Source organism: Gymnoscopelus microlampas (genome assembly GCF_963454915.1).
Source record: "Gymnoscopelus microlampas genome assembly, chromosome: 8".
NCBI classification, from domain to species: Eukaryota; Metazoa; Chordata; class Actinopteri; order Myctophiformes; family Myctophidae; genus Gymnoscopelus; species Gymnoscopelus microlampas.
Window position 1 is genome coordinate 12370348 of NC_139945.1, and position 144179 is coordinate 12514526.

General features: G+C 41.1%; 8 protein-coding genes across 13 annotated transcripts; 2 read left to right on the forward strand and 6 right to left on the reverse strand.

The window, feature by feature from the left end:
• The first annotated feature begins 4250 nt into the window (after positions 1-4250).
• c1qtnf5 (C1q and TNF related 5) lies at positions 4251-12737 on the forward strand. The gene is made up of 3 exons (XM_084064151.1): positions 4251-4378; positions 10124-10368; positions 10751-12737. Exons 2-3 carry the CDS (start codon positions 10134-10136, stop codon positions 11278-11280), a joined length of 765 nt encoding a protein of 254 aa, XP_083920277.1. The 5' UTR covers positions 4251-4378; positions 10124-10133; the 3' UTR covers positions 11281-12737.
• A 2431-nt stretch (positions 12738-15168) lies between these two features.
• LOC311050249 (uncharacterized protein) lies at positions 15169-22200 on the reverse strand. The gene is made up of 6 exons (XM_084064251.1): positions 22072-22200; positions 20062-20715; positions 19414-19682; positions 18190-18266; positions 17224-17475; positions 15169-16371 (listed from the first exon to the last, which is right to left on the reverse strand). Exons 2-6 carry the CDS (start codon positions 20703-20705, stop codon positions 16129-16131), a joined length of 1485 nt encoding a protein of 494 aa, XP_083920377.1. The 5' UTR covers positions 20706-20715; positions 22072-22200; the 3' UTR covers positions 15169-16128.
• LOC311050250 (dual specificity protein phosphatase 14) lies at positions 22141-26506 on the forward strand. 4 transcript variants are annotated; one of them, XM_084064253.1, is made up of 5 exons: positions 22143-22201; positions 23475-23541; positions 24680-24807; positions 25359-25549; positions 26183-26506. In XM_084064253.1, the coding sequence occupies exons 3-5, from the start codon at positions 24691-24693 to the stop codon at positions 26394-26396; spliced, it is 522 nt and encodes a 173-aa protein (XP_083920379.1). In that variant the 5' UTR covers positions 22143-22201; positions 23475-23541; positions 24680-24690; the 3' UTR covers positions 26397-26506. The 4 variants fall into 4 exon arrangements, with proteins under 4 accessions (XP_083920381.1, XP_083920379.1, XP_083920378.1 ...); XM_084064255.1 differs by lacking the exon at positions 23475-23541 and having other exon boundaries at positions 22141-22201; XM_084064252.1 differs by lacking the exons at positions 22143-22201; positions 23475-23541 and adding an exon at positions 22451-22535.
• Positions 26507-26618: 112 nt separating this feature from the next.
• On the reverse strand, positions 26619-32713 carry polr2d (RNA polymerase II subunit D). Its single transcript, XM_084064256.1, has 4 exons — positions 32487-32713; positions 29288-29468; positions 28762-28857; positions 26619-26888 (listed from the first exon to the last, which is right to left on the reverse strand). Exons 1-4 carry the CDS (start codon positions 32563-32565, stop codon positions 26810-26812), a joined length of 435 nt encoding a protein of 144 aa, XP_083920382.1. The 5' UTR covers positions 32566-32713; the 3' UTR covers positions 26619-26809.
• A 4980-nt stretch (positions 32714-37693) lies between these two features.
• rffl (ring finger and FYVE-like domain containing E3 ubiquitin protein ligase) lies at positions 37694-65975 on the reverse strand. Its single transcript, XM_084063706.1, has 8 exons — positions 65677-65975; positions 60403-60605; positions 55088-55285; positions 46347-46625; positions 45033-45243; positions 43926-43949; positions 42167-42357; positions 37694-41021 (listed from the first exon to the last, which is right to left on the reverse strand). Exons 2-7 carry the CDS (start codon positions 60592-60594, stop codon positions 42170-42172), a joined length of 1092 nt encoding a protein of 363 aa, XP_083919832.1. The 5' UTR covers positions 60595-60605; positions 65677-65975; the 3' UTR covers positions 37694-41021; positions 42167-42169.
• A 1054-nt stretch (positions 65976-67029) lies between these two features.
• eif4h (eukaryotic translation initiation factor 4h) lies at positions 67030-90677 on the reverse strand. 3 transcript variants are annotated; one of them, XM_084063907.1, is made up of 7 exons: positions 90579-90677; positions 82358-82545; positions 82044-82108; positions 80084-80186; positions 76522-76593; positions 71456-71632; positions 67030-70666 (listed from the first exon to the last, which is right to left on the reverse strand). In XM_084063907.1, the coding sequence occupies exons 1-7, from the start codon at positions 90641-90643 to the stop codon at positions 70527-70529; spliced, it is 810 nt and encodes a 269-aa protein (XP_083920033.1). In that variant the 5' UTR covers positions 90644-90677; the 3' UTR covers positions 67030-70526. The 3 variants fall into 3 exon arrangements, with proteins under 3 accessions (XP_083920033.1, XP_083920035.1, XP_083920034.1); XM_084063909.1 differs by lacking the exon at positions 76522-76593; XM_084063908.1 differs by lacking the exon at positions 76522-76593 and having other exon boundaries at positions 80066-80186.
• Positions 90678-96290: 5613 nt separating this feature from the next.
• On the reverse strand, positions 96291-132070 carry abcg1 (ATP-binding cassette, sub-family G (WHITE), member 1; the record flags this gene model as incomplete). The annotated part of the gene is made up of 15 exons (XM_084063699.1): positions 96291-96519; positions 96927-97045; positions 97851-98009; positions 100081-100181; positions 100567-100735; positions 101488-101598; positions 102283-102431; positions 102695-102809; positions 104584-104707; positions 105234-105379; positions 105711-105761; positions 106233-106365; positions 109326-109443; positions 127679-127970; positions 132008-132070. 15 exons carry the CDS (start codon positions 132068-132070, stop codon positions 96291-96293), a joined length of 2079 nt encoding a protein of 692 aa, XP_083919825.1.
• A 1561-nt stretch (positions 132071-133631) lies between these two features.
• On the reverse strand, positions 133632-141092 carry spcs2 (signal peptidase complex subunit 2). Its single transcript, XM_084065377.1, has 5 exons — positions 141028-141092; positions 139449-139532; positions 138689-138853; positions 138172-138302; positions 133632-135531 (listed from the first exon to the last, which is right to left on the reverse strand). The coding sequence occupies exons 1-5, from the start codon at positions 141064-141066 to the stop codon at positions 135345-135347; spliced, it is 606 nt and encodes a 201-aa protein (XP_083921503.1). The 5' UTR covers positions 141067-141092; the 3' UTR covers positions 133632-135344.
• Positions 141093-144179: the final 3087 nt, after the last annotated feature.

A 144179-nucleotide genomic window follows, 5' to 3' on the forward strand; every position in this document is an offset into this window, starting at 1 on the left:
ACATTTACCGTAAATTCTTAAGCAGTGTTTTTTCAATTACACAACAGGCCGTTATTGCACCAGAGCCGGAAAGTGCTGATTCACATCGTGATCCTAATTGGAAACATGTCGGTGCTGCTCCAGCTAGTTTCACTCATAGTCCATTGCCTCCACAGGAGTCTTGTGAAGTCCCTCTCTGACACCAAATTGGCTGAGACTCAAAAAGGAAAGTCAAAGGGTCTAGTTTCAAAGAGGCCCCCCTGTACTTTCACGTTACCCATAAAAACAGGGTTTTAGTGTTAAAACGCCAGTAAGCAGACTCATGTGAACATTCGTGGAGGTTTCACCTCTTGCATGCTTTGATGTTGATGAACATTTGTTGTACATTATTGTTGGGGTGGTGTGATTAAGGAATGGATCATCTTATCTCATTACAGTACGTATGATGATGTGAATCTCTGCTCATAGTTGAGGGGATAACCGAAACATTTTGAAAATGATGATACTTTTCCCCCAAGCTTCCCCCCCCCCCTTCACCTGCCAGTGAGGAGCCCCCACCGGGAGGACGCAGCACCTCTATGCTACTCCTGCCGACAAACACTCTGCTGACAGGTGCCGCCCCAGCCCGTATAGGAGCACGCGTAGTGATAATTATCACCCTTCCGCCTCGGTTTCCCTCCCCCAAACACAAGCCAATTGTGTTCATATTGATGCTCGACAAAGCCAGATGCACCGCGGTGGATTCGAACCCATCTCAGTGGTGGTCGGCAGACCTTTACCACTCTCAATGATGATGATACTTTGGCTTGGATGTTGTCCAAGGGCCAAGGCGCATTGATCAAATCTGCTGGATTGGCCATTTGAAAATCAAAGGTGGCTGCCAAATTGGTCTCCCGAAGTTAGTAGTTCCCCAAAATGTGTGTAGCTGGCCGATTTGAATGATCTGGAAGTCAATTTATGTTTCAACCACTTAGCCTGATTGGATATTTTGAAACAGCAGATCTACAAGCTCACAAAGCATCGGAAAGATTTGAAATATTTAAATAAGAAACTTGAAAATGCAGGGGAAGGGTAAGTGATTATTTTTTCTTCAAATAAGTGTTAAATAGCTTTTTGATAGTACTTTAACAAAAAACTTAGTTGTCACCAAAAGTATCACTTAGCCTACCTAGCCATGGATCAAGACTATCATAGATGTGTTTAATCGATTTTGACATTTGTAAAGTCAGACTCAATAAAATACAACTATGACAGTCTTGATCCAAGGCTATCACTTACCCTACATTTAATCCCAAAATGGGGATACCAGGTGGAAAGGGGTTAAACATGGTATATCTTTCTCTAGTTTAACACTGGTATGATGATTGTAGTGATGTTATCCTACTGTATCCTACATAATTACACATCTTGGTTGAATACCTGATTCTGATTGGTCAATCACTGAATGAATCGGTCTGTTATTTCTGAATAATGACCAGTGGTGGAGTTTCAAATGTATAAAATGTACAAAGCTCCTTTGAAAATAGCAGATCTACAAGCTCACAATGCGTCGCGATGCGACACATTGTGAGCTTGTAAATCTGCTATTTTCAAATGGCCAAAAATATATATAGGGCTGAAGTGGTTAATGCATGTTTTGTAATAATAATAATCAAAAACTACAAAGTAACTAGTAACTAAAGTTGTCAAATAATTGTACTGGAGTAAAAGTATAGTATTTGCCTCTGAGATGTAATGAAGTAGGGGTAAAAGTACTGAGAATTGTAAATACTCCAGTAAAGTAAAAATACCTAAAAATGTTACTGTACTTGAGTAAATGTACTTAATTCGTTTACACCACTGATAATGACCGATGAGCTCTATAACAGATCACTGTCTAATCAAAGGCTCAGACCACCTGCTCATATCAATCTGGACTGCTTGATGTTTGCCATATATCCAACATGGCGGCCATGTACACAAACACCATACCTGCCAACCTCATCAGCCTGTAATATTTAAGGAGATCTTGTGGTTAGCAGTTAGCACACAATGCCATCGACAGCTTAACATTGCTCTCAAGAATATTTTTTAAAACATTTTAAGTGAGAAATCAAAATCAACACTTACCATTATTGTTTTTGTGGCGCGTTGCACTGGACGCACCTGGCATAAATTAACAGACAACTTTCATTACCTTAAAGAAATCCTTTTAAAAGTCAATCAAACTCAGGCAGGACAGGACGATTGCACAGTTTAACAATACGCTTCATTGTACAAAACAACAGTGCAGTGCACTGAAACAGTAAACATAACTAGACTATATAAAATAACTAAATACACCTACTGAAGTGTACACACTAACTCCATGCTATCTCTCTCTCCCGACATGTTGCCTGGCCAATCACAGGCCTGGTGTTGATTGGCTGATTAGCAGTGTTGCCAGATTTCGTGTGAGAAACAAGAAACAGGTCTAGGAAAACAAGCCTAAAAGAAGCAACTATAGGCCACATGAGCACTTTAAACCTATATGCATCGGCTATAATAGCCGATCTATGAGCTCATAACGCGTAGCATTGCGTTGTTAGATTTTATATGGTAGGTTGCATGTTGTAGCTACTTATAAAGTCAAGTTGAGGGCTAGCAATTTATAGATTGTATGTTGCCAGGTTGATCTTTCATTAAATATTTTTTCCAGTTGAGGTTAAAAACTACAGCAGATTAAAAACAGCAGACTAATAGGCCTAAGAAACACAGCTGCAGCTAATCAAGCAACAGTAATGGGTGTGTTAGATTTAGGTTTGCTGCAGAGTGGTGGAAGAAGAGCCAGTAGTCAACAAGGTGTGTCAGTCTACATTGGCACACAAATCTAACACATCCATTACTAATTTCATTAGCTGTGTGTTATGTTATTTTACATCATGGTGTACTTTAAGGTCATGTTTTTAAACCTGAACTGAAGTACACAGCCTTGTAGTTCTCAAAGTGGGGTCCAGGGACCCTCTGGGTTTCTTGGGGGGTTTCAAATAGACCCTACAGGTCTGTAACTCTGAGAGTGTACAAATGCACCCTTACAAGTCTGTAACTCTGAGAATGTACAAATGGAACCAAATGGACCCGTAATGGAGTTATGGGGGTCCTTGAAATGAAAATCTTTGAAAACCACTTCATCCCCTTTAATGAGCATGTCCTTGGGAGTGCTGTATTTACCTTGATTATTTGTCTTACCTTACTCGTAGAGGGTTACCACATTAACACTTGTGTCTGTGAGTTGGTGGTGACAATAGAATCAGGTCAGACCAAATAATGGTATCATAATTTGCACGACAGCTACCTCTCAAACATTCATGTAATCTGCTACACTAGCAGCCTTGGTAGCAGCATCTTCTGCCCCCGCCACCACCCCTCCTTTCTTTGTAAATATAGCCTATATGATGCCACTGAGTTTTCCTCCAATGTGTAAATTGTATTGTATGTACTTGACACAAGTGTCTATAGTCGACTCACACCCTGAGCTGTGTGTGTGTGTGTGTGTGTGTGTGTGTGTGTGTGTGTGTGTGTGTGTGTGTGTTGTGTGTGATAGGGGGTGCACAATAGGCATTTAGCAGACGCTTGTCTTAACCAAAGCGACTTACAATAAGCAAGGTAAACACATACATCAGAAGGTGCCTCAGTAAACTAGGATCACGAGTAAGCCACAAACCTAGCATCAGTCTAAACAAAATTACTATAAAAGTGGCATGATAATACACACGTGTTGTGTATTATGCTCCTTTTGTCTGTCTGTCTGTCTGTCTGTCTGTCTGTCTGTCTGTCTGTCAGCGCACAGTCATACTCTTGTGTGTGAGTATTCAGGACAGTGAGACAGCCCTGCTGTACCCATGGTGCATTAGTGGTGACATCATTCCTGACCACAACCCCTCTGATCTCTCCTCTCTGAGGAGAATGATTTTGAGTAATCCTCTGGAGCCAAACTTATGTAACTCTCTAAATAAATAGTTTTTCACCATCATTCCCTCAGGTATTTGTCTAATTCCTCTGTCTTTTCACTCCCTGTCCCAGTGTACTTGAGTTGCCTCTATCTGTTATTTATGCTGGAAGAACATCAAATATTTCTTTCTCCCATAATCCTCCTCCTCCTCCTCATCCTCCTCTCTCTCTCTCTCTCTCTCTCTCTCTCTCTCTCTCTCTCTCTCTCTCTCTCTCTCTCTCTCTCTCTCTCTCTCTCTCTCTCTCCCTCTCCCACCCTCCCTGCTTTCTAATTGGCTCTCATTACTGTTTCCTCAGAATAGTTGGGCTTCTCAGTTTTTCCCGACAGCCAGACAGTCTCTGGTCTGGTTTGGGAGGAAGGACTTTCACCGCTTTTTCAACACACAAAGCTAACTGCTGCTGCTCCAGAGGTGCGTCAGGACAACATCTGGTGAGTTACTTCTGGAGTCTTTCTTTAAACCGCAAATGCAGTCTATCAGGTGCCATAGCTCAGGGATGCTACCTGTCTGAGTATAAATATGAATATGCAGAGAGATGCTACAGTATTTGCATGGAAACAAATTAGTAATTTCATCAGATTTCAGATTTGATTTATGGACTGAATTGAATACATACATTTCCTTTTGGGAAATATAGACTGTCTGTTATGTATTTATGTTTGTCAATTTAACAATTGAATTAAAATATATATTAAGTACATGAATCCTGGCATCCGTATTTTGGATATTATTTGTCGTATAAAGAATTGCAGTATACTCGTTTAAAGTACCCCCATCCCTCTGTTTTTTTTTTAATCCAAATCCAAATGTACAGGACTTTGCATGGAAACAGAACTGGATGGGTAACTTGTGAAGTCAAAGGTGACTGAGATGCACACTTCTATAATATTTAAACTCAGAGCTGATTGAAATGCACCCTGCTTAAATGTTTTGGTTTATGATTAGAAATTTAAAAGAGGACAATACAAATTTACGATACAAGATACAAAAACAATGCAGAGGCAGCATTCGATTTGGGAGAAATAAGACAAATCTGGTTTAGATAAGATGGTAGCTTAGGCCTACAAGGAAAACCCCTGCTGGTCATGATAATTGCTGGGCACATTACTCCTCCCAAAGCAAATACAAGAAGTTGTGTCTGTGTCGAGGAACTATTACTTTATCAATCACTCGGAGACACTTTGCATTCCAAGATAGAAGTTTAATATGAGCTCATGGGAGAAGTAGCCTACTGTACATTAACCATTCAGGTTGGTGGTCAAGTATTGACTGGGATAGGACCATATTCATACACATAGATAAGAGAGCTCCATGCCATAGAGCCTAATAAATACAATACATATCAAGCCAGCAGACACTATAGTGTCTTGGAATATGCAGACTAGGACATTTCACAAGGAGGACCAAATAACATCCTCAAATCTTGACTCAGATGGGCAGAACATAATACTGTAAGGGCAAAGGTGAACAACATATAACAACATAAGGTGTAATTGTACCACAAATCCTACACAGTGTCACAGGTCAACGTGTGTCAGACATGTGGAGCTAGTTGTGTATTAGCTATAGCTACACATGGTAGCTCAGAGAGGCATGTGTTCCATAAACATTCACACTGGAAACGTGCCTGTTTATGATCATACTAAAGGTGGGGCAGCAGAGCAGACAGCTGCTGGAGCCAGATAGTTGCGTGCCGGCCGGCTGCAGCTTGTGGATCGGCTATTTTCGGTGTGCGACACCGATGGACAACTCCACTGTCTCTCCACTGTTTGTCCTCTGTCTGCTCTCCTTTTCTGCTAACACTGCTGAAACAGCATTCCAACCTCTCTGTCTGTCTGTCTGTCTGTCTGTCTGTCTGTCTGTCTGTCTGTCTGTCTGTCTGTCTCTCTCTCTCTCTCTCTCTCTCTCTCTCTCTCTCTCTCTCTCTCTCTCTCTCTCTCTCTCTCTCTCTCTGTCTCTCACACTCCTTCTGTCCATCTTTCCTTCTGATGCAGAAAGCAATTGTGTCGAATATTCTCCTCAGTTCTTTTTGGGGCACTGGCAGTATACGCTACAATAATGAAGAACAGAGCCTTCCTCTTCTATTAGGCAAAGAGGGTTTTATTAAAGTATTGTACATTTATAAACTTCATATTTGTACATCTTCATATAATGGGAACTGACAAGCATTTCAACCATGCTGTCTTTTTTCAGGAATTCTAAGTGACTGAAATATTTTTCTACAATTACCATCTTCATCAGCCACTGTGGCTTAAATTCCAGCCTCAATGAAAAGTTGAGTTTGGTTGTATTCCACAAGAATTCCACAGTCAACAGTACATCTAATAGTAACTGGACCATGGTTATGATCACTTTATGACAGAAGTAACATGTACTTATGTTACTTATATGTCACAATGTGATGGTTCCTGTGCTGAAGTTACTATTAGACTTACTGTTGACTGTGGAATTCTTGTAACTCTGGAAGACTTCCTGTTCAGTTCAGTTCAGTGTCATTGTCAGTTTAGTTTATGATGCTGTGTTTGTCCTGTTCTCATTTGGCATAAACAGACGATCTACAAGCTTAAAATGTGTTGCATTGGGACCCATTGGGAGATCGTAGATCTGCTATTTTCGCTATTTGATATACAACAAAGTATATCGAGTTTAAGTGGTTAAAAACTGAGTATACTCTTTTAAAGTATTTGTAATGGATTGTGTCTGTAATAAATGTCTGGTTCTACCTTACTACCAAGTTCCTATCAGGTTGAAAATGCATCCCTGGCTCCACATGGCTTTGTGTCAGAAGTGTCCTTGAGCAAGACACTGAACTCCTAACCACTAGGTGGCAGTCCACCCCTCCTAATGGTTAGGGTGGGTCAAATGCAGAAAAGGAATTTCCCCACTGCATGGGATCAATACAAGTTGCCAAACAGTATTTAAACTTAGAGTAGACAGTTTATTTCTGTGTTGCCACTGCTGTTGGACTCGTGTGGGACGCGTGTGTGTGGTGTGGTGTGTGTGTGTGTGTGTGTGTGTGTGTGTGTGTGTGTGTGTGTGTGTGTGTGTGTGTGTGTGTGTGTGTGTGTGTGTGTGTGTGTGTGTGTGTGTGTTAGGCTTTTTGAGTGACAAAAGCATTACAGGGAAAGAGCTAATGCATAAAACTTTAGTTGACTCAGCAGCATATCCGGTTATCCAGGCTAAAACACACACACACACACACACACACACACACACACACACACACACACACACACACACACACACACACACACACACACACACACACACACACACAGATGTTATGAATAACGCAGCAGAGTTGATATAAACAGAAAAGTGTTGATTACAGCTATGAGTATTAAGAATAGAATTGATCCATTTAAATGTTAATACAAAACTTAGAGTAATAGAGTAAATACGACTTGAATCATTATGAGGTTCTAAACCACTTGTACATTGCATTTTGAGTACAGTCATCATGTTTTTATATTGTCCTATATATTCTGTTGTATTTCCACAGAGTCAATGGAATAGACAGTAGATTTTTCACAGGGCTGACTCTTTTCATATCATCATATCATATCCATTTCAAGGACCCCCAAACAATCATAGCCGCCCCTATTGTGAAATATATATTTAAAAAAAACACATTGTCAGTCTTGCAATGTGTTGCAAGACTGGCGGCGTGATGCGTTGTGAACTTGTAGATTGTGCCCCAAAAAAAGAGGAATGAGAAGAGATGAAGATTTAATATCTTGTGTGTCCATGGTCTCTCTCTCTCTCTCTCTCTCTCTCTCTCTCTCTCTCTCTCTCTCTCTCTCTCTCTCACACGCACACACACACACACACACACACACACACACACACACACACACACACACACACACACACGCGCGCACACACACACGCACGCACGCACGCACGCACGCACGCACGCACGCACGCACACACACACACACACACACACACGCAGAAACGTCAGAAATAGAGTTGGAATAGAGGGAGATACGATATACAAAGACAGAGATATGGCGATATGAGCATTACATTTATGCATATTTCTACTTTGACTTTCTGATGAATATCATTGCTTTTGTGTTTAGACGCAGAGAATGTGATAGTGCATGCATTTTGTGCTGAATCAATAGGATTAACTGAAGCACTCTGTTACGCTCTGCTAGTCTCTCTCATAACTATATTTACCGTCATGTTTATAGAAAACTCATGATACCTCCCTGTGTGTCTCTTTGTGTTGCTGAAAACACGTCTGAACAGAACACTTAACACATCTATATGTTCAGTCAGGAGTGAAGGAGAGGGACGATTGGACGAAGGATCAAAAGTTCAAATTTAACAATAAGTTCTGTTGCACTTCCACAGAGTAAGTGGAATAGACAGTACATTTTCACATGTCTTTTCATATCAGAGGACGTTGTGGGTTCGAATCCACCGCTGTGCATGTGGCTTTGTCGAGGGTCTATACGAACACAATTGGCCTGTGTTTGGGGGGAGGGAAGCCGGGCGGGGAGGGTGATAATTGTCACTGCAGTGACTGCACGTAGTCCTACAGGGTGGGGCGGCATCTGTCAGCAGGGAGTGTTGGGCGGGAGGAGTAGGATGAAGGCTCTATGTCCTCCCGGTGGGGGCTCCTCACTGGCAGGTGAGTCAGTAGGATACAACAGCAGTGAATGTGTGTGGGGAGGAATTCATTGGCATAAATTGACTAAATTGGGGAGAAAAAGGGATGAAAAACTAAAAAAGTTGCTAACAATAAAATCCTGCACGCCCTTATGTGCAATGGCATATCATTGCAAGTTAGGCTTGCAATGGGGCAGCCATATCTGAGTGGGTAGAGAGACAGTCTGGGAATCTAAAGGTTGCTGATTTGACCCCTGGGCAAGATACTTAACCCCTAACTGCTTGTATTAATGTCATCCACTGCTCGTGACCCCAAATGGGTCACAAGCATATGTTTGAGAACCACTGCTCTAGGAAAGTGAGTCACATGCTTGGAGCTGAATGAAACGCTGCACCTGTACTAACAAAAACACAGATATTCTGAAATCTCTCCACAGAATGTTTCCATGGGAAGGTTCTGTATCCCTGAATGTGCTCTAGGAGTTCTTAATACTTTCCTAAAATTAGCTAGTAATGCAATCTGTTGGATCTGTTGGATTCCATTTCAGTAATCTACTCTGATAAGTTAGTCAGTGCAGTATAACTTTAACCACATGAACCCTTGCCCTCCCTAGTCTGGGATGAAGATTTGGCAAGAAAATAGCAGATCTACAAGTCATGTAGGAGCAAGCAGGCCTTATATAGAGCCCTGGGGCACCCCGGTCAACTAAGTATGGCTGAAAACTGTAGCTAACCATTATTGCTCCAAGTCTGTGAATAGACTCACAGTAAAATGCATTTTTACTAATCAGATAGGATAAAGGTTTATGAAGTGAGTTCTGGAGAACTGGCTACTTATGTGACTGTTTACCTTGTTGTTTATTGACCAGAGTTCATGCTTACTCTGCTTATTCCAATCTCACACATGTAAGTCGCTCTGGATAAGAGTGTCTGCCAAATGCCTAAACTGTTAACAACTGTGTTTTTCAGGAACCCATTCGGTAAAAAAAGAAAACATCATTTATTTTTGCCTCTGGGGGCACCACCTCCTTTTTTGTGTAGAGACAGGAACTCGGTTTGGCTCCTCCCCTTTTTTTAGTTCACTTCCTCCCGGGTGCTTCTGTGTTTATTCCTACTAACAACAACAACAACACTACATGTTTAGGGTAGTGGTGCTGACAGAGGTTCTGCTGTTCGCAGAATCTGTCTTGAGAGATTAACGTAGCCTGGAAACCAGACAAATATGCCATTGCAAAAAAATAATTGCCCTCTGCAGATTTGGTCTGGCACCGCTCACTTGTGATTGGATTTCACTCCCTCCGAAGTAGTGAGGGACCAATCAGGGCCCAGTATACAAATATGGGACGGGTCTATCACCAGAGGCATTTTTTGAATTCGCTCCTTGGAAATGCAGGTTCCACACAGACTAATATCTACGCAGTGATATTAGTCTGGCCATGACAGGCTAAGATTAACATGCTAGTGACCTGACCACCGTTGTAAACATCAATATTTCCATCATCTATTTAGTTTTTTCCCCCAAATCCATCCTATCATGTGTCTCTCTCCTTCAACAGCGCTGTTGCCATGACATCACTCAGACTCCTGCCTCTGTTCCACTACTTCCTCCTCATTCTATGCGTCGACTTTTCCGACCAATTAGACGACAACAAGATCCCTCCCAGCCTGTGCACGGGGCATCCGGGCATCCCGGGCTCCCCGGGGATCCACGGCAGTCCTGGTCAGCCAGGGAGAGACGGGCGCGACGGGCGGGATGCCTTCCCCGGGGAGAAAGGAGACAAGGGCGACAGAGGAGAGACAGGTGATTCATGTTATCTGTGTGTGACAGATTATGTTTGACCACTGATTCTCCTTGAGGGGGTTCCAGGGGGTCTAAATCAGTGGTTCTCAAACCTTTTTAAGTCAATGTTTTGTGCTATGGGACCCCCAGAAGCAAAAATAGCAGTGCAAGCTCGCATTGCAGCACGAAGTGACGCGCTGTGAGCTTGTAGATCTGCTATTTTTGAATAGCCAACGTATAAGTAGATAAAGTTTGATTGTACATTAACTACTTTTGCTGGGACCCCCTGAACCCCCCCCCCCCCCCCCCCCCCCCCCCACCCCCCAAGGACCCCTAGGGTTCTCCGGACCCCACTTTGAGAACAAATGTTTAAATGAACACTATGGATTGTTCTGTGTTGCAGGCGAGACAGGAGACCGGGGCCTAACGGGGGACCACGGTGACGCGGGACACAAGGGCGACAAGGGGGGAGCGGGCGAGTGCGCCGTCGCCCCCAAATCGGCCTTCAGTGCCAAGCTGTCGGAGGCCCGCACCATGCCCGTGCCCGTGGCCAGCACCAGCGACGCGGTCCGCTTCGACAAGATCTCGCTGAACGAACAGGGCGACTACAACGCAGAGACGGGCCGCTTCACCTGCAGGGTGCCTGGGACGTACTACTTCGCCGTCCACGCCACGGTCTACCGCTCCAGTCTGCAGTTTGACATCATGAAGAACGGAAACGTGGTGGCCTCCTACTTCCAGTTCTACGGCAACTGGCCCAAGCCGGCCTCGCTGTCGGGCGGCTCGCTGCTCCACCTGATCCCCGGGGACCAGGTGTGGGTGCAGATGGCTCTGGGCGAGTACGGCGGCTTCTACTCCAGCAGCAAGACGGACAGCACGTTCACCGGCTTCCTGGTCCACTCGGACTGGAAAAACTCTGCTGTGTTTGCATAATAATCCTCTCCTTGCTATGGGACACATGTTACGGGCTGCAGCCCACTTTGGCCAAATGCATCACAGTTTTATCGAATTAAAGGACCATGCTAGTCTAATTTAGACTTCTAGAGAATTAGCAGAGATCGCCTCTGTCTATATAACAAATGTTGTGTACTTTTAAAACGTTCAAAAATAGCACAAATGGCTGATCTACAAGCTCAAGCTTTGTACTATGAATTACAGTATGTACAGTAGGGCTAAGTGGTTAAACGTCATTCACTGCCATTCATATTGAAACGTTGTGGAAAAGAACTCTATAGGACTTTAAAGTTGCAATGAATAGATAATTCACCCTTTTAGAAAGCCACTACACCAATTATTTTATCTATAATTACTATATTACTCTAATACAAGCTATTCAAATGTGTGCATCAGAGTATTAATACGGCTGCAGAAATTGTTCATTACGCGCCAAAGTGCGCAATTGTTTTAGCTAATGTTAACAAAAATGTTCAGGTTCAATCTGTAGTTTGCTGAATATGAATAAAACGTAAACAAATACGATAGCTAAAAAATAAAGCAACTTGGGGGGAAATGATGGAGGTTTATGTAAACTATGTGACTGGTGTTGACAAAGGACAATGACATGTAGTAACACTGGTATGGTCCTTTAACCACATGAACACTAGTGTCCGTATTCTGGACGGCGTACATTGGGAACGTTGTGTTGTGAGCTTGTAAAGCGCCTAATGTCGGCAAAGAGATTTTGTGTAGAGGGAAAAAGGAGGGAGTAGGCCTACAGACGCTGTGAGGGACCCCAGTCCACTTAAAGTTTAAGAAAGGCTACTTAAGAAGGCAAACAGGGGAGCAGGCGAGGGCATGGCTCTGTGTCCTGACAACTTGTATTTTGTATAATAAACATTAAATAAACATACTAGACAATGTAACTTGAATGGCACATAACCTTACTGATGAGACGTGAACAGGTGTGCATACTGAACACTGGTGGTTATTCAATATATGGCCTTCACTGGTAGCCACTGAACTGCAGTCAGTGACAGTTTAATTCTTGTACCAGATGTGAAAACGGCCTGCAGCCTACCACTCACACATTCAAATGGTTCTCACACTTTGTTTTTATTACCAGGGGTATTGTTGAACTTTGTTCTCTCATCAATCTCTGCACCACTAACCAGAAAACCAGATACATCGTAGTGTTCAAATTTGCAACTGGACCTAGACAAGTCTTCTAGCTTGCCAAAATAAATGACCCCCCACTGTTTTTCTGTAAATATACTTGAATTGCTCCTAGTATTGATGATTTCTTGTATAGTATTGTATGTCTTTATATGTCGTGATGAATTGAAAACGTAGGACTTTTTGTGTTATCCTTTTAGCATTATTGTATAACTGTCCCTCCTCTGTACTTTTTGCAAACTGTTAATAAAGTATTCAATCTATTTACTGGAAACGCACCCCCGCCATCTTATTGGATGGCTCTTAACCATTTGTCCCTTAACTGACCTACAAGCTAACATTGCGTCCTAACATGAAGCGTTCTGAGCTTGTAGATCTGCTATTTTGGAAGATGAGATCCTAGAGGGAAAAAAGTTATAAACCCCTGGGAGACATTGGTCAACTTCAGTATGTAAGGTTAAAGTGGTTAACAGCTTTCCTTTCTGCATGCACACCACCTTATGTTAAGAAATAAAGATGATTTAAGTGAGGAATAAGCAAGACTTCTTCTGTTTGAAGAGTAATAAGAGTTAAATGATGTACTGCGTAATCACTTTTGCAATTTTATGACATATTCTTACTGAACAGTATCATTTTTGGGGTTTTATTACCACCAAACTAAGACCTAAACGGGAGAACAGGCAGAATAATCAATTTTCCACTGGAAATTCAATGTTTACTTAATTTCCTCCAATGATTTCACCACTAGTCCATTCCACCATATAGTATGCATTTTATGGAACCTTTTGGTTCCATAAAATGGAACCAAAATGGAACCATAAGGGTCCATTTGGTAAGGGATCTGTAAGGGTCTTATTTGACCACTGGTGGTCCCCCAAACCCCATGTTGAGATAGAAGACATTGTTGTTTATCTTCCAGTTGAACCACTTAAACATGTGATTACTGTAGGTGACCATTTTCAAGAAGTTTCAAAGATAGTGAAACTATAAAGATCTAAAAGCTCACATTTCTAAAAGACGTGAGCTACCGTTAAAATGGAGTTTGACGTTACAATGGGTTTACAATAGGAAAGGGAGCGTGTCTGATAAAATTAACACAAACATCTAAATACTGAATCAAGCAACTTAACCCATTAAGGGCGCGCTCTCACCAAAAGTTGGCTGGCCGCTGTTAAACGCAGGTTGTGCGCGGCCACAGTTTTTTTGCAGCCAGCGGATTCTAAAATAACGCTGTGACGCACCTGTCACTCATATTCAAGACCGTCCCCGTAGCCCGCACCGCCACTAGACAATAGACAAAAAATGTCTTTGCACTTTCACACTTGGGGTTCGTTCGTACATCTACATACACATTCAAATGTAAAATATAAAGTACTTACCCCATGGCCACGGATGTTAGAATCATGTACGGGCCCTCATAAGTATCCGTATCTTCCGTATTGTTCAATAAAAAGCATTTTAATCCAATCAGTGGTAATTTTCTCCGTATGCTTTCAACTGCGCGATCCTAGCGGTTGAGAGGTATATTGCACTGTTGGTACATCATAACTCTATGGGAAAATGGCCACCAATCGGATTAAAATGCTTTTTATTGAACATTACGGAAGATACGGGTACTTCTGAGGGCCCGTACATGATTGTAAAATCCGTGGCCATGGGGTAAGCACTTTATATTTTAAATCTGAATTTGTATATAGATGTACGAACCCAAGTGCAAAAGTGAAGACTATTTTTAACTGACAAGGCTATTAAATATATAGTTAGAGTAATATAATTACACTAAATATATTATTACATTAACCTGAAGCCTTTGCGACCGCACTGACTTGTAACCAGGCCAGTTCTTTAATGTCAGTCATATGGAACTCTTTCATGGTCAAATCATAAAGTACTGGGTGAGAAGCAACAGCTACAACCAGTTGGTCCACTGAGAGCACCATGTTGCTTCCTGAGACGGTCCGCCTTCGACTCACCCGATTGGACAGAGGGGGAATATCAGCTCCTGCCTCCAGCAGTTTTCTGCTTCTTCGTGTAGAGTGGATAAACGCAAGGTCTGCGCGACAAGCGGAAAAATCTGCTCTTGCGTGAATCCACGCATTTGCATTGACAAAGCATTGGCAGATTCTGCCCCAGAGGGAAAATAAAAGTGCCGCTTCTAAACATTTTCTAAATCCTAACAGTTTTTTGGAAAAAAATATTTAAAAAAATAATTCACGATTTTTCAAAAATAGCAGATCGAGTGCCGCGCTACGAGCTTGTATATCTGCTATTTTTGAATAGCCAAAGACATCTAAAGTGACACAGATGCGTTCCAGGTATCTGTATGGGGTGTTCACAAAAGCCAGAGTAGACGTTAAAATGACCCCAAATATGCTTGAAAGTGAAACTTCCCTTTAAATTAAAGTACATTTTACTTTACTTGAGTATTTCCAATTTCCAATACTTTTACTTTACTTGAGTATTTCCAATTTCCAATACTTTTAATTCTACTCCATTACATCTCAGAGGCAAATATTGTACTTTTACTCCACTACAATTATATGAAAACTTTAGTTACTAGTAGTTAGCCTACTTTGTAAAACATACATTAACCACTTAAGGCCTATATACTTTGCCTAGTTGAAAATAGCCAATCTACAAGCTCACAACGAGTCGCAAAGCATTGCTTATACATTGTATACATGTGAAAATGTGTGATATGGGACTTTCTGCCAAATGAGTACTTTTACTTTTGGCATTTGAAGTACATTTTGATGCCAATACTGTTGTACTTTTACTCAAGTAAATTTTGAATTCCGGACTTTTACTTGTAGCAGAGTATTTCTATATTGCAGTATTGATACTTTTACTTAAGTAGAAAAAATCAGTACTTTTTCCACCCCTGCTCTGGTGTGTGTGTGTGTGTGTGTGTGTGTGTGTGTGTGTGTGTGTGTGTGTGTGTGTGTGCATGTCTGTGTGTAGTTGCCGGGGAGGTGAAGGAGGGGTCAAGTCAGCCACTGAGAGCAGGTAGATGGGTGGAGCCACATTTATTGTAGAGAGAGTGCAGGATGGCACAAACCAGAGCACATGTAGAGATGCTGTCATGACAGAGGCTCTCTCCAGACCAGAGTGTGTGGAGGAGGAGATGATAGATTTATCCTGTGTGCAGTGATTAGATCGATGCACACACACACACACACACACACACACACACACACACACACACACACACACACACACACACCAAGGTTATTTATAGTTATAACTAAAACTAATGAAATAACAAACTAAAATTGACAAAACATTTTAGTTAACTGAAATAAAATACAATAAAAAACGAGAACTAACTGAAACTACATTGTGTGTTTACAAAACGAACAAAAACAAACTAAAATATCCTTTCTTTAGTTTTAGTCTTTGTCAAAATTATTTTATCCTACTGCAAATCAAATTAGTCAAAGTGTATATATAGCTTGCTGCTTTTTGAAAGATTGAAAGATATTTTAAAATGTATTTTGAACGGAAATGACGAACAGATGACAGCTTCCTTTCTCGGCTTTCGGGAGGTGTAGTTCCAGACTCTACGTACCATTCAGAGATTTTGGAATAGTTGTCTGGCTACGCGAGACTACTTCCAGTTGCTATACAATAGTTTTATTATTATTATTATTATTATCATCATCATCATCATCATTCCTCTACAGTTGTTGGCAGTTGTTTGTTCCGGAGGTGGGGCAACAGTGCGTCTTTGTAGAAGGTCTCCAGTTTGGACACGGTCTCCGCCCACCACTCGGGGTCAAAGGTGACGGGGACGATGGCAGTCTCCCTGAGGGTGTAGACCACCAGGTCAGCCTGGGTTAACCCCGTCACCGCCAGCTGCACCTGGATCTGACTGTAGTAGCTGTGATCCTGCTTCACATGGTAGACTGGAGGCTGCATGGGGAACACGGAACATAACATAATGTAAACATTAGTTAAGGCACTGGGTCGGGACCCGTGTTTGGGTCGCGGACCCATTTTTATGGGTTGCGACCAAATGTCCCATTATTTTTCGTTTTCTACATTTTGTTTTTAATTAATATCATTTCAAAAGATTTAGAAATCAAAAATGTTCATGAATGAAAAACAAATTCAAACATTGTTCAAAAGAATTTCATAGAAAATTTTAAAGATCAAAGAAATTCCATAAATTAGAAAAAATAATAATTAAGAAATAGTTAAAGTAGCAGATCTACAAGTTCACAACACGTCGCATCGCGGCACATTGGGAGCTTGTAGATCAGCTATTTTCACTAGTTTGGGTCCCAAATAAAAATAGCAGATTTACAAGCTCACAATGCATCACATTGGGGAATTCCCCTTTAGGCTATGGTTACACCCAACTTTGCATCTGGATGTCTTTTTGCAATGGTTTTCAACAGGAACAGAGCGTTTTCATACGGAAAGCCGCACATTGGCAACAAAATGCTCCATTCTCGTTGAAAACCATTGAAAAGACGGCCACATAGGCACAAAGTTCTGTGTGTCCCGTACCCTTCGGCTCCATTTTAGTGGATACAAATACAATGTTGTCTTTCCAATGCAGGAGACCCGGGTTCGAATCCCGGGTGTTGTCTTTGATGAGGCTTACAATCTGGACACACCAAAAATATGATTTGGTGTGCTTAGTGTAAACGTGGCCTTAGTGTGCCCTGAGTCAATCCAGTTTTCAGTGAGTGCACATTGGCTATTTGTGGTGGAGTGGCTCTTTAAACAGACAATACTGTCCTGTAGTCAGAGCTCTACCTTCATGGGTCTCTGTCCGTCTCTGTCGTCCATCTTCAGACAGAAGGCTGCGTCCTGCATGCAGGCCTCCTCCACCGTCCTCTCTCGGTGCTTGTAGGGACACTTCACCTCCAGACACAGCAGCCATTGGCCGGTCTGTCTGTCTGTCACAATGCCATCGGGGCTGGCAGCCAACCAGGAGCGCCCTGGGTCGATGAATAAGCCGCACTCCTGCACAGTCACATCTCGACCAAGAGCTCTGCTCTTTAGAGCCTGGAAACATAAACATATATAATATATATATATTTTTTTATTGTTAAAGGGATATTTCACTTTCAAAAGATGTTTGGTCATTTTATCATCTACTCAGGCTTTTGTGAGCCCCCAGACAGTTTTTAAGTTGCTTGATTCTGTATTTAGATTATTCGATATTAATTTTATCAAACACGCCCCCTTCCTATACAAACCCATTATAACTTCAAACTCCATTTTTAACATGTTAGATTAATCAAAAACATCTGTCCTTGGTTCTGGTGACTCATCCTGCCCTCCTAATACGTGACGGGCCGTGTTTTTTCCGATAGCTTTTTTCATTTATTTAATTTAATTATTGTATTGTATTACATTTCTTTCATTTTCCAAAATAAATGAAAAAAATAATTGAAAAAACACGGTCTCCTCACGTAGTAGAAGGACAATAGCAATCACCAGAACCAAGGACGGGCGTTTCTGATTAATCTAACATGGTTAAAATGGAGTTTGAAGTTACAATGGGTTTGTATAGGAAGGGGGCGTTTCTGATAAAATGAATATCAAATATCTAAATACTGAATCAAGCAACTTAAAAACTGTAAACGATAAAATGACCCAATTTCTGTTTTAAAAGTTAAATATCCCTTTAATAAACTCTCCCTAATTCAGTTGTTCTCCCCATCACCCCCACAAATCCAACCCTAATAATAACAGCAGTGGAGGTTAACACATTACCTGGTACTTGCGGACAGCCACTTTCTCTCTCTCTACTCCCCACCTCATGGCTCGGGTCTGAACATGTGGGCCCTCCCCTGACGGAGTGAAACAATGACATGAAAAAAGACACTTCCTGACCCATTGTAGCTGACAATATGGTCTGAACATCTAGTTAAAGGAGAAATCCGGACATGTTGAAGCCAGGTTCTATGGAAGAAACAAGCAACCTGCGTCATCTCGTTCTGCACGAATGGTCGCTCGTTCGCGACATTCACTGCATGTTTGAGTATCATGACACTCAACAATGAGCAGGAGTAGAGAAAAAACTAACTTTGCATTGGTTATATTAGGCGAATTTCAGCCTTCCACGCGCCTCCCATTATGCCAACGGAGGGGCTCACCAGACTGGACGAAGGGGAATCTCTGAAATAACTCTACGTCCCTTTCAATGTTGGTGAGTGATTAGCGACACATCAAAGATAACACTTAACATGTCCGGATTTCTCCTTTAACAGGAACGCTGCAGAAATTATGTTCGTTAAGCTTTTATTGTACATGAGTTTCTTACACCCAAAACAACCCTTCACATGCTCATCTCATCTCCCTCCTGGCTCCCAAACTCCCCATTGCAGTCAGAACCGCAGACTCCTAACTTTCCCTGTACCCATTCTTGTCAACTTTTCTTTCGATTGATGCTAGTGACTGACCAAGACATGGCTACTATGCAGACATATCTTGGTCACTTGTTCTCATTTTGGTTTCTTAGATTTGTTTTTCTCGATGTCAAGAATGTGATTTAGATAGCATGTTATTTAGACAGATGCCAGGTTTGTTGTTTACCTGGTAACCCTAGTTTCTTTGAGGCACTACCCTGTTCTCTCTGCATTCTAGTTATGTGATTATTTACCAATGTTTATTGATAAGAGTTCATGTTTACTCTTGTTACGATACTCGCACTTGTAAGTCTCTCTGGATAAGAGGGTCTGCTAAATGTTGTAATTGTAAATTGTTCCACACCGGGGGGCTTTTTCTCCTGCGATTAATTCAGCCCAAATATATATTTTTTTAAAGTTATTTGTGTCATGATACAAGCCCACAACACGTTGCATCCACGACCCATTGCAGGCTTGTAGATCTGCTATTGTCAACGCTTGACCCCGTCGTACGACGGAGTGTAAGTTAGTCATTATTAAGGATAGATGGATAGCTTTGGCGTCAGCCTGTCAGGTGTGTGTACTGTACCTGTGATAGAGTTGAGGTAGGAGGCGGGGGGGCTGTGGTGGGCAGGGTCTTGGATGAAGCGACAGTGGGCGATGCGGTGAGCGACGGAGGCCGTGATGCGGTTCTTCCTCCAGGAGAACCAGGCGGGGTTCTCGCTCTGGCCCCGGGTCAGAGCCTCCACCTGTTTCACCACCCCAGCCTCCACCTTCACCCCCACACCCACTGGCACCTCCTCTGGGCTGGGAGGAGGAGCGGCATCTCTGTCGTTACACCTCCTCCTGCTGGTAGGGCTGTCAACCATTCATGATATTTAAGTTGAACATTAATTGTCATGCAAATACAGTAAATGTATTTAATGGTTTAATTGTGTTTTGGGCTGGATATGACAAATAACTTAAATACTGTATACAAAGACGTCACTGACAATTCATTGGTACCAATAATCAAAATAAATGATGTGCTATGATTGTATAGCCTACTTAAATGCCCAAAATAGAGACGACAGGTTGAAAGTCTGCTGGCATAATGCTGGCAATATGGCATTTCTGTTCATTTCATCCAGCTGTTTTTAAACAGATGAATGGAAATGATTAAAGATTACACAAAGTAATGGCAATTAGCTCAAATAATTCCGATCAGGCGATTATGTAATAATTGTTACAGGCCTACCTGTGAGAGCTGTGACTCCTCTGATCTGGAGTCTGTGTAGTGATGTCCGGTGTGGTCTTCTTCCTGTCAGAGCTGTGACTCCTCTGATCTGGAGTCTGTGTAGTGTTGGCCGGTGTGGTCTTCTTCCTGTCAGAGCTGTGACTCCTCTGATCTGGAGTCAGTGTGACATTGGACGGTGTGGTGCTTTTCTTTCCTCGATGTCCTGTTTTTTTTGTCCCTGTTTGTGGCCGGTATGGGGCAGCAGCACCTCCTGTCTGTGAGGTGATGGAGGGATGGTACCAGATAGTGATGTCCGGTGTGGTCTTCTTCCTGTCAGAGCTGTGACTCCTCTGATCTGGAGTCTGTGTAGTGTTGGCCGGTGTGGTCTTCTTCCTGTCAGAGCTGTGACTCCTCTGATCTGGAGTCAGTGTGACATTGGACGGTGTGGTGCTTTTCTTTCCTCGATGTCCTGTTTTTTTTGTCCCTGTTTGTGGCCGGTATGGGGCAGCAGCACCTCCTGTCTGTGAGGTGATGGAGGGATGGTACCAGATGTTAGCAGGTATCAGGTTCTGCTTGACTCCACCTCCTGTCACAGGGACTCTACTGGGGGAAGAATTGTGCGCTGACATCTTGTCGGGTCCATTGTTCTGTACTGCCACTGGCATGCTGGGAAACCTGACCATGAAAGACAAAACGTCAGGTTACTGTGTGTGTCCCTCTGAGTGACTATAGGACCATTAACAAATTCATATAGTGTAATATGACGATTCTCAACCTGTGGGCCACGAGTGTATTGCAAGTGGGCCCCAAAATAATTGGTAAATGATAATATAACACGTGATACCGATAAACAGCAACTTAGCTCTATTGATCCAAACCGTAACACAATGTTCAGATTGATCATTAACATAGACATGCTCTGAAAATGCAAATTTAGCATCACATGTCATTTAACCACTTTAAACCTATTTTATACTTCAGCTATTCAAAATAGCAGAAAAAGGAGGAGGCCTAGCTAGTATAGACCCCTGGGGAACACCAGTCAAAGAAGTATAATAGGGTTTAAGAGCGGGTTTTGTTTAAAAATCCTGACCGATAAAAGACTTAATAGACAGCTATGTGACATTTAGAACAGTGGTTCTCAAAGTGGGGTCCGGGGGCCCCAAGGGGTCTTTAAATAATACAGCTCTCCATAGATCTTTTTTTTTTAAACAAGACAATTGACAACAAAATAAAACACAATACGCGACACAATCATTTCAACAACTTTATCCATTTATAATATTGGCTATTAAAAAAACAGCAGATACAAGCTCACAGCGTGTGAGCTTGTAGATCTGCTAAATTTGAATAATATTTTTCTTTTCCTAAATCCCCTCTTCTGGGGGTCCCTGGCACAAAATATTTTCAGATGGGGGTCCCTGGCACAAAAGAAATTCAGATGGGGGGTCCGCAGCCAAATACATATCATTTTGGGGGTCTTGACACAACAGAGTTTGAGAAACACTGATTTAGAAGACACATTCAAACAGGTGAGGTGGAGGATAGCTGGTTGGGTCTGACTCATTTATTGTTGACTACAGTGCACAGATGAGGCCTATTTCTGATGAGGACTGGAATGTGTGTGAGTGTGAGTGTGAGTGTGAGTGTGAGTGTGAGTGTGAGTGTGAGTGTGTGTGTGTGTGTGTGTGTGTGTGTGTGTGTGTGTGTGTGTGTGTGTGTGTGTGTGTGTGTGTGTGTGTGTGTGGAGGGGGGGGGGGGGGGTCAGAAGGGAGAGGCAAGAATGCAGGTTAAAAGCAGTGATTCTCAATCTTCTTCTGGTTCTGGTGACACTGACAGGGGGCTGACCAGAAGAAGGACATAATACAGGGCTCAGGCCGGGGGTCAACTGTTGTTTTAGAGCAGTGATTCTACATCATGTTCATGCCAAGGATCCCCAATTTTTACAAGCTACTTTACAGAAAAACAAGACCAAAGTCGCTTATAATAAACAGATTTGGTAACACTGGGTTCTAAACATGTGCAGCAGACCTCCGGTACAGCAGGGGCGCAGTTGTGGCACGACGAGAGTTGTTCCAATGGTTCCACCGTATCTGATGACCTATCGAATCTTGTGACTGTGGTCGACACAAGAGCTGTTCTTTGAGTTTGTTTGTTTCATGTAAGTATTTTATATCCCTCCTGAGCCCCTCAAAGCATTAGTCTTTAGCGTGAACTGTTTCACACACACACACACACACACACACACACACACACACACACACACACACACACACACACACACACACAAAATAATAACAACAGCAACAATAGTAATGCTAAATAATGAATTCTAGTACACGTTTGATGCTTTAATCTATTAATAAAACGCAAACGAGACGGACAGAATTCGACTGGTCACCACTTTCAGTGTAACTCCTGCGACGCGACGTCTTCCGTATTTTGATCGAGAATAATAATATTATTTATTTATTCTTATGGATTATTAGATACAGGTGAGAGACTGCACCAATAATACGTTTAAAATATCATTAATAAATGTAAACTCATTATATTCTGGTCGAGGCACACACTGAGGTCGTAAAAAATGTCTTTCCAACAAACCTTCATTTGTTTTGGTCTGGACCTTTACTTGTAACCGTGTAACAGAGTGTTTCTACATTGCTGATACTTTAACTTAAAGTAGAAATATTTGAGTACTTTTCCCACCACTGCCTGCCTACTGCACAGTGTTTAGTATCTGATATATTAATCCTGGGTGAGAGAATAGTTAATAGTTATTTGTTGTATCTTACCTATATCTGCTTTACCCCGGTGTGTGAGAGCTGTGGCGTTTACAGTTCTGTTGTTGGAAACAGAAAATGAATCATTATAAATAACATGGAGGTGAGTCATCTCACTGTCAGATGACAAACACGTCACATTAACCTCTGATCTGATCTGCAACACAAAACAACACAAGACAAGAAAAGACAATGATCACTTTTGGGGGGATTTTGGAACTGGGATTCATTTGTAATTGATTGATTGATTGATGTACTTTATTTAGTAAGACATGAGAACAGTACATGACAGTACATAACAGTACATGGAAGTACAAATTCGCAATACAAGGTCTACTAAACTGGATAGCTCAGTTAAGCACGTAGCTTGTTTAAGATGAGATCCCCATGCACACAAATCATGTTGACATATAAGAGACAGACAGATATACACACTACTATACAGAATGTCATACAATCAGTTTACAGGTTACTGGTATGAAGGGTGAAAAATATGTACAAAAAAGAAAGAGAGGGGGGGGGGGTTAGGTTAGGACATGGGGTAGGTTAGGACATGGGGTAGGTTAGGACTTGGGGTAGGTTAGGACTTGGACAGGGGCCATATAATTGTGCATTATAGCAGTGGTTCTAATCAAACCTTTTCATGTCAAGGACCCCCAAATTGCTATGTGGCCGCGGACCCCCACCTGAAAACGTGTTGTGCCCGGGACCCCCAGAAGTAAAGATTTGTGTTCAAAATGTTTTTATGTTTTTTCACTTTTTTTTTTTTTAATACCCAGAGTATACAATATGGATTAAGGTGTTAAAATGATTGTGACACTTTAAAAAAAAACGTATTTTCCTGGGGACCCCTGGTACCCCCGCCCAACCCAAGGAGCCCTGGGGGTCCCCGGACCCCACTTTGAGAACCAATGCATTATAGAACACAGTAGTGGGAAAATGTTCTTAAAATAGATCATGAAAACATTCATTTTCCAGTCCGTTTTAAAAGTGACTTAAGGCCAGTAGATGGCGGTGTGCAACCACCATTTTCAAGCTAATGAGAATTAATCATAGAATGAAATCTTTCCTATTCCCATTAATAGCATTGTTCTTATTGGTCTTACTCATGGTAAATGAAGTTCAATCTTATTGCTATTTCTGCCTATTTGATGTGGGACCATCCTACCTATAGTACCTGGTCAGTACTTTAAAAGTCTCAAAATCCAGCACTCCAATATGACAAGGGACATCACAGGGTCATAATGCTGAGTTTTATGAATTTTACACTAGCATTTTTTTCCTTTTGTCCTTGAAACCTTTGTTTGTAAAAAAAAAAGTACTCACCTTCTTTACTTAAGTAAAAGTATCAATATGGCAATGTACTTACAAGTAAAAGTCCAGAATTAAAAATGTACTTGAGTAAATGCTCAAAAGTATTGGTATCAGAATATACTTAGAATACAAAAGTTAAAGTACTCATAATGCAGTGTCCCATTTCACAAGTTCAAAATGTATGAAAATCTTTTGAAAATAGCAGATGTACGAGCTCACAATGCGTCGCATCGTGGCGCATTGTGAGCTTGTAGATCGGCTATTTTCAAATGGCCGAAATGTATATAGGGCTGAAGTGGTTAATGTATGTTTTGTAATGATAATAAAAATCTACAAAGTAACTAGTAACTAAAGTTTTCAAATAATAGTAGTGGAGTAAAAGTTTAATATTTGCCTCTGAGATGTAGTGGAGTAGAAGTAAAAGTATTGAAAATTGGAAATACTCCAGTAAAGTAAAAATACCTCAAAATTGTACATGTACTTAGTTACTTTACACCACTGGTGAATTCCCATTCTGATTGGTTCATGTGTGTGTGTTTCAGATGGAGCCAACATGGCTGCATCACAGATCACTTCCTGTCTGTATGTGAGCGGCCTGGACGCGGCCCTCAACCACATGTTGATCTCCAACAGGAACATCACTCTCATCGTCAATGCCAGCGACCTACAGGTAGAGTATTAACCACATGAACTCTAGGGGCTCTATCTCTTTTTCTTACTATTTTGAAAAACATTTTAAAATTGTTCAAATAGCTGATCTACAAGCTCACAACGTGTTGATGTAGGCCTAGATACAGGCTGTTTGAACTATTTTAACATGTTTTTCAAAATAGTAACAAGTTTAGGCATAAGGGGTAAGATAGGGCCCTAGCTCTAATTTTATGGAAAATGTTAACATTGTCATGGAAAATGTTTTGCCTATAGTGACATCGAACTTTCTGCGAAGGTTGAAAGTGGTTAAAGATGTTAGTTGGCCAGTGACAAGTTTAGTGAGCACAACATGTCCTTTTTGGAATTCACTGCTATTTCACACTTTTTTGAAAATAAAACAGGATAAATATCGAAATAATATGCAATGACTATCTAGGAGAACATAGGTCTGTGGCACTGGAGCGTTAATTAAACACAAGTTGCCTCAGAAAGTGTATTTCAATGTCCAGATATGAAGCTGAATTGGTAAACTGTAAAATAACTTGTCATTGGGTGTATTTATTTATTTAGGTGTCCTACCCACATCCCGGAAGTGTAGAGATCCTCCACGTGCCCATTGAGGATCGACCCCACCAACCACTGGCTCCGTACATTGACACCGTGGCTGACAAGATCCACGGCAACCAATCAGGAAGCACATTGGTTCACTGTACGCAGGGACGCAGTCGATCACCTGCCCTGGTCATGGCCTACCTCATGAAGTATTACAATAGTACTCAGTAGTGTAAAGTAACTAAGTACATTTACTCAAGTACTGTACTTAAGTACAGTTGAGGTATTTTTACTTTACTGGAGTATTTCCAATTTTCAATACTTTTACTTCTACTCCACTACATCTCAAAGGCAAATATTGTACTTTTACTCCACTATAATTATTTGAAAACTTTAGTTGCTTTGTAGATTTTTATTATTATTACAAAACATACATTAACCACTTCAACCCTATATACATTTCGGCCATTTGAAAATAGCCAATCTGACGCATTGTGAGCTTGTAGATCTGCTATTTTCAAAAGATTTGTATACATTTGAAAACTTCATTTTGAATTTCTGACTTTTACTTGTAACAGAGTAGTTCTACATTGCAGTATTGATACTTTTACTTAGGTAAAACATGTGACTACTACTATTACTTCTGTTTACTACACTAATAAATGCTACTATAACTTCTGCTAACTATCTAGTACTACTACCACTATGGAGATAAGTCTTGGACTTCATTGTGTCTTTTCCTCTATTTGAAAAGTAATAACACAGTTATAACCAAATTAAGTAAACCAAAATACTTTGACTTTAACCTGCCTTCCTGCCTCTCCCGTCTGTTTGACTGGCAGGTATGAGAACATGAGGCTGTGTCAGGCGTGTGACGTGATGATGGACAAGCGTCCGTTTGTGCGTCCCAACGCCGGCTTCTGGAGACAGCTGATAGACTATGAGATCAAACTGTTTGGTAGCAACACGGTCAGGATGGTGAAGACACCCTCTGGAGTCCTACCAGAGGTCCAACACAAAGACCCAGCCACCGACCCATACTGTCTGAACATCTGACATATACACACATAGATATAGAAACCTCATTGGTCTCTGCAGTTCATTGTAGCGACTGGTATCTCAATACATGGCTCTTCCGCAGGGCTGTTTGACTACTGACCTATCTTCAGCGCATGCCATCGTCGTCGACAAAGTATAAATCAGGCTTTTTACTGTTGACATGAAATGTGAACCCAAGGCAAGTCATTATGTGACTAAAAACAGCAACAAGTCAACAACTACAAAAAAATCTTGTTTATTGGCAAAACACAAAAAAAAAAAGGGAAAGCTGTTGAAGTTGTATATTTGTGTTATGACGTTTCTCCAAGTGTATTGACCTTTTCGTTACAACCAGAGAGGAAGTAGCTGAGTTGTGGGTTGGAATGAAAACGACAGGGGTTCAGGAGGAGGACCTCATGGGTCAAAGGTCATCAATACTGGAAACTTCTCTTGGTCTGGATGTCGTCCAGGATCTGCTGCAGTTCCTCATCCTCGAAGCGTCCCTCTAAACTGAGGAGCACATGTAGAACACTGTGGTTACTCACAGGTGGGAGCGTTCTGGATAACGTACACATATGTACACATCTCACCTGCATTTCGTCTGTCGGGTGGAAACCTCATATGTTACTTTTTAGGATTCAAATAAAAAAAAATAGCAAAGGTAGCAGATCTACAAGTTCAAAACGTTTTGAGCTTGTAGATCTGCCTTTTGTGTGATACTGTGGTATGGTCAAGCAGAGCATTCATTCACGAAGATTAGAGGTCTCTGCCGGCCTGAAACCTCTAATCTGTCATCCCCCCCCCCCCCCCCCCATAAATGAATGCCTTACTTCATCACAGTATCACACAAAAGTTGCAAAAATAGATGATGAACAAGCTAGAGCCAGGCTCCGTTTTGATATTCACAGTTTTCTTCTTCTTCTGCCGTTTTTGCCAGCTCTGGCAAAACTCGGCCATATGGTAGATGGTCATGAAAAACTAAATAATTCTCACACTCATTCGTCAAATTATTGTAGTGGAGTAGTGCACTACAATAAATTGAGTGCTATAGCACTCAATTGAAAATGCCAACTTTGAACAGGTACAACTCATGCCCTGTTTGACCTACAGCCATGAAACTTCGATACACACATGCGTCTCTTCATGCCCGACAACTTTCGTGGTCTGACTTTTGACCTCTGACCTTTAGATCCCCCACCATTTTGAATTATATGAAAAACATTCATTGGCTCTTAAAAGCTTAATTCTTTCACTCATGGAAAATCCGCCACTAACGTTGTCGGCAGAGGTCCAAAGTTCATGTGTAAAAAGTTTTGTGCAGATTACTCAAAAATCCCAGGAGGAGATAGATTTTAACAAATCTCTTCTCCTTTGCTCTCAACTCGACCTCTCTTCTTACGGAATACTACAAAATGATGGAGCGCCCACAGAAGAAAACTATTTCACCCACTGCATAACACCTGTAAATCTGTGACGTGACAAATAAAACTATTCTAATACCATTATTGATATCGCTTAGAGGTGCTACGATCAGGTTTTTTGGGACCAATCACCACAGACTATCTGAAGCCTGATCAGCCATCAGCCGATACCGATCACCAATCTGATCACGTGGGAGGGTATTTCTTTTTTTTTTTTTTAATGTATTTATGCATGTAGAATTTGTTACTATTTATTGTGTAGCAATAAAAGTCTATGTCTCAAAACACTGGCTTACAGTTGAATTATTGCAACTAAAGGCAACTGTAAAATGGCAACTAAAGAAATATGAATTCAAGAAATGAAGACAAATACTGAAAATGCCTCTGAACATTGGCTTGCAGTTATTGCACAAATTCCAAAATGAAATAATAATATTGGGCTTGTCATTGAGAATGGAAAATAAATTTGTCCTTTAGGGGACAAGTGGAACTTAGTCACTTTAAATTTAGCATGAGGGTTTATCCTCTGTCTACAGGGAATTACTTGATAACTAGGCTACAGAAAACATTCGGTTGGATATTATAAACACATACAAATACAAGATACAGACAAAAGACAAGTGTTTACAGGTGCCATTAATTAGTGCTGTAAATTGCCTATATGGACAAATACGCATACAGGCTCAACGAGCCATCGTTATCCTGCTAATGTTAAATAGCTGACTGGCAATAATATGCGCATTTGTGTTGAAAACCCATCCACCAGAGATCACTACTCTCTCTCTCTCTACACATACGTTGTATGTGTAGAGAGGGGGTTTAGCAGCCCATACCACAGTGTGTTACAGAGATAATACTCCTCCATACCACAGTGTTTTACAGAGAGAGAGAATACTTCATCATACAACGGTCCTTTACCGAGAGAGAGAATACTTCTCCATATAACACACACACACTCTAACCTGGGGATGAGCGCCTTGCCCTCCTCGGCTGCCTCAGGACACAGGTTGGCCAAACTGGCCAGCTCAAACTTATGAAGCTTCTTCTGCAGTAGAAGACTGAAAGACACAACAGTACAGCACATGTTCTCACACACACACACACACACACACACACACACACACACACACACACACACACACACACACACACACACACACACAAGTCAGTCAGGCTGTATTTTGGACAGAATAAGACCTGTGCATAACCTGTAGTGCCAGGCTTCCAGAAGGAAACCGGTAGAATGATCCAGTTCATTTTAACATGGCTTCATGTGATTCTCTTGGCAGCAGCTTTGAACCTGAGACACATGCGTTTTACACCGTTGTTACTGTGTATGTCTCCTGAACCAGAACTGTTATGCACAGAGTAGTGCTGGGCGATATGGCTTCTAGTCAATATTATGATAATTTTAAACGTTTGCTTTGATTACAATTAATGAGTGTGTGTGTGTGTGTGTGTGTGTGTGTGTGTGTGTGTGTGTCTGACCTGCGGACACTAGCGATGGTCTCTCTGTTCTTGAAGCGGCTGAAGCGTCCTGTGTAGTTCAGTGTTTTCATGAACACTTCAGACAGCTCCTGTTCATCCTCTGCGCTCTCGTTCTGCTGTTTACGATGTTCCAGCAGCATGTGAACCTCAGAGTTCAGCAGCGTCTCTGCACTCTCAAACTCTGCAGCAACACAATTCAATTACATCCATTATTAAGTACCAAATACAAAAAAACAGAACAACTTATCTCACAACACTATACATAATAGAGCAGAGACCCGACATTGTCCCACCCTGAACAAGTAATTTTTGCTAAAGTGGCAACGAAAAACTCCCCCTAAACTGGAAGAAACAGTCATGCTTTGTAGTCATGCAAATTTCCCTTAATGTCTACCCCTGAGCGCCAACAGTGGTGGAAATAAGAATACCACACATTATAGAAAATACTCTGTAAGTAAAAAGGCCTGTATTTAACATTTTACTTTTTACAGTAGTAGTACTGATTCCTTAACACTTTACACATCAATGATTACACTTACATGGATTAAATCAAAATAAAATCTCACAACTGAAAAATGCTGAATGGCCAAGTTATAATGTGCGATTTGTGAAACAGACTTTGAACTGTTTCAAACAGTGTGAAAGGAGCCCCAACACTAGGCGCTGTTTCCTAAACGATTAACACAATATGTAAAATGATGTTCTACTAATATTGTGAAGAAATCACAAATTGAGGCTTTAACCTTTGCTTCAATGGAATCCAAATGACTGAAATCAGTCGTGACGACTGAGAACTTTAATCCATGCACTTATTTCAACAGAACAATATTACACCCCTTTCAATTAACACTGATTTTACACTGTAGATTGGGGTCCCAGCGATTAAAAAAGCAGGTGGTCATTGAAATTGAGAATATTGAGAATTTTTGGAGCGGAGCAGAGGCGATGATTGACAGGCAAAATCCCTCAACAGCGACACCCGCAGGCAAAGATTTCTTTTTTCATTGCAGTTGAAAAGGCTTTAGAAATGTGAGAGAAAAACACCTGCAATGGATAACTGGAGTGGACCTTTCAGTTAAAACGTTTTATACACGTTTGAAGGACCATGACAAAGACTTTTAATGTGTTGTAAAACTGAATGTTCTGAAACCTTTAATGTTAGCTTCGGGAAACAAAAACTAATCTCGACTGAACATTTTTGTTAGGCTGTCCCAATCTGTGATTTGTGAAAAACACTACTGCTGTTTCCTAAACAATAGCACAATATGTAGAATAATGTGTAGGTAGCCTATTATCATGACACTATCATGACATGATTAAGATAAGGTGTTTATTGACACTGTATGGCACATACAACGAAAGTTTGTTCAGTGCATCCACTTGAAACAAATAGTAGCAGCATCAAAGAAATACAGATAGAGCAACATTATGCCATAAACTAGTCCATCATAGTCAAGTCATCACAGTCTGTTGTCAAACAAAAACATCCATAGTGCATACAATAAATCTTGAAAATATCAAAACAAGGGGAGACCACGGGGAACCATCCACTAAGTACAATATTGCACCTGCCGAATAGCCCATATTGCACATGGCATCATAAACAGTGTGTGTGTGTGTGTGTGTGTGTGTGTGTGTGTGTGTGTGTGTGTGTGTGTGTGTGTGTGTGTGTGTGTGTGTGTGTGTGTGTGTGTGTGTGTGTGTGTGTGTGTACATGCATGTGTATTTGGAGGAGAATGATTGGTGCCTGAGGAGCGGGGGTCAGATTCAGAATGGTCAGAATGTCCCCGGACTATTAAAGGTGATTGATTGACCTGGTCTAGCCGTTCCCTTTGTGTTCATTGTGTATTTGCTGCTGCAGCTGCCTGTGGTGGAAAGTAACTAAGTACATTTACTTAAGTACTGTACTTAAGTACAATTTTAAGGTGTTTGTACTTTACTTGAGAATTTCCAATTTCCAATACTTTTACTTCGACTCCACTTATATGGAGTTATATGGAGCAAATATTGTACTTTTACTCCACTACATTTATTTGAAAACTTTAGTTAATATTTACTTTGTAGATTTGGTTTATTATAATAAAACATATATTTGCCCTATTTAAACATAATTTGTTATACTATTTGAAAATAGCTAATCTACAAGCTCACAACACGTCAGCGTTGTGAGCTTGTAGATCTGCTATTTTCAAAAGATTTTTATACATTTGAAACCTGTGAAATGGGACATTCTGCATAATGAGTACTTTCTACTTTTAGTACTTGAAGTACATTTTGATACCAATACTAGTGTACTTTTACTCAAGTAAATTGTGAATTCCGGACTTTTACTTGAAACAGAGTATTTCTACATTGCAGTATTGATACTTGCAGCCTCTCAAGAGTCTCACACCTCAATGACCGTTATGTTTACTGGCTAGTGGGTATGTGCAGTTGCTCTCTCACAGATCATCTATGTGCCAGACAAGTTAATACACAATACAAGGCAAGTTCTACAGCCAACCAGTTGAAGAATGTGCTTTTATGTATTATACAAGAACATTAGGTAAGATTGCTATGAACAGTTTGACCCACTGTGTGTAATACTCTTATAACATTCGAATAATCAAATAATCAAACTGGGAATTCTAATCATCTCATAAAAAGTCGGTGGAACGGCCGCAAAGCAAAGGGTCCGTGGATTACCCTTTTCGCCACATCGTATCCAAAAACCAATGGTAGTTTCCAAACTGTACAGATGTTTGAGGTATGGTCCGGAACCCTAACTTTTTGGTCCGACACGAAACTAACGGTTTAAATCGCTTATTTAGTCATGTTTCCCATTGTAGCCGAACCGGGAGCAGTACTGGCACCTGACGTAGGTTTTTCCCCCCGAGTTGAATGGGAAACATGGCTGTATAGCGGAGTGAGAGGTTCGTAATGGGGCTGGGAAAACATGAATGTAACGTAACGTTACCTTTAGGAAACAGTAATGTAATATAAATGTACCTTTAGGAAACAGTAATGTAATAAAGCACCTTTAGGAAACAGTAATGTAATATAAAAGTACCTTTAGGAAACAGTAATGTCATATAAAAGTACCTTTAGGAAACAGTAATGTAATATAAAAGTACCTTTAGGAAACAGTAATGTAATATAAAAGTACCTTTAGGAAACAGTAATGTAATGTAAACATTCATGTAATGTAACGTAACGTTACCTTTAGGAAACAGTAGCTGTGAAGCGTCCTCTTCTACATCACCCACATGCGCTGCAGCCGCGCCGCCTCCCGTCGCCATGACGACCACAAGTAAACAATAAACACTTAAAACAATAAATAAAAACAGTAATAAAGTATAAAGCACGGAAGCAGAGTGAATATAAAATATAAACACTATTAAATCACACTGTTCAAGCTCTGAACATCAACACCAAACTAAACATTCACTTCCGGGGCATTGGCAACAGTGTTGCCAGGTTCTGTGAGAAGAACGAGCAACCAGGTCTATGAAAACAAGCCCAAAAGTGACTATTTTAGGCCATATGAGCACTTAAAAAATAAATAGCTGATGTATACAGTATAAACGTTTGAAGAAATAAAGAATATTGGGTAAAAATAGGTAATTTTGGAACATTTTTTTAAACACAAATCTTGTATGGGGGTCCGTGCCACATGGGGGTCCGTGGACAAACATATTTAACATGTTTCAACAATATTAAGAAACACGCCCAAATAATCAACTACACTTAAGAAACAAGCCCAAAAAAACGCAACCCGCAACTACCGATATAGACCAGGGGTCTTCAACGTTTTCAGTCTAAGGACCCCCTAGCTGAGAGAGAGATGAAGCAGGGACCCCCTCTATATAACTTTTTTTTATTTATAAATTAGGTCTGCTCTTTTTTTCCCTCTACACCTATACCTCCCCACTGAGCATTTTTTGGTCTATTAGACGTCTAAAATACGTCTAAGGGGTAGGCTAAAACAGGGTTATAAATGGTCTACTGGTGAAAGTTTTTTAGCGGTCTAGGCTTAGCCTAGACGTTGATTAGCTGTTTTTTAAACGTTTATTTATAGACCGTCTATATTATAGACGTTGAAATGACGTCTATAATATAGACGGTCTATAAATAAACGTTTAAAAAACAGCTAATCAACGTCTAGGCTAAGCCTAGACCGCTAAAAAACTTTCACCAGTAGACCAATTATAACCCTGTTTTAGACGGAGGTCTAATAGACGACTATGGCTCAGTGGGTCTTTGCCAAAAATAGCAGATCTACAAGCTCATAACGCGAGCTTATTGTAGATCTGCTATTTTTGGCTAAAGTTCTCCTCAGAAAAGGGATGCTAGGATTCAAGTGGTTAATGTAAACAAGAAAATCAAATCACACAAATATTTGGCAGACCCCCTGTAGTAACTCTGAGGACCCCCTAGGGGTCCCGGACCCCCTGTTGAAGACCCCTGGTTTACAAGCAACTTTATAGAAAAACAAGCCCAAAGTCGCTTATAGTAAGCTGACTGGCAACCGCCACATTCCTCCTCTTCTGGGGTCAGCAAACTAAAGCCGAAAATAGCAGACATTTACAAGCTCACACAGCGCCTGTGAGCTTGTAAATCTGCTATGTTCCATCTATGATGATCATTTATTCCTCCTGCATTTTACATTTTAATATAAAGTACAATTAAAGTTAACATTTCTGTGAGAACAGCCCCCAGTTGCATCCAGGTTGTGTTGATTACCATGGTTACGGAAGCGCGACTTTTAAAAACCAGTGGTGGAAAAAGTACTCACATTTGTTACTTAAGTAAAAGTATCAATACTGCAAAGTAGAAATACCGTGCCCTTACAAGTAGAAGTCCGGAATTCAAAATGTACTCGAGTAAAAGTACAAAAGTAATGGTATCAAAATGTACTTAAAAGTACCAAAAGTAGAAAGTACTCATTGTGCAGAATGTCCCAAGTTTTAAAATGTATATAGGGCTGAGGTGGTTATTGTATGTTTTGTAATAATAATCAAAATCTGCAAAGTAACTAGTAACTAAGTTTTCGAATGATTGTACTGGAGTAAAAGTAGTCCTACAATATTTGCCTCTGAGATGTAGTGCAGTAGAAGTAAAAGTATTGAAAACTGGAAATACTAAAATGGTACAGTACTTGAGTAAATGTACTTAATTACTTTACACCACTGATTATCCCTCCTGCATTTTAAAACGTAATATAAAGCACAATTAAAGTAAACATTTCTACGAGAACAGCCCCCCGCGACTTTTAAAAACATATGTCAGTTGCATCCAGGTGGTTTGTTGATTACCATGGTTACCACAGAGCAACTTTAAAAAAAAAGGGTGGTTTGTTTTGTTGATAACCTCACGCGCGCGTATATCCGCTGCGTGACCATATTTGCTTCCTCGCTTCTGATTGGTCCAACACACACACGTCTCGGCTCCGCGGATTGGCTGAAGCGTCATGTGACGTAGGCGCTCCCGTCCGAATAAAAATCGCAACGTGCGCTACTAGAGCCTCACTCTGAGATTCTTCACTGAGTAACAAAGTTGATCCAACAGACTGGAGTTCCACCTGCCTGCGGTAATCAGCCAACTGTTAAACTACTAGAAGAACAACCAACCAACAACCCGTCTAGAGCTGTAGATCCACATCATCCAGCCTTGTTCCTCATCCCAGAGAAGAGCCCAGCAGACTGCAGTCAGTAAGCAGCAAACTTCCACCATGGGTCAGTGTTCTGGAAAACAATGCAAACCCCGTCCTGATCTCACTCAGAGGACCCGAGAAGCCCCACCACTGCAGCCCTTTGTTCAGGTTGATTTCCCTGTCAAGGAGGACCCAGTGCGAGTGCTGCCTCCTCCAAGCCTTGGAAACCCTCCTCCTCAGCAGCATTCATTGGCTGGTGCTGGAGCAGTAGTCAAGCCAGCTGAGCCTGTCGTGGTGAAGTCCTGTGGAACCTTCAAGCCGGTACAGCCCTGCATAGAGCCTGCCAACAGCATCAGAGCCTCACATGGACGACCCGTGCCTCCACCTAAACCCGTCCGCTCCACCAAAACCAAGCTGTCCACAGCAGCAGCGCTCAGCCAGGAGGCTGAGGTTGAAGCCTCTTCTACGCCCAAGGATGCTCCGCCTCAGAAGTCCTCCACCCAGCAGACAGCACCAGATTATCCACCACACCACTCTATAGACGAGGGTTATGGGACTATGGACAGAGCCAACGGCACCTTACGTAGTAGAGTGCGCTCGCCGCCCATTCCTCCTTACGGAGGAGTGGCTGTACGTTCAGCACCTAAGCGGAAGGATGTTGTCCCCTCCCCTCAGATAGCCTACAGCACTGCCCTTGGAGCAGCAGTCAAGCCAGCGGAGCCTGTCGTGGTGAAGTCCTGTGGGACCTTCAAGCCGGTACAGCCCTGCATAGAGCCTGCCAACAGCATCAGAGCCTCACATGGACGACCCGTGCCCCCACCTAAACCCGTCGGCTCCACCAAAACCAAGCTGTCCACAGCAGCAGCGCTCAGCCAGGAGGCTGAGGTTGAAGCCTCTTCTACGCCCAAGGATGCTCCGCCTCAGAAGTCCTCCACCCAGCAGACAGCACCAGATTATCCACCACACCACTCTATAGACGAGGGTTATGGGACAATGGACAGAGCCAACGGCACCTTACGTAGTAGAGTGCGCTCGCCGCCCATTCCTCCTTACGGAGGAGTGGCTGTACGTTCAGCACCTAAGCGGAAGGATGTAGTCCCCTCCCCTCAGATAGCCTATAGCACCGCCCTTGCTGATGCTAAACTCTACTACTCCACCATGAAGTCCAGGAGCAGAAGCATGTCCCACGGGCTAGAAGGACATCAAATCCACCACCAGCCTCAGATATCCAGGCCCAGGAGCAGCATGTCCCACGGGCTAGAAGGACATCAAACCCACCACCAGCCTCAGATATCCAGGCCCAGGAGCAGCATGTCCCACGGGCTAGAAGGACATCAAATCCACCAACAGCCTCAGATATCCAGGCCCAGGAGCAGCATGTCCCACGGGCTAGAAGGACATCAAACCTACCACCATCCTCAGATGTCCAGGTCCAGGAGCAGCATGTCCCCCGAGCTAGAAAGACATCAAGGTCAAAGGTATTATGGCACCAGGTCCCTGGCTGCTATACCAGAATACCCCAGAGTGAATTTAGCTCCTACTGGACGCTTGGTAAACATGATGCGGCAGAAGGTCCCGTACGACGGTGACATGTTCATGGCACGGCAGTCCTCACAAAGAGGCCACCAGGCCACCCAGCTGGAGCCTTACTTTCAGAATGGACAGGTCACCTACAGCTCGAGCTGCAGTTCCCAATCCAGGTGGCAGCCAGCAAGCAACCCACTAGGAAGGTACTCGTTGGCACAGTGGTAAAGAAGTGCCTAAGAACTTCGAAAGACTTTTTAGGCATTTAGTGCTCACAGATTATTGTCCACGATGTCATTATTGTTTTACTGACATCTTCTTGGTATACATTAAGGGTCACAGCCTGGACTACATGTAAATATTATATTTCTTGACTTTGTTACCTCAGTAATCATCTTCCTGAGTTTGTGTGTGCAGTACAACTTTCAAATCTTTTACAACATATGCATTTTTGTACATTATCTCAATAAATCTAAAGTTCTAAATATAAAACTATGTTTTGCCGTGTTCTATTTCTGTTTGTGTTGTTTTCTGACATGCTATTGGGTTATTTGTGGAAATAATGGCATTTAATTTCAAATTTCCAGTTTTATTAATTATGTTAAAATGTGATTAACACCACACATTGGACATTTCTTTTAAGCATTGAGGATTTACAGTGTAGTTAGGGTCATAGAGATAAAGAAAATGTTCTCAAATGGGGGTCTGTGGTCTAATATGCATATCAAACAGATAATGAAATGAAAAGGGTTTAGAATCACTGAACTATATGAACAGTGCTGCTAATGTCTATCCTCTAGGCCAAGGGTTCCCAAACAGGGGTTCGGGACCCCCGGGGGATCCCAAAGTTATTGTGGGGGTCCCCACTCCTCAAGATGATTAGCTTAATGTGCAACATTATTTTCTCACTCAACAGTAAACAAACCAATATACAGTATAAGTGTATACATGGTATCTGCACATTTCTAAAGTGTCACATTGTAGTTGGGATATTTTCTCCATAATATCTATCTGTGGAACCGAATCAAACTAATGTTAGGTAATGCCAATGTAAAAACCTACAATTCCAAGTGCTTGTCAGGGTGGGGGGTCTCCAGTTCAAATATGATTATTTTGGGGGGTCACAGCCTGAAAAGTTTGGGAACCTTTGCTCTAGGCTACTGCTAGCAGTGACTGTTGAAGAATCAAGTGAATGTTAGAACGTCACCATGTTCCTGCAGTAATGACACTCAATCCAGCCATTTCACAAAATCAAATTCTTTAATCTTTTGAGAAAACAACAGGTCCAAGAAAAATAAACATTAAAAGTAAAATAGATAAAACGTCATCTTTGTTGTAAGAAAATAAGGTTGTTTTCTTTCCTTTGTCCTAAAGGAAAATAAAGTCAATCAAAATGCCAAGATGGATAAAAGCATAATAATAAAAAGCCCCCATTTCTTCTTCACAGGAGGGTAGTGCAATCAACACATTGTTACAACAACACACAACAACACAAGTAGAAAACTAGAGATTGTACATGCAGCTTCAAACGCACGTCAGCAGGTTACAGTTCAGAGTTACAGCTCTGGTCTCCCAACTGCCTATATGTTGTGGCTCTTTCTGACTACAAAAAATAAGCCAACTATGCCGTGCGAAGCCCAGTTCGTACTTAGTCGGCCGTTCTTGGCGACGAAGCAGAAATTAAGGCTTAATGTAATTTCACAGGTTCTGGATTTGGTTCCATACGCTACAGCTCGGTTTCAGTTAAAAAGGTTCTCAGAACCTAATTTGGGCCCTTCTCAGGAACCCTGAGTTCTGGGGAACCCATGGGGAGGGAGCGAGCAAGCAGGTGCTGTTGCTCTGGACTGGTCAAGCTATAGGTTGATGAGACTGGGACCAGACGTAGCTAGAGCAACACAACACCATTTTCTAACCTCTTTTTATACTTTCAAAAATAGAAAATGTCTTGAGAATGATCTGAAAATATTCTACTATATAATGGCATGCCCAAAATAGGGATGCCAGGGTTAATGTTGTTAAAAGTACATACAATCTGCAGCCACAATCAAACTGAAAAACTCTGGTTATAATGGAAAGGGGGAAACAAATAATCACAGAACTCACAGGTTCTGGAAAGTTCCAGGTTGTGGAAGGTTCTAGGTTACCTTCGTACATAGTCAAAAAGAGCTATTGGAGACCCAAGAACAGGGTCCATTTAACAATGTTTACCACATCTTAACCCAGAACACTTCAGTTGGCAGTTTGAAAACCATAACAAATTGAACACAAAAATATTTAAATGTCAAAGAGGAGCGGATCTTTCCATGTTGGATTTGATCTGATCAGCTGTAGAACCCCAGCTTCTTCTATTATGCTCCCAGGGGAGGAATGTGAGCAACAAAATATCAGTTTGTCTCAAAAAAACAAACATTTTGTTTGAAAACCACAACCAGGAAGATTAGCAACCGCTAAGGTGGAAGATAATGGGATCAAATAAAATAAACAACTTTACTGTAGAAAATACAGTTATTGCTCAATTGTTTTGTACCATTAACAGTGCAGTTGTGATTTCTTTTTCCAGCTTAGATGACTGATAGCTTGTAGGACCAATCATATGGATGGTTTGACAGAAACTTGTATAGTTTCCAATTGGTCATCTCAAAGCCTATCTACAGCAGTGGTCAGCAATCTGGTACATTTACCAGCACTAGTACTGCTGGTTTTCTATCCTCAGGACCTCTAGTTATGTTGGTTTTCTATCCTACCAGGACCTCTAGTACTGCTGGTTTTCTATACTCAGGACCTCTAGTACTGCTGGTTTTCTATCCAACCAGGACCTCTAGTGCTGCTGGTTTTCATATATTTAAATGGAGTTTAAGGCAGGGGTCTTCAACATATTTCAGGCCAAGGACCCTTTGGCTGAGAGAGAGATGAAGCAGGGACCGCACATTGGATTCATGTTAAATGTGTGTTTTCAGACCTTTAACGACTTTACTTTGTAAACTTGACCTTTGACTTGGTATTTGGTCAGCTCTTTTTTCTCTCTACAACAAACCTCTTCGCTGAAAATAGCCGATCTACAAGCTCACAATGCACCACCGACGAGTTGTAAGCTTGTAGATTTTCGGCTAATGTTCCCCCCGGAATAGGGATGTGAGGGTTCAAGTGGTTAATGTAAAAAAAAGAAAAAAGATTTGATGGCCCCCCTGCAGTATCTCTGAGGACCCCCTAGGGGTCCCGGACCCTCTGTTGAAGACCCCAGGTTTAAGGCAACCATAACCAGGACATACAGAGCAGATAATCTATGTCAGTGTATGACAGTGTGACAGTGTATGAGAGACAGATGGTAAAAAAGCAGAGAGTGAAAAAGCGTAGCAGAGACAGACAGTAGGACAGCTGAGAGGGAGACAGTGTAGGAGAGACAGACAATAGGACACCCTAGAGGGAGACAGTGTAGGAAACAGACAGTTGAGAGAAAGACAGTAGGAGAGAGTGACAGTAGGACGGCTGAGAGAGGGAGACAGTGTAGGAGAGACAGACAGTAGGACAGCCTAGAGGGAGACAGTGTACAGACAGTTGAGAGAAAGACAGTAGGAGAGAGTGACAGTAGGACAGTTGAGAGAAAGACAGAGTAGGAGACAGTGTAGGAGAGACAGACAGTAAGACAACTGAGAGGGAGACAGTGTAGGAGAGACAGACAGTAGAGAAGGACAGTTAGAACTGGATGCAGGAGGGAAGGTGCTGGTGGGATTTGACGCCAGAAAACAAACCGATGCACCGAACCCACCAAAAAAGGCGTTGCACATGGCGCTTTATTGTGCGCGACTGTTCTCAACAAAGCCGGCCACAGAGCATTTCAATGAGAATGCACTCGCACGTTTTTTTCCATCAAGAGCGGAAAAGAAAACTTGATGTGCGTGAGTGGAATCCAGCAGTGAGAACGGCTGCATCCAATAACATGGAGTGGAATAAAAGCAATGTCTGTGCGCTAATGCTTGTGCCGCCTGGTGGGTTTCATGCATTAGGGTCAAAGTTGGTCTGGATGTTGGTCAGTCCCAATCGAACTACTTCATCACAATCTCACATGTTCTGAAATGAACAATTTTAAGCTAAAAGCTTCACCCTTAAAACCCTAATTGGTCCTATCTGCAGTTTATTTTATTTCAAAATGAAAACAGCTGGTATCCATAGAATGTAGTTTGCATAACATCTGGTATCCCACAACACCTGGTACCCATAACATCTGCTATACATAACATCTGGTATCTAATATCCATAGCTAGTATGCATAATATCTACTATGCACACCATCTGGTATATCCATAAAATAGGGTTATCTTCTTCCAGCATCTCCTAAACTAAAACAGAACTGAGGTAAGGCACTTAAAGACTTGAGGTTGGAAGGTTTGGGGTGGTTTTGGGGGTCTGCTGTAAGGCTTCAGGGTGTTGAAGGCTTTGTGTGAAGAACCTGAGAAGTTTGGAATCTTCTGACCAGCACGGCACCGCTGGTCCTTTGATGAGGTCTTCTTACTATGTTATTACTGCTGCTGGGAGCTCTGTTCTTTCTGGGAATATATCTCTGGAGGAGACCATTGGTTCCTGACAACACACAAGGAAACAACAGTGAGTTTCCCCCGGCTGTCTCTGTCTCTGTCATGTCTGTCTACCCCTCAATCATCCATCCATCCACTCACCCATCCATCCCCACAGTTCCTTTTCAGCTGAGACCCAAAAGATACATTTGGTTTATTATGAGTTAACCACTTAAGCACCATTTAATAGTGAAAATAGCTGAGCTTGTAGATCTTCTATGAATGGATTACATTTTATTCTAGAAATCATTTTGAGAAATTTGTTTTGTTGAAAATGAAAAATAGTTTTCTTAGTAAACGAAAAAATCACACCCTGTGTGAAGTAAGCGGCGCTTTGATGAGTCCCGTACTCAAACATACATATACGCATCCATGTGGAGTTTGTGTTGTCATCAATATTCGTTTATAGTCCAGTTAATAAGAATACAGAGGACGAACATACACGTGGACATACATACGGACATACATACATACAGAGAAACATTATTAAATCTCTGTAAATTCATTTCAAGGCTTCCAGTGGCACTGAACACTGACACTCGAAGCGAATCACCAAATGCATTCCAAGGTAAGTGGAATGCATTTGTCAGTCATCCCATTTTTTTCACATTTATATAGCCATCTAATTTTGTATTGATGATATAATAGTGATGTCATGAATAGTCCCCTATGTCTATTTATTCGTGTGAGTGGAGGGACCTGACCAATCAGAACATTAACGGTGAACACGGACAAAGTCAGGTATAGAGCAGGATCCGCTCTATACCTAAAGGTCATCAATATGTGTCACGTGAAGCTTGACCAATCACTTTGTTGACGGACCTGACCAATCAGACCGTGGACGGACCTGACCAATCAGAGTGTTGACGGACCTGACCAATCAGAACATCGACGGACCTGACCAATCAGAGCGTTGACGGGTCTGACCAATCAGAGCGTTGACGGGTCTGACCAATCAGAGCGTTGACGGTGAACACGGACAAAGTCAGGTATAGAGCGGCTAGCGCCGCTAAAAAGGCATATTTACTCGCGACCAATATTGTTACTGCTCTATCGTACCTCTTATGAGGTACTGCCTACAGATTGGACACCCAGGTGGTTTGCATGTCTGTCTACCCCTCATTCACTCATCTATCCACCCCTCCATTGTACCTCTTATGAGCGGAACACGTGCACCGCTCGGACCACGTACTGCCTACAGATGGGACACTCGTTCATCCTCTTTCCACAGCGGGAGCAGGTGACCATGTGGCCACACTCCAGCAGGACACAGTCTATAGGAGAGTCCATGCAGATACGACACAGGCTGTCCTCCTGGAGGCCTCCCACAGTGCCTGGCAGGTCTGCACAGAGGAAGAAGACATTTTACAATTTAAGCATTTAGCAGACGCTCTTAATCCAGAGCGATTTACAGTAAGCAAGGTAAACACAACGTAATACATCAAATGCATAGAAATAGTAATCTAGGATCACAGGTAAACCAAGAACCTATCATCAGTCTAAATATAGTATATAATATCAAGAAATAAATAATCTGTACATTGAAACTATACAAACTATAAGATGCCAGCTCAACAAATGAACCTGGCATCTGTCTACATAACATGTTATCTAAATTACATTTGAACCTTTTTCATAAGCCTGCAAGGTCTTCAAGGCTAGGGCAAGTGCTACGCCAAGTGCTACGGGCTACGACCAGTGATGAGTTCTAAAATACTCGGTTTGGCTGATATATCAGCCATTATTTCACTGTTTTTGATGGTATTGGTATCAGCAATTATGCAGCCGATGTGCCCCCGATTTCTAACCGTTTAAAGATTTTAGCAAAACCTGATAAACCAAAGTCTTTGTCAACTCAGCGTTGCTAGAGCAGACGTTAAGATAAAATAGAATAACCCACACACTATCTTCACTTGCTGCAACGTTTCAGTCATGGACCTCAAATGCCTGAGGAAGGTCCATGACCAAAACGTTACCTTAAAGACGGTGTACGGGTTATTCTATTTTATCTAAAAGTAATACCGGGAACACTAAAACTATATAAAGACTAGTCCATTTCTAATACTAGAACTAAACCTATAACTCATGCGCTCATAAAACAATCTAAGTACAGCTAAACTAGCCTGAACTTATATTTCGTTTCACTCCATCCACAGAACATATTTTCTTAACCCATTCAATCCGGGAATGCATCTGTGTCATTTCAGATGTCTTTGGCTTTTCAAAAATAGCAGATCCACAAGCTCATAGCACGGCCCAGAGTGCCACGCTACGAGCTTGTAGACCTGCTTTTTTTTGTTGAAGAATCGTGGAAATTTGTGCAAATCTTTGAATCTATATGTTTTTTGAAGCGAACATTTTTAAATAAAAATCTTTGCTTCTGGGGATTCTACAAATGCCTTCTAAATCCTAACAGTAAAAAAATAACAGTATAATATATCAGTGGTTCTCAAACCTTTTTCATGTCAAGGACCACCCAAAATAATATGTATTTGTCCGCGGAGTTAAAAAAGTATATATATATATATATATATATATATATACACATACGTATTCAAAGATTTGCACACATTTTCACAATTTATTTTTCAAAAATAGCAGATCTACAAGCCACAAGTTTGTATATCTGCTATTTTTGAATAGCCAAAAGAAATCTAAAGTTACACAGATGCGTTCCCGGATTGAATGGGTTAATGGGCGTGGCTAGCGCCTGGCTCCAGCTAAACTGAAATCAAACACCAAACTTGAAAAACTTAATAAAGATGAAAACTAATGAATATTTCTATAACTCCAGCATATGAGCTGTGGGAACATACTTTGTAGTAGGTTCTGTTCTGTTCATATGTCAAGTGGATCATGAGAAAACAACTAAACGACAGATAAAGTGGAAATATGAAGGAAAGGCAATCACCTGTATCGTCTGCAGTGCTATTTGCTGGAAGGAAAACACACAGGAGGAACATTTTAGCATAAAGATAATTGCATCACATCAGCAAAGATTTGAGTTCAAAATGTTTGCTTTACAAATATATAAATTCAAAGATTTGCACAGATTTTCACAATTTTAATGGGTTAACCGTCAATCTATCCACAATGTTAATCCATCTGTTTACATTCTGTATTTATCAGAGCCCTACCAATATTTTGGTCTTTGCTCAACATTATTGATGACCACTTTCAATCTGGTGTCCATATTTTAAGGCTTGCCATTGGAGGTGGAAAAGGTTGACTGGATGTGAGACACTTGGATTGAATTATGAACAGATTTTTAATATAGTTTTGCTGTTGTTAACTTTTGGCCACCTATTAACTTAAACTCATCAAGTATTCCCTTCATGTTTGGAATCTTTATTCACTGTGAAGGAATGGGACACTGGTTTCTTTCCGGATTATTAACCCATTAAGACCTGAGGCGATTCTTAAAAATGTTTTCTAAATCCACAGTTTAAAAACAAAAAAAAAAGCAAAAATAGCAGATCTACAAGCTCATAGCGCGGCACTCGGTGCCGCGCTATGAGCTTGTATATCTGCTATTTTTGAATAGCCAAAGAAATCTAAAGTGACACAGATGCGTTCCAGGTCTCAATGGGTTATGACATTACCTATATCAATTTTTTGCCTTTTGTTTTGTCATTATGCCAATTAATTCCTCCCCACACACATTTTGTTTTCCTCCTCCATCTTCGCTTCCTGGTTCTCCATACATCTGTCCAGCTGTCACTGCTGTTGTATCCTACTGACTCACCTGCCAGTGAGGAGCACCCACCGGGTTGGACGTAAAGTCCAACTCCTCCCGCCCAACACTCCCTGCTGACGGGCGTTACCCCAGCCCGTAGGAATATGTGCAATGACAAATATCACCCTCCCCGCCCGGCTTCCCTCCCCCGAACACGGGCCCAATTGTGTTTATAGAGACGCTCGACAAAGCGGGATGGCTGCACCACAGTGGATTCGAACCCGCAACCTCTGCGGTGGTGGTGGTGGCAGGCACTTTTACCACCCGTACGCACATTATTACCTATATTCTGCCGGTTTTTGTGGTCGTGGTACAGTCTGGTAACCCTCTCCATCAACTCCCACTTTTCACAGCAGCCTTTATAGTCCACAAAGTTCCTGGCCAGGATCTCCTTGAGCTGCCGGACACTCAGAGACTCAATGTCCTCCAGGCAGGAGATGTCTGACATGGAGGCTCTCCTCCCTGTGACCACAAGCTCCTCAGGATCTGATACCTGCAGGGAAACATAGAAGCTCATTCAGGCTGTCACAACGATCATGACATTTTACTTGGCGATAATTTGTCATAAAAATAATATGCGATTAACGATTGAATTGTGATATTATAACATAGTATAAACACACATTTCTTGTTTGGCTTTTTGGCTTTGTAAACAAAAATTGCACCGGGCAGATATGACGAATAACTAAAATATATAAAGAACTGACTGATATATTTAATTCTTATATAATTGTTATATTTTCAAAATGATTGTGAAGCAAGGCGGTGTGAGCTTGTAGCTTGGCTATGTTTTTAAATAATTGCTACCAGGCCTAGAAGAAAACAAGAAAAACAGTGCTTTCTTTGCATCAAAAAGAAAACTAGGAAAACTAAAAAACAGCTCTAAAGTAACAATAAATAAAGTGATACTGTAATTTGGCTTTACAATGGCAACTTTGGCCAAAAGTGACAGCCAGACCCAACATTCATGCCATGTTGCGTCCTTAAATTCATCATCTTCTTCCAAAGCCTGATTTATACTTAGTTGCGTGCTGGTGCTCGCACACCGTATACACCAGATCTACAAGCTCACAATGGGGCATGTTGTGAGCTTGTAGATCGGCTATCTTTGGTGCCCGTCACTGTGTGTATTAACCAAGTATAAATCAGGCATTACTCTTATTAAGGCTGAATTAGGCTTTCCATTATGCTGTGGTTATGTGATGCCGCCACTAGATGGCGGTATTTAGTCATTTATAAACATTACCAGTTGCAAAACAGCAAGCTAAAAACTAAATATACTGACTAAAACACAGAATTATGAAGAATCTCAGTGTAAATGTGTCCTGTCTAGAATAGAGGGGGTCCCCAGCTAAAGTAGTTAATGTAGCATCACACACAATCATTTGAACCACTTTATCCATTTATATGTTGGCTATTTTCTTTAAAAAAAAATGTTTGGAAGATTTTTAATCATTTTATTTTTTTAACACAAATCTTCTCTTGGACAAAAGATTCCTTTCAGATGGTGGTCCGCGGGCACATACGTGTCAATTTGGGGGTCCCTCAGACGCAAAAATGTTTTGAGAACCTACTGGTGCAGTGTGTATGAATTACCTGGCTGTCGTCCTGTGTGTTGGGTGGGGGTACAGACTCTGTGGAGGTGGAGGTGGAGGGCGGGTTGGATGACGCGGTGGTGGTGTCCTGCGGCTCCGTGCTGACGTTGGTGCTGATGCTGGTGATGTTGATGGTGTCTGTTGACTGCTGGGTCGCCGTGGGGGCGGCGGGGGGGTCGTCGTCTGGAAGGTTCTGGGAGGAAGGGGGGTCTGAGGAGGGGGGCTCGTAGCCGTCCGACGACGGAGTCTGCTGACCCAGAACCAGGTCCACCAACTCCTCCTAAAAACAAAACGGAACAGAAGAAGAAGTTAAAAGTCTACTGAGAGAGGAGCAACAACAACGAACAACACTATTGTCTCTCCTTCTCTCTCTCTCTATCCCCCCCCCCCCCCCACGAGTGAGCTTGCTATGAGCTTGTAGATCTGCTATTTTTGAAAAATCTTGTAAATGTATGCGAGGCGAGGCTTTGATGCGACGCGGACCTGGCTTTTGTTGCCCCCCCCCACATAGCAACCAGGAAGCTACGCTAGGGGAACGCTGAACACGCTTTCACACGCACACGTGATAATAGCTATTGTCCATGACGGAGGCGTGCCGACTCAGCAGAGCTTGAGGCAGAGGAGGCGCGCCCTCGCGCCGACCGGCCGATGCTCTGCTAGTCGAATCAGCGCCGTCCGAGTTGTAAACCGATAGGGACAGAATAGATCTTTTCATAGATCACTATCCGTGTGTGTGTGTGTGTGTCAGGGATAAACTAAAACAAATGTTAAAAGCCAGAACACAATAAAAGTATCTTAACAGTCATGCTTTCAATAAACCAAATTGAAAGCATGAGCGCGTGCACGCGCGTGCGTATGTGTGTGGTCACACACACACACGCACTGTGGTTGGGAAGCCTCATGGCTTGCATTCGTGGCTCCCACTAGTGTTGTTTCTACAGAATTGCTGGGTGGGTGGTAAAAACGAGCGCGCCTTCTCCAATTTCCCTGGTTCTCCAATTTCCCTGTAACATATATTTTTTTAAAGCCAACATTTGTAACTCAAATCTTTGCTTCTGGGGGGTCCCTGGAACAAAACATTTTGAGATGGGGGTCCGTGGCCATATCTAAAAAAAAATCAGTGGTGCTCCAACTTTTCCATGTCAAGGACCCCCAAAATGCTATGTATTTGGCCACGGACCCCCGTCTCAAAATATGTTGTTCCAGGGACCCCCCAGAAGCACAGACGGCGTTAAAAATGTTCGCTTTAGGCCTGGGCCGTAGCGTGACGGTCCAGGCACCCTAGGCTGCAATGCTGGCCTGGCGGCGTGTCGCGGGTTTGACTCCCGTTCCCGACAACCTTTGCTGCGTGTCACCCCCCTCATCTCTCTCCCCATTTCCTGTCAGCCTACTTTCTCTATCCCTCTCTAAAAAATATATGTAAATAAAGGCATAAAAAGACCCCAAAATGTTTGCTTTAAAACATATATATTTTTAAGGATTTGCACACATTTTCCACACATTTTCAAAAAAATAGCAGATCTACAAGCTCAAGCTGTACATCTGCTATTTTTTAAAAGCCAGAGAAATCTTAAAATGACACAGAAGCGTTCCCAGTCTTAACTCATCCACTGCCAGACTTATTGCTGGCCGCGTTTGCCCACTGCCAGAGATTTTTCATTGAAAAAAAAAAAAGTACTCAGGAGCTGAGATATAGAATTTTTAAGCTTTAAGTTAACAAGGAAGTGGATGGGAGTCTTTTCCTTCGAAAAATCATATCTCCTTGGTCTTTGGGTCAAAAAATAAAATAAAAATAAATAAATAAATAAAAAAAAAACTTTTTTTTTTGGAAAAATTAATAATTACATTTTTTACGTCAGTGGCAGGATTGGTAAACGGGAATAATTACGTTTATTACGTCAGTGGCAGTGTATGAGTTAATGAATTAAGGGTTTTTTATGGGGTTAGAACAGACTCAAAATTATCTGTATCCGTGAAAGCAGATTTGTACTCGTAGAGGCAATTCGCAACAAACAGTCTGTAAGTGTAAATCAGATTTGTACTTGTAAAGTGCAATTTGTAACTCAAATATCAACATCTGTAACTCAAATATCAACATTTGTAACTCGTGTATCAACATTTGTAACTTGTGTATCAACATTTGTAACTTGTGTATCAACATTTGTGTGTCAACTTATACATTTTAGAAGGAGATTTATGTGTGACTTTCCACCGATTTGTGTGAGTAATTATGAGACTCTTTTACCACACTGTTTTGTCATATGATTCGTAACTTGTAAAAAATAAAATCACCTATTTATGCAGAGTCATTTGTATTTGTGTATCTAAATGTACAACTCGTAAATCAACATTTGTGTGTCAACTTAAGACATTATAAACGCAAATGTAGCTGTGACTAATTTTGAGACTATGCTGGTGTTCAAACAGTCTCATATATATTCGTATCTGTAAATAAGATTTGTACCTATTTTCACATTTGTAACTCAAATAACAACATCTGTATGTCATATATGAACATTTGTAAGTCAACTTTGAAATTATAAAACTAAATGTAGCTGTTAATGTACACGGATCTGTGTGACGAATTATGAGACTGTTGTCCCGTGTTAAATGCAAACATATCTGTGACTCGTGTTGGGAGCAGTACCGAGTGCCTCCGCTAGATGGCGGTGTGAGTACACGATATGCTCGGCTACATGATTTGCTCGGGGTCCTGTGCTTGCTACCGACGTCACACACTATGATTGGCTGTACGTCTGAACGATGACGTGCACATTGTGATTGGCTTGTGGCTTTTTTTCTTTTCAAAACTTTATTGAACACTGTTACAAATCACACAAATCAGTGTTACTTTATGGATAAGTCTTGTTTATTATTTTAAAACGTCTTTTTCCAGTGGTAACCTATTTATATCATTTATATATTAAATAAGTTTGAAGAGGCTTAATGGTGATCATTTAGTGAATTATGGACAATGTGTTTGTTTTAACAGAACGTTTAGAACGTTTTAGTAAAAACGTTTTATAGAGGCTTGATTATTTAGTGAATTATGGATAATTTGTTTGTTTTAACATAACGTTAATAACGTTAACATAACGCGATAATATATTTGTGTCTCCATAATATTAATATATGATAATATATAATAATATATAAAGATGTCCCCTGGTTCTTTTTGAAAAATACAAAAAATCTTCTAAGTACAAAGTACCACCAGGTCTCTGCGGAGGGGGGTCCGTTCCACCCAACCACGTACCCAGGATCGGGGTGCCTTGGTCTGGGTAGAGAGGGACCGCCAAAGGGGGTCCCTGGTTCTTTTTGAAAAATACAAAAAATCTTCTAAGGACAAACCAGGTCTCTGCGGAGGGGGTCCGCTCCACCCAACCACGTACCCAGGATCGGGGTGCCTCGGTCTGGGTAGAGAGGGACCGCCAAAGGGGGTCCTGGTTCTTTTTGAAAAATACAAAAAATCTTCTAAGGACAAACCAGGTCTCTGCGGAGGGGGTCCGCTCCACCCAACCACGTACCCAGGATCGGGGTGCCTCGGTCTGGGTATCTGGGTATTTTTCAACCTGGTGGTACTTTGTACGGTATATGGTAACCGGTCAGGTGGGCACAAAAACCAACTGGGCACACCGGACAACTGGGCACACAGCCGTCTGGGCACACAGGTCAACTGGGCACACAGTCAACTGGGCACACAAGACAGCTGGGCACACAGTCAACTGGGCACACTGTCAACTGGGCACACAAGACAACTGGGCACACAGTCAAGTGGGCACACAAGACAGCTGGGCACTCTGCTTTGATGTGCCCCCCCTTTCTATGAAATCCAGAGATTAGTGAACCCCTGCTGTGAATTGTCTGCTCCTGAGTTCCTGAGCAGACGCTCCTGAGTTCCCCTCCTCAGACAGCCGCATAATCACCCCCCTAGGGTTAGGATGAGAGTTAGGTATAGGCCTAGGATGTGACAGTTTCCACTGATTCAACCTAGTGGTCCCTCCCCACTGCTTACACCTAATGGCCCTCCTCCACTGAGTTCACCCTCCACCCAGGTTAGGGTTAGGGTTTAGGGTTAGGGTTAGAATGTAAGAGTCTCCACCGATTCAACCTACACACACACACACACACACACACACACACACACACACACACACACACACACACACACACACACACACACACACACACACACACACACACACACACACACACACACACACACACACACACACACACACACACATGGGAGAGGCAATACAAAGCTCACAACAAATGGATGAGGATGCTGTCAGAACTGCAAGGACACACTGCAATACACTATCTCAGTAACAGACATTACACAATGTCTCCCACCGTCTCTCTCTCACAGTGGGGGGGCGGGGGGTACTTAAATATCAAAGGAACACAAAAATCCTTGGTAGTCATACGGTGTGCCCAGATGTCCATGTGCCCAGTCATCTCGTGTGCCCAGATGTCCGTGTGCCCAGTCATCTCGTGTGCCCATATGTCCATGTGCCCATTCATCTCGTGTGCCCAGATGTCCGTATGCCCACTTATCCGGTGTGCCCAGTTGTCTAGAAACTTGTGTGCCCAGATGTCCAATGTGCCCACCTGACCGGTATTCACTAGAAGATTTTTTGTATTTTTCAAAAAGAACCAGGGACCCCCTTTGGCGGTCCCTCTCTACCCAGACCGAGGCACCCCGATCCTGGGTACGTGGTTGGGTGGAGCGGACCCCCCTCTGCAGAGAACTGGTGGTACTTTGTACTTAGAAGATTTTTTGAATTTTTCAAAAAGAACCAGGGACCCCCTTTGGCGGTCCCTCTCTACCCAGACCGAGGCACCCCGATCCTGGGTACGTGGTTGGGTGGAGCGGACCCCCTCCGCAGAGACCTGGTTTGTACTTAGAAGATTTTTTGTATTTTTCAAAAAGAACCAGGGACCCCCTTTGGCGGTCCCTCTCTACCCAGACCGAGGCACCCCGATCCTGGGTACGTGGTTGGGTGGAGCGGACCCCCTCCGCAGAGACCTGGTGGTACTTTGTACTTAGAAGTTTTTTTGTATTTTTCAAAAAGAACCAGGGGACATCTTTATATATTATTATATATTATCATATATTAATATTATGGAGACACAAATATATTATCGCGAAAACATATTAACGTTATGTTAAAACAAACAAATTATCCATAATTCACTAAATAATCAAGCCTCTATAAAACTTATTTAATAAAACGTTCTAAACGTTCTGTTAAAACAAACACATTGTCCATAATTCACTAAATAATCACCATTAAGCCTCTTCAAACTTATTTAATATATCAATGATATAAATAGGTTACCATTGGAAAAAGACGTTCATTTTAAAATAATAAACAAGACTTATCCATAAAGTAACACTGATTTGTGTGATTTGTAACAGTGTTCAATAAAGTTTTGAAAAGAAAAAAAGCCACAAGCCAATCACAATGTGCCACGTCATCGTTCAGACGTACAGCCAATCATAGTGTGTGACGTCGGTAGCAAGCACAGGACCCCGAGCAAATCATGTAGCCGAGCATATCGTGTACTCACACCGCCATCTAGCGGAGGCACTCGGTACTGCTCCCAACACGAGTCACAGATCTGTTTGCATTTAACACGGGACAACAGTCTCATAATTCGTCACACAGATCCGTGTACATTAACAGCTACATTTAGTTTTATAATTTCAAAGTTGACTTGCAAATGTTCATATATGACATACAGATGTTGTTATTTGAGTTACAAATGTGAAAATAGGTACAAATCTTATTTACAGATACGAATATATATGAGACTGTTTGAACACCAGCATAGTCTCAAAATTAGTCACAGCTACATTTGCGTTTATAATGTCTTAAGTTGACACACAAATGTTGATTTACAAGTTGTACATTTAGATACACAAATACAAATGACTCTGCATAAATAGGTGATTTTATTTTTTACAAGTTACGAATCATATGACAAAACGGTGTGGTAAAAGAGTCTCATAATTACTCACACAAATCGGTGGAAAGTCACACATAAATCTCCTTCTAAAATGTATAAGTTGACACACAAATGTTGATACACAAGTTACAAATCTTGATACACAAGTTACAAATGTTGATACACGAGTTACAGATGTTGATATTTGAGTTAAGAATTGCACTTTACTAGTACAAATCTGATTTACACTTACAGACTGTTTGTTGCGAATTGCCTCTACGAGTACAAATCTGCTTTCACGGATACAGATCATTTTGAGTCTGTTCTAACCCCATAGTTTTTGCCACCGTCACAATTGCTTGCTCAGGGTGGGAAAACGTCGGGTCTCTGCTCTACATGCTAAGTGTCTTGAGGCAACTTGTTGTGATTTGACACTTTAATAAAATTGAATTGAATAACCACTTAATCCTCATACACACTTTGTTAAAGGGATAGTTCACCCCCAAAATGACTCCGCCAGTCATCAAATTATTGGCTTAAGAATGCGACAAAAACAAAAAAATCTCCACAAATTCAAGCCTTCATGGGGTGTGTAATGGACCCTTTGCTAAGCCCCACCTACTCCACTCTGTGACTGGTGGTGCGAAGTTAGTCACACCCAGGCCTGGCAGTGCCTGGCAAGCTCTGCTTCTCACCCATTGACTTGCATGTTAAATGATGGCTTTTTCCCTTAAAATAATTGATAATTTCAGGAGCAAGAGCTTCAAAATCTCTTCTAAATCTAGTCAACAAGGCCTGCAGTAGGCTATGCACTGGACAAATGTGCATGACATTATTTCAATAAACTAAAACCTTGGGAAATGTTAGAGGGAGTAATAGCCATGGATACACGACGGTCGACTGTCACGACCGTCATGGATGAACTTCAACCTGGTGTTTGCACTTTCTCCAGTACATCTACATAAACGTTCATATTTCAAATATAAAGTGCTTATCCCATGGCCACAGATGTTACATTTATGTACGGGCTCTCAGAAGTACCCGTATCATCTGTATTGTTCAATAAAAAGCATTTTAATCTGATCTGTGGACATTTTCTCCATATGCTTTCAACTGAGCGACCCTATCGGTTGGTAGGTGTATTGCACTCTGATACATTATGAGAAAATGGCCACTGATTGGATTAAAATGCTTTTTATTGAACCATACAGAATATACGGGTACTTCTGAGAGCCCCGTGCATAATTGTAACATCCGTGGCCATGGGGTAAGCACTTTATATTTGAAATTTGAACGTTTATATAGATGTACGGACCGTAAATGGAGAAAGTGCAAACACCAGGTTGAAGTTGATCCATGACTAACAGGAGTTTTCATGTACCGCAGGGTAAGACTGCAGTAGCAGTTAATAAATAGACAAACGAATGAATTCATATACTTTAACGTGCGGAATCCGAAACAGGCAGCGCTGTGATTCTGGATTTTGTTACGATTACGGTGATTAGTAGCCTATTATTGACAACACCTGGGCGAGGGAGTCGTGTAATTTTCCTGACGTTAAGCTGTGTATGTGTTCAACAACACAGCCATGCAGCCTTGTAGTTTAAGTGCAGATTTCAACTTGGGAAAAGCAGCCTCCAACGGGTTTGGGTACGTGGTTCATAGTCACCATTGCGTTATCGTGGTATTCCTATTCTTGCTATTATGTTGCAAATGATTGTGTATGTGCGGGCGAAATAACATTGACAGCTATGGCAGGTGACGAAAGCTTGCCAGACCTATGCTAGGCTAACAACGGTTGCTAAGCTGGCATTGGACAATCGCTTTTGGGGTGGGGTTTAGCGAAGGGTCCATTGATAGAAAATAAGTAATTTTTTGGGTGAACTATCCCTTTAACATGGTTCCCCCCAGGGCCCTATACTAGCCCCCCCCCCCTTATCCCTTTGCTGAAAATAGACGATCTACAAGCTCACAATGCGTTGCACATCTTGCAACGCATTGTTTTAACGCACAATTTAATCATCATACTATCATACTATAATTCTAGTAACCTCTGTAGTGGTGGTGAGTACGTGAGTGAAGATACCCGGTTCTCCTCACTGGCTGGACCAATTGCTCTGATTTTGCACACAGCCATTGACCATTACCATCTGAACGCAACTGTGAAGCCCGTTTTTCAATTTCATCAAATCTCAGCTTCTTATTAGCGTTTTTGTGTCAAACACTGTTGCCATGGTTACGGGGCTGCCCAGCTATGGGACGAACTGCCTCCCGGGTTGCCAGATCATGTGCGCATATCTCCCCCACGGATGCGCTGCGCCGACCGGGTATGGTCTAGTAAACATAATTGATAGATCTCTTACAGTAACTCAACCTTAAATCTCAAACATTAGACTGGGATGTATAGCTCACATCACATCTTCTAGAGAATAATGTTAGAACTTTTTTTTTACTACCACTTCTTGTGTGAACAAATACATTTTTCTTAAAATGTATCGTCTCTGTCGGGTGGAAACCTCATATCTCCAAAACTGTTACTTTTCAGGATTCAAATTAAAAAATGGCAAAAGTAGCAGATCTACAAGCTCAAAGGCTTGTGGATCTGCTACTTTTGATGCTTTTGTGTGACGCTGCTGCAGTATGGTCAAGTAGGGCGTTCATTTACGAAAAAACACAAAAAGTTAGAATATGGAGATAAGAGGTTTCTGCCCGACAGCAATGTAATTGTGTTACTTTCAGAAAAAGAAAAAAGAAGAAGAAAAGGTAATGAGCTATAGGTGTAGGTACCTTTTCGCGACACATCTGGGTGGGGACCTCGTGCAGGTGGAGGTAGTCCCGCAGGTCCTTCACCTTCAGCTTCATAAGCTCCGCCCTCTCAATCAGGTTGCCGTAGAAACGCTGACAGGTGTGGCAGAGGCGGGGCCTCGGCTCCAGCTGGGCGGAGCAATGACCGCAGTAGTTCTTTTTACAGTCCACACACACATGCTGTAGAGACAGACACATAGACAGACAGGTGTTCAGCTGTAGAGACAGACATAGGAATTTGAGCTATTTTAAATAATCAAAATTATTTGTATGACAAGTCAATTAACCCATTGAAACCGGGAACGCATCAGCGTAACCACTTAAACCATTATTTTACACTTTGGCTATGTAAATTGGTCTGAAAACAGTCCGTCAGATTTGTTCCCCCACCCTACGTCACGTCTGGGAACAATTCCTCCCGTTTTTCAGTTCTAACCAAAAAAAAAAAAAAAAAATTTTTTTTTTTTTTACTTTTTCCACACAGAACCAGGACATAACATGCATACAAACTGGCTCAATAGCGCCCCGTGCCAAACAGGACAATGTGGTATTGCAGGTGAAAGTGCTTTATAAGCCAGAGAGAAGTTAGTTGGAATGAGTATATCTGAGGCTTGATTTAGGCTCAAACCTTTTGAAAAACGTTTGAGGGACATAAACAATATGATATCAAATATTATTATTATTTTTTAAATTCATGGTGTAGCTCCTTTAAAAATGTGTGCAAATCTTTGAATATATATACATTTTTTTTTAAAGCGAACATTTGTAACTCAAAACTTTGCTTCTGGGGGGTCCCTGCAACAAAATATCTTCAGATGAGGGGGGGGGGCAAATACATATAATTTTGGAGGTCCTTGACATGAAAGGGTTTGAGAACCACCGATATATAAACATACGTTTTTCAGAAAACTGTTAGGATTTAGAATACATTTGTGGAATGCCCAGAAGCAAAGATTTTAGTTAAAAATGTTCCCTTTAAAAACATATTCATATATTTGCACAAATGTTCAAGGTTTTTCAAAAATAGCAGATCTTGTATATCTGCTATTTTTGAATTGCCAAATAAATCTTAAAATGACACAGATGCATTCCCGGTCTTAATTTAGATTAATCATCTACTAAAATATCATGATGGCGATTGGCGACAGGCCCTCAGACCTGCTATAAGTGTGTACATTGTGACACGTTTATTTTTGGTCATGTTAACAAGTCTCTGAAATGCCATGCAACCAGTCTGTCATAGCAAAGCAGGGTGGGGACCACAAGCTGTTCACTGGACCAGCTAGTTAATGGGCCCCGGTAGAGAGACAACCAGCTAGCTGTAAACTGTACTACTGAACCAGCTAGTTAGAGAGACGATTACAGCACTGCCACCCAGGTTTGGAATAGTCAACACCATCCCCCAAAAAATACAGTTCGCTGGGCTCATTTAAATCAGCCCTGAAATTTCACCTTTCAGGAGGCCAAAAAAGGAGGTAGTTCTATTTTTGCCGTTAGATAGACAACCCCCCCCCCCCCTTTTCTTTCTGCCCTGACTCCCACTCCCCCATTGTTGTACATATAGTGTTATTATTGCTTTGACCCTCACCCCCCCCCCCCCCCCCCCGCCATTGTTTGTACATACTGTTTTTTCCCCCTGCTTTTTTGTTTGTTTGTTTTTTTGCTTTTGTTTTTGTTTGTACATAGTGATATTCTTTTTTTTCTGTATTATTTTTGTGATGATATTTGAACTGTTCATATGACCTTTTTGAACAGACCTTTTAGACAAAGTATTTTAACCCATTTTGTGCGGGAATCCCTTTTTGTGACTATACCCTTCAGGAGGGGAACCCCTTTTGGGGTTCCTGTTGCTATGTACAGTATATAGCAATATACCTTTGTTGTAATTTTTGAATAAATATTTGAAGTTTTTCCAAAAACTTAGAAGGTGTTTTTAGAATCGGCCTCAGGTCTAAATGGGTTAAATGCAAGTGTGCTGTTTTACATTTTTTTCAATTAATCAAAAACAACCAGCAAGCTGTTAACTGTACTATTAAACCAACTAGTTGAGGTCATTTGAGATGGGAAGCGGCCGACGCGCCTATGCAATTCATTTTCAATGAGAGGCGGGCGATTATTTGGGACACGCGGAAAAGTTGAGGGGCGGTGAGGCGAGCGGGCGCGGTCCCGTGAAATTCTCGCACTTGTGCTCGTTTGTGCACACGCACACGGGCAGCAAGAGCTGGATGGTGGTGAGCTTTTCTTTTCCCCGCACCGCGCAGGAGGACAAAACAACAATGATCGCGGTGCGATCCCCACTTATGCGGGCGGTATAACGCTCCCCGTCTGTTAAGACCGCTAGAGAGACAACTACTATACTACTAAACAAACTATTTAGAGACAATCAGCAAGCTGTTAACTATACTACTAAACCAACTAGTTAGAGAGACAATCAGCAAGTTGTTAACTATACTACTAAACCAACTAGTTAGAGACAATCAGCAAGTTGTTAACTATACTACTAAACCTACTAGTTAGAGAGACATCAGCAAGTTGTTAACTATACTACTAAACCTACTAGTTAGAGAGACATCAGCAAGTTGTTAACTATACTACTAAACAAACTAGTTAGAGACAATCAGCAAGCTGTTAACTATACTACTAAACCAACTAGTTAGAGAGACATCAGCAAGTTGTTAACTATACTACTAAACAAACTAGTTAGAGACATCAGCAAGTTGTTAACTATACTACTAAACCAACTAGTTAGAGACAATCAGCAAGCTGTTAATTATACTACTAAACCAACTAGTTAGAGAGACAATCAGCAAGCTGTTAACTATACTACTAAACCAACTAGTTAGAGAGACAATCAGCAAGCTGTTAACTATACTACTAAACCAACTAGTTAGAGGGACAATCAGCAAGCTGTTAACTATACTACTAAACCAACTAGTTAGAGAGACAATCAGCAAGCTGTTTATTGACTACTGGACCAGCTAGTTCAGGGGTCTTCATTTCAACAGGGGGTCCAGGCACCCCTAGGTGGTCCTCAAAGTTACTACAGGGGGGCCACCAAATCTTTGTGTGATATGTTTTTTTCTTTACATTAACCACTTGAACCTTAGCATCCCTCTTCTGAGGTGAACTTAATAGCCGATCTACAAGCTCACAACGCCTCGTGCTGCGAGGCGTTGTGAGCTTGTAGATCGGCTATTTTTGGCAAAGGGTAAAGATGTAGAGAGGAAAAAGGCAAGACGAGCTAGTTAGCCACTACATGTGTGTTACAGTTACATGTTTTGTGAGAGGATACAAAACATGTGTGCTACACAGTTCATTAAATGATTGTTTTCATGAACGTCCTTTGTCTTCAAATCCACGATGAACAACTTCTTTTGATTAATGTTTGAGCAAAAACAACAACAATGGCAAGCTGGCAAGATTGTGAATTCACTCAACGCTAACACTATTCTAAGAACCAGTGGTTCTCAAAGTGGGGTCTAGGGACCCTCAGCTCAGGGTTCCTTGAGGGGGTTCTAAATAGACCCTAACAGGTCTGTACAATTTAGGCATTTAGCAGACACTCTAACCAGAGTGACTTAATAAGCAAGGTAAACACATACATCAAATGCAGAGAGACAGTGCCTCAATAAACTAAGATCCCAGGTAAACCAAGAACCTAGGATCAGTCTACTCTAAACAATTACTATAAAATGTATAATCTGTACATTGAAACTATAGGATACCAGGCAAGCACTGAAACTACCATCTGTCTAAATAGCCTGCTATCTAAATTTTAACATTGTGGTCAAGAAAAAGCAAGACCAAGTAACAAACACACGAGAACAAATGACCAAGATAAGTCTGCATGGTGGTCATAATAAACTAGGTCAAGTGCTACAGGATAAGGTGGGGTCTGAAGAGGTGAGCTGTACAAATGGAACCAAATGGACCCCTAAGGGAGTGTGTGTGTGTGTGTGTGTGTGTGTGTGTGTGTGTGTGTGTGTGTGTGTGTGTGTGTGTGTGTGTGTGTGTGTGTGTGTGTGTGTGTAGTGGACCCTTAGGTCCATTTGGTTCCATATGTACACTCTCAGAGTTATGGGGGTCTGCTGGGTCAACTGCTAAAACATATCGTCGCTGTCGGGCAGAAACCTCTTATCTCCATATTCTAACGTTTTCTTTTTTCGTAAAGTAACACCCTACTCGATCATACTACAGCATCACACAAAAGCATCAAAAGTAGGGCCGGGACTTTATCGCGTTAATTTCGATCAATTAATTACATAAAAATTATCGCGTTAAAAAAATTAACGCATTTTAATCGCACTTATTTTTGCCCCGCGGAACGTTTCTCACGGGACGAGTTTCAGACGGACCGTTTGTCCCGGTGCACCAAGCAACATGCATGGGTCTCGTCTGGTCTCAGACAACAACAAACCGCAGGCAACGCAGTGCATGAAAGCATGAATGAAGACGGCGCACCCGATAGCCTGCTTGATAATGTTGGCTGGGCTGCCCCCCCGAACCCCCGCCCCGCGGGAGAGGAGAGGGGGGGGGGGGGGGGGCGATGCGGTGCGGGTCACATGCGCGCGGATTATTTTTATTAATTAATTAATTAAACGACGATAAAACAACAGTGACAACACACTCTACCTGCAATGTAGAAATACTATGTTACAATTAAAAGTCCGGAATTCAAAATGTACTTGAGTAAAAGTATAAAAGTATCAAAATGTATTTAAAGTACCAACAGTTAAAGTACTCAAATCTTTTGAAAATAGCAGATCTACAAGCTCACAATGCATGTAGATGGCTATTTTCTAATGGCCGATATAGGGCTGAAGTGGTTACTGTATGTTTTGTAATAATAATAATCAAAATCTACAAAGTAACTAGTAACTAAATTTTTCAAATAATTTTAGCGGAGTATAAGTGTAATACAGTATTTGACTCTGAGATGTAGTGGAGTAGAAGTAAAAGTATTAGAAATTGGAAATACTTGAGTAAAGTAAAAATACCTCAAAATTGTACTTAAGTGCAGTACTTGAGAACATGTACTTAAAGACGTTTACCAAAATCCATTTGAAAACACATTTTCTCACTGTTCTCAGGTCAAATATTGATGTGCGATTAAAATGCGATTAATTTAGATTAATTAATTACAAAGCCTCTAATTAATTAGATTATTTTTTTTAATCGAGTCCCAGCCCTAATCAAAAGTAGCAGATCCACAAGCTCTAAACGCGGCACGAAGCGATGTGTTGTTGTTTTTGAATTTGAATCCTGAAAACTAACAGTTTTGGACATATGAGGTTTACCTTCCTGGCGGGGGTGTCAAAGCGCCCCCCGCAGGCCTTGCAGGAGTGCTCAGGTTGTGGGGGGGAGGGGCTGTAGCCAGAGTTGACGTAGGCCCCCTGCTGGGGGGGCTGGGGAGCGCTGCCGCTGTTAGCTTCGTGTTCGTCCACAGTGGCGGAGTCCAGGCAGAACCACGAACAGCACGATGACAACATAATACGCAGCGCTAGGAGACACACAGACAGACAGACACACAGACTTTAATTTCTTTATTTGAGTCCACATTTATAAAATACATTAAAAGGGCACAAATATTTTTCAGTTGCTTCTCAAGACAGTGCATGAATCCAAACAAGTTCAGAATGTACAGAATGTAAACAACACACATGAAGTTCATGTGTGTTGTTCTGTACATTCTGAAATTGTTTGGATTGAACGTATTTAAGGGCAACATAGGTTATACGCTTCCGTCTGCCATGTTGCCAACACTGTAAAAAACTATGGGTACAGGAAGCACCTTCTGCTCCACATAGATCGACTGCCTAATAATGGAGGAGATTGAGCAATATTTTGCAAGCTGCTTTGCCTTACACTTGGACAACCCCATAATCCTCAAGCCCCTGAGCTTGCTGTTTTTACAAAGTGAAATACTGTGTTTTAGTAAGTATTATTTTGTAATATATCGTTATGTTATACTCCGGAGCATTGCAAAACACTGTCACTGTGCAAAACTCCGGACCCTGATGCTGTCGGATAGGAGGGGCTGACACTCACAAATAAAATACAATGTTTCATATAAGAGATGTTTAGAGACATCAAAAAACACATTTATGTGGAATGGTTTACTTGATTTCAAGGTAGATAATGGCATCGGAGCAGTATTATTCATTAACCTTTACTTCTGGAGGAACAGGACACTTATGATATTGCTATTTACTATTAGAAACATATTATATTGTTTTAACTATCCACAGGTTGATGAACTAGACATGGCTAATGTTCTGGGCACATTATTCTATATTGTGTAGATAGCCATCTATAGATTCAAGTGATATAATCTTTCAGTGAAAGACTACATCAAAAATAACTTTTGTTTAACTGAAAAAGCTACACAGCAACAAATATTTCACGATATTATTGTTGGCCTATGACAACATCTAAGAACACTTTATTTTGTTTTGTTTTGAACAGGAGCGGAGGCACCTAGTGTTTAGCTTGGCCAGGAGGGCTCACATGCCACTCCGCAATATTTATTTATTTTACATTTGTATAATATGTTTTTCTTTCCTTTTTTTTAGATGCAGCTGCAAAATTTGCCTCCCGTTGAATGCTGAAGTGATCAAAATGGGAAAAATCCCTTGCCAACCCCATATTTAGTCAATGACTCATGGATTATTAGCACAGTGGACACAATAGATTTTTAACAGATATTCAAAAATAGATTTAAATCATTAAAAACGCCTGGTTACTTTTAAAACAGCCCTTTACGCTGGCAGAGGTCTCAGAAATCCTCGATCCATGATGGGATTATGCTTATTGCTGCTATTCTCTTATTGTGCCACATATTTACATTATTCCAGTTTAAATAAAAAGCATTCGATTCATTCTCGTTTCCTACAGAGGCCTAGCTTCAAAGCTGTTTTCATCTAGCTCAATAGGCATTCTTTGGTTGTGGTCAATGTCAATGGGCATAGATAAACTACTAATGTGTGTTCATCAACAAACATTGTTCAGAACGTATGTCTATGCCTTTATTATTCCTAATAAACTGCATAATACAGCAGAATTGATTGTGAATTATTTCTGGAAAGAAAATAAACATTGACTTGTGTACAGTATGTAAGCTGTAAGTACAGAATACATAACTCTACAATGTTTATGTGCTTTCTAGATGCATCAAAAGGTTTATTTTTAACCGCATTAATCATGGTAAGTTGTGCGAGGGGTCCCTCCCCAAAGTTCAACGATTGGTCCACATTCCAGCTGCTGGGCCTAATCGATTTACGATTTTTAGTGGATGTTTTCCACAGAATTATCTCAGAGCAAAAACTGATCTGGCGACATTAAGGCTCATTAGGCTCATAAGGCTCACTCAGGCCAATACCAGCTAAGTGGCCTTGTGGTTAGGGTGTCCGCCCTGAGATTGGGACGTCAGGGTTCGATTCCCCGGGTCATACCAAGAATATAAAAATAGGACCCAATGCCTCCCTGCGTGGCACTCAGCATCAAGGGTTGGATTGGGGGTAAGTCCCTGTGAAATACTAGCGTCATGTTCAGGGAGTGCACTTTTACATCAAGCCGCCTCACGCGACAGAAACAGAAGATAGACTCCTGCCCCAATGGGCCGCATGGCTCGGCTAGGCTTACTTTATAGGCGAATCATAAGAATGATTTTTAACTGTAACCTCAATGTGTTACCTACAGCAATGGTTCTCAAAGTAGGGTCAAGGCGGAACCCCAGTGGTCCTTGAGGGGGTTCCGGGGGTCCCCAGCTAAATTAATTGATTCAGAATCAAAAATCTGTTAAACCCTATGTACATCATTGAAAATAGCTTAACTACGGCTTACAGCTTGTGAGCTGTAGATCTGCTACTTTCACAAAATCTTGGATGTTTTTTAAACATTTTGACAACACATATCTTGTATGGGGGTTCCTGGCACAATTTATTTTCAGGTGGGGGAGTTCCCTGGCCAAATAAATACTTAAGGAGCACTTTTCAACCTAATATCATATACTAATTAGACATCATCACCAATGCTCATAATAAGATGGCAGTCATGGCACCATTTCTGGCTACTCACTCTGCGTCTCATTGGTGGACTGGACTATGGACAGTTGAGAAACCTGCCTACCAATTGACATCATTGATGGGGATTACGCAACTAATAGAAACTACGGCCTTTCTCTTCCTGGAAACAGTAGCCATTGTTCTTGCATTAATACAAATACATATTTTTGAAATCTATCTGGAAAGTACCAAACTTGCCTACCGATGAGGTCATTGGTAGGCGGGTTTATGAATTGTCCACTAGCCCTCCTCTGAGACACAGACAGAATAGACACAAATGGCGTCATGTTATAATGAGGACCAATTACATGAAGATTGAGTTGAAAATGGGTGAAGGGTCGTTTAATTTGGGGGTCTTTCCTCAGAAGTTTGAGAACCACTGAGTACAGTAATTCATTGTATCCATGTCCGTTGTGCGCAGGACTGCCACACTACATTGGGAACAACAGCTGGTAGTTATAATTATCTGTTTAGTCAATTTGCTTCTTCCCCTTAAACGCAATCACTTATTAACCATATGTGTTGATCAGGGTTCCCCAGGTCGGGGTTCCTCAGGAGTCCACTCTTTTTTCACTGCACCAAATCGCTTCAAATAGCAGAGATAGTAGTGAGCTTGTAGTGTATTATAGATCTGCCATTTTAATTGAATGTTCGCCTATCCCATTAAAACCAGGAAAGCATGTGTCATTGTAGATTTTTGCATTGGCTCTTCAAAAATAGCAGATGTGCCAGCCCAGCACGTACAGTACATCTGCTATTTTTGAACATTTTTGAAAAACCTTGAAAGTGTGTGAACTACTGATTTAGAAGGCATTTGCAGAATCAGCCTCAGGTCTAAATAGGCTATTATGACATGCTCAGAATAGGGACACTTGGGGTTCATGTGGTTAAAATGATAATATCTATGCCACACACAAAAAGTGGAGTCCTAGGGTTCCCAAGGAGGCAAAAGTCCAATGCAAAAACAATTGTGGAGGTAGACCACTGTACAAATAATTAATGCCTACAAATGTTTACAACTTTTGTTTAGGCAAACAAATATACAATTGTCTTAAATGTTTTTCTTATCTTACAGACCACTCAGCAACGTACTGTTTTGAGTAGTCTGTAAGATTTTAAGCCAATTGTTTGTGTTTGCCTAAACAAAAGTTGTAAAAATAGCAATTTGAAGGCATTAAAACTATTATTTTGCATTGTACAGTGGTCTACCTCCACGATTGTTTTTGCATAATATTGACAATAACCAACTACTTTTATACACAGAATGTTGCATAAAATGCTATAACTTTAATTGATCTTAAACTACAACAGGTAACTTTAACTCACTTATTTGCTTACTTTTAGGAAATATCTACACATTAGCTGCACATTTACCTTTCCTCCACAATCAAGAGAGCTTTGATTGTGAATAAATTGTATCATTAATTAAAATGTAACCACAACCAGTGGTGTATAGTAATTAAGTACATTTACTCAAGTACTGTACTTAAGTAAAATTTAGGTATTTTTACTTTACTGGAACATTACCAATTTCAGTGCTTTTACTTCTACTCGACTACATCTCAGAGGCAAATATCGTACACAATCTTGAGTTACTAGTTACTTTGTAGATTTTGATTATTATTACAAAACACACATTACTTTTAATTGCTTCCACATGATCACAACAAGCTAACAACCAGTGGTGTAAACTAAAGTAACTAAGTTAGTACATGTACTTAAGTAAAAATAACAAAAACGGAGTACTTCTTCCACCACTTGATCACAACATGCTAACAACAGGTTATGCTAACAGGGTTAGCAGCAGCACAGTGTTGAAGTTGTAAATATACTTCTAAACTAATCCATCCAACACAGTTAAACACATTTCTCACTCACATTGTGTCAATAATAATATCACACACACACGTTCAACCAGTTTGAATGGGAAACGTTACAAAAACAAGAAATACAGATCAACAGTGGTGTAAAGTAACTTTACTCAATTTAATAAGTACTGTACTTAAGTATAATTTTGAGGTATTCTTTTTTACTTTACTGGAGTATTTCTAATTTTCAGTACTTTCACTTCTACTCCACTGCATCTCAGAGGCAAATATTATACTTTTACTCCACTACAATTATTTAAAAACTTTAGTTACTAGTTACTTTGTAGATTTTGATTACAAAACATTCATGAACAACTTAATTAGCTCTATATATACATTCCGGCCATTAGAAAATAGATCTACAAGCTCACAATGCAAAGCATTATTTGTGAATTAACTTGAAGATCTGCTATTTTCAAAAGACGTTTATACATTTGAAAACTTGTGAAATGAGACATCCTGCATAATGAGTACTTTTACTTTTAATACTTTAAGCACATTTCGATACCAATACTTTTGTACTTTTACTAAAGAACATTTTGAATACGGGACTTTTACTTGTAACAGAGTGTTTCTACATTGCAGTACTGATGCTTTTACTTAAGTAAAACATGCGAGTATTTTTCCCACCAGTGCTTACCTCTCTCTCTGCTTCCTTCTCTAGCCAGACTCCACCAGTAAGACCAGTTTAACTGCTCTTTCTATCCGTTGTGATACTTTCCGTGTAGTTTTAGTCATGAGTTACGGTTTTATTCGGTTTAAATGACCGTAATTCATTGTCGGGTCAACTTTGAACAGAAGGATAGTAAGCTAGACTGTTGTTGTTGCGCCTCTAGGCTGTGTTAGCTTAACTTAGCTAAGTTGGATAAACAAAACAAACCAGGAAGAGTTGAGGAAGGCTGGCCTGCGAAACAGGTGTCACACGAGTATTGGTGACATGTAGAATCCTGTTACTCCACCTCACATCTTCTTCGCGACGCGTTTCCGGCCAACTAGATGCCCTGTCTGCGTGTTGCTGCCCCCTACTGTTGGTCTTGGGTTTTTAAAAATGTCCAGTGTTGACCTTCTAATTGGCCTTTCACACCAAGTGCCTATTATATTTACAACTTTAACTTTTACCACTTAAACCCCATATGGTTGAGTGGAGTCCCTCAGGGCTCTATACTACTGTATTTTCAGTTTTCTGTTATTGTGGGGAAAGCTTTCGCTGAAAATGGACAATCGACAAGTTGCGTCACGTTGTGTGCTTGTCGATCTGCCATTGTCAGCGAAAGCTTTACCCACAATATATTAACTATAAAGTACTTAACTATAAGTATATGTGTTAACCACTCAAGTACTATGTACTTTGCCAAACAATAGCCACTCTACAAGCTTGTTGTAGAGTGGTAAGTCATATTTTAGAGAGATAAGTCATAAAAGGTATGTTTTTACTTTTCTAAAAAACATGTTGGGGGCCGCAATGGACCTCTTTGGGGGTCCCCAAATACGTGAGTCAATCTCTAGAAGACTCTAGAGATTGACATGCCCAAAATAGGGATACCAGGTTTAAAGTGGTTAAGGTTTTACTATGCTCCACAAGTTTGAAAACTAAAGATTTATCATAGAAAGGATACCCCAAGTGCCTGTCTGTTTCTGTCTGTCTCTCTCCCAGTTTCCTCCTCAGCTGAGGATGACATGGCCAGGCTGGACCCTGTGAAGTTTGTTCATGCGACAGAAGTGAATATGTTTCAAAAACGGCATTAAATAGATGGTTTGATCCGAAAATGTATCTTCCTAAACAAAATATTCATTCTTTAAAAATGCCAGAATGTGTGTGCATTTCAGTTGAGAATGAATGTAATGCAATTCAAAGTATAAAACATTATAAAAAATTATAATTGCTTCACAGCCAAACCTGTTTAAGGTGGGTCAGGTGTGGGAGTTAAATACGAATTTACAAATAAATTGTCAAATCTATCTTAACAGAGTAACAGACTCACTGTTACATGACGATGTACAGAGCAAACTTTATTCTTTTATTCTTCCTCCGTTTCAATTGAAAGAAAAAAAAACCAAACGACTCAACTCAACCCATCCCACCATTTAAACACAATCTTTTATCATGTAAGATGATACATTTTTTATTATTGCCATAAACAGTGTAGGAAACTTATGAACAAAAACAAAAAAAGAGAATAAAAACAGGTGGTCTTTCTATCGTACAGTCAAGAAGTTTTTTTTTCCACATTCTCAATTTCATATCCAGTAAAAAGCCAGATAAAAAATGGTTTTGCTGCAGAAAAAAATATAAACAAAACAAAAAAAAACTCTCTGAGACTGGCTGGAGAGAGTAATAAGGCTTAATTCATACTTTATCCTATGACCCTTCGCTCAAAAAAAAAAACCTATGTATTTTCAACTGAAAAATGTCATAAGATGAAGCATGAATGAGCCTTGAAGCCAACAACAGGGACACATGGTTCAGTTGTGGTGTGTAGACTCGTGCGTAATTTTATGCTCCATCACTCGACGATGTCGCGCCAACCGAAAACAGATCTACAAGCGCGCAATGTGTCGCATCCATGATGCATTGTGGGCTTGTAGATACGCCATTTTTGCTGTGTGACGCCGTCCTGTGACTTAAGTATAAATGGGGCTTCATGTGCGGGCTAGCTAGCTATGAGACAGGATGTCACAGGAGTGTAGTACAACAGAGCCTTGTGTTTATTTTTCATTCTTTTCCGTTTCATTTGTTATTACAGGAAGCGAACAAATTCTTTCAAATAAAAAAATATAAAATCAAATAAACTGGGTTCCAGAATCAGACAACAGTGGACATTATCAGTGTTTCACAGATAAATCAAAAGCGGCAGACACCAGCACAAGCTAGCATGCAGCAAACATTGCTAGCATGTAGCTAACACAACTAGTATGTGGCTAACATAGCTAGCATTATGAAGCCAACACAACTAGTACAACTAGCATGTAGCCAACACAACTAGCCTGTAAACCAACACAACTAGCCTGTAAGCCAACACAACTAGCATGCAGCTTACACAACTAGCATGCTTGCTCAAAGTTGATTGGGTCTGAGGGGAGGCACAAATGTGACACTTTACAAGTCCCCCCCCCCTCCCCACATCTCTGGTCAAATCAAAGTGGATCATCAAAGACCAAAGTCTAATTTTGGATAAGAATATTCATAAGATTAACAGAATAATGAAGTGTAGTCTTACACCATACAGGCCAGCTTACAGACCGTTTGATCCAGATCAAACCATACTTAAAATAGGGCTGAGCAATTAATCGAAAACATATCGAAAGCGATATTTAGAACCAACAACCGACTTTCTTGCTCATGTAGGTTAATCGAATAATCCAGAAGCGTTTTTTTATAATAAAAAAAAAGTATTTTAGCCTACATCAAAGAATCTACTAGATTTGTCTAAATGATTGACTACATCAATTAGTCTGATTTAACCACTTCACCCTGTATCGTCCTTAGTTGTACAATGGTGGCGTGCAAAAATAGCGTAAATAAGCCCATCTACAAGTCACATAGTGAGCTTGAAGATCTGCTATTTTCATTATTAAAAAAAGTATAATTAAACGTTAACCGAGACAGAAGTTTGCAATAATGGTGATACTGATTTGAAGTCCTATATTGCCCAGCCCTACTTTCAGATCCTTCTTGTGATGGATTGTTCTGAGGTGGGAGGAGCCCACCACACAGAACAGGATGAGTGAGAGAAAGACAATGACCGTTTAGCAATCTGAAATATTTTAATATACTGCGCTCTATACTTAACTACTTGAACCCTACATACCTTGTTGTACTAAGACAAATCATGAAGATGGCTCATCTACAAGCTTGTGACGTGCTGTGAGCTTGTAGATCTGCCGTCTGCGTTGCCTACATTAGCTGTAAATGCATTTTTGCCGAATGTACATCCCCTTTTGGCCCTAAGTTCAACCATGTTCATCAATTTGTGCCATCCATTTTCTCCTTATGTTGGCATGGGGATGCTAGGGTTCAAGTGGTTAATAATAGGGATGCACAGATATGGAAATCCTGGGCATATACCCAAAATGTTTCAAAAATAACAATTTGGCCAATAGCCGATACAGATGTTTATTTTGTCATTTATTTCCGCTTTTGTGACAGGGATTCAAATAAATCTTCATTATAAAAAAAGTGTTGAATCTGTTTTGAATCTGAAGCTTGGTAGGCTGCAGATATCTAACAAACCAAAAGAGCAAGTGAAACATTGATGCATCAACAGATAAACATCCGTAACAGCCATCGGTACCGTGAATGTCAACTTATTTTGCTTATCTTCTTCTTCTGAATAAGATCGGCAAAATACGTTGACAGTCAATGAAGCAAATATCATCCGGTACAGATATACGGCCACTATATCGGGTCATCCCTAGTTAATAAACGGTCTGCCACAAATCTCAGTGGACCTGAAAGGATCAGCTCCACCCATGTGGTGATTCAGGTAGATAAAAAACAAAAGAAAAACATCCGACATGCAGTGACATTTAAAGACAATCCAGGTTTTAAATCCTTTCTCTTCAAACTTAAACCCTATATTTAGTTGACCGGAGTCCCCCAGGGCTCTATAATAGGCCCACTCCTGTTTTTGCTGTACGCTAAATTATCTCAGCCCAAAATAGCCGATGAGCTTGTAGATCTGCCTTTTTTTGACGAATGTTGGGCCCCAAGAATAGGGACGCTAGGGTTGGTTAAGAGCTAAGAGGTGGTGTTGTGATGGTTTTCATACACAAACTAACATAATTGTCTATTCAGCCACACTGAACGGAACTAGCCACCGTTTCTATCGGTTTACCAGCCAAAATAAACAGAGCGCCACCTGGTGGAGGCTGAGCAGAAGGCCTGTTCATCTGTGTACCGTGCCTCACCACCTCAACCAGAACAACCAAACCACACCGAACAAACCTCAACAGATGGAGACATTACGTCTAGTCTGGCACAAACTAGAGGCAGCACGCACACACACACACACGCACACAAATAACCCAGGTACAGTTTGGACATGCATGTGTGTTTGTGTGTTATCTATATACGGTATGTGTTATGTTTGTATGTAACTGTATGTGTGTATACTGTATTATGTAAGTGTTTGTATGTGTGTGATTGTTTTGTGTTTTTATTCCTTCTTAAGAATAAATATTTTTGCTCAAACTGAAAAAGAAAATGAAAAAAAAAAACAGGAAGTGGTATTTGTATTAGTAGAAGAAGAAGAACAAGGAGAGTTGTGTCGTCTAATCAGCTGTTTAGAAGGAGGCGGAGCCACTGCCTTCCTGCCTTCCTTCCCGTTGGCATCATTTTCTTTTTAATTGTTTTGTGTTTTTTTTTCTTTTTTTAAGTCCTCTATCTATAATCCATACACACATGATCCAGTCCCCCCTCATCATCATCATCATCACCCCCTCCTCCCCCCCACTACCCTGCCGCCCCTGCAGGGAGGCCCAAGCAAGTCTCTATTCTTTCTCAGACTTCTCCTTCTCCTCCCGGGGCTTGGCGCCCCCGAATATGGCGGAGTTGGGATTGGCCACCTGGTTGAGCGGAGCCCCTACCGTGCGAGGTTTCAGCTGCAGCCGCGGCCTCTGAGCGCGTTCCTCTGCAACACACAACAGTACATACATGGATTAGATGGACGGTTAGACAGAACATACAAACAACATACAAGTAGGCCTGTCCAAGGATTTGTGTAGTCCAATCTGATTGGCGACTAATTGCCAATAGTCGACTGGCACTCGACTAATGCACCACCCCAAAAAATAATAAATATATATATATAGATATAGATAGAGATAGAGATAGAGATAGAGAGAGAGAGAGAGAGATCTTTTTTGCATGATTCGACTGAGATTGGCAGTCGAATCAGCCTGATTCGACTGCCAATCTCTCAGTCAAATCATGCAAAAAATATGTTATGCAATAGAGGAACATTCCATTTGGGCTGTAGGGGTGCTTAGTGTCTGATTTAACATACTATTGGTTTCTCCCAATAAATCATGATGTATAAACTATTAGTTAATTCATATAACAAACTAGGCCAATCTCTCAGTCAAATAATACATTTTAAAAAATCACTTTTTTTAATGATTCGACTAAGAGATTGGCAGTCGACTCAGACACCCCTCGACTAATTAGTCGACTATTCGACTACTAGAGGTCAGGCCTACATACAAGATAACAAAACATGTATTAAACTACAGTGCAATGTTTCCTGTCAATCTCCAAGGTACCATCAAATAAAAGGCCACAAACCATATCTTTTTTAAAAAGACAGTTTGCCATAACCAATACGGTCCACAGCCAAATACCCACAATTTGTGGGTCCTTGGCATGAAAACCTTTGAGAATCACATATATAGATGTATTATTATTAGTAAGAAGTTGTCACCATCAGAAGGTTCTCGAAAGTCTGTCCCTCCTCCTCCGCGTGGGGGAGGTCCGTCTCTATAGCGACCTGCCATTGGACCTCCTCCTCCTCCTCCCCTCCTGTCGTCGCCCCCTGGGCGACTGCCACCTCGACCTCGCCCGTAGTCATCACCACCTCTAAAGCCTCCTCCTGACCCGCCTGACAGACAGACATGAAAAAATAGACAGCGGTAGTTAGACAAGGTGAGGTCAGAGGTCAAGAGAACGTTGAGTGAGAACTGGGGGCTCGGAGATGATCCACCTGGAACTGGGTCGTTAATGAAAGATGAAATGAAGGGATGAAGGGATGCATGATGGGAGACCACAGACAGCAGAGTCACAGGCTTACTTGGAGGCTCTGTAGTCATTGTGCTGCTATGGTAACGCTACGGTTGAGGTCAATTTTTGCTTTGCGCCACAGGTACTGTATAGAACAACGAAAAGTGACATACAAATTACAAATTGTGGCCTGGACGGCTGGCGTAGCGGTCCAGGCACCTAGGCTCAATGGAGCCTGACAGCGTGTTGCGGGTTCGAGTCCCGAGCCCGACGGCCTTTGCTGCATGTCACTCCCCAACTCTCTCTTCCCGTTTCCGGTCAGCCTACTGTCCTATCAATAAAGGCATAAAAGCCCAAAAATATATCTTTAAAAAAAACAACAATATTACAAATTGTGTCGTGGACGACCTTTGCCCTACTTCTTACCTCTGGAAAAACAAAAGATGCATAAGACTAATCACTTTGTTGTTTACATTTTGTATGGCGACACTGTGAGCGAGTCAGAGGTATGAACGCTCAAAACCCAGAACTTGGTGAGACACGCAGCGCGACATGTTGTGAGACACTTGGTAGCGCAACATTTAGTGACTGTGAGACACTTGTTGTTCAAAGCAGAAATGGATTTTAGTACATAATAACCAACATCAACACCATTTTAACAGACTCACAGGTCAGGTAATTACAGATGTTTTAAACCCCTGCTGTTGTCATTTAAGGCTCCATTATGTTCAGCTGTCTTTTAACACTCCGTTGTCTTTTAACACTGTTGTGTTCAGTTGTCTTTTAACCAGGGGCGTAACTACCGTCACGCAGACAACGCGGTTGCGTTGGGGCCCATGACGTTAGGGGCACTTCGCCACCCAGAGAAAAAAAAAAAAGAAAAAAAATTAAGATATAAAAAAAATAATTATGAATTAAAAAATAAACCTGGGTGTGCCCCTTAACATTGTTACAAAACCGTTGTTTATGTACCCGAAATCCGTCACAAACCCGCGAAAAAAGTATCAGAAACCACTAAATAACCACTAAATAACCGCAACACTGTACGCGCATGCACATGCACGCGCGCTGCATGCGCGTTCATGAGGGCCCGCTGTGACCGCCTCGTTACGCGACTGCTTTTAACACTGTTGTGTTCAGTTGTCTTGTAACACTGTTGTGTTCAGTTGTCTTGTAACACTGTTGTGTTCAGTTGTCTTGTAACACTGTTGTGTTCAGTTGTCTTGTAACACTGGTGTGTTCAGTTGTCTTGTAACACTGTTGTGTTCAGTTGTCTTGTAACGCTGTTGTGTTCAGTTGTCTTGTAACACTGTTGTGTTCAGTTGTCTTGTAACACTGTTGTGTTCAGTTGTCTTGTAACACTGTTGTGTTCAGTTGTCTTGTAACACTGTTGTGTTCAGTTGTCTTGTAACACTGTTGAGTTCAGTTGTCTTGTAACACTGTTGAGTTCAGTTGTCTTGTAACACTGTTGAGTTCAGTTGTCTTGTAACACTGTTGTGTTCAGTTGTCTTGTAACACTGTTGTGTTCAGTTGTCTTGTAACACTGTTGTGTTCAGTTGTCTTGTAACACTGTTGAGTTCAGTTGTCTTGTAACACTGTTGTGTTCAGTTGTCTTGTAACACTGTTGTGTTCAGTTGTCTTGTAACACTGTTGTGTTCAGTTGTCTTGTAACACTGTTGTGTTCAGTTGTCTTGTAACACTGTTGTGTTCAGTTGTCTTGTAACACTGTTGTGTTCAGTTGTCTTGTAACACTGTTGTCATTTAACATTGCTGTGTTCAGTTGTCTTTTAACACTGTTGTGTTCAGTTATCTTTTAACACTGTTGTCATTTAACATTGCTGTGTTCAGTTGTCTTTTAACACCGTTGTGATCAGTCATCTTTTAACACTGTTGTCATTTAACATTGTTGTGTTCAGTTGTCTTTTAGCACTGTTGTGTTCAGTTGTCTTTAAACACTGTTGAGTTCAGTTGTCTTTAAACACTGTTGAGTTCAGTTGTCTTTAAACACTGTTGAGTTCAGTTGTCTTTAAACACTGTTGAGTTCAGTTGTCTTTTAACACTGTGTTGTGTTCAGTTCCAACAGTACCAACAATCCCAGTTGGACAACCTGGTTACATTAGACATGTGGCAAGGCGCCCCCTGGAGGCAGTGCTGCGTCTCTTAATTAACTGACAGGGCTATCCTAGTGCTGCACAACACATCCGATTCGAGAATATGAAAAATACATTTTATTGATCAATATTAACTCAAATCTTGATGATTAAAATGTCAGTTGAATATTAGTGCGTGTAAATTACAATTTGCAATTACAGGCATCGGTCATAAACCCAGTCAACAGACAGGGTAAAATAGTCACGAAAGTAGAGTGCAAAGAAAACTATTTCATGATTCCCTATTATCTATTATCCATCCAAAAAGGTACCAGGCAGAGAGGAATGCTAGGGGGTTAGGTGGAGTCTTAAAGCGGCACTATGTAACTTTTTTTAATGAATACAATGTAATTTTGTCCAATCTGTATGGTAGAGTATGTACTACAATATAACTTTTGGGGTGGTTGTATTTCGTCTCCCTGCTCTTCTATTGAGACATTTAGATCGTGTCAAAGGTCATGTCGCACAGGATCGGACACAAATTTTGACCTGATGGTCAAGATTCAACTGATCCCCTGACCAAGCAGGCAGGCTCTATTCAGCACTTACATAGGAAACCGGGTTCAAATCCAGGGGTAGAAGAGGAAAGTTACATAGTGCAGCTTTAAGAGGTGTTTTCAGACTGCGGTTGAAAATTATGAAGTAGCATGTTTTTGTTCCATGACTCTGCACTTATTTCCATTCATTTATTTGTTTTTACCTTCTTTTCTTTAATCCCCAGTGTAAAACTAACACCTTGCCTCGCTGCCCGTGCCATTTTAAAGTGGCACTGTTTTCAAACCTTCCCTTATAATATAAAAGGGGACAGATTATATTTCCTGTCTTTTATCTCCCAAGCTCACTATCTGGACAAGGCAGTGAAAAGTGTGGCATTACTCATCACTTTGTCTTTTGCCTAAATTTGGAGTGAGTCTGCAGTTCTTACAGCAAGGGGCGAGTTTATGCCACAGCTTGAGAGCCAGGAGGGAGAATGAAATAATCCATCTTTAACTCATTGAGTGCCCGAATTATTACTGGCTATTTCTGGTCAGTGCGATTTTTTTTTTCAAAGTAAAAAAAAAATGGTTAGGAAGCGAGATACAGCCTTTTTCAGTTGTAAGTTAAACAAGGAGTGGATGGAGCTGCAAACCTTCAGATAATGATATCTTGGGTTATGAAAATGTGAGCGGTGAAATTTATGAGTTATTAATTTCATCATGCGTCTCGCTAGCCAATCACAGTTCGTCCTGCGAAGTGACGTGCTTACATTTTTTACATTATTATTAATTTGATCATGCGTCTCGCTAGCCAATCACAGCACGTCTGCGAAGTTTGAAGTTCATTTCATAATGTGTCTCGCTAGCCAATCACAGCACGTCCTGCAAAAGTTTTCAGACCCTATGGGCGTGTTTTCCACAGCATGGCGTCACGACGGAAAGAAAAACTTTCACCACGGATGGGTCCTAAACCCTCTTATAGGAGCGGTTACACAGCTCAAAACAGTAGCTTACAGCGCATTCTGTCCCAATAACCAGTGACGCACCTGTCACTCACTTTCAGGACCCTTCCCGTAGGCCGCAGTTGCTCAATTGCGAGCTCCTGAGTCTTGGGACGGTCCGCCTTCGACTCACCCGATTGGACAGAGGGGGAAAAGCAGCGTCTGTCTCGAGCCTTCATCTGCTTCAAATAGACAAGGCTTATAGAGCACATAAACGCAAGGTGTGCGCGACACGCGGAATGATGCGCAAGACCATCAAACCACGCCATTCCCATTGAAAAGCATTGGAACAAAAGTCTGGTGTGGCCGTGCCCTTATTCACAAATCTATTAGTTGAGGCAAGAAGTAATAGAGTAATAGTCACTCTGCAGCAACTCTGTATGCAAGTCACTCTGCAGCACACCTCTACATAGTACATATTACTTACTGATTCAACTCTGCAGAAAGTTATTTTAAAAGCATGTTGTTTAGACCACTGGTTCCCAAACAGTGGGTCGCGGAACAATTTTTATGGGTTGCAAGTAAATACCCTTTTATTTTTTGTTTCCTAGATTTTGTTAAAAAGTTAAAAACCAATTCAAACTTTTTCAAAAGAATTCCATTAATTAGAGGGGGAAAAAAACTTTAATTAAGTAATGAAAATAGCAGATCTACAAGCTCACAATACGTCGCATCGCAATGTGTTGTGAGCTTGTAGATCGGCTATTTTCAATAGTTTGGGTCCCGGGCACTCATCAGATTTTCTATTTTGGGTCTCGAGCTAAAACATTTGGGAACCACTGGTTTAGACTGATGCTAGGTTTGATGTTTGTCTTGTATCCTAGTTTCTTTGAAGCACAAAATTGTTTTCTTTGCACACTTTTGTCGCACTGGTTAAGTTGCTCTGAAGAATGTCTGCTAAATGCGCAATTGTGGGTTGTAAAATTGATTATTGACTCAACTCTGCACACCTCCAGATTGTACTTATTGAATGACCCCCACCATCAGTACCATCTGACTGATAGCTAGTGACATGCACGCCTCCGGGGAGCGGCCTGCTTTGCCTAAAAAAAGACAGACGGGAGTGCCCGATTGGCTGACAGCCTGATTGAGAGCGCATGTGATTGGCTGTTATATTATCAGCAGCATCATCATCGTCGCTACCTCCTGAGTTGTCGTAGAAGTCATCTCTGGATTCTCGACCTCCTCGGCCACCCATTCCACGAGAACCTCTACCTGCAGGTAACAATGTCAGGTTAACACCAGAGGAGCACAGGAGAGGAAGAAGAGGACCTCTCCTGGAGGAGAGAAGAGAGGAAGAGGAGGGACATCCTGTAGAAAGTAGCGCTGATGGCATACTGAGGAGTAATGGTCTGAGTACTCACTCTGTCCTACCGAGACAAACAACATTAACTAGTTCGTCTTCTAAAGACAATGCACACAGTGAAAATTATAAGAAAAAAAATCTAAACTCTGTTTAGCATAAAAATAATCAATGTATTGCGTCTGTGTGTTGTCTGTGTCTTAACCCATTAACTCATTTAGTGCCACTGGACGTCTAAGACGTCCGTTGTATCATAAGCCCTGTGCCACTGGACGTCTAAGACGTCCAAAAAATGTTCAGAACCCAAGATATCATGATTTGAAAATGTTCTGCTCCATTCACTCTTTGTTTAACTTCTTACTGAAAAAGGCTGTATCTCGGCTCCTAAGCACTTTTTTTTTTACAATGAATTTTGGCTCTGGCACTCAGAGCCAAACTGCCAGAAATAAGTCAAGCACTGAATGAGTTAAGCCGGGATAGCGTAATTTTAGATTTTAGCTAGATATCGTCTCTGTCGGGTGGAAACCTCATATGTCCAAACTGCTACTTTTGATGCTTTTCTGCGACTGTGACGCTGTAGTATGATGAAGTAGGGCCTTGATTTACGAGAAAGAAAAACACAAAAAGTTAACATGGAGATAAGAGGTTCCTTCCCGACAGCGACGATACATAGAAATATACGTTTTTCAAATCACTTCTTCCCTCAACTAATAGAATCACCCTCAGGTCTTAATGAGTTAATACGTTTTCCTTTGGAACGGTGGCATGTTGTGCCTCACTCAATCACAGTCTCAGTCGACCGTCCCGTACCCTTGGGCTTTGGCATCGATGGGAACTACAGACGCAGCTCATAGTGCAGCTGTTTGTGTCTTAGAGAGGCAGTGCTGAGGCACCTTTATGTTACTGCATTGCCTATTTCTCACCTCAAATGGTTTGAGTTGGATAAAGAACGTAGAAGCCCAAGAGTGTCTCTAAAATGGAAATCAGGTACGAGTGGAGGAACATGGAGCTATGGGACTCACACAGGTGAATGAAATCATGATTCGTAATTATTCATAAGGACTTGCTTATGTAATCACACAGTACATTTGCGTTTGACAAGAAGTGATTGAGATTAGACTTAGCAAATTTTGACATAAAAATACACAAACGATTTTTGTCCTCTATTGTGTTAGGTATGTCATCATTATGACCACAAATACATTTTTCATGTCATTGGGTCTTTCATCTAGATTATTCACAGGTCTAATTCCAGCAAGTAAACATTGAAAACATGGAGTTGCGTTGTCATTAAGGAGGTTATTATGGAGACATTAGTTAGTCTCTGATGCCAAGCAAGGCAGGCTGTAGAGAGAGGTCTGGATTAGTCATATTGCTCTCACTACAACAGTGGTTCTCAAACATTTTCATGTCAAGGACCCCCAAATTATGTATTTGTAATTGGCCTTGGACCTCCAACTGAAAGGATTGTGTGCCAGGACCACCCCATACAAGATCTATGTAGTTTCAAAATGTTTCAAATATATTTACAAAATATATTTTCGTAAATATGTATTTTAGATCTACAGATCTACAAGCCCAAAAACGCACCCCCGGGGCCCCGGACACCACTTTGAGAACCACTACAGTACAGAGACGGGGAGTAAAGAATGCAGGTTAGGAGAAGCGACTGTCCTCCAAGTGTGTGCTGATGATCTGATACCATGAAGAAGCTCAGGTTAGAACTAAAATGTCCTTCCTTCCTCTAAAACTTCCACCACACCATAAAAGACCAGCTTTGTTTACCTAAAAAACACACAATGACTGGATGCAACGAATGAATGGATGTGAATGAAGGGAAGTTTATAAAAAGTTTTCACAGAGGTGCCCGGGTGGCACAGGGGTCAAGTGCATGTACAGCACCGAGGAGTCAAGTGCATGTCCAGCACCGAGGAGTCAAAGGGTTCAAATCTCCCCACTAAAGTGGAAAGTATGATGGAGGTGCTACGTCCTCCAGGTGGGGGCTAATCATTAGCAGGTGAGCCAGTATGGGTCCAACAGCAGTGGCAACACAGAAATGTGTGGGGAGCGTTAACCACTAAATTGGGCCACTCTACATCTTGAAAAATAAAATGTAAATACAAATAAAAGCATATAAAAGAGATTCACAACTTTGTGTTGCTGTAAGCAAATCAGATGTTTTTTGTTTTTTAGACAAAACGGTGACATCGTCATAAAGCGACTCGGAGGAGAGAGAGAAAACATTCAGGTTACAGAAACACACTGAACACATTCTATTAGGGCTAGGACAACAACAGCATTTACTCTACTTGTTTTGTTTGTTTTCCTGAGAAAGAAAATGTGTTTTTTTTGTGTTTTTTTAGGGGGTGGGTGGGGTTGCGATGTCTTTGCTGTTTTAAGTTACAGGAGTGCATATAGTGTGCGATATGAAATGTGACCTCACCATAAACACAACAATCATCGTTTATCATCACAGACTGTCTGGACAATTTTTTTCACCAGTGAGAACAAATCCATACAGTCCCAGCCCTAGACTGAACACAATGAACGTTATATTAGACTGAACACAGTCAACGTTATATATTAGACTGAACACAATGAACGTTATATTAGACTGAACACAGTCAACGTTATATATTAGACTGAACACTGTAGCGTTATATTAGACTGAACACTGTAGCGTTATATTAGACTGAACACTGTAGCGTTATATTAGACTGAACACAGTTAAGTTATATTAGACTGAAAACCATAGCGTTATATTAGACTGAACACTGTAGCATTATATTAGACTGAACACAGTTAAGTTATATTAGACTGAACACCATAGCGTTATATTAGACTGAACACAGTTAAGTTATATTAGACTGAACACAGTAACACTATATCAGACCGAACACAGTAGTTTAAAAATAGCCGTTTTTGTTTGATACTGTATGTTGCCGAGAAAACACCCCTGAACACGGATCAGGAGTAGGCTCTGAGCATGCTTGTAGTCCCAGGTTTCCAGTAAGTGGCAAACAAACATGTTTCCTGTTCCAGTTCAGTTTCCCATAGCTTTATGTGATTGGCTCAGCAGTCGATACGAACAGGAAACACGTGTGAAGAAGGGGTCATGTGTTTCCAGTTCCAGTTCCGAGCCAATCAAGCGAACTGACCTGGAACAGGCTATGCCACAGCTTATTATGGCTCCATTATTCATCATATTATCAAGGTAAAAAAAAAAAAAAGACCAGTTTTAAATAAATTACACATTTTAAAAGTCAAGGAAATATCTCTGGCATTTCAATTTGTTACTGAATTTCTAATAAACTAGTTAGTAGTGTGAGTCAATTATAGCTATTTTAATAGTGAATTATTTAGTTGTAAGAGTTCATATATTACCCGTGTTGTCAAGAGTACCTCTGTCATCCTTGCGGAATCCAAAGCCTCCACCTCCTCCTCCTCCTCGCTCCTGTCGTCGTCCTTCAGCGATGTCCACCCTGAGAGATCGCTCGCCTAGCAACTGGTGGTCAAAAGGTCAACAAAGTGTTATTTATGTTCGCCAATAGACAGACAGATAGAATTCAATGAACCATATCGTTGAACCATATCATTCGATTTTATTTCCCATTAAGACATGAGGTCGATTCTACAAAATGATTTTTTTTAGAATGTCTTCTAAAAAACTGTTTTTTGAAAAACGTGTTACTATATCAGTGGTTCTCAAACTTTTTCATGTCAAGGACCTCCAAAATGTATATGTATTTGGCCAAGGACCCCCATCTCAAAATATTTTGTTCCAGGGACCCCCAGAAGCAAAGATTTGCGTTACAAATGTTTGCTTGAAAAAAAGAAAAATCAAAGATTTGCACAAATTTTTACGATTTCTCAAAATTAGCAGACAGATATACAAGCTCATAGCGCTATGAGCTGGTAGATCTGCTATTTTTTAATAGCCAAAGTGTAAAATAATGCTTTTTAGCTCAAATCTAAAAAGATGCGACACAGATGCGTTTCAGGTCTTAATGGGTTAAAGCTCCAATCTATAAGATTCAAGTCCTACCAAGAATTTGAACTCCGGTCCCCGTATGAGAGCCTGGTCAGCTAGTTTTCTGCTTTCACTTTTGGTCAAACAAAAATAATATTGTCCCTTTGTTTTTACATTTCCATCATTGAATTGCCTTTATATTTCCTGTTTATGCATTATATGTGAAGCACTTTGTAAACCTGTTTTTGAAAAGTGCTATATAAATAAAGTTTATATATTTAATGAGCTATATCAGAAAGCCTGTTCGGGAAGGCAAGATAACTTTCTAACTTCGTCTTACCCGACCAGATCAATAGAAGAGCAGGGAGACCACCTCCAACCACTGCAGTTGTGTTAATAGTTATACTGTATTAAACAATGTACACCGTTTGAAGGTGTGTTAAACTCTTTGAATTTTCTCATGCTTGCTAAAGTAGGACTGCGGTAAAGTGACGTCCGCACACACCTATAGCTCTGATAAAAAGTTGACAGTGCAATTATCAGACACACCATTTCGGTCTACTCTCTTTACCGTTATTTATTTTGTCCTGCACCAGCGACTAATGGATGTGCAACATTATCAGATGCAACATTTCGGTCTACTCTCTTTACCGTTATTTATTTTGTCCTTCACCAGCGACTAATGGATGTGCAACATAGCTATTTGATACAGTAGCTCAAAACTGTAGACAGTCTGCAGTCTGAAGCATTATTGTCATTTAGAATAAGCAGTCTGCCATCATGTAGTTAACGGATTCATTAAAATGTTCAAAAAAATATTCATATGGCTCTGTTGCACTTTGTAATGTGCTCTAAATCAGCACTGAAACACTTGTAACCTCCAATAAGGTCATAAAGACCCTATATAAATTATATTCTAAATAAAAACGAATCGTCGAATATTCGCATTAGAATCCCGAATCTGATTCGACTAGATAAAATAGAATAGATAAATCCTGAGTCAGGGACAGCCCTATTGCGCCACAATTATTTAAAAGTTACTTGCTTGATTCAATAGGTAGATATTTGATATTCATTTGATCAGACACGTCCACGTCCTATATAAGACCATTTGACATGTTCATCATGTTAGAATCAATGAAAACACACGTCCCTGGTTCTGGAGACTGACATTGTCCTAATGTGGGAGAGGACTGTTACTTTTTTCATTGCGTTTAATAAATAAAGTCCCACAGAGCGCCCCAATCGCTGTGCATCTTTCTTCTTCTGTCATACGGCTAAGTTTGAAATAGGGCATTCACTTATTGTACAAGCATGAAGGGACAAAATATGGAGATTTGGCCTGACTGCAATGATTTTACATACACACACACAAACACACACAGTACTCACAGCGCCGTCATATGTCAGAGCTTCTTTTAAAGACTCCAGTTCATCAAATTCTACATAACAGAACCCTGGAAAACAAAGAAACTTAAGTTAGAGAAAGCAACAAACATTAACCTACACTGTTGATGTTTTTGTTGAGTTCAAATGTAAAATGTATTGTTTAATAAAATAATCGGTTAATAAATCGATCCGTCTTTTGGACATGTCATTCAAGGCAAAACGTTTAAAAAAAGTTTGTATATCAAAAATAGTGAAAATAATTAAGTGATTATCTCAAATAATTGTGACACATCATCATGACCTCCATGCATCCTGACCTTTGAATTTGTCTGTCTCTTTGTCTCGGACCAGGCGGACACTGCGGACGTTGAGGTCTTTGAAGATTGAGTCGATGTCCCCCTGGACAGTGTTGAAGGGCAGGTTGCCCACGTACGCTGTGAATGGAGGGTCTTCAGGAAGCTCCTTCTGCTTCCTGGGGGCTCCAGGACCCCCACCTCCACGGGGCCTAACACACACACACACACACACACACACACACACACACACACACACACACACACACACACACACACACACACACACACACACACACACACACACACACACACACACACACACACACACACACAAAAACATGTAAAGAATTATGAATCCAGGCAGTTTTTTGGATGAGGGCCTATTAAAAGAACCATGATAATCTGTTCCATTAGCAAGATAGAAAACTAACCTATAAAACCAAATACAGAGAGGGAGAGAAAAAGAGACAGTGAGAAAGAGATGGAGACAGACAGACAAAGATAGAGAGAGTCAGGTGTGGAGGTTGGAGAAGTCAGCTTATCAGAGTTGCCAGTTAGAATTCCGACAATCAAACCTTTGCCTTTTAATTGTAATGTTTTCTTTGCATAGTTGTTAGCCTTTTAACTAGTTATTCTTGTAATAAAGTTGTTTTTGTTGTTTGTTGCATCTTGTAAATTATTATTGGATGTATTATTATTATTATTAACCCTTCTCTCCTTCAACTACTGTCGATATGCTTTTGAGCAAGGCACTTAACCACATGAATCCTAGCTTCCCCATTCTGGGCATGTCATAATAGGCAACCAAATATCCAAATATCAGGTCTACATGGCGCAATGCCTTGTGAGCTTGTAGATCAGCTATTTTTGCAATTGAACTAAGACACGGTATAAATGGTTAACTCTCTAAAGGTCCTTCAGAAAGCAGTCAGTCAGCTGATTAGGGCTTCATTGTTTCAAAAGTTCAACTAAACTTGCTTCATTGCCTCATATGTCCAAAATTTACTTATCTTTACTCTTAAAACATACTTTTCAGGATTCAAAAGTAGCAGATCTACAAGCTCAAAACATTTCTCACGCGTTTCGAGCTTGTAGATCTGCTACTTTTGATGCTTTTGTCTCTGTAGTATAGAGTAGGGCATTAATTAAAAAACCACACAAAAATTGAATATGGAGATGCAGAGGTTTCTGCCCGACAGTAACCATATGCATTGTGTGTTCCTAGAGGAAGGCATCAAACACTTGAAACTAGACCCATTTATAGTACAGCCTACTCAACGTTACATAGGCTATGTGTAGGGAAAGTTATCATACGTTCTCTGCATTCGTTTCATCAAACTAAACGTTTATGTTACTGCAACACTGCTTGGGTTGTCAGTAAGCTCAACCTTATGCCTGGTTGCAGTGCGCGAGCAAAGCGTTACATTCCAGAGTTTAAAATCCCATAGCCTGAGGGGATGGGACTGTGTAATGTGTTGCGCTCGACTGGTTAAGTCCAGACCATAGATATAGAAACCTAGATACCTCATTGGCCTCTGCAGTTCATTGTAGCGACTGGTATCTCAATACAAGGCTCTTCCGCAGGGCTGTTTGACTACTGACCAATCACATCGCGTTAACTACTGGCCAATCACAGCGCGTCTAACTGACTAGTTGCTGCACGGCTGCCTCTTAAGAAAAGACCCGCCCCACCTGCCTCTGATTGGCCTACCGAACGCCCCCTTCTGCGACGCACACGGAAGTTTCCAGTTTGCCCTGCTGAAGCGGAAGGAAGTGGAAGGCTAGCCCAAGCCTTATATGGGCTAGCCCTGCGGAACAAGGAAGCGCGCCCGAGATACGAACGCTTCAGAGCCGAAGGAGGCGTCTACCTTTATATGTCTATGGTTAAGTCAGTGAAAGACCCAAGCCCAGTAGCCCACCACCGCTGTGATTGGCTGAGAAGCACCCAGCTTCCTGTTTAACCAGGAAATACGTCACAAAATTGGTTGAGAAAATCAAGCCGCTGGCCTTTAAAGCGGCATGAAGCCTAGGCTGATTGACAAATCCATTAAGACCGGGAAAGGATCCGTTTCATTTTAAAGTTTCTTTGGCTATTCAAAAATAGCAGATCTACAAGCTTCTACTTTTAAAGTGACCATTTTTAACTCTAATATTTGCTTCTGGGGGTCCCTGGAACAAAACATTTTGAGATGAGGGTCAGCGGCCCTATTAAATACATATAATTTTGTGGGTCCTTGACATGACAAAGTTGGAGCACCAATGATATAGCAACATACCGTTAGGATTTAGAAAACGTTTTTAGATATGCATTTGGCCCCGGAACTCCCCCATCTCAAAATATTTTATTCCAGGGACCCCCAGAAGCAAAGATTTGAGTTAAAAATGTTCGCTTTAAAAAGATATATATACATGTAACGCCCGGGATTCGAACCCGGATCTCGCGCGTGGAAAGCCAACATCTTAACCACTAAGCCAAAGGGATATCCCTATCACTCGGGGGAGATATTAGACTTTCAGGCCATCAGGCACAGGCACACGCACACGCACACGCACACGATTTACACAAATTCTAAATTTTTCAAACAAAAAAAAAATATATATACACAGTATATTCAAAGATTTGCACAAATTCATAATTTTTCAAAAAAAGTAAACCCACAAGCTCATAGCGCGGCACCGAGCTTGTAGAGCTGCTATTTTTTAATAGCCAAAGAAATCTAAAATGACACAGATGCGTTCCCGGATTGAATGGATTAAAGCGGCATGAAGCCTAGGCTGATTGACGTTTTGTTTTCCGGTTAAGGTTACAAACCACAGCAGATTAAAAGCAGGCCAACACAAAAATAATGGTCGTGTTAGAATTAGGTGTGCCCATAGTCATGGGTGTGTCAACGTGCAAACATAGGCACTAAAGCAAAAAGTAAGCAGCCTCATGTGCCCCATATGATAGAGCCTATCTCCCGTTTCTTTTTTTTTGCGTGAGGCAGCTTGACGTACAAGTACACCCCCTGGTCATGACACTAGCATGTTAGGGCGGGCCATACTTTTTTTTTTTTGAAAATCAAAAAAGAGGGGTGTTCAAATGACAGATTTTGGCATGTAGAACACAAATCTGAAGAAAATTTTCAATTCTGATAAACCTAACCTACATCAATTTGCTGTTGATTATTGTAAATGTTTTGATTAATTTGCGATTTTCTTCTAGAAGAAAAAAATATTTTGGGAGGCTTTTATAAAGAATTCCTGTTCAAAATAACAGATGTTGGCATGTAAAACACAAATCTGAAGAAATTTTCCAATTCTGATAAACCTAACCTACATCAATTTGCAATTGATTATTGTCCATTTCTTTGATTAATTAGCGATTTTCTTCTCGAAGACAGAACTTAAGATGGGAGGCTTTTATAAAGAATTCCTGTTCAAATAACAGATGTTTGTGTGTAAAACACAAATCTGAAGAAATGTTTAAATTCTGATAAACCTAACCTACATACATTTGCAGTTGATTATTGTTTTATTAATTTGTAATTAATTTGCTCAGGCCAACTGCAGCAATAGCAACTGCGGCTCTGATTGAATCATCACAGAAGACACCCTATGAAAAGTGATTGATAAAAACAAGGTCAAGATAGCACAGGAGAAGTTGATAAGAGAGCTGGGGGATGAATTTGAGGAGAAGTGCAGGAAGGAAGGGGGGGGGGGGGGGGGCGTGTGAGTCCTGCATCCTCTTTGATGGACGGATTGACCTGACCAATGTAATGATGGAAGCTGAGGGCAGTGACCAATCTTTTCCTGCAAAGATGAGGGAAGAACATAGTGTTGTCAGTGAGCCTGGCAGCAACTATATGTTCCATTTTACCCCAGAAACAGCAACTAAAGAGGAGTCACATGCAGTGCAGATTGCTAAGGTCCTTTTTGCTTGGCTGAGAGAGAAAGGTTTTCATAAGACCTTGTGGGCCATTGGAGGAGACTCAACAAATGTCAACAGTGGTGTAAAAGCTGGAGCATTGAGGAAGCTGGAGCTGCACATGGGCAGAAACCTGGTCTAGTTGGTGTGCAACTTACACACTGGTGAACTGCCCCTCCGCTGGCTCATTGTTGAACTTGAAGGTCCTACTCTGTCAACAAATTATCTGGACCAATACTAAAGCTCCTTGATTCAGCTACAGAGTTGGATATCAATCCAAAATTTACCAGGATCTCTGATGGCCCTTCACTGATCAAGCTGCCTTACAAGGTCATTCAAGATTTCTCGACTGATTAACACTATGGCTATCAAATTGTTTGTGCAGTCGGAGACAGAGTGGTTCCTACAAGGCTGGATCTGTTGGATATTGGGCCACAATGGGCCAGTAAACCACAGCCACCGGCTCACCACAGCAAACAGACTTCTCAGGCTCTGGGTGTCAAAGCATGGACTGAGAGGAAAGAATCAGAAAAATCTGCAGTTCATTGTGGAATACATCATTGGAGTGTATTATCCATGTTGGTTCAATGTGAAGATCAAGGAGTCCTGGATTGAAGGGCCTAGGCACATCCTGTTTCAGCTGGACTGCCTGAAGTCCCAGAGGAAGTAGGTACTGGACATTGTGATGCCAACTGTTAGAAGATCTGCTTGGTATGCCCATAATGAATCCACCCTCCAAACACTGCTGAGCGCTAAGGATCAGAAGGAGAGGATTGAGGGGGTGGAGGGAATCCTGGCCATCAGGGGAGAAGGAGACCCAGACACTCAGCTGGGGGACTCCTCTGTAAGAACCATAGGGACAACTGAGATCAATTATGATGCTTCCAGCATTGGTGGATTGATTAGCTGGTCAGAAGGTGTGTCAGAGCTACCTCTCACTTGCATACTAAACACATCGGAGATGAAGAACTTCATTGTCATCCCATGGAGGTGCCCAACTGGCCCTGCCACACCAGAGCATTGAGAGGGTTGTCAAAATGGTGACTGAGGCTTCTTCTACATACATGTACTTCTCTCAGGAAAAGAGGGATGGAGGGATCAGGACTCATGAAACCAGCAGGAGACTGATGTCTAAGGCAAAGCGTCAAAGCAGGACTTGTACAACCTAGCAAAGTTCAGGAAGTGATAATTGATCTTCATTATTGTATCCAGTGATATACATGCACTTCCATTGTGAATAAATATGTAAGTTTGATTTGGCTTTGTCAATATAAAGTATTTTCCTTATGTCTTTTAATATCCTAAAATGAGGCTAAAAAGGGCAAAATTAGTCATTTTGAAGTACAAAATGATGTAGGTTAGAGTTATTCCACCTAAAAAATAATGTCACATTTGAATTCCCCATATAAAAACACATCATTTAGACACCCCACATGTTAGGATTTCCTTTGGATTTTAATATCTTATAAATTAATTAGAACGGGTACAATTAGCGATATAAAAATGCAAATTGATGTAGGTAAGAGTTGTCCTATCCAAAAAATAATGTCATATTTGAACTCTCCATCAAAAAACACATAAAATAGACACCCCTCTTTTTTGGATTTCCTTAATATTCATTTTAGCACCTGAGTATGGCCCGCCCTACTAGCATGTCACAGGGACTTACCAATCCAACCCTTGATGCTGAGAGAGTGCCAAGCATTGGGTACCATTTTTATTGTCTTTGGTATGGGCTTGGCTGGGAATTAAATGCCCTGATGTCACAACCACAAGGCAACTTAGCAGGTAAAAAAAAAGAAATAGCCAACAACGGTCAATGCACACTGACACACCTAAATCTTACACACCCATTATTAATTGTATTAGCTGCAGTTGTGTTGCTTACAGTACATCATGGTGTACTGACAATAGATAATTATTATTTGTATAAAAACACTTAAGTTGCATCATGTAAGCGATTGCCAAACCTGTTGTCTGTGTACACAGACAAGACACGCCCACTTTAGTCCAATATAATCTGTTGTATGGCAAATAGTGAGAAATTACTGCAAATAGTATGGCAAGTTGTGAAAATAGCAGATCTACAAATTCACGACGTGTCAGAATGTGACACGCTGCGAGTTTGCAGATGTGCTATTTTCACTATTTAAAAAAAAAACATTTTCAAAATATGACATACCCCAAAATGCCAGGTTGAAAGTGGCTACATATTTTACAATGTTATTACTATGCTTATGTTTGAGTTAGCTATGTTTAAGGAGTAGTTCGCCCAAAACATGACTTATTTTCTATCAATTACACACCCCATGAAGCCTTGAAATCAAGGAGATTTGTTTTTATTTATTTCTCTGCATTCCTAAGCCAATAATTTGATGACCGTGTCATCGGTCAATAGTAGGAGACTCTCCTGAGTGTCCTACCAGAGACTCTGCCGGTCATCAAATTATTGGCTTAGGAATGCGACAAAAACAAAAATAATGCATAAATTCAAGGCTTCATGGGGTGTAATAGATAGAAAATAAGTCATTTTTGAGGTGAACTACTCCTTTTAAGTTACAGGATAACAGAGTCTGTATGACAAGTTGTTGTATCAATATCACATGAAGAACATGCAGGCATACAGTGGCTGAAAGCAAGTGATTCATATTTTTTAGGTTCCATGCCCTCCCCCCCTTGTGATCTTTGGCGTTCCTCCAAGGGTGGCCAGAACCCCAGGTTAGGATTCACTACAATGCAGAAACCCTCTGAATACAGTAACTTAAGTGATAACCCACCGCCACCAGTCAATAACACTCACTTTTATAACCAGGCAACAAAGACTTTTAGAATGTGACCACCGGCACAGGATTATGAAAATGCCCACTGGGGAGATTAATAAAGCTTGACATTATTTTGAAGATCAAACTGACATAACAACCAAAACACAAGCATTAACAGTTAACAAACACACACACACACACACACACACACACACACACACACACACACACACACACACACACACACACACACACACACACACACACACACACACACACCACAAGCTAAACATGTAGTTGCTTGCTTGTGTGTGCATTTTTATTACATTCCGCTTACCATTTGCCAAGTTTGACTATAACAATTTCATTATATAATATATACTGTGTACATAACATGCACACCTTATGTATATAATGTCATTGCGTGAATTATAATATCTAGTACTACACTATATTAATAATAGGAGTCACTGTCAAATACGTGACATCACGTCTGACTAGTTTTCCTTGTTTCTTTCTCCATTCTTTACAACTTTCTTGTTAACTACAAATGACAGGAGCTTGTATGACAAAGAAGACATTTCCCTCACTCTTTAAACACCTGTAAACCTGTGATGTGTCAATCTGAGGGTGATTCACACCCCTGGCCTGGGCCCCTTGGGACAGGCGTTCCTCGGGACAAGTAATAATAATCAATAAGTAATGATGACATAATAATCAATAATCAGATACCACAACCAGCCTGCCATGATAATGTCGGAATGTCGGACAACCTGTATTCCTGGGGGGGGGGTGGGGTGGGGGGGGGGCACACACACGCACAGTCCCAGCAGGGATGGTTAATGGAGGGACGGCGGGCCGACTAGAGGCCCGACCTGCAGGGTGCTGCAGTTAGCATGTTAGCCCCCCAAACCTTCATCCCCAGCATGGTTGTAAACATGCTTCTAAACAATGTTTATCCACATGCATGCAGCCTGCTCCCCCTCACTGAGCCCCCCCACTGACAGGTGGATTCACCTGGTGGATTCACCTGAAGGCAGGCAGCAGCCATGCAGCGGGTTGCAGCTGCAACAGCAGCTCCGCCATTCCATTCTGACACCAACCAAACCATGTGGTTTGGACTCCAGCTTTCCCAAGGGGTCCCTCCTGCTGCAGACCTGGTCCAGACCCTGGTGGTCCACGGACCCGGTCCTCAGCGAACCCAACAGCGTTGAACAGGCGGAACGTGTTTTAAAATAAAAGCTAAATGTTGTTGTGTTAAACCTCATGGGTCTTACACCAGTGCAGCAGTGTTGTATGATGCTAGCTAGGCTAGCAGGCCCCGGCTAGCGCGGCGCCAGGCCCCGGTATTTCCCGGCGCTCCCCGGCCGCCCTCCCATTCACCTCGGCCGGGCCGGGCCTCGGCGCCTACTAGGCGGCCGCCCGGAGAGGAGCGCCGGCCCCGGCGGCCCTGCGCCGCCTCAAACCCCGCAGCGCAAACGCGTTATCCCGCGGCGTTTCGCGGTTCCACTACCCGCACGGACGGGTTTTTTTCCTCCGGTTGTGTGCGGTGTCGTGCGGTGATCCCACTCACCCTCTTCCCCCGCCGAAGCTGCCATAAGCCCGGTCCCGGTCATCGTAGTTGTCGTAGTCCGCCATGTTCCACACGATGTGCTGCTGTCCGCACGCTACAGCGGGGAACTCTTTTACCTTGACTTCTATCTGACAGGCATCTGCCTAACTGTTGGTGTCAGCAGTTTAAACTTTGAGGGGGGGTCTTACACAACCGTGCAAGCACATTATTCTTATTATTTTGTATTTAATGTATTTACATTGGGTATTGCAACATGCATTGAATCACATTATTATTGTTAATACCATACTACTTATTATAATCATCATCATAACATATTGACAGGCATATCTCTCTACTGTTGGTGTCAACAGTTTAAACTTTGAGGGGGGGAGGTCTTACTACCTTACAAACATTATTATTATTTTTGTTTTTTAATTTATTTACATTGGGTGTTGCCAGAGGTGGATTTTTTATTTATTTTTTAACTCAAGTAAAAGTATTAATACTGCAATGTAGAAATACTCTGTTATACAAGTAAAAGTCCGGAGTTCAAAATTGACTTTGATGTACTTGATGATTGATGTACTTTGTTTAGTAAGACATGAGAAACAGTACATGGAACTTGGAAGTACAATTCACAGTACAAGGTCTACTAAACTGGATAACTCATAAAAGCACTAAGCTTGTTTAAAATTAGTAAAAGTACAAAAGTATTGGTATAAAAATGTACTTAAAGTACCAAAAGTAGAAAGTACTCTCATTATGCAGAATGCACCCATGCATTTCACAAGTTTTCAAATGTATAAAATGTATACAAATCTGGCCAAAATGTATATAGGGCTGAAGTGTTTAATGCATGTTTTTATAATAATAATAACAATCTACAAATTAACTAAAGTTTTCAAATTGCAGTGGAGTAAAAAAGTATAATATTTGCCTCTGAGATGTAGTGGAGTAGAGAAAATTGGAAATACTCCAGTAAAGGAAAAAACACCTCAAAATTGTAATTAAGTACAGTACTTGAGTAAGTGTACTTTTACTTACACCACTGGGTTTGATTGATTGATGTACTTTATTTAGTAAGACATGAGAACAGTACATGACAGTACATAACAGTACATGGAAGTACAAATTCACAATACAAGGTCTACTAAACTGGAAAGCTCATAAAGCACTAAGCTTGTTTAAAATGAGATCCCCATGCACACAAATCATGATGTGATATTGCAACATGTGGGTATTGCAACATGTATTGTATCACTAATACAATACTACTTATTATAATCATCATAATGATAATGTTACAATGGTAATGATAAATTAATAAATGTGATGAACCATGCCTGTATTGTCAAACTCGTTATGATAACCTTATTAAATGTATGACAGGAAATGCTGTTATGCAAATACAATTTAAGGTATAAAAGTACCTTGTGCTCTCAGCGACGGTTCACACGACGGTCGTCTGTCACGAGCGTCATGGCTGAACTTCAACCTGTTTTTTGCACTTTCTTCATTTACAACCCGTACATCTACATAAACGTTAAAATGTGAAATATAAATTGCTTACCTTATGGCCACATATGTTATAATTCTGCATGGGCTCTCAAAAGTACCTGTGTCTTCCGTATTGTTGAATAAAAAAGCATTTTAATCCGATCAGTGGCCATTTTCTCCGTATTTTCTCCTTCAACTACTTGACCCTATCGGTTGGGAGGTAAATTGTACTCTGACACTAGATAACTATAAGAAAATGGCTACCAATCGAATTAAAATGCTGTTTACTGAACAATACGGAAGATACGGATACTTTTGAGAACCCGAACATAATTGTAACATTTATGGCCATAAGGTAAGCACTTTATATTTGAAATTTTAACGTTTATGTAGATGTACGGGCTGCAAATAGAAAAAGTGCAAAAAACATGTCGAAGTTTCGTCATGACTGTCATGGTATGACAGTCATGTTTCAGGGCTAGGGCTACTTGTGCTCTCAGTTTAGCTGTCCAGTGTGTGCCTGACTGACTCATCATCACAACACCCATGCTCATCATCACCATCACCATAGTTATCACCACCACTATGCCAATACAGACTACCTGTGGTTCAAGATTTTTCAAAAAGGTGAAAAAATAGCTGATCTACAAGTGACACTCTGCAAGCTTGTACATTTGCTATTGTTTATAGCCAACTTGTAAAATATGGATAAAGTTGTTAAAATGATTGTGATGCTGTTTTAACACATTTTGCTAGGGGTCCCCTGGAACCCCGCCGACCCCCCCCAAGGACCCCTGGGGGACCCCACTTTGAGAACCACCGCATTATACAACCACAAAGTAATATAAAACTACACAGTACAGGCACTAGTACACACTCACAGTACAAGTACTACTATCACAAACTATTATCTACCACTAATATGACTACCTCTATAATACTACCACAGTAATCACACAATAATATGACTAATATCACAGAGTAATACTTCTAATGCTACACGGTAATACTACCGTGTGCTATTCACTCGTTATTACTATTACAAATATCGTAGCCTACTATCAAATAGTAGCTACTCCGAGCCTAATGTAGGGAATTGGGTTTATTATAGCATGCTGGTATTTTGTTGATGTGATGAGTGGACATTAAACTATAATGAACAATAACATGACTTTTTCGGAGGAAAGGCTTTTTCATTTGTATTTAATTACCTTGGTAATTAGCCATTCATGTATGCATGTTGGCACCATACAATCTAACTCTATTTGCTGTCTGTCTGTCTGTCTGTCTTTATGTGTCAAGTTATTACAGACTATAGGATACTGTCAGAAATCTCATTAACAATAGAGTGATCGTAAGCTTTGACACAGCAGGCATGTTATTGTATATAATTATGATATGGCCGTGTTTTATCATAAGAGATGATGTCTTAAAAGCTACAATCCATGACTTGATTCAATGAATAAAACATTATTTTAAACAATCTCTAGGTAACATTAATATGGCATATCAGGAGGTCCTCTGTACTGCTGGTTTTATATCCTACCCAGACCTATAGTTCTGCTGGTTTTATATCCGACCCAGACCTCTAGTACTGCTGGTTTTATATATTACCAGGACCTCTAGTACTGCTGGTTTTATATCTTACCAGGACCTCTAGTACTGCTGGTTTTATATCTTACCATGACCTCTAGTACTGCTGGTTTTATATCCTATACCAGGACCTATAGTTTTGCTGGTTTTATATCCTATATCAGGACCTCTAATACTGCTGGTTTTATATCCTATACCAGGACCTATAGTTTTGCTGGTTTTATATCCTATACCAGGACCTCTAGTACTGATGGTTTTATAGGCAGCAGGACTAGTAGGGGTTCTGAAGTTGGGAGCCACAAAGTGTCAAATAAATGATAAACAGACCATCTGTTATGTGTCAGTTTAATAGGAATAGTTTAACATACAGATGTACTGAATGATGAGAACACAAAATGAATACTGTGAAAGAGCCAATATACCAAAAAGAAAAGTTAGAATAAGAACAAAGTTATTTTAGTCTGTTAGAATAACAACTGAGCAGATACATGCCAGATGCGACCTGGCTCAACACAGTACCAGAGGTGACTGAGTAGTAAACACCTGAGTTGACAATATTAATAACAATATATTGTTGCTGTTGGACAGAAACCGCTTATCTCCATATTTTCACTTTTTGTGTTTTTTCATAAATTAATGACATACTTGATCTTACTACAGCGTCACACAAAAACATCAAAAGTAGCAGATCCACATGCTCGAAACCTACAGACTTAAACACCTTCACTTTAACTTAAAAAATATATTCAAAAATAGCAAAAATAGAAATCTACACGCTCACGCTCCATATCGCGAAGTTGCTATACTTTTGTGTGACACTGTATGACGAAGTAGGGCATTGAAGCCTCACTATGTAACTTTTTTTTCATTAATAAAATGTAATTTTGTCCAATCTTTATGGTAGAGTATGTTAATACAATATAAATTATACGATTTTGGTGGTTGTATTTTGTCTCCCTGTTCTTCTATTGAGACATTTAGATTGTGTCAAAGGTCATGTCTCAGCTAGACACAGGATCTGACACGAATTTTGACCTGATGGTCAAGATTCAATTTATCCCCTGAGCAAGCAGGTCGGCTCTATTAGCTCAATGGTAAAAATGTCAGCACTTGCCGAGAAAACCAGGTTCAAATCCGGGGTAGAAGAGGAAAGTTACATAGTGCTGCTTTAATATACAAAAAACAAACATACCAAGTTGAAATATGGAGGTAGGAGGTTTCTGCCCGGCAGCACCGATATGTAAAATATGTAGAAATACTGCATATTCTAGTAACAGCCATGTGTGGATGTTATGTCATCCTCCTGTCATGTGACACGTATTGTGCATGTGTTGTGCACGTCTGACAGTGGTGGTGACATCAAGGAGGCATGCTAAGCTAATTAAAGATAATTAACTTTTTTTTTTGTAACTTCAGAACCCAGCACAAACCACCTCAACAAACACATGCAGGGCTGTGTAATACATTAAACAAAAACAAGAATCTATTTTAGAGTCAGTTTGTTTACAGCCCTTTGCATTAGGCTGAAATGTGCTTTGTTTGATCCATTCATTGTCTCTTTAGAAGATGACAAAAATGAGTTTGGTCCAAAGTGGTGCAGATGAAAGTCAACATTCCTGAATCTTTGATCCGAATGTGGTTTGACTAACAGAGATGCTGGTTTGCTCTGTGTCTATGAGTCTTTGTGTCTGCTTTTCTGATTGTCTATGTTTGTGTGTCTGTGGCAGACTGTAAGCGTGACTGTGTGTGTGTCTGTTTGTTTGTTTGTCTGTCTGTTTCTTTTTTTTTTTAAAGATATTTGTTGGGGCTTTTATACCTTTATTTGGACAGGACAGTAGGCTCACAGGAAATGGGGAGAGAGATGGGGGGGAGACATACAGCAAAGGTCATCGGGAACAGGAGTCGAACCTGCAACACGCTGTCATGCTGGATTACCAGCTTATGTGGTATGCGCCTGGACCGCTAGGCCAGCAGACGCCCCGCCCCGTCTGTCTGTCTGTCTGTCTGTCTGTCTGTCTGTCTGTCTGTCTGTCTGTCTGTCTGTCTGTCTGTCTGTCTGTCTGTCTGTCTGTCTGTCTGTCTGTGTGTGTGTGTGTGTGCCAGTGTGTCTGTGTGCCAGTGCGTCTGTGTGCCAGTGTGCCAGTGTGTCTGTGTGCCAGTGCGTCTGTGTGCCAGTGTGCCAGTGTGTCTGTGTGCCAGTGCGTCTGTGTGCCAGTGCATCTGTGTGCCAGTGCGTCACTGGAGTATAAAACAGGAACCAGGAGACCAGCTCTGACCTGCAGCTTCATCTTGTCTATCTCTACCTGGAGAAGACACAACAGCAAGCTAATCAATCTACTCATATCGAGCTCATGAGTTCTAGAGCAGCTTGCCAGCTTCAACTCCAAGCTAAACCCTAAAAGTCAACCTGTCTTCGTCTTGTGTTTATATTTTTCATGCGCTCATTTGTAGAACTTACAGCTACTTCCTGATCTTTGACCTACAGTGTTTTTCTTTTTTTTTTCCAGTTCCAGAACCCAGAAGTCTCAGAGTCCTGAAGCTCTGCCAAAATGTCCTTAATTCTACTTCAACTCTCTCGTCTCTCTCATCTCTTCTTATCTTCATCCTGTTCTCATCCTCCTCTTCCTAGTCTTCCTCGGTCTACCTCTCGGCGTTGATCTTATAGCGCAGGACGAAGTAGGCAAGGATGCGCAGGGAGAAGAAGAAGATTCCGAGGATGATGAAGTCCATGTAGAGTTTGGCGTCTGTCATGTCCAGCTCCTTCAGGATGGCCGACGACTTCTGGAAGTGACACGTGTCACTTGGCTCACAATGCAAGTCCTCTCGGTCCAAACCATAGATGGACAGGATGACCCCCTCGAAACCATACCTACAGGAGAGGAGAGGAGAGGAGAGGAGAGGAGAGGAGTGGAGAGGAGTGTTGAGGGTGATGGTATGGTTTATTGTCACATCACATAAGTGAGGTGGGTAAAACTTTTAATTGTGCAGGCTTATCAGTGCAGTTATAAAATAGAGAATTAGAGCATTTAAGAGAAGATAATAGGGGAGGAGACACATATAGTGCATAATGCAACTATCAGTGCAATAATATGTAACTGATTTGCATAATAAAATAAAATAATGCGTCCTATTTAACTAAGGTTAAGGGTAGAATCCAGACAACAATAGATCAATCAGAACTGATCAATAACTCTAGTGAGCATTAGCTGGAGGGCTGGTTGTGAGAACAGAGAGGACTGAACATAGATTCATTTCAACTCCTCATCCTCTTATTACCTGACGTAGGAGATGTAGGAGATCCACTGCAGGTACCAGGGAATGGTGTCAAAGCTCACAAAGAACCCAGAGAACAGCAGCACAGGGATGGCTGTCACTGGCCCAACGAATGTCGCCACCTAGAGAGAAAACAGAGAAATACAACAGTCACACCAATGGGTCTGTAGGAATGCTAGGATTCGATCCAGCAACCCTTGAAAAGCATTGAAAACTGGGATAGACTCCCTCGCTCTTGGCTGATACCGACAATAAGCCACTCCGACCAACTTACTTACTATTCCATCCATCCATTCATCTTCAACCGATTATCCGGAGTCGGGCCGTTGGGGCAACATTTTCAGCAGAGAGCTCCAGACTTTTCTCAGGCCCGTTTCTCAGGCAATATTAACCACTTCCTCCTGGGGGATCCCTAGGCGTTCCAAAGGCCAATGTGGAGATATAATCCCCCCATCTGGTCCTTGGTCTACCAGGGGGTCTCCTCCCAGTGGGACGTGCACCAAAGACCTCCCTAGACAGATGGTCGGGAGGCATCCGCACTAGATGCCCGATTAGGGTTGGGATGATGGTCCTTGACATGTAAAAGTTTGAGAACCACCGGTATTGTAATTGTATAGCAGATTGGATCCGGTTCCTCCGATTCCTCCAGTTCCGGATTCCAACCCTATGCCCGATTCTATTCTGTTCTATTCTATTCTATTGTATTCTATTGTATTCTGTCGTGTCGTGTCGTGTCGTGTCGTGTCGTGTCGTGTCGTGTCGTGTCGTGTCGTGTCGTGTCGTGTCGTGTCGTGTCGTGTCGTGTCGTGTCGTGTCGTGTCGTGTCGTGTCGCATCGCGTTGCGTCGCGTCGTGTCGCGTCGCGTCGTGTCGTGTCATGTCATGTCGCGTGTCGTCGCGTAGCGTCACGTGTCGTGTCAGGGCTGACCTGCAGGGAGGTGGAGGCAGCTCCTATCAGCAGGCCCAGTGATTGGGCCACCAGGGAGGTCAACACCCCCAGAGCCAGGAAGAGGAAGAAGCGCGCGGCGTCCGGTGGCTGAGCCGTCATCCAGTAAACAATACTACAGTACACCGCCGGAAAGATGACCTGCAGTAAACAACAACAAAACATCCAGTAAACAATACTACAGTACACCGCCGGAAAGATGACCTGCAGTAAAAAACAACAAAACATCCAACAAACAATACTACAGTAAGGCAAGGCAAGGCAAGGCAATTTTATTTGTGTAGCACATTTCAACTACAAGGTAATTAGTGTGGTTGCCCTAACAGGGCAACCAGACTATAGTACTCTATACACTTTATATCTTTATAGATAAACTTTTTTCAAACCGCATCTCCTCCCACAGTTTTTATCCCCTAATGTTGTGCCATATATCAAAATGACCGTCTTGAACGGGAATCGTGCGCGTGTATAGGGCTAAGGGATTGGTTGAATAGTTTAATTGATATTAATTTATTAGTGCCATTAAATGTCCCCATCCACTTTAATGGAAAAGTGAAAAAACTCAAATTCAAGTATTTTTTTCTCAGAAACCTTAAGAGCTAGAGTTATCAGATTTGGAGGGAAAATTCATCATTAAGTCCCAAATTATTTTAAAAAATATCACACCATTCGGCCTCATGGTGGCGCTATAACAGCCCCCTTTACGTTTTGGCCCGTAACTCTTGAACCGTAGGTCCTAAAATCAAAATTTCTTTTCACCTGGATTCCTTGGGTCACGACGCATCTCCCCATATAGGCCACGCCCATTTGCGTCAGGATAGATTTTTTGATATTGATTTATTAGTGCATTAAATTTCCCCATCCACTTTAATGGGAATTGCAAAAACTCCCATTCAAGTATTTTTTTCTCGGAAACCGTAAAGGCTACAGTTACAAAACTTGGAGGGGAGGTTAATAGTTTTTTGAAAAATTATTAAGAAAATAATCACACCAGTCGGCCACATGGTGGCGCTATAACAGCCGTCTTTACATTTTGGCCTATAACTCTTGAACCGTAAGTCGCAAAATCAAAATTTTCCCCTGGATTCCTTGGGTCACGACGCATCTCCCCCATATAGGCCACGCCCATTTGCGTCAGGATAGATTTTCCGCCATTTTGAATTTTCTTCAAAACACACTTTTTGCTCCTTTTCCTACAATGTTTTCCCAAATCTCACAAGAATCGGTACACGTGATCTATGGACCCCTGCGATAAACCTGTCCAAACGGCATTATGATAGTCCTTACCGTTCTTCCGTAAATTGTTTCCAAAGTTAGTGGGAGGGACCCGTTTTACCAAAAATGGCAAAAATCACAAACGAAACGTCCAATCGATCCCAAATTTGAATCACATGTCGAGGGTGATTTATTCAACGACTCCCCAAAAGCATTTCCACTTTGACCCATAGGGGGCGCCACAAATAAGCACAATGTTACCGTTTGATGCAAAAACATGATTTTTGGGGGGGTCAGTCCCTTCAAAATGAAACGCAAGTGATCTCAGGAGTGAAGTGAAAATGTAATTGGCGCAGTCTCCGACGGTATTCCTCCCGCCGTATTACTCGAGTCCCGACCGGCGTCGGCGCAACCACACTTTGCAATTGCCAATTGCGACGCGTCTAGTTAATTCAATGTGCTTTACACAGAACATCAAGCAAAGGAAACACAATTATATAATGAGGATTAGGATGCATAAAACAAAAAAAAAGGAAAAATCAATTACAGTGCAGAAGAGAAAGAAAAAGAAAAAAGAAAAGTAACTCAATCAAAGGCAGTGGCAAACAGAAAGGTATTTAGTTGTGTTTTAAAAGAAATAAGAGTGGCAGCAGACCTGTAGTTTTCTGGGAGTTTGCTCCAGACATGTGGTGCAAAAACTAAATGCCGATACTAATATACTAAATACTAAAAGCAGACCTTTCCCAGATGACCTGAGAGGTCTGGATAGTTCATTTCAAAATACTACTGTTGGTCTATAAAGCTTTCCATTTCTGATCTTGTACGATATCATGAATCATGATATCGTACAATATCAGAAATGTATTTTGGCCCTAAACCATTCAAAGCTTTATAGACCAACAGTAGTATTTTGAAATCAATTCAGTGAGTACACCACATCCATCCGTCCGTCCATCCAGCCATCCATCCATTCGTCCATCCATCCATGTTCAGACACCTGGAATGGGATGTCAGCCATGGTCTTGGCCAGGTAGTAGGCCTTCACGCTGTACCAGTAGTTCAGATGCTCTCGTAGAAACACGCCCATCTCCAGAGGAACTAAACAAAATGACACAGACTCAATGTTTATTTAATTATTTTGTGCCAGTTATAAAACATAACTGTTCAAAATCTGCATCTTGATAGGCTGCAGATAACCAACCCACCAACAGAGCCAGCACAAAATGTATGCATCACAACAACAGATAAATATAGGCCAATGTCAACTTTTTGGAAGATAAATGTTTTTATATAAATAATAGACAAATATACAAATACATGTTTGGTCATACTGTATGTATAGTACTTCTGAAGGTTATACGGTATTATAGTTTTGAAATGTTCATTCTTTTGTAGTATTTTGTGAGAAGAGAGAGGATAGAGGTAGAGTGAGAGCAAAGGGAGAGAGATCAGGTTAAACAGAACAAATATAAAGGTTACTTACAGGTGAGGACGGTTGGCATCAGAGCAGCGAACATGAGGAACAACATGGAGAAGAACAGGAAGCCAGAGTTACTGAGCACCTTCTTGGCCTCGTTCCCAATGCCCAGGTAGAGCAAGCCAATCAGAACGCCGATCCCAATGTGGGACGAGATCCTCAGGTGAGTCAACACCTGGAGACAAAAAAATACGCCAACGTCACTGATCTGGGATCCATCTGATCCTTGATCCTTGCACTTCTTACCACTGGTTGATTGTAATGTCGCTGAGCTAGGATCTGATCCTTGTACACCTTACCAAAGATGGTGGATTTAGAAAGATAGGCCATCCAAATTGGAGCCACTAGCGCCGAAATGGTACACAAATTGCATAGAAATGGTCTTCTAAGTGGGCTAATAGCAAGTGGGCGCCGTCTGGCGGCATATCTCGCGAACGTCTGATGTTTATTAGTGCTATATTCCGTGAGAGTGTGTTGCTGGGACAGAGAAAGGTTGATAATAACGTTGATTTTCTCCTGATTTGTCTCTCTGAAAAAAGCCATTTTAATGTGTCAAAATATTCAGAATAATGTGTGGCTTGCGGTGATCGTGTCCAATATTTCGTTCAGGGACCATGGGGCTAAAGAATGGTTCAGAAGCCGTGTTCACGTTCACTCTTCCATTGGAATTAATAGACTCTAACCTGCTTTCGGTCTCCTAAAAAGGCGTCCGCCTACGTAAACCAGAGATGGTCTTGGACCTTACTATTGGTTGAATGTAATGATACTGATCTAGGATCTGATCCTTGAAGTCCTTACTATTGGCAGTGGTGTAAAGTAACTAAGTACATTAACTCTAGTACTGAACTCTAGTACTGTACTACACAGTGTGTGCGTGTGTGTGCAGTACATAAGACGTCCAGCAGGAGTCAGCGTGTCTCCGCTCACCGTGTCTCTGATGATGGACAGGAATGTTCTCTTGAACAGGATAGAGAACTGTGTCATACAGCCAGCTGTATGACATGAGAAACTATGACAACTCTCTGATGTAGACAGCTCCTGAGAGAGAGAGCGAGAGAGAGCGAGAGAGAGCGAGAGAGAGAGAGAGAGAGAGAGAGAGAGAGAGAGAGAGAGAGAGAGAGAAGACATTTTCAGTGGAGTTTGTTCACAGTTCATCTGTGATCTATGTTTAGTGGTGAGTCACGTGTATTTGAGATTGCTTGTGTATGAACATTTTATAGGCGTTCAACCGTTAAATCTGTGACATGACTTGCAAGTCAATTCAGAGCCTTCATCAGAGCAGTTTATACAGGTGAGTTTAAAAAAAAGTCTCCTTAGCTCGCATCTCGTATTTCCTTAATCAGCCTACAAACGGTTTGATTTGCTCTAACGTCCTAGCTTGTGAGCTTAATTTATACACCACCGCACAATGATGTCACAAAATGAACCGATCAACTCGTTGCCACAAAGTACATCGTCTCTGTTGGCTGGAAACAGTGGTGTACGGATGGATGTGGTGTACTGATGTCCAAAATGTTAGTTTTTCAGGATTCAAATACAAAAATAGCAAAAGTAGCAGATCCAGGTCAGATCTGCTACTTTTCATACTTGTGTGACGCTGTAGAATGATGAAGTAGGGCATTAATTTACGAAAAAACACAAAAAGCAAAAATATGGAGGTACAGTAGGAGGTTTCTGCCCGACAGCAACGATATAAGTTAAACATTGGATTTTGCCTCCTACCTCCTCTGTGCGTTGCCAGATCAGAGGGTTGTGGTGGTGTGTGTCTCCGTTGACGACCGTGCCGTAGTCTTTCTCAAACTTATTCTCATGTACCGCCTTCACCAGTCTCTCCGTCTGCTCCCCGTACTCCCCCGAAGCCACCTCCATCACTGGACACACACACACACACACACACACACACACACACACACACACACACACACACACACACACACACACACACACACACACACACACACACACACACACACACACACACACACACACACACACACACACACACACACACACAATATGTAGAATGAGCACATCTACTGGTTCATTCTCTTCCAAATAGTTCACAACCTAACCAATTAACTCAATTGACATTGACGCAACCTCAATTAAATAATCAGCAATAGACAGACAGTACCAAAGTCAGCAGGGTTGTGGTAGGTGGGACAGTTGAGGTCCAGCTCTCTGAGGTAAGGGACCAGGTTAGACACTTTTCCTCTGTAGACACACTGACCCTGGCTCAACACATACAACTACACGCACACGCACACGCACACGCACACCAAAACAAATAAATAGAAAATGCTTAAAAAGGGTAAATGGTGCATTTATAGTAGACCTATATAGTCCCTTTATCCAAAGCACTTTACATTCACACACTCACACACAAACCATGCAAGGCACCAACCTGCTCATAGGAACCCCATTTCCCAAGCAGCCGCTTTACGTCCTGAGCTCTTGCCGCCCCGGGTAAGTTATTTAGGCTAATGTTAGGGTAAGTGAGGGTTAGGTTAAGCTGTTTAGATTAAGTTAAGTTTAGGGTATGTTTTTTAGGTTACGTTTTTTTTTCTTCACAGTTTTGTTTATTTCAGGATTCAGAAGAATAGACAAATATAAGAATATGCAGAGTCAAGTAATATCAAAAGTAAAAAAATATAAGAATTGTACAATCCTACTCCAGCAAGGAGGAGACTATTATACCCTTTTATTTTTTAGCAAAACTAAGCAATAAAAGCCTGGAGATCGAGGCTAATTATACCCTGAATCAAGTTTTTTCAAACAAACAAACAAAGACAACACGCCGACAAATGTGCAGATAGAAAGAAAATAAATGAATAAAGGACCATTATACCACATGATACACATCACAACAAAACAACAAAACATGGCTTGATCACCCCACAAAGCAAAACATATAATGAACATAACAATACACCCACGCATAGCTCCCCAATAATAGACATAATAGAACAACCCAGCTGCGTCAGAGATCATGTCTCAATATACTCAAATTCATGCCTATGCTCAGTCTGGAACAGCATGGAACTGCAAGTTGTTTACCAGTGCAAGGAAGGGACCCCAGGTTTTACGAAACTGAGATACCGACCCTCTCAAAGTGGTTCTAATTCTCTCTAATTTAATAAAGTGGAGTACATCTCTAACCAAGTGAGCTTTGTATTTCGGTAGTGAGAGAGTAGGGGGAGAAATTCCAAAAATAGCCGTCATTACAGTGTCAAAGATCTCAGTCCAATATCTACACAAGGAAGGACCTAACCAAAACATAAGTGGGAGGGGCCGAGCGACACCTGTCACAGAGGGGATCCACGTCACCATATATTTTGGATAACCTCACCTTTGTAAAATTTACACGATGGATACTTTTACATTGGATTAACCCGTGCCTTGCGCAAATAGAAGAAGTATGAACAAGACGCAGAATATCATCCCAAACATCCTCAGAAATGTTCTCTCCTAAATCCTCCTCCCATTTATTCTTAATACTTTGTATTGAGGTAGGGCGCAAAGAGAAGATACAACTGTACATAGTAGATATTATGCCCTTAGTGTTCAACAATGGAGTTAAAAAAGAATCAGCTTGCGTGGCCTCTGGAACGTTTGGAAATGCAGGGTTAAGGCTGCGCACAAAACTGCGAATCTGCAAATACCGAAAAAAGTGTTGATTTGGGAGAATAATTTTCAGATAACTGCTGAAAAGAGGCAAATACATTGTCAATATATAGATCCCTGTTTTTTAGGTTAAGTTAAAGGCGTAGTACAGTATGTAACTTTGCCCTGTGTTTACATAACAAAACAATGAATGTTTTTCTTTAACAAATAACTTCCCTCTATAGCAGCAGTTATCAGCAACTGGGGTTGTGTGGTGGTAGCCTGGCTCCAGACCATAGCTAGTGTGGTTTACCTGCAGAGATACACTGTCCTCTCGCTGTATTTTGGTACAGAAATTGTTTAAGGTCGCCATGTGTATGTACATACATGCGTGCGTGTGTGTGTGTGTGCGTGCGAGACCTTGTCAAACAGTTCAAACAGCTTGGCACTGGGTTGGTGGATGGTGCAGATCACAGTTCTTCCTCCTTGAGCGAGAGCTTTTAATAAGGACACCACCTGGAAACATGACGAGCTGTCCAACCCACTGAACACACACAAACACACGCACGCACGCACCCACGCACTCACGCACGCACGCACGCACGCAAGCACGCACGCACACACGCACGCACGCACGCACGCACGCACGGACACACACACGCACACAGAGACAGAGACAGAGAGAGACAGGCTGATCTGGGATCTGAAGTAATACGACAAAAATATCATCTCCATATTCTAACTTTTGGTGTTTTTTTTTAAATGAATGCCATACTTGAGCAGATCTACAAGCTTGAAACGCGAATTGACGTGTTTCGAGCTTGTAGATCTGCAATTTTGGCAGTTTTGGAATTTGAATCCTGAAAAGTCACAGTTTCCGACCCGACAGAGACGATATGTACTGTCAGTGAGTGAGTGTGTGAGTGTGTGCGTGCGTGCGTGCGTGCGTGCGTGCGTGCGTGCGTGCGTGCGTGCGTGCGTGTTGGTGTGTGTGTGTGTGTGTGTGTGTGTGTGTGTGTGTGTGTGTGTGTGTGTGTGTGTGTGTGTGTGTGTGTGTGTGTGTGTGTTACCTGGTGGGTTCATCAAAGAACATAACGGGCGGGTTGTTAACGAGCTCCTGAGCGATGGCCAGTCGTTTCCTCTGACCTCCTGACAGATGAGACGTCCTGGTTTTATGACACTCTGACAGACCCAGAGCTGTGAGGATCTCCCTGACCTACACAAACGCACGCACGCACGCACGCACGCACGCACGCACGCACGCACGCACGCACGCACCACACACACACACACACACACACAGTATATACTGCTGTATCATACATGGGCAACTGGCAGTCTGAGGGCCACATGCCACATTCAGCTGTTCATTAATATAAGTATTACTAAATGCATTTGAAATTAAATACAAATATTACACTATAAAATAATTGTTAATATCCCTGGTGAGGGTGATGCACAATGTATGTGTGTATATATATATATATATATTTATATTTATATATACATGTACATATATACGGTAGCTGACTGTGTCACCAACTCACCATCTCTCTGCAACCTTCCGCTTTCTCTTGCAGCTTCAGATTGGCTGACACCTTGGTAGGGGCGGGGCATATAGAAGACAGAGGGAGGGTCATATATCGTTGCTGTTAGGTTGGAAACCTCATACGTCCAAAACTGTTCCTTTTCAGGATTCAAATTCCAGAATCCAAGCTCAAAAATACAAGCTCAAAAATACAAGCTCAAAAATACAAGCTCAAAAATTCAAGCTCAAAAACACAAGCTCAAAACGCGTTGTGTTGTAAATCTGCTATTTTTGCTGCTTTTGTGTGACCCTGTAGTATGACAAAGCAGGGCATTAATTTACCCAAAAAAAGACAAACATAAAAAGTAAAAATATGGCGATAACAGCAACAATATTTAACTTTAAATCATTGACAATATAAACATGTAGAACTGTGATGTCATCACCACACATGGTGTATGGGTTTCAAACTACTGGATGAAAGAAAAATGCATATACATTTATATGAAATAATGTAAACTGTGGGCGTGGCCTGTGTTACCATCATGGCTTCCTGTACGGTTAAATGTGGGAGGAGCATGTCGTCCTGCATGATGTAACATGACACCTTCCTGAAGGAGCGCAGGTCTCTGGGCTGTCCATTAATGATGATCTCACCCTTCATCCCCGTCTCCCTGTCAACACACAGGCATTATCTTCATCATCATTCATGGTCAGTGTAAACATGTACTGTATGCCAGTGGTTCTCATAGTGGGGTCCGGGGACCCCCAGGGGTCCTTGGGGGAGGGTTCCAGGGGGTCCCCAGCTAAATTTGTTAGTACAGCATCACAATCATTTAACCATTTTATATATTTTTACGTTGGCTGTTAGAAAATAGCAGATCTACAAGCTCACAGCGAGCTTGTACATCTGCTATTTTTGATTTATTTTCTTTTAAAAACATCTTTAAAAGATTTTTTTTTATAATTTAGCATTTTTTTAAACACAAATCTTCACTTATGGGGGTTCCTGGCACAAGACATTTTCAGATGGGGGTCCACGGCCAAATGCAGATCAATTTGGGGGTCCTTGACGAAGTATGAAAACCACTGCTGTATGCAGAGGTGGACAAAGTACTCAACCCCAGTACTTGAGCTAAAGTATAGATAGGCCTACTCCTGGCCAAATATTACTACACTACAAGTGAAAGTTGCCACATTTGTACTTGAGTTAAAGTCAAGAACAAGAGTTCATGCTTTCAAAAATACTTTGAAATGCATGCAGTAAAGAGAAATGTACTTACTGATACTGTCCTCCACTGATAATCATTAATGGTCTGTCTGTCAGTATACAGAATGTATGGTACTGCAATGTCACTGTTTTAAACATCGGCTCCAGGGACCACCAGGGGTCCAAGTGTGGATGAAACATTACGGGTCTGCAACTCTGAGTGTACAAATAACTTACTTTATAAGTCATACTTACTTATGACTGTACACTCAGAGACAAACTAGAAAAAGCACAGGTCAAGTAGGTTATTGTGGGCCAGCAATGTTCGAAATTTGCCAATCAGGATGGAATATGAAAAATCTGATGGATCCGTCTTGATCACTTGACTATAGAGAATATGTGTACCGATTTGCGTGATGTTTGGACAAAATATATTTTTAAAAAAGTTTTGCAAAGATCTGCCTCCTGGTGGCGCTATAATAGGGCAATTTTAAAAGGGTGGCAAGTAGTGCGCATGTGCGTGCAAAGTGTCACCGCAATCGGACACTGTGATCATGATTTGCGGCATTTTGGCCACTCCTGCAAATGTCAATCTTAGCCAATCAGGATGGAATATGAACAATCAAACAGATCTGTCTTGATCACATGACTATAGAGAGCATGTGTAACGATTTGCGTGAAATTTTGATACAATCTGAAGGAGTAATATAATGTTTTTTTTTACATAAGTTGGCCTCCTGGTGGCGCTATAAAAGGCAGATGTGACAAATGCAGGGCAAAGGTTTTTCCTTGGCCTTGATGCAGTGCGCATACAAAGTTTTACACAGATTGGTGTAGTTATAGGTAAAAACACAAATCGGCCTGTTATAGCGCCACCATGAGGCTGATTTGAAAAAATTGTGGGAATGTGCGCGCAAAATGTCATGGAAATAAAGTTCAAAATGGAGCAAAACATAGTCTCGGCCAGGCCGAAAGGGATGGCCGAGACAAACCACACCAGGAGTTTACAGTGTAGTTTAGAGATAAAAGCATTGTATCAAAGGTGTATCTGTGGAATAATGCATATCAAAATGGGGGTCAAAAAAGTTTAAAAGATTGAGAACTTAAAGTATACTATGTTTGTTCCATTGATCCAAGCCGGAACACAATTGGGTGATTGATCATAGAAAAAAGACAAAAAAATCTCTGAAAATGCACACAGCCCACCCTTCTGACCACTGAACTGTTGAGTTGTCAAATGGGTGGGCCGTAAACGCTTTCGAGATTTTCACGTGGGCCATGAGTAAGATCCAAAAGAGTTTGAGAACCAGTGATCTCCAAATGCTGTATTGGGAACAACACCTCCCGAAAGCCGAGAACGGAAGCTGTCACCAAATAAATATATACTATAGATATATATATTTCAAAATATCTTTACATTTTATTTTATAATTTCCATTTCTGATAAGCAGCAAGCTCTATATCCTTTGATAATTTTGTTTTACAGTAGTACACATTTGCGCAACTGTAAAGACGGAGAGGAGGCGTCACATCCGGTCCATCCTCAGATCATTTTCAGAGCTTCCGTTGCTCCAGACTGTATAATGGAAGCATTTGAACATTGTGGGAGGCAACAGTCTGGCTCGCGAGACTAATATTAGAGGATCAGCCCCGGTCAGAAGGTTTGGGGATAAAACAAGACATAATGGGCTTGAGATGGTTTGGACATGTGCAGAGGAGGGATGAGGGGTACAATGGGAGAAGGATGCTGAAGATGGAACTACCTGGCAAGAGGAGAAGACGAAGGCCAAAGAGGACATGCAGGTAAGGAAAGTAACTAAGTAAATTTACTAAGTACTGTACTTAAGTACAATTTTGAGGTATTTGTACTTTACTTGAGTAATTCCAATTTCCAATACTTTTACTTCTACTCCACTACATCTCAGAGGCAAATATTGTACTTTTACTCCACTACTATTATTGGAACTTTACTTACTAGTTACTTTGAAGATTTTGATTATTATTTCAAAACATACATTAACCACTTCAACCCTATACACAGCCCTATATACAAGCTCACAATGCGTTGCGATGCAACGCATTCTGAGAGCTTGTAAATCTGCTATTTTCAAAAGATTTTTATACATTTGAGAACTTGAAATGGGACATTCTGCATAATTAGTACTTTTACTTTTGGTACTTTAAGTACATTTTGATGCCAATACCTTTGCACTTTTACTTTTACATTTTGAATTCTGGACTTTTACTTGTAACAGAGTATTTCTATATTGCAGTATTGATACTTTTACTTAAGTAAAACATTTTAGTACTGTTTCCACCACTGCTGAGGAAGATGCAGAGAATGTAAACAGATGATCTGCTGTGGCGACCCTGATGAGAATTAGACGAAATAATAATATTAAGTGAAAGACGACGACCCAGTACCTGTATCCAGCCAGTATATTCATCAGTGTTGATTTGCCGGCTCCTGACGGTCCCATGATGGCGACCAGTTCTCCACTGGAGAATTTACCAGAAATTCCTTTGAGCAGCGTCTTGTAACCTGAGACCAACAGAGCACAAAAACACACAACAGGTTCAACATCAGTTGTTTTGTTTTGTTTTGTTTTGTTTTATTTTTAATCTTCTCCCTGGAATATGAATATGTGTGTGTGTGTGTGTGTGTGTGTGTGTGTGTGTGTGTGTGTGTGTGTGTGTGTGTGTGTGTGTGCGTGCGTGCGTGCGTGCGTGCGTGCGTGCGTGCGTGCGTGCGTGCGTGCGTGCGTGTGTGTGTGTGTGGGGGGGGGGGGGGGTCCACTTGTATTACTAACAAGTAATAACCAAATTTCCTCACAAGTATAGTAGAAGATGAGAAATACACATTGTGAGGACAATTATCCTGGTCCTCACAAGAGAAATAGTTTTTATGGTTAAAACATGTTTTTTAGAGTTAGGCTTACAATTGACCCATTGTCAGCCTTCTGATTGGTCCCCTACTAGCAGCGTTTGTTTATGCTGAGTTTGCTAAACATGAGAAAAATATCGTCTCTGTCGGGTGGAAATATGTCAGAAACTGTACATTTTCAGGATTCAAATTCAAAAGTAGCAAATTAGCAGATCGACAAGCTCAACTTCGCACCATACATTTCGAGCTTGTAGATCTGCTATTTTCGGCTAGTGTTCCCTTCAGAATAGGGATGCTAGAGTTCATGTGGTTAGTGTAAAAAAGGTTCCTATCACACAAAGATTTGGTGGCCCCCCTGCAGTAACTCTGAGGACCCCCTAGGGGTCACAGACCCCCTGTTGAAGACCCCTGCCCAATGCATATCAAACCGGGGGTCCTTGAAAACAGGTTGAGAATGACTGGTCCAAACTGTTCACAGAGTGTCACCAGCTGTTTCTGACCTGAAGTAACCTCTCCATTATGTATCTAACCATCCTGACATAACCATAAGCTCGTTTGTTGCCGTGGAGACTGCTTTAATTGGATTGTCAGCTCAGAGCCATCAGCTGCTCTCATGGCCCAGCGCTGCTGTGAGAGACACTCCCCTCACTATACTGACCTAAACCATGAAATGATAACAATAATAACTAGAAATATAGCTGCAAGCAGCGATAATACGGGGCCAGTGAATAGAGAGAGAGAGAGAGACATGGAAACGGAATAGATTGAAGAGAGAGAGAGTGACATGGAAACAATAGATTGATGAGAGAGAGAGATGGAAACATAATGGTCTGATTGGACATCTCAACCTACTGCCATTAACAGGATTCGAACTCTCAACCTTCAGACTAATAGGCTGCAACACTACCTATAGTGCTATAGCTTTGTCCAGGCTGATATTGTCTCTTGAAGATCATAAACTCTTGCCTTCTTTCATGAACCAAGCCCCTGTTTCACTAACACTAAGATCACTCGTTCACAAACCATTTACCAATGAAGAAATTGTACATCTCCTCAGAACCAAAACTAGTGAAAGTAGCCGATCTACAAGCTCACAAACCATGAAAGGTTGTGAGATTGTAGATCAGCTATTTTCAGAATGAAGTATGTCATACGTTGAAAAAACGTACTCTCAAATAAGCATTTCAGGTTATCTTTACCATTTGCATATGTATTCATTGATACAGTCATGTTGTTTGCAATTCAACTTAAATTAAGTCTGCATCAAGTGAGGCTTGAACTGGCAACCTTGGGATTGTGAGGCATTCATTTAAGGGAGACACCATTGGCCCAACAGACAAGTAACTGTGAAAAAGGAGATCACACAGATGATACAGTTTCACGCAAATAGCTGAAAAATCCTGGGTTTAAGTGTTTTTCAAACTGTTCAAAATTGTGGACAATCTAAGGGCGGCACTTACTGGTCAAAGCGATAGATGTGTTCCTCATGAGTCAAGGCACATGTGTAAGCAAGTTTCACGACTTTCGGCCAAACGAGGCATGACTTATGCCTGTTTAAAGTCTGCCTTTTCAAAAAATTGCTATAGCGCCCCCTTTTGGCCAATTGGAGTAAGATTGGTTTCAGTGATATTTGGAATGACCCTGTACATTTCTGCAAAGTTTCAAAGAAATGTGAGTCTGCATGTATGTTTTAGGCACAGATGAATAATTTTCATAAAACTGTAATAGTTAAAATCTATCTCCTCCTGGGATTTTTGAGCAATCTGCACGAAACGTTTAACACTTGAACTTTGGACCTCTGCATATAAAAATTTCCAACGGATTTTCCATAAGTGAAAAAATGCAGAAGTTAGGAGCCAATGACTGTTTTTCATATAATGCAAAATGGTGGGAGATCTAAAGGTCAGAGGTCAAAAGTCAGAGGGTGAAAGTTGTTCAGCATGAGGAGACGCATATGTGTATTCAAGTTTCATGGCTCTAGGTCAAACAGGGCATGAGTTGTACCTGTTCAAAGTTGCCATTTTCAATTGAGTGCTATAGCGCCACCTTTGGACGAAAGATTGTGAGAATTATTTCTTGATCGTTTTTCATGACCATCTACCATATGGCCGAGTTTCGTAAAAAGCGACTGCACGGTTCAGCCAGAACTGCTGAGCTCTGGCCCCGTAATAATAGCACAATAAGACATGGAAAGGGAATAGATTGAAATTGAGACAAAGCAAATGATTCCAACAGGCGAAAATTATTTTTAGCCCAACCCAGCTGAGGTGGTCATATATAGGACGCAGGGGGGCAATCCCAGGTGAAAAACCTCACCCATTAACATCTCAACCTATTGCCATTGACAGGAATCAAACTCTCGACCTTTGGATTCACAGGCTGAGACACTACCTATACCGCTATAGCTTTGTCCAGGCTGAGGTCATCTGTTGAAGATAAAAGTGAACCAGTGAAAGCAGCCGATCTACAAGCTCAGAAACATGTTGCTATCTGAAAAGTTTTGAGATTGTAGATCGGTTATTTTCACAATGAAGTTTGTCATACATTAAAAAAACATACTCTCTCCAAGACGCATTTCATCATTACCTTTAACAGTTGCACATGTATTCAATGATACAGTCATGTTGTTTGCAATTCAACTTAAATTAAGTCTGCATCAAGTGAGGCTTGAACTGGCGACCCTGAGATTGTGAGGCCTTCATTTAAGGGAGACGCCATTGGCCCAACAGATAAGTAACTGTGAAAAAGGAGATCACACAGATGATACAGTTTCACGCAAATAGCTGAAAAATCCTGGGTTTAAGTGTTTTTCAAACTGCTCAAAATTGCGGACAATCTAAGGGCGGAGCTTACTGGTCAAAGCGATAGATGTGTTCCTCATGAGTCAAGGCACATGTGTAAGCAAGTTTCACGACTTTCGGCCAAACGAGGCATGACTTATGCCTGTTTAAAGTATGCCTTTTCAAAAAATTGCTATAGCGCCCCCTTTTGGCCAATTGGAGTGAGATTGGTTTCAGTGATATTTGGAATGACCCTGTACATTTCTGCCAAGTTTCAAAGAAATGTGAGTCTGCATGAATGTTTTAGGCACAGATGAATAATTTTCATAAAACTGTAATAGTTAAAATCTATCTCCTCCTGGGATTTTTGAGCAATTTGCACAAAACATTTTACACATGAACTTTGGACCACTGCCTACAAAAATTTCCAACGGATTTTCCATAAGTGAAAAAATGCAGAAGTTAGGAGCCAATGACTGTTTTTCATATAATTCAAAATGGTGGGCGATCTAAAGGTCAGAGGTCAAAAGTCAGACCACGAAAGTTGTCGGGCATGAAGAGACGCATGTGTGTATCGAAGTTTCATGGTTGTAGGTCAAACAGGGCATGAGTTGTACCTGTTCAAAGTTGGCACTTTCAATTGAGTGCTATAGCGCCACCCTTTGACGAATGAGTGTGAGAATTATTTCTTGGTAGTTTTTCATGAGCATCTACCATATGGCCGAGTTTCGTAAAAAGCGTATGCACGGTTAAGCCAGAACTGGCAAAAACAAGTATTTTTCAAACTGCTCAAAATTGCGGAAAATCTAAGGGCGGAGCTTAATGGTCAAATCGATACGTGTGTTCCTCATGAGTCAAGGCACATGTGTAAGCAAGTTTCACGACTTTCGGCCAAACGAGGCATGACTTATGCCTGTTTAAAGTCTGCCTTTTCAAAAAATTGCTATAGCGCCCCCTTTTGGCCAATTGGAGTAAGATTGGTTTCAGTGATATTTGGAATGACCCTCTACATTTCTGCAAAGTTTCAAAGAAATGTGAGTCTGCATGTATGTTTTAGGCACAGATGAATAATTTTCATAAAACTGTAATAGTTAAAATCTATCTCCTCCTGGGATTTTTGAGCAATCTGCACGAAACGTTTCACACTTGAACTTTGGACCACTTTCTACAAAAATTTCCAACGGATTTTCCATAAGTGAAAAAATGCAGAAGTTAAGAGCCAATGACTGTTTTTCATATAATTCAAAATGGTGGGAGATCTAAAGGTCAGAGGTCAAAAGTCAGAGTGTGAAAGTTGTTCAGCATGAGGAGACGCATATGTGTATCCAAGTTTCATGGCTGTAGGTCAAACAGGGCATGAGTTGTACCTGTTCAAAGTTGGCATTTTTCAATTGAGTGCTATAGCGCCACCTTTTGACGAATGAGTGTGAGAATTATTTCTTGATCGTTTTTCATGACCATCTACCATATGGCCGAGTTTCGTAAAAAGCGACTGCACGGTTCAGCCAGAACTGCGAAAAGTGGCAGAAGTGACAGAATAATGCGAATAACAATACGTGTCCAGAGCAGAGCTCTGGCCCCGTAAAAAGTGCTCCTCGGAGCACAAGTCTCCGCCAGCAGACTTGTGTTGTGTCCTATCCGTCTGTATAAGTGTCCTATCCGTCCTGTCTATGTAAGTGTCCTATCCGTCCTGTCTGTCTGTGTAAGTGTCCTATCTGTCCTGTCTGTGTAAGTGTCCTATCCAATTGTTACAGTATCCGCCATTTCTCAGCCATTTCGTGATTATTCCTGTCTTACCTCACTTTGAAAGAGGCAAAGACTCTTTCAAAGTGACACATGTATTTATAGCCCGTTATATGTCACTAGCCAATCAGATCACACTATTTCACCGTATTGTCAAGTGTCACGTGAGGCTCGACCAATGTTTGCTTGGCTGACGGAAAGTGAAAACAAACTCTCCTGGCGGAGACAATAATAACTAGAAAAAGTGCTCCTCGGAGCACAAGTCTCCGCCAGCAGACTTGTGTTGGGAATGTTGGGAATGTTCTAATTCTTATGTTCTAATTCTTACAAAAAATAGAACATGTTACTGTGTCATAGTAACATGACACAAGTGTCCTATCCGTCTGTATAAGTGTCCTATCCGTCCTGTCTGTATAAGTGTCCTATCCGTCCTGTCTGTATAAGTGTCCTATCCTGTCTGTATAAGTGTCCTATCCGTCCTGTCTATGTAAGTGTCCTATCCGTCCTGTCTGTGTAAGTGTCCTATCTGTCCTGTCTGTGTAAGTGTCCTATCCAATTGTTACAGTATCCGCCATTTCTCAGCCATTTCGTGATTATTCCTGTCTTACCTCACTTTGAAAGAGGCACAGACTCTTTCAAAGTGACACATGTATTTATAGGCCGCTATACGTCACTAGCCAATCAGATCACACTATTTCACCGTATTGTCACGTGTCACGTGAGGCTTGACCAATGTTAGCTTGGCTGACGGAAAGTGAAAACAATGTCTCCTGGCGGAGACAATAATAACTAGAAATATAGCTGCAAGCAGCGATAATACGGGGCCAGTGAATAGAGAGAGAGAGAGAGACATGGAAACGGAATAGATTGAAGAGAGAGAGAGTGACATGGAAACAATAGATTGATGAGAGAGAGAGATGGAAACATAATGGTTTGATTGGACATCTCAACCTACTGTCATTAACAGGATTCGAACTCTCAACCTTCAGACTAATAGGCTGCAACACTACCTATAGTGCTATAGCTTTGTCCAGGCTGATATTGTCTGTTGAAGATCATAAACTCTTGCCTTCTTTCATGAACCAAGCCCCTGTTTCACTAACACTAAGATCACTCGTTCACAAACCATTTACCAATGAAGAAATTGTACATCTCCTCAGAACCAAAACTAGTGAAAGTAGCCGATCTACAAGCTCACAAACCATGAAAAGTTGTGAGATTTTAGATCAGCTATTTTCAGATAAAGTATGTCATACGTTGAAAAAACGTACTCTCAAATAAGCTATTTCAGATTATCTTTACCATTTGCACATGTATTCATTGATACAGTCATGTTGTTTGCAATTCAACTTAAATTAAGTCTGCATCAAGTGAGGCTTGAATTGGCGACCTTGAGATTGTGAGGCATTCATTTAAGGGACACGCCATTGGCCCAACAGATAAGTAACTGTGAAAAAGGAGATCACACAGATGATACAGTTTCACGCAAATAGCTGAAAAATCCTGGGTTTAAGTGTTTTTCAAACTGCTCAAAATTGCGGACAATCTAAGGGCGGAGCTTAATGGTCAAATCGATACGTGTGTTCCTCATGAGTCAAGGCACATGTGTAAGCAAGTTTCACGACTTTCGGCCAAACGAGGCATGACTTATGCCTTTTTAAAGTCTGCCTTTTCAAAAAATTGCTATAGCGCCTCCTTTTGGCCAATTGGAGTGAGATTGGTTTCAGTGATATTTGGAATGACCCTGTACATTTCTGCAAAGTTTCAAAGAAATGTGAGTCTGCATGTATGTTTTAGGCACAGATGAATAATTTTCATAAAACTGTAATAGTTAAAATCTATCTCCTCCTGGGATTTTTGAGCAATCTGCACGAAACGTTTAACACTTGAACTTTGGACCACTGCCTACAAAAATTTCCAACGGATTTTCCATAAGTGAAAAAATGCAGAAGTTAGGAGCCAATGACTGTTTTACATATAATTCAAAATGGTGGGCGATCTAAAGGTCAGACCACAAAAGTTGTCGGGCATGAAGAGACGCATGTGTGTATCGAAGTTTCATGGTTGTAGGTCAAACAGGGCATGAGTTGTACCTGTTCAAAGTTAGCACTTTCAATTGAGTGCTATAGTGCCACCCTTTGACGAATGAGTGTGAGAATTATTTCTTGGTAGTTTTTCATGAGCATCTACCATATGGCTGAGTTTCGTAAAAAGCGTATGCACGGTTAAGCCAGAACTGGCAAAAACAAGTATTTTTCAAACTGCTCAAAATTGCGAAAAATCTAAGGGCGGAGCTTAATGGTCAAATCGATACGTGTGTTCCTCATGAGTCAAGGCACATGTGTAAGCAAGTTTCACGACTTTCGGCCAAACGAGGCATGACTTATGCCTGTTTAAAGTCTGCCTTTTCAAAAAATTGCTATAGCGCCCCCTTTTGGCCAATTGGAGTAAGATTGGTTTCAGTGATATTTGGAATGACCCTGTACATTTCTGCAAAGTTTCAAAGAAATGTGAGTCTGCATGTATGTTTTAGGCACAGATGAATAATTTTCATAAAACTGTAATAGTTAAAATCTATCTCCTCCTGGGATTTTTGAGCAATCTGCACGAAACGTTTAACACTTGAACTTTGGACCACTGCCTACAAAAATTTCCAACGGATTTTCCATAAGTGAAAAAATGCAGAAGTTAGGAGCCAATGACTGTTTTTCATATAATTCAAAATGGTGGGAGATCTAAAGGTCAGAGGTCAAAAGTCAGAGTGTGAAAGTTGTTCATCATGAGGAGACGCATGTGTGTATTGAAGTTTCATGGCTGTAGGTCAAACAGGGCATGAGTTGTACCTGTTCAAAGTTGGCATTTTCAATTGAGTGCTATAGCGCCACCTTTTGACGAAAGATTGTGAGAATTATTTCTTGATCGTTTTTCATGACCATCTACCATATGGCCGGGTTTCGTAAAAAGCGACAGCACGGTTAAGCCAGAACTAAGATTAGCCTTGAATTGAGAGGGAGCGAAAAACAATTCGTAATATAGCTGCAAGCAGCGATAATACGGGGCCAGTGAATAGAGAGAGAGAGAGACATGGAAACGGAATAGATTGAAGAGAGAGAGAGTGACATGGAAACAATAGATTGATGAGAGAGAGAGATGGAAACATAATGGTTTGATTGGACATCTCAACCTACTGCCATTAACAGGATTCGTACTCTCAACCTTCAGACTAATAGGCTGCAACACTACCTATAGTGCTATAGCTTTGTCCAGGCTGATATTGTCTGTTGAAGATCATAAACTCTTGCCTTCTTTCATGAACCAAGCCCCTGTTTCACTAACACTAAGATCACTCGTTCACAAACCATTTACCAATGAAGAAATTGTACATCTCCTCAGAACCAAAACTAGTGAAAGTAGCCGATCTACAAGCTCACAAACCATGAAAAGTTGTGAGATTGTAGATCAGCTATTTTCAGAATGAAGTATGTCATACGTTGAAAAAACGTACTCTCAAATAAGCATTTCAGGTTATTTTTACCATTTGCACATGTATTCATTGATACAGTCATGTTGTTTGCAATTCAACTTAAATTAAGTCTGCATCAAGTGAGGCTTGAACTGGCGACCTTGAGATTGTGAGGCATTCATTTAAGGGAGACGCCATTGGCCCAACAGACAAGTAACTGTGAAAAAGGAGATCAGACAGATGATACAGTTTCACACAAATAGCTGAAAAATCCTGGGTTTAAGTGTTTTTCAAACTGCTCAAAATTGCGGACAATCTAAGGGCGGAGCTTAATGGTCAAATCGATACGTGTGTTCCTCATGAGTCAAGGCACATGTGTAAGCAAGTTTCACGACTTTCGGCCAAACGAGGCATGACTTATGCCTGTTTAAAGTCTGCCTTTTCAAAAAATTGCTATAGTGCCCCCTTTTGGCCAATTGGAGTGAGATTGGTTTCAGTGATATTTGGAATGACCCTGTACATTTCTGCCAAGTTTCAAAGAAATGTGAGTCTGCATGAATGTTTTAGGCACAGATGAATAATTTTCATAAAACTGTAATAGTTAAAATCTATCTCCTCCTGGGAGTTTTGAGCAATCTGCACGAAACATTTTACACATGAACTTTGGACCACTGCCTACAAAAATTTCCAACGGATTTTCCATAAGTGAAAAAATGCAGAAGTTAGGAGCCAATGACTGTTTTTCATATAATTCAAAATGGTGGGCGATCTAAAGGTCAGAGGTCAAAAGTCAGACCACGAAAGTTGTCGGGCATGAAGAGACGCATGTGTGTATCGAAGTTTCATGGTTGTAGGTCAAACAGGGCATGAGTTGTACCTGTTCAAAGTTGGCACTTTCAATTGAGTGCTATAGCGCCACCCTTTGACGAATGAGTGTGAGAATTATTTCTTGGTAGTTTTTCATGAGCATCTACCATATGGCCGCGTTTCGTAAAAAGCGTATGCACGGTTAAGCCAGAACTGGCAAAAACAAGTATTTTTCAAACTGCTCAAAATTGCGGAAAATCTAAGGGCGGAGCTTAATGGTCAAATCGATATGTGTGTTCCTCATGAGTCAAGGCACATGTGTAAGCAAGTTTCACGACTTTCGGCCAAACGAGGCATGACTTAAGCCTGTTTAAAGTCTGCCTTTTCAAAAAATTGCTATAGCGCCCCCTTTTGGCCAATTAGAGTAAGATTGGTTTCAGTGATATTTGGAATGACCCTCTACATTTCTGCAAAGTTTCAAAGAAATGTGAGTCTGCATGTATGTTTTAGGCACAGATGAATAATTTTCATAAAACTGTAATAGTTAAAATCTATCTCCTCCTGGGATTTTTGAGCAATCTGCACGAAACGTTTCACACTTGAACTTTGGACCACTTTCTACAAAAATTTCCAACGGATTTTCCATAAGTGAAAAAATGCAGAAGTTAGGAGCCAATGACTGTTTTTCATATAATTCAAAATGGTGGGAGATCTAAAGGTCAGATGTCAAAAGTCAGAGTGTGAAAGTTGTTCAGCATGAGGAGACGCATATGTGTATCCAAGTTTCATGGCTGTAGGTCAAACAGGGCATGAGTTGTACCTGGTCAAAGTTGGCATTTTCAATTGAGTGCTATAGCGCCACCTTTGGACGAAAGATTGTGAGAATTATTTTTTGATCGTTTTTCATGACCATCTACCATATGGCCGAGTTTCGTAAAAACCGACTGCACGGTTCAGCCAGAACTGCGAAAAGTGGCAGAAGAAGAAGAAGAAGAAGAAGAAGAAGAAGAAGTGACAGAATAATGCGAATAACAATACGTGTCCAGAGCAGAGCTCTGGCCCCGTAAAAAGTGCTCCTCGGAGCACAAGTCTCCGCCAGCAGTCTTGTGTTGGGAATGTTGGGAATGTTCTAATTCTTATGTTCTAATTCTTACAAAAAATAGAACATGTTACTGTGTCATAGTAACATGACACAAGTGTCCTATCCGTCTGCATAACTGTCCTATCCGTCCTGTCTGTATAAGTGTCCTATCCGTCCTGTCTGTATAAGTGTCCTATCCGTCCTGTCTGTATAAGTGTCCTATCCGTCCTGTCTATGTAAGTGTCCTATCCGTCCTGTCTGTGTAAGTGTCCTATCTGTCCTGTCTGTGTAAGTGTCCTATCCAATTGTTACAGTATCCGCCATTTCTCAGCCATTTCGTGATTATTCCTGTCTTACCTCACTTTGAAAGAGGCTAAGACTCTTTCAAAGTGACACATGTATTTATAGGCCGCTATACGTCACTAGCCAATCAGATCACACTATTTCACCGTATTGTCACGTGTCACGTGAGGCTTGACCAATGTTAGCTTGGCCGAGGGGGGGGGGACGGAAAGTGAAAACAATGTCTCCTGGCGGAGACAATAAGGGTAATAATAATAATAGTAATAACTAGAAAAAGTGCTCCTCGGAGCACAACTCTCCGCCGGCAGACTTGTGTTGGGAATGTTCTACTTCTGTGAATGTTCTACTTCTTATGTTCTAATTATTATGTCCTATCCGTCCTGTCTATGTAAGTGTCCTATCCGTCCTGTCTATGTAAGTGTCCTATCCGTCCTGTCTGTGTAAGTGTCCTATCCGTCCTGTCTGTGTAAGTGTCCTATCCGTCCTGTCTGTGTAAGTGTCCTATCCGTCCTGTCTATATAAGTGTCCTATCCGTCCTGTCTGTGTAAGTGTCCTATCCCTCCTGTCTGTATAAGTGTCCTATCCGTCCTGTCTATGTAAGTGTCCTATCCGTCCTGTCTGTGTAAGTGTCATATCCGTCCTGTCTGTGTAAGTGTCCTATCCGTCCTGTCTGTGTAAGTGTCCTATCCGTCCTGTCTGTATAAGTGTCCTATCCGTCCTGTCTGTGTACTGTAAGTGTCCTATCCGTCTGTGTAAGTGTCATATCCCTCCTGTCTATATAAGTGTCCTATCTGTCCTATCTGCCAATTATGTATCAGCCATGCAGCCATTTCGTGATGGTTCCTGTCTTACCTCACTTTGCCACTGTCAAAGTGAGGTAAGACAGGAACCATCACGAAATGGCTGATGCCATGTATTTATACAGTATTTCACCGTATTGTCACGTGTCACGTGAGGCTTGACCAATCGGTGTGTCATATTTAGAAAGTGAAAACAAAACTCTCCTGCGGAGAGTAATAATAATGCTATTTTTGAAAAAAATATAATTTCAAAGATGATGATGATGATTTTATGTCATGTCCAAAATAGGTATGCCAGGTTGAAAGTGGTTAAATGGTCAGAGCCTTTTTTTTCAGAGCCAAAGTAATGTTTTCATACCAAAAAGGGAAAGTGACATCACAGTGACATCACAACTACTGTGATGAAAGGAGTACTACACGTTTCAGACTACAGGAAGGAAACATCCTAACATCCTGAGACACAGCTTGTCAAGTTGTTTTTTGTGCTTTTATAAACTCTCTGACACTCTGGTGTCAGTAGGACACAGGCTGGTTGACAAGTAGTCCTGCCTGAAGCCCATGAGCTTGTAGATTGGCTATTTTCAAATAGCTGATGCATGAAGGTTTAAAGTGCTCATGTATTAAATTTAGTCGCTTCTTTTGGGCTTGTTTTCATAGACCACCTGGTTGCTCATTTCTCTTGCAAAATCTGGCAACACTGATTCCCTCTTGGCTGAGCGGTAGATGTTTTGAATCCCTCCCGTTACAGTTCCAATCACCTCTATGTCGGGGGAGTGCATACCGGTTGAATGCTGCTTTTTCATGCTTATGTCCATCTCTGTGTTGCCTGGGTTATTTATGCCTCCGGGCCAACGCATATATGCCTTATGTCATGACATTGTTTTAATACTAAATGTGACAACAAGGGAACAGCCAGCACTCAATAAATGTCCTTTCACATAGATGTATTAGCCTCACCCAGATAGAGTAAACGGACGTGTTTCAACCTCACCGGTCTTCCACAACAGCAGATTAGGTTGAAACGTGTCCGTTGCAAATAAACAGTGGTGTAAAGTAACTAAGTACATGTACTCAAGTACTGTACTTAAGTAACATTTTGAGGTATTTTTACTTTCTTCAGTATTTACAATTATGAATACTTTTACTTCTACCCCACTACATCGCAGAGGGAAATATTGTACTTTTACTCCATTAAAATTGGATGAAAACTTTAGTTACTAGTTACAATGCGTCGCGATGCAACGCATTGTGAGCTTGTAGATCTGCTATTTTCAAAAGATTTTTCATACATTTTTAACTTGAGTACTTTTACTTTTGGTACTTTATTTCTCTACTGTATTTCTATATTGCAGTATTGATACTTTTACTTAAGTAAAACATGTGAGTACTTCTTCCATCACTGCAAATAAATCTGTGAATCTGTGAAAGGACATTTATTGAGTGTTGGCTGTTACTTATTTAATTTAAGTGTATTTAAGTGTTTTGGGCATGTTTTCTTTCATACTAACTGTGACACAAAATTAGTTTATACTATTTCCAACGTTACACAGACTGTGTATCTGTACTACACTGTGTACTGTGAACTGTGTACTGTGGAGGACGGAGAAACATTGAGATCGTTATTCTTTCTTACCATCAAGTGACTTGATCTGACTTGAAAACTTGAAAAATTCATCTTCAAATACCAAAAACTAAACAGGATTAAATTACAGGTTGAAACGTGAGGATTGATTATTGGCTGGATGACAATGGTGTCTGTTTAGACCTAATAATCTGACAGTATCGAGTTTTATCACAACTACTCATTAAGTACTTAAAGTCCAACACAAACAAGTCCCACGAACACACTCAGTTGAGGCAGAGTTTTATAGTTGCGATCTATAGTTTATAGATTTTGCAAGAAAAATAAGGAACCAGGTCAATGAAAACAAGCACAAAAGAAGCGACTAAGGGACAGGTCGATTTTTAAAGAAGTGTACCCCTGGAGAAAATGTATGTGCCCTGATCTGAAATGCCATGACCCTCCATTTGACAAAAAAAAAATCAATGACCCAAAGTGATTAAAAAAAAAAGATTAACCCTCCCCAGGAGTGTCACGATATATTGTCCCACGACATACCCTATCGTGATATTAAAATGTGACGATAGGTATTGTCATGATGTCATACTGTATTGTAATCTTTTTTTAATGATTATTTTATTTAAAAAACTCCTCACTGACCTCCTTCAATGTTGTGGTCTCTGTTTTTAGCAGCCAGTCTTGCACTCACATTTAGTCTGTTTGGGTCATGTGTTTTTCCTTAGAATATTGACAAGCGTTGGTGCACTGTTCGCTCTCTTCATATTTTCTGACACTCATGATTATACAAAGTAGTCAGTGTGTCTGAAGAAAACAATGATGTATTGACACATCTGAATGCAAGAAAACAATATAACTCTTTGACTGCCAGAGTGATACTGTAATAATGTCAACCCACTACCAGAGAAAAAGAGGTATTTTACTGTACCTTTGAAAAATCATGGAATATTTTTGTCTGGAATAATGCTCATAGTGATTTTTGTCAAGGTCTAGAGTTAGAAAATATGTGATAGCTTTCACCAATGGTAGCTTTACGGGTGCTATCATGCATTTTATTTTATAACACTAGGCGAAAATTGCATGGGTCAATATATGAAAACATACTACTTAACCCCCCAAAAAATAAATACAAAAGGTTTTTCAATTGGTTCACCTCACGATTGACATGGAGACATTTTTTGACACCTTGCAGGTATGCTGGAATCAGCCATAACAGCTCTATAATGTAATTGTGCATCCTGGTGGGATGCATGTTATACAGTCATTCTTCAGCTGCATTAACGGATGCAAGGTTCAGCACTGGATTGCATAATGGTTGCAGCATATGGGGGGCTGACAGGCAAGTTCAGTGGTAAGTCCTGAGTGTATCAGCAGCACTCTTGAAGTGGTTTCTATCAAATGGGCCAAAGACATTTGAAGAGATACAGCAGTGGCCTACCTGGACACTGTGCATCTCCATCCTACTGGCTGACAGTGGGTAGACAACTTCATTCGTCCTACACTTCACATCCACCAGTTTGAATGTGCAGGGAGACACATTGACATTAACTTGTCACCTTTTCTCTCATGACGCACATGAAGTACTTCTTCCGTGTGTGCCATGTGCAGTATAGTTGATATCTAACCCAGTGCCTGCTGAAGATGCATGTGCTCCATGCCATATAGAGTAGGGGTATTCAACTAGATTAGGCAGGGGGCCACACTTGTAAAATGACTTGAAGTCAGGGGCCACAATGTTTGTGGTTAACCGTTTGTTGTCTGTGCTAAGGGTTCCCAAACTTTTCAGGCTGTGACCCACCAAAAATAATCATATTTGAAGTGGGGACCTCCCACCCTGACAAGCACTTAGAATTGTAGGAGCTGAGGCATTACATTTATTTTGACTCATTACATTTAGTTTGACTCATTACATTTAGTTTGACTAATGTGAGGCATTACATTTAGTTTGATTATACAGATAAATATTGTGAAAAAAGCCTAACTACAAGCTCACAACGCCTTGCACTGCGAGGCGTTGTGAGCTTGTAGATCAGCTATTTTCACGATGTTTGCCTCTTATGTAATATTTGACAATTTGGCCAATTTGGTGTTAAAAAGGTCTTAAAAGTAATTAAATTGTAACTTTATAAATGTGCAGATACCCTTTATACACGTATACTGTATGTTGGTTTGTTTACTGTTGAATGAGAAAACAATGTTACACATTAAGCTAATCACCTGGGGACCCTCCAAAATCATTTGAGGACCCCCCTTGGGGTCCCGACCCCCAGTTTGGGAACCACTGCTATATAGGACACAAGGACACAACAATGGTCATATTCCATTATGAGAACTTATTAGGGCTTGCTTCATTCTTTGGCATAATGGTGAAAGTACATAATGTGAGCTGCTTGAACACTGTAATCCAAGTGATTTTCTTATGGGTGACTTTTGAGTTTTACTGGAGTACAATATCTTTCAAGTAAGATATCTGTACCTTTACTCAAGTATGGTTTTCACGTACTTTATACACAAATACTACTAACAACTGCACATGTTTAAAGGACGACTTCACCGATTTTCAACCTATCTTCATATAATTGGTCCTCACTAATACTCATGATAAAACAGTACAATTTGTTTCTACTCGGTCCGTGTCTCATACGAGGGCTGTGGACAGTTCAGAGTCCCGTCTACCAGTGACATCATCAATGGGGAATCCAAGCTAATAGAAACTGCAGGCTTTCTATTCCTGGAAAGTTGCAATGCAATAAAAGAAGCCATTGTTCTCGTGTTAATAAAAATCTAAATGAGAAATGTGAAATCTTGTTGGAAAAAAAAATCATGCCTAACGATGATGTCACTGGTAGACGGGTTTCTGGACTGTCCACAGTCCTCCTATGAGACACAGACCAAGTAGATTTTTTTTTACCATTTTATCATGAGTATTAGTGAGGACCAATTATATGAAGATAGGTTGAAAATCGGTCAAGTTGTCCTTTAAGGCTGTGGTGCTGACGGATTCTCACTTACACTTCTTAACGCTTTACGGCTAAACGGTTGGGTTAACTATGAACTATTTTTCTCACAGTCTTGTGGCCACCAACTTCAAGTCATTTTATAGCTATGGTCCCCTGCCTAATCTAGTTACCCCAGACGTGCTACAACAACAAGCAGCACAGCAGATCAGTACAGTAGTATATAAGGAAATACATAACGTCCAGAGTGGTGGATGGTCTCCATAATTTACTCACCAAAGATTAGATTTACCCACATTTGGGTTCCTGTAGCAGTGTCTTGACTGCAAATACTGCAGTACTGGTGGGTGTTAATTTGGGACCCTGAGTGAGTCACTAACATTCCTCCATTCTAAATAGTAGCCTATAGAGCTTTATCCCAACCATTTTTCAAAGAGAGAGTGTCAATAATAAAATAATCAGTTTGAAGTAGAATTCTTCATTCGGATTTTGAAAACTGTGTTTTTGCACAAGTGATAACACACAGAAAGCTACCACCGATGCAAGGCTATCACATTTTCCCTATCACTACCCAAAAAACACTATGAGAATTATTCCCCTCAGATGATACTGATGACCCCATATTTGGGGTCCTGGCTGAAGGACTACAACGCCTGTTGAAGTTTTGCTCAAATTGTTCAACCACCATCGTTAAGACGCTGATTAGATTTGACTGGGTTGTTCACACTCGCTGTGCGTTGATGGCTTGTTAACGACCGTCATTGATTCTAAATAGACCAAGGTGTTACTTGATTTGAATCCTTTGTATCCTTTGAAATAGAGAGGGGTCATTGACCACTGTTCTGCTGTACTAAAAAGGTATATAAAAAACTGACTATTTTATTAATTCAAAATCGCATGACCCTCCATTGGATTCAAAGTAAAATTACCTGACCCTCCCTTGGACCAAAATTAGAAAGGCATGACCCTCCCCTATTTTCCTCCAGGGACCCCCTTCTGTAAATTTCGACTGGTCCCTAATAGGCCACATGAACGAGTTAAACCTATATTCATCGGCTATTTGAACCGTCCCAGGGGGTCCCCAGCTAAATTGGTTAATATAAGTTCATAGGTTTGGTATTTGTAGTGCGCCCCCCCTCCCCCCCACCCACCCAGTTATTACACTGGCCCAGAGCGCAGTCCGGAGAAAGAGAAAAAGAGAAAAACATAGTTCAAGACAAAGAAGACTAGACTAGGACAACAAGAACTCAGTCACACTGTCAGTCAGTCACAACAAGAGGGAGTAGAAACTAAATACGCACACACGCACGCACGCACGCACGCACACACACAGAACAAGTGAGTCCTCTACAGTGAAACAGCATGTTTTTAAAAGTCGCTAGGGTGGGGGCAGCTTTGATCTTCAAAGAGACTTTGTTCCACAACTCTTCGGTAGCATCAGAATCAGTTCAACCACTATAACCCTATTTTATAGATCAGCTATCTATCAACAAGCTCACAACAAGTCGCATTGCGACGCGTTCTGAGCTTGTAGATCTGCTATTTTCAATTCAACTTGAAATAATTCTCAAAATGTTGGTATATTTTTAGTGTAACAACATAAATCTTTCATCGAGGCGCACACAATCTTTTCAGATGGGCGTCTGTGGCCAAATGTATATTAACTTGGAGGGTCCTTGACATGAAACAGATTGAGAATGACTTTTGAAATGTGCTGGTGACTTTTAGATGAATTGCACGTCATACATATTGTTTTTTATTTAGTTTATGTTGTGTTTTAGTTTTGGTCTTTTCATGATGTTTTTAGATGGTTTCTTGTTTTATGTTGCACTGCAAGTGGCTGAGGGGCAGTGGTGGAAAGTAACTAAGTACATTTACTTAAGTACTGTACTTAAGTGCAATTCTGAGGTATTTGTACTTTACTTGAGTATTTCCAATTTCCAATACTTTTACTTCTACTCCACTACATCTCAGAGGCAAATATTGTACTTTTACTCCACTACAATTATTTGAAAACTTTAGTTACTAGTTACTTTTCATATATAAATGATGATATAATGAAACATACATTAACCACTTTAACCCTATTTTATACCTTTATACCTAGGCTATTTGAAAATAGCTTGTAGATCTGCAATTTTCAAATATTTTCTACTTTTACTTTTGGTACTTTAAGTACATTTTGATGCCAATACTTTTGTACTTTTACTCAAGTACATTTTGAATTCTGGGACTTTTACTTGTAACAGAGTATTTTCATATTGCAGTATTGGTACTTTTACTTAAGTAAAGAATTTGAGTACTTTTTCCACCACTGCTGAGGGGGAAAGATGTTTCATATTCTTTATGAATGTAAGTAGATTTAATAGAGAACATAGACCTCTCTTCCTCCACCACGGTCCCTCTGGGATGGAGAACGACACGTCGCGGAACTCCATGTTCACCGACGGTCGGCGTGGCAACGAGGAGAAGCGCTGCGCCTCCGTCAGGTTGTTGTCCACCTTCTTGAGGGGCGGGCGGGCGGGGGGGCAGTGTTGCAGGAGGAGCGGGGTGGTCTGCTGCCCCGCCCCATCACCACCACCACCTCCTGCACGCGATGACATCACCTCCTCATCCACGCTCACACACACCGACCTGGGGTCCAGCATCAGGTCTGGTGGGCCGTTGGTGTTCTGGATGGGTGGGAGAGAGAGAGAGAGAGAGAGAGAGAGAGAGAGAGAGAGAGAGAGAGAGAGAGAGAGAGAGACAGAGAGAGAGAGAGAGAGAGAGAGAGAGAGAGAGAGAGAGAGAGAGAGAGAGAGAGAGAGAGAGAGAGAGACAGACAGACAGACAGACAGACAGACAGACAGAGAGAGAGAGAGAGAGAGAGAGAGAGAGAGAGAGAGAGAGAGAGAGAGAGAGAGACATTTGTAGATTTGTAGATGTGTCTGGATCCATCTCTGTTTAGCTTTGTTCGGGTTACCACTATAACCAGAACCACCTCTGAATGGGGAGGTAATATTAAAATAAATATTTACAAAATAAATAAATAAAAAGAAAATAGCCGACTACATGTTCACGTAGATCGACTATTTTCGCAATTTTAGATACGTAACCACTTACATTGGTATCTTTTCTGTTTTCTGTATTGTGGGGAAAGCTTTAGCTGAAAATAGCCGAACGACAAGCTCACAACGAGTTGCAGCGTTGTGAGCTTGTCGATCGGCTATTTTCTGTGAAAGCTTTCCCCACAATACGGATGCTGGGATTTAAGTGGTTAATGTATAATTTCTAAGTTCTAGGTTCAAGCAGTGCAGCAGAAAGCTTTTGTGAAACATTAGACGTGTGAAAGAAAGTGATTTAAACACCTTCCACTTACTGCTGTAACTAAACACCAGTAGAACACAAGCTGCTCTCACACATCTCTCCCAACACACATTCATCCAGTGGTATAAAGTAACTAACATTTACTCAAGTACTGCACTCAAGTACAAATATGAGGTGTCTTTACTTTACTTAAATGTAACAGAGTATTTCTACATTGCAGTATTAATACTTTTACTTAACCCATTAAGACCGGGAACGCATCTGTGTGCCATTTTAAGATTTCTTTGGGCTATTCAAAAATAGCAGATCTACAAGCTCATAGCGCGGCACCGAGTGCCGAAAGAAAATGTTAGCCAAAGAAATCTTAAATTTACACACCCTTCCCGGCCTTAAAGGGTTAAGTAAAACATTTTAGTAATTTTTCCACCACTGCATTCATCTGATTTGACACTTCATATCGTTGTTGTTGGGCATTATCTCCATATTCTAACTTTTTGTGTTTTTTTCCCGAAACTAATGCCCTACTTGACCACTCTATACAGCATCACACAAAAGCATCAAAAGTAGCAGATCCGCAGGCGTTTCGAGCTTGTAGATCTGCTACTTTTGCTATTTTTTAATTTGAATCCTGAAAAGTAACAGTTTTGAACATAATATTATGAGTTTACCACCCGACAGAGACGATATACTCATGTTATCAGGAGGAAATGTATTCCGCGTAGTTAAATCAGCTCAGTGAAAAACCTATAGCCTGACTATAAGATATATAGTTTATATACTTGATCGTTTGATGTTTTCTTTGACATGCTTATTTATTTCATGTCTGACTTTTTTCTCCCTCCCCCCTTTCTTGTCCTCCCTTTCTGGAAAACAACAACGATGGGGCTTATGCAAAGAACAAACAAGAACAGATTCCGCCCCAGAGGTAAAATAAAAGTGCGGTGGGAGCGTGCCCTATCAGGAGTCTCCATGTCTCTCCAGCTCTTTATTGAAGAGAAAATGCATGCAACATTTTCATTTGTCCCAATCAGGATAGAGAACTCAGACAGGATACAGATTGAATGAGTGAAATTGGAAGTGGAACACTATAAAAAAAAAAATCTCTCCTGATTGGCTGACATTTTGTCACCTACCTTAATGTATTTTATGTTCATTAAAGAGCTGGAGACAGGGAGACCCCTGTTACTTAACAAACACTGATTACTATCAGAATATAATGCTTTAACCTTTTATAAATATATATTTTAACCAAAGAATATGACTTACTCTACCTTAATAGATAAGAACATATAGGTTTATAATGACTAAGATGGTTTCAGTGGCTACAGCAACTCAAAACTAAACATTACAACCAGAACCAACCCTGTCAGTAGGATTCAGTAGAATCCTTTCAGTGGAGTTCTAGTGGAAACCTTACATTAAATCTGAGAATTCAACTCCGAGTCCAAGTTCAAGTTCATTTGGTAGCCTACAACAAGCTCTCCATTTAGAAACCAGAACATCATTATTCACACTTAGAAACGGAAGAAGACTAATCATTTCAATAGTATCCACAAAGATCTGCATTTGCCCCAGTGCCTTGCTCAAACAAGCTACAGATAGCCATTGGCCTATATCAATAGGCCTGACACTAGCCCAAGAGGTGGGTGGGGGGGCTCATAGCACTTGTAGATCTGCTATTTTGAAAATATGTTGCAAATAGTTTTTTGAATATTTGTGAAACATTTTTAACAACACAAATCTTCTCTTCTGGGAGTCCCTGGCACAAAACCTTATCAGATGGGGGGGTCCCCGGCCAAATATCAACTATATCAACTTCAACTTGACATGAACAAGTTTGAGAACCACTGCTGTATACTGTACAGGCTATATCGTTGGTTCTCAAGGTTCTCAAGCAAAATGTGTTAATATTATAGCATCGCAATAATTTTAACCACTTTAACCTTTTATACTTTGGCTATTCAAAAATAGCAGATATACAAGCTCATAGCGTGGCACTGAGTGCCGAGTATGAACACTATGAGCTTGTAGATCTGCTATTTTTGAAAAATCGTGAAGATTTGTGCAAACCTTTGAATATATATATTTTTAAAGCCAACATTTGTAACTCAAATCTTTGCTTCTGGGGGGTCCCTGGAACAACACATTTTGAGATGGGGGTCCGCAGTCAAATAGATATCATTTTGGGGGTCTGTGACGTTAAAGCGTTTGGGAACCACTGGGCTATATGAGCAGTTGGTGTCATGGTGTGGAATCCATGTGGAGCGTGTTGACATTACAAAGCGTGCAGTGGCTCTGTGTGGCAGTGCAGACTGGGACTGGCCGGTCGGGCGGTAAGAAGCAGCTCCTTAATCCGTTTCTATACCGGGACGGTGGGGAGGTAACTGTCGGTCAACAGCTTATGGCCAGAATGAAAAACAGACAGCTTCAACTTCTGACCCCAGAAAAGAAAAACAACACACACACATGTCAGAATGAAGACACAACTAACCACAATGTAGCCTGTTTTTCACCAACATTTAAAATAAAATAAATGCATGTACTACACTAGGCCTATGAAGTCACCCAGACACCTGTCTGCATTTCTGTCTGTCTGTCTGTCTGTCCTTCTAAACCACAAGCACATTCATTTTAATATGACTGCATGGGATAGCCTATTTAGAGACATTTGACATGTATGACATGCATTATTGTGTTAATTTTAGTATGCTCTGTTGATTAATTGAATACATAGGACCACAATGGAAACAAGTCCCCAGGACTTTTTTTTGTGTTATCGTTTTAGCTTTAATGTCTTACTGTACCACGTGCTGTTTACATTTCTGACTAATTAAGTATTCAATCAATCAATCAATCAATCAATCAATCAATCAATCAATCAATCAATCAATCAATCAATTAATTTAATTCTGGAAAAAGCAGACAATTAAACGTTTTTAAGACATAAACATAAACTGACATAACTTTCAGTCTGACTCAAAACAGAATAGCTAGAATACTAAAGTTCCAGGAGAACAAAACACATTCGGGCCAAAGCCAAGCTAATTCTTTTCTGAATGCAGAATATCATTCTAGTAGAGTATAAATAAACACATGGTAAGGTCCTCCTTGGGACTTGCCTGGGTCCATTTTTGGTTGAATTTGCACCATTGTCAGAGTTAACCCATTAGACTAGAGGTCTACAAATGCCTTCTAAACCAGTAGTTCAAACTTTCTCGTGCCAATTAAGGACCCCCAAAATGACGTTTTTGGCCACGGACCCCCGTCAGAAAATGTTTTGTGCGAGGGAGTCAGCCAGGGACCCAGATTTGTGGGAGAAAAAAAACATTTCTAAATTAGCCTATAGGCTATAAAACATTTTTCAAACCCTTTCAGGATGTCTAAATGCTCCAGATAGACTCACCATGATGATGGAGTTAGTGACCTGGGCGTTGTTGAGGGAACAGGCTGCCATCAGGGCAGACATCCCTGACCGCAACCTCTCCTTCTTAGTCACTTTGGAAGGTTTCTGTTAGGAGGAATTATAATAATAATGACGATGATGATGATAATAACAACAATGATGCTAATATTCCCTTATAGAATTAAATAATAATAAAAGCACGCGCACACACAGCAGCCTCCTCGCTCCGCTCTGTTCTTCCTTCCCTAGCTAGCTGGCTCGAGCTGTGCGTGCGTGCGGTGATGCGCGCGGCCGCCAGGGTGCGTGCGTTCATGTAGATCCACTCATTAACTGTCTCCAATGGAATCACATTATTTTATTTATCTATAATTATTTTTGATGTAATGTGAACAAGAATTGGTTCGTATAAGGGTGTCCACGTGACAAACAGACATATATATTTTTTGTAAAACATGTTCAAATATTTGTAGTTAAATGACTTTAACGTTACTTTGTGATTACGTCAATGGGCTATATTCTACACATTGGTGTTTAATGTAGTCAAACGTGATGGTTTAGTAATTAGTTAGTTATTATTTATGACCTAAATGTGCTTAATTGATAATTGGCCAAGTTAACAAGATGACCCTGAATAATCTTACTATTGTTGGCCAATAGAAGGCGCCCCTAACCAACACTATGTGTGTGTCTGTTTTGTTTCCATCATACTAACTAGTACTAACTAACTAACTAACTACTAACCCTAAACCATCTCTTCAGCTACAGAACGTGTAAAACCTCTTTTAAACCTCTGTGGTGTAGCCAAAAATAACTACAAGCTAACACGCAGGCGATAAATCAAACTTTAACTATAGACGACTGGTCTGTTTACAATATGCTCCCAGTAACGTCAAACTCAACAGTAAACACACTATACACAAATAGAATTATTTATTTAGACTTTAGAGCCACAAGTTTAGACCATAACAATAGCATGTAGCCTAATATAAATATTAGATATCATATTACTAGCCTAAGGTCCAAGGTCCACTAGCCTAAGGTCCCACCACCAGTAATGTCACAGTCTATCACAGCTTTGGGTACAGAGTGACACTTATTGGTTTATAAAACAGTTTGAACACCAGATGGACTTTTCATGTCTGGTTCCAAGTATAACAAACTAACCCAATTCTTCTACTGATGCAGTCAGGCTTCTACTGGTAGTCACACTCTGGTAGAGCAGTAGTCACTGCACCAGTACAACCGCAAACTTCTACGGTTGGTCACGTGACTTGGAGCTTGACCAGTACAACCAGACAGTCTACTGTTGGTGACTGGGAGCTGACCAGTAAAACCACAGTCTGACTTCTACCATTGGTCACTGGGAGCTGACCAGTACAACCAGTCTTCTACTGTTGGCCACTGGGAGCTGACCAGTACAAGCAGTGCAATTTTAAGTATTGAGAGTCAGATGGTATAAGATCACAAAGCCCAGTTTACTCCTGATAACTATTAAGTCAAACTAACCATTATCCAGCAACGCAACTAATCATTACTAGTCTGCCCCTCTCTCTCGTCATAAGTTGTAAAAATACACAACACAACCTCAACTTTCAGAACCAAAGGGAACAATGTGCTACTGAAATATGAAACATGTTTTATTTATGCAGAATAAGGCTATCTGTGTAATACTGACATTCATCCCATTTTTAGTAGAAAGGCATTTACATAGAGGGTGGAGTCTCTGTGCATAACTGTAGTCGGCTAATTACCACAGGTGGCATACCCGATTCCATTTCTGTTTAGCAAAGAGAATTGTGAAAAAGAAAAAAAATGAGCCTATAGTAACAACTGTTTGGTCGATTCACTTCACATTCAGGGTTTTAAACTCCTTAAGACTCTTCACGTTAACCTTGAAAAAAAATCGTGATTTGAATTAATCTTTTAAGTAACGATATTTTATTAAAAAAAAAAAAAAACAGCTCTCTCACTTGAATGATTTCAACTCAATCCGAGTCTTCTGAAAAAGTAGAAAACGTGAGCAAATTATGAAATTGCATTATAATAAAGTGGGAGTGGGTTAATAAGTATAGACACAAGAGGAGTTCCGAGTGCAGAATTTATGCGTCATTACAAACAAACCCTCTTTAACACTGAGACAAACACTGTCTCCCGTTCCACTTAAAACATACTTTTATACAGAAAGTACACAGTTGTATAATTTTGTAACATTTATGGCAACAATGATTCATATGAAAACTAAACCCTAGAGATGAACGCGTCGGTGACCTTTCTAATAACAGATGAAAAGTAGTTTTGTAAGGTCCCCAACAGACGGGTATTTTTTGTTTTTACATCATCTAAATATAAGACCAGCTGAAATGAACAAAGGATGGATATGGGGTCTAAACATGGGATTGACCGGGGGTCCTCCAGGGCTCTATACAAGGTGCGCTCCTTTATTCCCTCCTCTACACCAAATTTCTTCGCCCCAAAAAATAGCCGATCTACAAGCTCACAACGCATGGCGACTTGCTGATTGCCCCCCCCCCCCCCCCCCCAGAATAGGGACGCGGAATATGGTTACGGTTACTCAACGTTGGGTCCACCAGGTGGTCCAAATGGAACCCCCCTTATGGGTCTGTAACTCTGAGAGTGTACAACATACTCATGGATTAAATCAAAATAAAATCTCACCACGGAAATTCTTTCGTCAGGACAAGTTCTAATGTGCGATTTGTGAAACAGCATGAAAGCCCCCCCGCACTAGAGTGCTGTTTCCTAAACAATTAGCACATTAAGTCAAATCACAATGTTTTAGTAATATTGTTCCTGCCGTTCTACATACTGCTAATCAGGTGAATTAATCACAGATTGAAGCTTTACCAGTTGTTTTTATGAAATATCTGAGACATTTTTTGTTGGTTTTATGGAAGATGCTTCTGAACGTGTCGCTAGGTTGACCAATGCTCTAATCTTAAAATAACCGAAAATAGCCAATCTACAATCTCTCTGCGACGCATTGAGAGCTTGTAGATCAGCTATTTTCACTGCGCAACATGTTTTCATAGATTCTATAGAATCCAAATGACTGAAATCAGTCGTAGCAACTGAGAACTTTAATCCATGTGTGCTCTCAGATTGAACACATGTACAAATCCCATTTGTGAACTCTCAAGAGTTACAGACCACTAAGCGTCCATTCTGGACCCCTGGTGGACGCCCGACCTAACGTTGAGAAACAGCGGTTCAAGTGATTAAACTCCATGTCCAGCCCTGTTCAGGACCATCTGTTCTTGTTGGCATGGAAACATATACTATCAAAAACCTGATGAAAACATTAGGATTGTCATTTATTTTATTTGGTCTTCTTCTCTGTGGCCAGCGTGTCGTGGAGTTTGGAGATGCACTTCTCAAACTGGTCCATCACCAGCGTGCCGCTGTCGTCGAAGAACCAGGCTACGGACTTGGTGAAGTCGTCCTCCCGGTACGAGTTGGTTTTACCGTCCGTGAAACACACCCGGAGTGTGTACTGGTCGTCAAACCTACGGTAAACACACACACACACACACACACACACACACACACACACACACACACACACACACACACACACAACAATGATGTTACAATGAAGTCAAATCTACAACACACAGGGCTGGTAGTGGCTCAGGAGGAAGAGCGGCCGTCTTGGAATCCAAAAGTTTCCAGGTTTGACCCCCGGCTCTTCCTGGCTGCGTGTCTAAGTGTCCTTGAGCAAGACACTGAGGGTGCATTAAGACTATGGTCCCGGGTGCGCACCCCGGACCACTTGGCAGATGTTGTGATAGTGTGAAGGTTGCGTACAGTTCCCCGGAACGGATCACCGTACCGTACCTGAGACCGCCTGGGGAGGTAGTCTCGGGCCCGATTCATGCGTATTCGGGTACGGAACGCTGCAATGTGAAGCCATCCGTACCAACAGAAGGAAGTGGACTGCTAATCCTATATCATTTATACATTTTTATAATGACACATTATTTTACCTGGGTTGTACCTTCTCATAGTTCTACTTGAATGTTGACAAGAAATAATAATCCCGCTAGTGTTTGAATAGTGCGAGCCGTGAAAAAACAAACAAAAAACACATGTGTAGGGAGCGCTGCCGTTAAGATACCAAGGATTAGGCTGTTAGGTCACTGTTAAAATACCACGGATGCGTCAGTGACGTCACTGTCATATCGCTGCTGTCCGGCAGGAACCAGCTAACTCCATTTTTCCACTTTTGTATTTTTGCCCATAAATCAGTGCTATTGAACACCCTTTACGTCTGTGTGTTGGTAAAAAAATTAAAAGTATTAAAAAGTGCTTCTGACAAAACCAGCTAACTCTATTGGATCCTCAAACTTTCTGCTAAACCAGCTAACTCCAGCAAAGGGGGGTGGAGTTAGCTGGTTTTGCTGACTCCAGGCTCCACCCCCTTTTGACCTCCAACCTCATTTGAGCTTGGAGGTCCATTCAGCTGTTCTTATCAATGATGAACAAAACCTCCTAACTCCTTTTTTTTTTTTTTTTTCATTTCCTGAAAAATAAACATTTGAGTTAGCTGGTTCCTGCCGGACAGCAGAGATATGATAATTACAGACGACGTTACACACTGCTTTAGTTGTGTATTGTTGTTCTGTTAATATTATAACTCAAGACAACGGTAGGAACACAGTCAAACTTTATTATTCACTCTAAACTAGACAAGTGACTCTTCTTCTGTGAATGACATTCTCTATCTCCCAAAGCTCCATAGTCCACATCGCCCCCATGAGGCACATAAGTACAATTACTGTTCAATGAAGTGTACTCGGGTACGGAAGAATCTTGGCCAATGTGAATGCTGGCCAGCTGGGAGAGGCCAATCGTACTCGGGAACGGTTCGAATCAACCGGACCCAGTCTGAATCCGCCCTGACTGAAGCCCTAACTGCTCCTGATGAGCAGGTTGGTAGCATAGTTATCTCCTGCATCTGTGTGTGAATGGGTGAATGACTGTGAAGTACATTGAAAAGCGCTTTGAGGGGTCGGAGAAACGTACATACTGTATATGTTACATCTACTGTATTTACACTTAATATATTTTACACTGAAATGGCAATCTGGGAACCCATCGCCAAATAAAAAGGAAAAACAGCGCCCTCTGCTGCTTTTTACTTATTAATTTGGCTCTGGGCAGAGCTGAACGGACGACCCAATGCTCAGGGAAACCGGGGTTTTGGTCTGCCTTCAGCCTTTCAGTTCCGGTGGTGCGACTATGTTTTCATTCCCACTAACAATATTTCTCCACGGAACACTAACACCATTTCTCCTAAAGAACATGGAACGTTTTGCTTATAAGCCCACTTGTTTCTATGATGAAAGAGCAATTTAAAATGTTACTAAATTTCCGTGGTTTTGTCGGCTTTGAGGACGCTAAATTGTTAAATGAGTTTCGGTTTGTTTCCAGTGGGGAACGAACGGCACACACGTAAATCCCGGCTACTATATTTGATTGGGTAAAGCGCGGCCTGCTTCCTGATCTTGTAGCCAATGTGCACGGGTTGTCAACACGGCTACCGACAGATTCAAGCCTCTCTACTTCCAGAGCCACTGCCGCCCCTATTAGCAGGGGTGCACATAACTGGTGCGCAGGTGCGCATGCGCACTCAAAATAAAAAATGCGCACCACATCAGACGACGCAAGGCGCTTTTGCGTACCAACAGCTGGGACAGGAATTTCCAAGCTTCTTTTTTTTCACTCTCACAATCACGCTAAAGCATGCGTCGGCCCCATACACAGCCATTAGGCGGAGGGGGAGAGGACGCACGCTGCACGTGATTGTGTGAGTGTCTCGCATCGCCTCGCATTGCCTCGCTGCGTGCACGCAGCCAGCAGCGGCTGTTAGAGGCACTCGTCACCGATGATGAACGCACCGTGATGGTGCAAAATATGCCGTGAACGTCCCAAATCTGGCGGATAAAAGCAGCGCAGCACAGGACACCAACCTTGGGGGCTTCACCAAACGGTGTGAGAGGAAAAAAAACAGCGAAAATCGGATTTGGAAGCAGAGCGTCCTTTTTTTTTCTGAGTACTAGACCAAAAAAGTTATGTGCACCCCTGCCTATTAGCCAACATCTACACTGTATTTACATTGCATGTATGCATGATGTAAATGTCACCTTTTGAGACTGGAGGAGAGCTGCCACACATGGTCAGGGTCCATGCCTGCAGGGTCTTTCTGCACCGCCACCAGGAAGATGCTCTTCTCTTTGTATGATGTGTACAGAGTCAGGATGCCCATCATTATGAAATATGTGCACTGAATGGTTAAGGAATATCAACAACAGTGGGGTCAGTGCAGAGCACAATAGTCATCATGTGTGAGTGTGTTTATGTGTGGGGATATTGTCGCTGTTAGGCGGAAACCTCATATCTCCGTATTCCAACTTTTTTAAACGTCCCCCCCATAAATGTAAGTTAAAAAAAAGTTGCAAAAATAGCCGATCTACAAGCTCACAACACGTCGTGATGCAACGGGTTGTGAGCTTGTAGAACAGCTGTTGCTGTAGGGCAACTTCTGCCCGACAGCAACGATGAGATGACAAAAATGTTGTGTTTATGGGTGCGTTCGGATATATAGCACTGAGCGCACTGGCCAATACAAACAATGTGTGTGTGTGCGTTTTATGTGTAAGGATATGAGATGACGCAGCATGCCAGCACAGGTTTGGACTCTGGGAAGGGATGCAGGAAGTCCCAGACCAGAGCCACCACGGCGAACACACACGACACCGTGCAGATCAACAGACGACCGTCTACTAGATTGAAGTTCTCCAAATAGCAATACTTCTCCAACAAGACCTGCAGGAGAAGAGAGAAGTCATACAAGTAGAAAGAAAAGAATAATGTAAGGAAGGAACAATTAACATAAAACAGTCATTACAACAACAAAGAACCCTGAAAAGATCAACTATATTAAAGTGTTCAGTAACAGAGTAGAATAATAATATAGTAAAGCAGGGGTCTTCAACAGGGGTTCCAGGATCCCTAGGGGGTCCTCAGAGTTACTACATTAACCACTTGAGCCCTAGCATCCCTGGCCTATTCTGAGGAGAACTTTAGCCAAAAATGGCAGATCTACAAGCTCACTGAACTTGTAGTTCGGCTATTTTCGGCAAAGAGGTTTGGTGTAGAGGGGAAAAGGAGCAGACTAAGTTGAAGTATTGAGAATTAAAGCGGTTAAATGTCTGAAAAATACATATTAACGTGAATCAAACAGTGCTGTCAAACAACAAGTCTGTGGCGCTATCTATGAAATTGTTTTATTTGCAACACAAGTTTATACAATATGTAGTGGGGTCCCTGCTTCATCTCTCTCTCAGCTAAGGGGTCCGACTCCTAGACCTGAGAAGCGTTGAAGACCCCTGTATTCAAATATTCAGTAACAGAACAGAACCTTCTTAGCGGCATCGTCGAGTGAGTTCTTAACAGCGGCTCCGTCCCATTTATCAATCTTCACTGGCTTCTCGTCTATTCTCCACTGGAAACATAAAAACATGTCCACGATGACCATCAACCATGATAATAAGGTAACAGGAAGAGTGGGCACAAGGAAAAGTGTTTTATACATGATTAGAACATGCTTAAACATACGACAGTTAAGGTCTAATATTTATACAATTGATACAAACCCGTATCCAATCATTTTGGGGCATAAACAAAGAAGTTGAAGGATACAATTAAGTCTGATAATGATGTACCGTGCATGTTCACATCATACTTTACATTACTTAGACCATTCCTCAAATATATATATTTTTTTACCTTTTGGTCAAATTTTCCAATTTTACATTGAGGTGCCTACTCTTCTTGTCTCCGATAGAAATAGCACTTATTAAGAACACCTTTTCAAGATAGGGAAAAAAAGAAATGCTTGCTAGAAAAAAACAAATCAATAATGTTATAAACGGAAATTAGATTTTTTTTTAAAACACTTCCTGTTTGACATAGGAAGCAGGTTATGCAAAACTCTCCACTAATTCCTCCACTTTAAAGCTGAAACAATTAACTCCATCTAATTCAACCAGACATCATCATCATCAAGCCCACCAGTTTGAAATAGAATTTGGTTTATTGTTCTACAATGAGTGGATAAAAGCATTAAATCACCTGAAATCTTAACTAAACATACGTGTGCATAACTGCATATTCCTCAACGTGTGACAGAAAACCAGCGAGTTAAAAGTATAAACAAATAAAATGCAAGTTATCAGATACTAGATTAATAACCATACAGTATTGTTTTTTGGTCCCTTTGGGATCTACTGGTATGCTAATTTCATAATGGGTTACCATATGTTTCATGGGTTAGTGCGCAAAACTTTGCACAAAGACAATAGAATAATTAGTGCAAACAATTGCTTAGCGACTTTATCTATCAAAATAAATAAACATATTTTCTTAATATAAAATGATTAAAAAACATATTTTAACCGTAATACCTGTATCCATCGTATTTCCTATCAGTGTTGCCAAGGCCGCTTATTATAAGCGAATTTAGGCTTGTTTTTCAGTGAAGTTGCTTGTAAATATTGGTGGTTGCGATTTTTGGGCTTCTTTCTAAAGTGTAGTTGCTTATTTGGGCTTGGTCCTAATGTTGTTTAAACCAGTGGTTCTCAAACATTTTCATGTGAAGGACCCCCAAATTAGTTAGTAAGGCTATTTTTAATTAGCAAGGGACGGGCTCTGGGCTCATGTAGCCTACTGGTCGCTTATTTTGGGCTTATTTCCATCGACCTGGTTGCTTATTTCTCTCGCAAAATTTGGCAACACTGGTTCCTATACGTTGCAACTCAATGAAAGGGCTAACGTCAGCTTAGCTTTTAGCTTAAAGCTACCGAGAGTCAATTTGAGTCGTTCTTCTGACGTTACACGTCAAATAACTCACGCCCACAGCCGGAAAAACTGTTAAAATATTAAAACCGAATAGTCATAACGCCGTTATTAAATCAGAAACAATAAGGTTTTATTCTTACTTTCTCCAGAAGTCCACTCTTTCCGTTTCTCGCTGCCATTTTTTCTCTTCCTGAAACCGTTAATGCCCCCCCAATATGACATGGCGCGCTGTGATTGGTCGGCACCCTGATTTAAACGACCAACCAGCTCGCACGCCGTGCGGACGTGGTGACGCAGACGCTACGCACTTGCGGAAGAGCCTACATTAGCAGATCTATAAGCTCACAAGGCGGAGCGGACGCGACTCGTGGTGAGCTTGTAGATCTGCTATATTGGCACTCGTTCGTTTTTTAACGCCGTCTCCAGTTCTTTTACACCTCCATCCATGGTTGTTCCCATGGTTACATGATGTGACAATCCCTTTTCCAGCTCCAGCTCCTACCACTACTCCTAACTAAACCCAGAGGCAGCTCCACAAACCATGTTCAACCCAGATTTGGCACAACAAAGGGAATGAACTCGTTCTCATGCTATTCATCTAAAATGTGGAATGCCCTACCAAAAGGAGTAAAGGAGTGTAAAACCCTACTCACTTTCAAAAATGCCCTAAAGATACACCTTCAGGAGGCTGCAATTCAAAAATAGCCCCTGTCCAAGTCCTAACCTACCCCATGTCCTAACCTAACCTACCCCCTCCCCCCTCTCTCTTTCTTCTTTTGTACATATTTTTCACCCTTCATACCAGTAACCTGAAAACTGATTGTATGACATTCTGTATAGTAGTGTGTATATCTGTCTGTCTCTTATATGTCATCATGATTTGTGTACATGGGGATCTCATCTTAAACAAGCTAAGTGCTTAATGAGCTATCCAGTTTAGTAGACCTTGTATTGCGAATTTGTACTTCCATGTACTGTCATGTTACTGTTCTCATGTCTTACTAAATAAAGTACATCAATAAATCAAAACCCTAGCTCGGTCTGGTCCGATAGCGTAAGAAGGAGTTAAGGAGAACTCCTAAACCACCCAGTCCTGGCCTCTTTGCACAGGCTTCCTGACTGTTAACTTTAGGGTCCATTTCAAGGTCTTGGTGCTCACCAGGACCTTTTAGGAACGAATGGCTAAAATCATATTACAAAAAGAGTCAAATAAATCAAAATTTTCATTGGTCCCATGGGAGGGTGGCACAGTAGCTCTAAATATAAAAAATACACTCAGATGATTTATCGTTCAGATGTTTCAGGAGATCACCTCTTCTGTCTGACACAGATACATGGTCAATACCTTTGTCCATTAGAAGAGGCGTCATTGTCATGGTGCTGTTTAAAATGTCTAGCCATGGCACAGTCAATGTTGTTGATGCTAATGGTGTATTTGTGTTCACTCAGTCAGCTGGACACTTTAGTTCATGGGTCTTCAATAGGGGGTCCTCAGTTACAACAAGTGTGGTACTGTTGGAGCTGTATATTTTGTAGCCTACATATTAACACAAATCCAACAGATTAGTCAAAGCAAAAATTACAAAAAATAACAAAATGTGTTAAAGTAAAATAATAAATACAGGCCATCACACATCCTTCAGATTGACTTAACAGAATGAAGATAGTTATTTTAAGTCCAGTCCAAGATTAAATCTGTGGGGTATTGTCATCGATCTCTGGGCATTTACGGGGCCTCCACATCGATTGTGGATAAATAAACATCCTTACTGATATTGTTTAACTCTTGAATTTTATTCAACACATGGTGTCTTCCCACATGGTGTCTTCCCTCCTACAACCCTGCCCCATTCCACTGCTCTGCTTGTATTAGTATTAGGTTGAATAAAAGAACATACAGAAGAGAGTTCAGGGGTCTGCAATCAGAATAGTCATACCAGGGGCCAGGGTCGGGGCCCAATCCACACAAAAACTTGGCACAAACACTGTTGTAGGATTACTGTCAAAAAATGTGTTTAGCAAAAAGCAGCCTCCTGGTGGCGCTATAACAGGCCCATGTGAATAATTTGGGGCAGAGGTTCTGAATTAGCATCCAGGGAGTGTGTGCACAGTTTCGCTGCAATCAATCCAACAGTGCCGGAGATTAGCTGTCCACGGACGAACGGACAGGGTGCAAAACATAGTCTCGGCCATGCCTTTCGGAGACAATAAATGAAAAAAGTATTGAAAAAAGACAGCGTATTAGAAGGCCAAAATCAGTCACCAGAATCAAGGACGGTGTTTTCGATGAATCCACCATGGTTAAAATGGATTTGAAGTTACAATGGGTTTGTATAGGAATAGCGTCAGATAAAAGGAATATCAAATATCTAAATACTGAATCAAGCAAAAGCGTCTGGGGTGCTCATAAAAGTCTGAGTAGACGTTAAAATGTTGAAAGTGAAATATCCCTTTAAAGCATCTTCCTACAGAGTTGGCAACTTGGAGATGAATACATGGGCTGAATCCAAATGTCAACACTCCAGACTAATGGACTGGTCCGTGTCCCTGGTGGTCTCATGTCCTGTTGACATTGACGGAATAGCTTTGCATGTTTCAGGAGTTCACAAGGGGAGGTAAATGTAAATTCCCAACGAAAGGAGGTGTCATTCAATGCTGACGTTTTTCCTTTTTCTCCTTTGTACGTAATAGTGTTTTGTATTTGTTGATGACATGTATTTTTTCTGCTATGTTGATGAATTGAATACATACTGTAGGAACACAATGGAAACAAGTCCCCAGGACTTATCCTTTTTGCCTTAATGTCTGACTGTACCACGTGCTGTTTACATTTCTGACTATCAATCACCCCAGAACACCCTAAAGGACCCCTGGGGGTCCCCGACCGGACCCCACTTTGAGAACCACCGGTCTAGAGCAGTGGTTCCAAAACTGGGGGTCGGGTCGGTTTGGGGGGTCCCCAGTTGATTAGCTTCATGTGCAACATTAAACAAACCAACATATGATACAGTATAAGTGTATACAGGGTAACTGCACATTTCTAAAGTTACAACTTTCCACCACGTTCAATTATTGCCATTGCATCTCTGTTCTTCTGTGTTTCGGGACAGAAAGGCCTCTCAACTCGTCCCATTGGACAGATGGGGAAAAAAGCAGCAACGGTTAGGCCTGTCACAATTACAGAATCGCAATTATTTGAGATAATCCTAATTATCTTTGCATAATCATCTATTTGCCTATTCCCACTTTTTATAGTAGTTATTAAATGATGTAAGCTATTTGTCATATCTGC

Excerpts from the sequence above, each read along its gene's own strand:
- c1qtnf5 (XM_084064151.1), top strand. The coding sequence starts at position 10,134 with ATGACATCACTCAGACTCCTGCCTCTGTTCCACTACTTCCTCCTCATT. Across the intron at positions 10,369-10,750 it reads GGGCGACAGAGGAGAGACAG|GCGAGACAGGAGACCGGGGC; the intron begins GTGATTCATGTT and ends TCTGTGTTGCAG.
- LOC311050249 (XM_084064251.1), bottom strand. The coding sequence starts at position 20,705 with ATGCCAGTGGCAGTACAGAACAATGGACCCGACAAGATGTCAGCGCAC. Across the intron at positions 19,683-20,061 it reads AGGAGTCACAGCTCTCACAG|CCCTACCAGCAGGAGGAGGT; the intron begins GTAGGCCTGTAA and ends AATGGTTGACAG. Across the intron at positions 18,267-19,413 it reads CTACCTCAACTCTATCACAG|GGGAGGGCCCACATGTTCAG; the intron begins GTACAGTACACA and ends TCACTCCGTCAG.
- LOC311050250 (XM_084064255.1), top strand. The coding sequence starts at position 24,691 with ATGGCTGCATCACAGATCACTTCCTGTCTGTATGTGAGCGGCCTGGAC. Across the intron at positions 24,808-25,358 it reads TCAATGCCAGCGACCTACAG|GTGTCCTACCCACATCCCGG; the intron begins GTAGAGTATTAA and ends TTATTTATTTAG. Across the intron at positions 25,550-26,182 it reads GTCATGGCCTACCTCATGAA|GTATGAGAACATGAGGCTGT; the intron begins GTATTACAATAG and ends TTTGACTGGCAG.
- polr2d (XM_084064256.1), bottom strand. The coding sequence starts at position 32,565 with ATGGCGACGGGAGGCGGCGCGGCTGCAGCGCATGTGGGTGATGTAGAA. Across the intron at positions 29,469-32,486 it reads ACAGCTACTGTTTCCTAAAG|AGTTTGAGAGTGCAGAGACG; the intron begins GTAACGTTACGT and ends GTGTTGCTGCAG. Across the intron at positions 28,858-29,287 it reads ACCATCGCTAGTGTCCGCAG|TCTTCTACTGCAGAAGAAGC; the intron begins GTCAGACACACA and ends TGTGTCTTTCAG.
- rffl (XM_084063706.1), bottom strand. The coding sequence starts at position 60,594 with ATGTTGTCATCGTGCTGTTCGTGGTTCTGCCTGGACTCCGCCACTGTG. Across the intron at positions 43,950-45,032 it reads CAAAAACCGGCAGAATATAG|CAAATAGCACTGCAGACGAT; the intron begins GTAATAATGTGC and ends TTTTCCTTCCAG. Across the intron at positions 42,358-43,925 it reads TAGCACTGCAGACGATACAG|ACCTGCCAGGCACTGTGGGA; the intron begins GTGATTGCCTTT and ends TCCTCTGTGCAG.
- eif4h (XM_084063907.1), bottom strand. The coding sequence starts at position 90,643 with ATGGCGGACTACGACAACTACGATGACCGGGACCGGGCTTATGGCAGC. Across the intron at positions 82,546-90,578 it reads AGCTTCGGCGGGGGAAGAGG|GCCCCGTGGAGGTGGGGGTC; the intron begins GTGAGTGGGATC and ends TGTGTGTGTTAG. Across the intron at positions 82,109-82,357 it reads AGAGACAGACAAATTCAAAG|GGTTCTGTTATGTAGAATTT; the intron begins GTCAGGATGCAT and ends TTTGTTTTCCAG.
- spcs2 (XM_084065377.1), bottom strand. The coding sequence starts at position 141,066 with ATGGCAGCGAGAAACGGAAAGAGTGGACTTCTGGAGAAA. Across the intron at positions 138,854-139,448 it reads TCGACGATGCCGCTAAGAAG|GTCTTGTTGGAGAAGTATTG; the intron begins GTTCTGTTCTGT and ends CTTCTCCTGCAG. Across the intron at positions 138,303-138,688 it reads CATGCTGCGTCATCTCATAT|TTCATAATGATGGGCATCCT; the intron begins CCTTACACATAA and ends CAGTGCACATAT.